The following is a 128,112-nucleotide window of genomic DNA, read 5'->3' on the forward strand; positions in this document are numbered from 1 at the left end:
ACTTGTTTTTTTTTTTTTTGAGACGGAGTCTCGCTCTGTAGCCCAGGCTGGAGTGCAGTGGCCGGATCTCAGCTCACTGCAAGCTCCGCCTCCCGGGTTCACGCCATTCTCCGGCCTCAGCCTCCCGAGTAGCTGGGACTACAGGCGCTGCCACCTCGCCCGGCTATTTTTTGTATTTCTTAGTAGAGACAGGGTTTCACCTTGTTAGCCAGGATGGTCTCGATCTCCTGACCTCGTGATCCGCCCATCTCGGCCTCCCAAAGTGCTGGGATTACAGGCTTGAGCCACCGCGCCCGGCCAAGACTTGTATATGTATTTCTTCGTGTATCATACTACTCAACAATAAAAATGAACATGCAACAGGCTGGGCATGGTGACTCATACCTGTAATCCCGGCACTTTCGGAGGCTGAGGCGGGAAGATCACTTAGAGTTAGGAGTTCAAGACCAGCCTGGGCAGCATAAGGAGACCCCATCTCTATACAAAAATATATCTACAAAAAAATAGCCCGACATGATGGTGTAATCCCAGCTACTTGGGAGGCTGAGGGTAGAGGATCACTTGAACTCAGGAGATCAAGGCTGTTATTGAGCTCTTAATGAGCCACTGCACTCCAGCCTAGGTGACAGAGTGAGACTCCATCTCAAAAAAAAAGAAAGAAAGATAGGTGTATCTCAAAAATTTATCTAAATGAAAGAAGCTTCACATAAAAGACTACATGTTGTGCTTTTCCATTAATATAAAAATTTCTAGGAAGGCCAGAACTGTAGAGGTAGAAAGCAGATCTGTAGCAGCTGGACATGGTGGCTAATGCCTACAATCCCAGCACTTTGGGAGGTCGAGATGGGCAGATGACGTGAGGCCAGGAGTTTGAGACCAGCCTGGCCAATATGGTGAAACCTTGTCTCTACTAAAAATAGCAAAATTAGCTGGGTGTGGTGGCAGGCACCTGTAGTCCCAGCTACTCAGGAGGCTAAGGCATAAGAATGGCTTGAACCTGGGAGGCAGAGGTTGCACTGAGCTGAGATCGCGCCACTGCACTCCAGCCTGGGCGACAGAGTGAGACTCTGTCTCCAAAAAAAAAAAAAAACCAAAGCAAGTAGATTGATCAGCAGCAGTTGCCCAGGTTGCATGTGGAAACAGAGATTGACTGCAAAAGAGCACAAATAATCTTTTTGGGATGCTGAACATTGAGTTGTGAGTTGTGGGATGTTTACATAACTATACACATTTACTTTTACTTTTTTTTTTTTTTTTGAGACAGAGTCTCACTGTCACCCAGGCTGGAGTGCAGTGGCAGGATCTTGGCTCACTGCAGCCTCCACCTTCCGGGATCAAGATATTCTCTTGCCTCAGCCTCCGGAGTAGCTGGGGCTACAGGCCTACACCACCACACTCCGCTAATTTTTGTATTTTTAGTAGAGACGGGGTTTCACCATGATGGCCAGGCTGGTCTTGAACTTCCGGCTTCAAGTGATCTGCCTGCCTCAGCCTCCCAAACTGCTGGGATTACAGGCGTGAGGCCAGGCCTACACACATTTACTTTTAAAAATAAATAGCCAAACTATACCTACAGTGGGTTAATTTTATAGATTATAAATTATACCTCAATAAAGCTGTTAATAAACCACAGAAATGATAGCAGGATGAAAAAACCAGTGTCTTAGCCGGGTGCAGTGGCTCACGCCTGTAATCTCAGCACTTTGGGAGGCCAAGGCAGGCGGATGATGAGGTTAGGAGATGGAGACCATCCTGGCCAACATGGTGAAACCCCGTCTCCACTAAAAAATTAGCCAGGCATGGTGGTGCACACCTGTAGTCCCAGCTACTTGGGAGGTTGAGGCAGGAGAATCGCTTGAACCTAGGAGGTGGAGGTTGCAGTGAGCATAGAGCATGCCATTGCACTCCAGCCTGGCGACAGAGTGAGACTCCGTCTCAAATAAAAAAAAAATAAAAAAAAAAAAAAAAAAGAAAGAAAAAAAAAGAAAACACTGTGTCCTGAAATCGGAATGTCTTCCTGGCCTTTGGATCCAGTCAGGACTGATCCACGTGCCTCTCCAAACTTACCCTCTCATCTCTCCAGCTAATCCAGGTCGCAACATAGACCTAGCACCCCCAGAGGAGGAAGGAGCCACCCTGCACTCCCCTTGTCCTTTAACATTCCCCGCTCTTCATTGCCATTCCCTGTTCAGAGTCTTGTTCAGAGTCTCCACTGCTGAACCTTCAACACCGAAGGGCAGGGTGTGCACCTCCACTGTTCGCCACTGAATCTCACGCAGGACCTAGGACATGTCTAAATGCTTGCTGAGTCAAGGAATGAGACTGACTTAACCCAAGTCTCATTTAAGGAATAGAGGCAGCAGTGGAGTGCATCTGTGGAGAAGGCTGGAGGAGACTGGGGTAGCACTCCTTCCATAGGGGAGAACTCCTTCCATGTTACCTTTCAGAATCAGAGCCCGACGGGTGCTAGGAAGGGCCTCTAGCCCTGAGCACAGGAATTCGTCTTTATCTGGAGAAGCAACTCTCTCCCAGGCAACATCCTGCCTTATTACAAAGAGCCCCCCTATGCAGGCCCTCCAGGCCCACCCCAGCTGGTTCATCTTGCCTCCCCTTTCCCCACCAGGGAGCCTAGGCTGGGCATGTCTTTGGGTCTGGACAGTCATATAACATGGGGCAGAGCGTCCTGGCATCATCAAGCCCTGATTTCTCCTCATGCCTCCCAGGAATGGGAATATCTCTGCATCTTTGCCTCTCAGAAGATCCTTGCCATTCCTGCTTGGAGCCTTTCTCTCAAGTTTCCACCCTCCTTCCTTATTCTCCTGGCTTCCTTGGAAACGGGTTTGCCCTCTAGCTTTCCTTTGGGCGGGGATGGAGAGGCAAGCAGAAGGGGCTAGGTATAGTGTCTCAGCCGAGTGGGAGGAGCTGGAAGTCTGTGGCAGTCAGGGAGAGCTAGACGGGGCTAATTTGGAAGCCCGGGGGCTGGAGAAGCAAGTTGATCTACACACCCAAGCCAACCTTGACTCACAGGGAAGTGACTTCAAACAGCTTTTATAACTCCATCTGGATGTTGGCCACCTTTCCTCTCCTAGCTCTTTGGTTTCAGGCCATGTGCTCCCTCCAATTGTCCCTTCTCTCATTTATAACATTGGAGAGAACAAGGCCTGGATGAAGAATAAGAAGATCATCCAGCTGTTAAGAGCACTGAATCTGGAGTTGCAGCAAGTGTTCATGTCGGCTCTGCTAATTTGCTGCATGAGCCTGACAGGTCACTGTGTTGCTCTCTGACCTGTTGTCTTCTGTCTTCATTGAGGGGACTGGAATAGGTAAGGTGCAAGACCCTTCCTAGTGCTAAAATTAAGGGGCCCCGCACAGTGGCACACACCTGGAATCCCAACACTTTGGGAGGCTGAGGCAGGCTGATCACTTGAGATCAGGAGTTCAAGAACAGGCTGGTGCAGTGGCTCACACCTGTAATCCCAGCACTTTGGGAGGCTGAGGCAGGCGGATTACGAGGTCGGGAGATCAAGACCATCCTGGCTAACACAGCGAAACCCCGCCTCTCCTAAAAAAAAATACAAAAAATTAGCCAGGCATGGTGGCGGGCGCCTGTGGTCCCAGCTACTCAGGAGGCTGAGGCAGGAGAATGGTATAAACCTGGGAGGCAGAGTTTGCAGTGAGCCGAGATCGTGCCACTCCACTCCAGTTTGGGCGACAAAGCAAGACTCCGTCTCAAAAAAAAGTCCAGACTGGGCAACATGGCGAAACCTCATCTCTACAAAAACAACAACAACAAAAACCTCACAAATTAGGTGTGGCCGCATGTGCCTGTAGTCCCAGCTACTCAGGAGACTGAGGTGGGAGGATTGTTTGATCCTGGGAGGTTGAGGCTCCAGTGAGCCAAGATTGCACCACTGCATTCCAGCCTGGGTGACAGAGTGAGACCCTGTCTCAATTAAAAAAAAAAAGTGCTAAAATGATAATTCCTTAAGAAGTCTAAGTATTGGGTACTGTAGAGAAAAGCTATATAAAGGTGTGGCCGTACACTAAGGACTACGGTCGAAAGAGACTCTAGTCCTGGCCGGGCGCGGTGGCTCAAGCCTGTAATCCCAGCACTTTGGGAGGTCGAGACGGGCAGATCACGAAGTCAGGAGATTGAGACCATCCTGGCGAACACGGTGAAACCCCGTTTCTACTAAAAAATACAAAAAACTAGCCGGGCGAGGTGGCGGGCGCCTGTAGTCCCAGCTACTCGGGAGGCTGAGGCAGGAGAATGGCGTAAACCCGGGAGGCGGAGCTTGCAGTGAGCTGAGATCCGGCCACTGCGCTCCAGCCCGGGCCACAGAGCCAGACTCCGTCTCAAAAAAAAAAAAAAAAAAAGAGACTCTAGTCCTTTCTGAGAATGGGCTTGACATTCCCAGGTACAGCTTTGCCTTCTCATCACTTCCTTGCTCACCTACTTGGGGCCAAGGGCCCCCCCAGAAGCCCTTCTTCATGCTGTTTGACTTCACTCTGTAGGGATGACCTGCATTTGCACTGGCTTTGGAACCAAACAGACCTGACTTTGAGTCCCAGATTTTGCCACTTAGTAGAACGTGGATGGGAAGATATAAACAGCATCTCCCTCACTACGTTTTTCTAAGGATTACATAACCGTTCAACAAATGTCAGTGACTATAGTTACTTCACAGACGGATAGCTCAAAGCCCAGAATGAGGAGTAAGAAAACTGGGCAGAGCTGGACTGAGACTCCTGGGCTCTCCTCTCCGTTCACTCATCCCTACTCCTTTGTTAACCTGCCCTCTCCACTTTCCCAAAATTTAAGGGCAAAGCAAGCTGTCCCAGGCACCTCTTAATGCTTGTCAGAAATTCCCCCTACTTCAGATGAAGCAAATTTCTTCGTCAGCGTCCTTAACTCTATAGCACCACCTTGTGGTCACCAGCACAAACTTTCCCTGGCCACTTCCAGAGGACCAAGGTTGGGAGTGTAGGAACCACGAGTAGCTGCCATTCCAGTCCTTGCTAAGTGCTTTCATGTGCCTTACTCCATTTAATCCTTATTACAGGTGGTGAAACTGTTACTCAAAGACATGGAATAATTTGCCAGCTTCTCAAGTGGAGCCAGGATTTCTACCTCAGACCTCAGAGATCCTGCTTCCTACTGCGCTCTTCCCGGGAAGCTGGCGAGCACGGCACTTCAGATTCAGGGACTGTCTGATACTGTGAAGTCACAAACCCAGTTAACAGCAGAGACAGGGCCAGAGGTTTTTTTTTTTTGAGACAGTCTCGTTGTCGCCCAGGCTGGAGTGCAGTAGTGCTATCTCGTCTCTACAGCCTCCACCTCCCAGGTTCAAGCAATCCTTGTGCCTCAGCCTCCTGAGTAGCTGGGATTACAGTCGCCCGCCACCTGTCCGGCTAATTTCAGTAGAGTCACGGTTTCACCATGTTGGTCAGGCTGGTCTTGAACTCCTGATCTCGGGTGATCCACCTGCCTTGGCCTCCCAAAGTGTTGGGTTTACAAGCATGAGCCACGGTGCCTGGCAGAACCAGAGCTTAACTCCCTTGTTTGGTTCTGGGCTCTTAGCTAAGCCCCAGGTAAACCTGCCAGTTTCAGGGAAGGACTCCTGGAGATGGCTGTATCTGAAATTCAATTCACCAGACAGGGTTTTAGACTTGATTTACAGAGAACCCTGGAGGTGGTGAATTGTTTTCACCTGTATTTCTAGTTCCTGTTATTCAGCCACATCCTCAGCAACTTGCAGCACCCAAACTGCCACAAAACAAGCAACTGTGCCCTGCTTGCCTAGCTCTAATCGGATGCTCCCATACCACTTGGCTGTTCAGTTCCCAGGTCCCCTGAGACCCAGTCCCATCAGGACTGGACTTGGCAGGCAGAAATCCCAGCTGGCATTCACTCAAGTTGGCAACAAAGGAGAAGCTGGCATGAGGCTTAAATTCCACCTTGGCTCTCAGCCCTGAATCCACCGTGGCTGTCTGGGAGTGTCATGGCATGCGTCTTGGGAGTCAGAGAACAAAAGATGGCAAGTGCTGCAGGCCCAGACAGGCAAGCACCACAGCCCATACATCCTGCACCACTGTGCTGCCTTCCAACAATTTTGTCTTCAAGAACAGCACCTAGACATGCATTAGGAGGGAAAATTACACTTCCACCAGCACAGGCATGTTCGCCCCTTCCCAGCTGGTAATTGAGTTTCGTTGTCAGGGCTATCATCTAGATCAGGTGAGAAAATGGGTGAAAACTATGCCAAGTGCCATTACTGGTCAATTTTATTTAAAACAGTTTTCTCAAACCTAGAGAAAGCAAACCATGCACCACCTTGGCTCCTCAACTAGGCTTCCTAAACTACCAAAGAGGCTCTCTAAGCACCTCAACCTTGGGGGAAAACAAAGAAAACAAATCCTCTTCTGCTCTGAACCTGGCCTAGGAGCCCTGCTCTACTGGACCAGCACCTGCTCTTGGATGGGCTACTACTCTCCTACCCAGTGTAAGGTATGTAAGATGAAGGAGCGTGGGAGGGAGAGGGCCCAGGCCTAGTTTCTGCTATTCCATCTGGACCATTCTATTATAGGACTCAAAGACAGATACAGAGATAACTTTGGAATAAGGCCTGGGATAAAATTTTGGTGTTATCACTAAAGAGCTGCTACTTAACCTTCTTTTGTTCTGTTTCATCACCTGTAAAATTGGGTACCTCCATGGGATGCTGGGTTATGGAATAATACACTTAACATACCTTAAACAAACAAACAAACAAAAAGGAAGCAAGATTCCCTTTGGCATGCATGTAGAATGGGGGAGAATACAAATTAGTGTGGCCCCAGCAACCTGAACTTTCTTCCTCTACCATAACTCTGGGATTGTGACCTCAGAAAAACTTTGCATATACCTTTCCATAGACAAATGTAGTAAACACAACTCAAATCCAAGGCTGAAACGCTACTGGGCATGACTAATCTGAGGTATGCCTTGGAGAACTCACTGTCTCCACAGTTCAGGCCTTTCTAGACCAGTCCTAAAAAATCTCAAGCACACAAAGTATATTCTTAAATATGGTTTAATACTCTTCTCCATTTCTGTACATCACAACACCAAGATTTTGCTGCTTAGGATCTCTCTGCAGAGGCTATAGAGAATGCAAAGGCTACGGTTTTCACCCCCTCTTATTTATGTGTTTGTATGTGTAAGTGTAATACATATCAGTATATATTGATACACACATCAATATATAATGCAATATATATCACCGAAGAGAACACACTGATTAAAGAAATACAAAAATTTGGCATCATTTCCAAACTTAAATAGTAAAAATAAAAACTACAAAAGGAGCTGCATACCCTAAATGTATCATGTGAAACAACAAGCATATTCAAAAATGTAAATTTACATCCAATTTCTCTGGTCTTGTCCTATCACATCAGACCCATTTACAATGGCGAAACCCTCAGGTACTGCTGTGAAGAGAGCATGTTTGCTCGCTCTTGGGTGTTCTGCAAACAAATAGCAGAGCCCAAAGCAAAAAAGCCTGTTCCGGTGAAGTCTCCCACGCTGGTGAACACCAAATAATGGACTCTTCTCACTGGGGGTTGAGACATCAGGTTACACATTGACAGACAGTATTTGGACCTCAGAGTACAGTGTGAGAACCAGAAACTTTACATTTAAGACATACTCCCTTCATTCAAGTGAAACAGGATTATTGGAACGATAGGCAGGTCTGTAACCTGGGAAGAAGGAGCTGGTTCAGACCAATAAAGCTACGAGTGACTGAATCAAGTCAGTAAAGAACAGCAGTCAGGCACTAAAGTGTTAAAAGTACCCAATTTGAAAACCAAATGCACCCCACTACCCTATAGTCAGTGTGGAGGTGATACCAATTGACTTTTAAAACCTTTGGTCCTTCAAAGTCTGTTTGGTATACTTTTTTCCATTGCTACCACTGGGCACATACTATACACTTTGTTCAACTGTCACCACCTCGGGCACGCCATGACCCTGCATGTCAGCTGGGTTCAAGTCTGACTTACAGCCCAGCTGTGACGCATAAGCTTCAGGGTTTCAGGCCAACTTTTGGATCCAACATGGTCTTAAATCCATGGTGCCAGAAGCTGTGTCCCATCCCTTCCCACCCGCCCCTCATTTCTCATGTGAGAGGTGCTTGGAAGTCCCACATTTGAAAAAGATGCTCCAACCCCACCAGGAGGTCAGGAGTTTATAATTACATGCAGTCATACATGTCTGTCGTTCCTGTGAAAAACCTTGCAGTTCATTTTAATAAATCAAAACATTCACATAATCTCATGCCATCCAACACAAGGAAAACACATCCACCTCCCTTTTAACAAGGATTGACCCAAGCAAAATAAAATCCTCTTTAAATTTCTTCGCTTCCACTTAAATTGCATGTTTTATTTCTCCCAATCCCAGCAATAGCACAGAAGCCCCATCATATCCATCCCAAACTGGTTTCGAGTAGGTTAAGGTTATAGGGACCCCCGTCAGAACACTGATACAAAGGGCTCCCAAACGCCGGGCACAAATGTGTCTGCAAACAGATGGAAGTAAACAGTGCACTGGCCCAAATGCTTCATGAGTCAGTTTGATTTTGCAATGCAATTTGCATCCTTGAAACTGCCAGTCTGGAGGGGACGGGGTAGCGTGAGGGAGAGAAGTTGAAAGTGCCTCCTATTAGCTCACCCTTTCAACATTAAACAGAGACCAAGAGAGAAATGGTTCCAACATTTCACCACATATATTTCTTCTTATGCAGTCTAAGCTGAGAATGCCATGTAAATGGGTCACTGCGAAATGCAGCAATTTAATTTTTCTCCAATCAAAATAAGAAACAAACCAGTATGATCTCACTTCTATTAACTTTTGAAGGTTTACAGCAGTTAAAGTATTTTTGCTTCTATGTATGAAGGTTAAAAAAATCATTTTTTTCATAAAATACAAGAGCAACCAATTTCACCATCGAGTAAAAGTAAAAACTGGGATTCTTTTTTAAATTAGTCCAAAGTGGCATTTAGGAACTTAGTTGTAGGCTGCTGCGCTGACACCATGACAAACCAAAGTGTAGGGCTGGGTCTGGTTTTGTTTCGGTTTTCTTTTCAATATCCAATGCTCATGGATTAAGTTCTGGAAATGTTCCAATTGTAAGGCAGGGATCTGTTTGGATTCCACCATGGGTATGCTCCTTGGGTTGGATGCTGGAGGGTGAGGCACATTTTGCCGGACCCATGTCGACTACCTAGTAGTCATCAAGGTCAAAAAATTCATCGTCTCCTCCTTGGTATTCCATTCCCTGGAAATCTACTCGGTACCGCAAGATACCTGGGGAAACAAACCAAAAGGTAAATTACCTGTGTTCACGGAATGGGCATGTGTGTAGGGGGCTGGTCACTCTAATAAGGGAAGCCCCATTCTCTTGCAGAATTACAGAAAACAAAGAGGCAATAATAAACACGGGTCCAAATTAGGAACCTGCACCTGCTGCGTCAATCACCTATCTCAGCAGATAATGAGCACCTCGCCTGAAGCAGGGCTAGCCAGGAGTGACCTTGGCCTGAGACCCTGGTTTTAAGTTTGGTTTGCTGATTTGCTACTCACCTCCAATTCCACCAAATCCTTTCACAAACTGAGACCCTTCTTGTGATTTATCTGTGACAATTTCCAACGTAGCTCCAAATTTTTTATAGTTGTTAGCAAACCATTCCAACAGGGGCATACTCTCGATAAGCTCATGTTCCTGTCCGGTCTACAGGGGTGACCATGAGATACAAAAACAGGGGGGATTAGGATATATGAAGGCTAATTAGCCCCTCTCACAGCCCCTTGCCCACCTATCACTCTCATCCTCCCACTTATAGGCATGTCTGTGTGTAAAGCTCTGTAAGTCATCTCTGGTTTTGATAACATAATGGACATAAGCAGAGAAATCTGGATTATTTCAAACAACACTTCTCCTCAGACTCTACCCTCAGCCATGAAATACCAACACAAACACTCAGTGGGTTTTCAGCTTATGATTGCTACTGCTGACTCTAGAAGTCTGGCTGTTGTAGAGTCTCTAAGCAGCACCCCATTCAATGACCCCGAAGAGACAGGCCAGGACTGCTTTTGGGAGTGGCCTCATAGATAACAAAGCTCTCCAAACCAGAATTTGAGGAAGCTACCATTTAAACCTATCTCATACAGGAGAGTGATACTTTCAACTGCTGTGATGCATTTAGAGCAAACCAGAGAAGCCACTGCAGTGGAAGAGCTGATCAAGTGAAGAAAGCAGCACAGGTTTCATAGTGCAGGAGAGACATTATGCAAATTACATTTTCCTCCCTATTACATTTCAAGGATAATGAAATGTTTTCCTGATTGCTTAACTACTTAAAAACAAAGAGGGCCAGGCGCCTTGGCTCAAGCCTGTAATCCCAGCACTTTGGGAGGCCGAGGTGGGCGGATCCCGAGGTCAGCAGATTGAGACCATCCTGGCTAACACGGTGAAACCCCGTCTCCACTAAAAATACAAAAAATTAGCCAGGCATGGTGGCGGGCGCCTGTAGTCCCAGTTACTTGGGAGGCTGAGACTGAAGAATGGCGTGAACTCGGGAGGCGGAGCTTGCAGTGAGCTGAGATCGTGCCACTGCACTCCAGCCTGGGAGACAGAGGGAGACTGTCTAAAAAACAAACAAAGACAAACACAAACAAAAAACCAGGCCAGGCATGGTGGGTCACACCTATAATCTCACCACTTTGGAAAACCAACACAGGAGGATCACTTGAGCCCAGGAGGTCAAGACCAGCCTGGTGAACACAAGAGCCCATTTCTATAAAAAATAAGGCTGCCCAGCACGGTGGCTCACGCCTGTAATCCCAGCATTTTGGGAGGCTGAGGCAGGTGGATCACCTGAGGTCCCAGCTACTCGGGAGACTGAGGCAGGAGAATTGCCTGAACCCAGGAGGTGGAGGTAGCAGTAAGCTGAGATTGCACCACCGCACTCCAGCCTGGGCGACAAGAGCAAAACTCCGTCTCAAAAAAGGGCATGAGGGTTTGTGCCTGTACTTCTGACTACTCAGGAGACTGAAGCAGAAGGATTGCTTGAGCCCAGGGGTTCGAGGTTACAGTGAGCTATGATTGTGTCACTGAATCCAGCCTGAGTGACAGACCAGGACACTATCTCAAAAAAAAAAAAAAAAAAAAAAAGACCGGGTACGGTGGCTCACACCTGTAATCCCACCACTTGGGAGGCCGAGGTAAGCGGACTGCTTGAGCTCAGGAGTTCGAGACCAGCCCAGGGCAACATGGTGAAAACCCCCCTCTACAAAAAATTTGAAAATTAGTTGGGTATGGTGGTGGTGTGCCTGTAGTCCCAGCTACTAGAGAGGATGAGGCAAGAGGATCATTTGAGTCCAGGAGGTAGAAGTTGCAGTGAGCCGAGATCATGCCACTGTACTCTAGCTTGGGCAACAGAGCAAGACCCTGTCTCCAGGGGGGAAAAAAAAAAAAAGCTGCAGTAAATATGATTTGGCCTCCTTCCCTGAAGTCAGATTTGTATGTGGCAGATAGGAGATGACCACCTCCCACAGCCCCCCCAATTAGTATGAGGTTTGGTTTCCCAAAGCTCACCCTCTACACCGCCAGTGCTCTAGCACATGGATTTATGCTTGCATGTATCATCAAACCAAGAAAATAATCACATACCTCTTTGTCTGTGAAATGAGATTTATCCTTTTCTTGCTCTGGAGTTAGATAGAGAATTTTCTCCTCTGTAGTATTAGGAGAAAAAAATGTGTTAACCTGGCTCTCATATACTAATCTGTGCAAGCTGTGTAAGATGAGAAAAGGGCTCAGGGACTCAATCTCTCAACCTTTTTTCCATAAGCATGTTAGCATACACTGAGTGTCTACTAGGTACAGTGCTTCAACCATAAGGAACATCAGAGATGCTCAAGATACAGTCCTGGTCCTCAGCAGATTTAACAATCTTAAGCAGACGTTAAACAGTTCAAGCAGAAAAATCTATGCAGGAATGTACTACAGACTGAAGGAGCAGGGAACAAGGGCTAGATCTACCTTCTGACCGCTCCTGAAATCAGCCATCCCTCCCAATCTCCACCCCAGGCTTCCTGGCTCAGTAACAAATAGCAACCTTATTTTCTAATTCTCATACCTTCTGTGCCTTGGCAATGAAGAACATATCTCATTATATCCAGATTTTCATAGACTATTAGAATTTCTACAGCTCCCATTTCCAAAGCCTTTAGTGTATCTTCAACACCAAAACAGTACTTGCCCGTGTCCTGGCTGATTTCATCGAAGTATCGTCCTGTGATTAGGGATCAGTCAACAGGACATAATAAGTTTCCCTAGTAGATACAAACATACCTATTCAACCTAGTGACTACAGAAGATAAAAAATAATGCTTTCACTGAGGCAAAAGAGTTAATAAAAATACTAAATATACTCTTTTTACATTTTTGGTACCTTGTCTCATACATACAAACACGTATATACGTACACACACACACGAAAACATTTCACAGAATATGCAGTTGCATTTCACCGATACCTATTAATTTCTTCTCTTGAATGAATTTCACGTTGGAGAGGACTTCAGTAGATAACTCAATAGCTTGGTTGAATCCATTTTCACCACCATAGGATATATCAACTAATTTTAAAACTTTTGATTGTAACCTCTGACACACAAAAAAAAATTATTAGTATTTATTGGTACTTATTTAAAATATTATTAAAACACCTTTACCCAAACCCACTAACTCTCAATGGCATGCAAAGCTCAGCATTATGATCCCTGAAGTCTAAATATGGGGAAGGAGCCCAGTTTAATCAAAAGCTGCTCTTACAGTGAACAGCACTGCCAGGGTAAACTTTCCCAGCCAATTACATCACACATTTTATTAGACCTACTATAGGACAACTCATTAAGTTCAAACAAAAATAAGTTATTGTGGAGGAAAGGGGGAACCACTGGCTCCTGCAAAATAAGGTAACGGAAGTTAAGACGGGCTGGGTAGGGTGGCTCACATCTATAATCCCAGCACTTTGGGAAGCTAGGACAGGCAGACAGTTTGAGTCCAGGAATACTGAGACCAGCCTAGGCAACGTGGTGAAACCTCGCCTCTACCAAAAAGTACAAAAATTAGCTGCGCATGGTGACACATCCCTGTAGTCCCAGCTACTTGGGAGGCTGAGCTGGGAGGATCACTTGAACCCGGGAGATCGAGGCTGCAGTGAGCCATGATTGCACCACTGCACTTCAGCCTAGGCAAGACAGCGAGACCCAGTCTCAAAAAAAAAAAAAAAAAAAAAAAAAAAGAGAAAAAAGGTGTTAAGGCAATTTCCTTGGTGGACCTTCTACCGTAAGGTTACTTCCTCCAGAAGACCTTGGAAATGTATTATGGCTGAGCCCATGTTATAAAATGGGCTTTAAATGCTTTAGGCAGAATCAGCTGTCATATTGCTGAGAGCTTTGCTGCTATGTATCTCCAAGAATAAATCAGAAAAAGAAAATAAGGAACAGGTTTTAGTTTATTTGAAATCAAACTCCATTCTACAGCCAATTCTGACAACCCAACTAAACCAGGGACCTCCAAAGGATCCATAAGAAGCCCACCTAAAACTGGTTGATTTCGGAAGAGAAGGGGCTCAGAAAAGCACAGGGGAATGTTTCCTAATAAACATCTGTAAACCTGCCGTTTAACTCAGAGGTAGGTTTTTAACCCAGGCAATTTTAAAAAGATGTGTCTGTTCCAGTGCTCACACAGAGGACTCACCTACTCCTACCTAGGGACTTACATAATAGAGCATGTACTTCTTACTTACCTGATCAAACATATCAGATTGACTTAGTTCAGTTTTAAAGTCAGCAGATCCAGCTAAAACTAGACCAGCCACATTCACTTTGTCCCCAGAAATAAACAGCTGCACAGCAGTCTCTGCTACTTTCCGAACATAGTTATGTCGCTTTTCCATTCTTAAACGGGCAAAACGCAAGGCTGATTGACCTCCTCTACCTTTGACACAAAAGTAGCAAGAGAAAAAGGCAATTATTAAGAACTACAAGATGTCTTCAAATTAAAAATAAAATAATCATGTCATCATCCAAGAAAAGGACAAAGAAAAATCACCATTCCCTTAACTAAACGTTTAGCATAAACTGCTACTTGTTTTCAGAGAGCGACTACTAATTCTATGTCAAGAGAAGAGCCATAAGCACCAGTGAGGCACCCGTCATTCCGGGAGGCTTCTCTCCCTATCATCTGGATTCACTCCCCTCACATCATACTGTTTTCTCTTTTTTTCTTTTTTGAGACAGAGTCTTGCTCTGTCGCCCAGGCTGGAGTGCAGTGGCACAATCACAGCTCAATGCAACCTCCATCTCCCGGGTTCAAGCAATCCTCCTGCCTCAGCCTCCCAAGTAGCTGGAATTATAAGCACCCGTCATATTTTTGTATTTTTAGTAGAGACAGGGTTTCACCATCTTGGCTGGGCTGGTCTCGAACTTCTGACTTCGTGATCCACCCGGCTCGGCCTCCCAAAGTGCTGGGATTACAGACATGAGCCACCGCACCCGGCCCATCATACTGTTTTCTTATTGCTAGACACAAAGTAAGTGGGTTCATGTTCTCCTCCTGTATTACCGTGTTTCTTTGGGAGATCCACAGTGAATTTGTGCAGGACTTCTCTTGTGTTTCCTTGGAGTGTGCCAAAAAGTGCACCACTACCATCTATTACAATGAATCCAAACTTGCTATCATCTGAAAGTAGTGCTGTAAGAGCCTGAAAAGCAAACACAAGTACCACATGGTGAATCCCAAAGCTTTGCTAAGGTCAAAAAAACTCTGAGAAAGGACATATACAAGCCCTTTCACTCCACTCACCATGTTATTAGCACTGTGGAAAAACCATTCTATGGAATAATTTATAGACTTCAGTTATAATCATGTAACTCTTATGGACAAATCTGAACCCAATAAGGAAATAACGGATGGTATCTATGTGAAGCTTTTCAACATATTTGACATGGGCATGTAAATATAAAAGCACAAAGATATCTGTATGCCCATGTTTATAGCAATATTACACACAGCAGTTAATACTACTCAATCTCAAAAAGAAAGAAAAATTTGAAACATGCTACAATAGGGATGAAACTTGAATACATGCTAAGTGAAATAACCCTGTCAAAAAAAGGACAAATACTGCATGATTCCACTTATATGAGGTACCCGGCGTAATCAAAATCAGAGACAAAAAGTCAAATGGTGGTTGCCAGGGGCTGGAAAAAAGGGGGAACAAGGAATTACTGCTCAACGGATATAGTTTCAGTTTTGTAATACAGAGTTCTGAGCTGGGTGTGGTGGCTCACACATGTAATCCCAGCACTTTGGGAGGCTGAGCTCAGGAGTTTGAGACTGGCCTGGGCAACACAGCAAAACACTGTCTCTACAAAAAAAAAAAACAAAAATTAGGTGGCCGTGGTGACACGTGCCTACCAGCTACTTGGAATGGCTTCAGTCAGGGAGGTGTAGGTTGACAGTGAGCCAAGACTGTGCCACTGTACTCCAGCCTGGGTGATAGATCCAGAGACCCTGTTTCAAAATACAAAAAAACTTTAACTTGTTCCTTTTTTTCTTTTTTTTGAGACGGTCTCACTTTGGTGGCCAGGGTGGAGTGCAGTGGCCATGATAGCTCACTGCAGCCTCGAAGTCTTGGACTCAAATGATCCTTCTGTCTTAGCCTCCCAAAGTGCTGGCGTTACAGGCATGAGCCAGCATGCCTTTAAAGGTAGTACAGCTAGTGATTCAGAGTTTTATGAGGAAAACCTTCCTTATATGTTAACTTTATATCCCCATTATTTATGCCTTCCCAAAGAGAAAATATTGAAACAGTCCTGGGACATACATAGATAAGAGTTCTCACAATGGAATTGGAATACTACACACTTAGTAGATCTCTAACTGCCAGAGGACAATCTCTTTGGAAGTAAGAAACTGTTACCCATTCCGTTTTATTTTTATAAACTGATCCTCCTGTTTGGCCTCCCAAAGTGCTGGGATTACATGGGTGTGAGCCACAAAACCTGGCCTTACCATTCCATTTTAGGAAAACAGCCCCTTCAATAACTGACTAGAAAGCAGATGGATCAACTAAAAATCCATCTTTAACAAAACCATGCTAGATAGTTAGCATTAAGATATGAATATTGTGGCTGGGAGTGGCGGCTCATCCCTGCAATGGCACTCTGAGAGGCCAAGGTGGGTGGATCACTTGAGGTCAGGAGTTTCAGACCAGCCTAGCCAACATAGTGAAATCTTGTCTACTAAAAATACAAAAATTAGCTGGGCGTGGTGGTGCACACTTGTAATCCCAGCTAGTCTGGAGGCTGAGGCAGGAGAATCACTTGAATTCAGGAGGTGGAAGGTGCAAGGAGCCGAGATCGTGCCACTGTACTCCAGCCTGGGCAACAGAGCAAAAATCAATCTCAGAAAAAAAAAGAGAAAAAAATAGGCCTTGAATATGAATATTGCACATTAATAATACAGCCTTATCAAAATGACCTGTTAGGTAGATTGAAGTTTTCAATAAATCTGCTTATCAGGGAACAGGCTTATCCCTTATTAGAATATATAATTACCCTGATAAACGGGATATAACCCTCTCAGTTAAAGCTAAAATGTACAAAGTTAGCAAGATTAAACAGTATCTTAGAAAAGGAGTTAAGGTTTGGAAAAAAGCCAATAAGGCTAACTCAGTAAGTGAGCAAAAGCCAGACAACATGGGTACCTGGCACTGTTTAAATCAACAAGATTCAAAATCTGCTTTCATCCAACCAGATACAGGTAAGTGGTTTCAGTGGCTAAGAGGCTCCCTGAAGAACCATCTGCTGTAAGTACAGTGTGGTAGTGAAGAGAAAAACAGTCTGGATTGTCTATGTAGTCGACCAAGATCCAACTATAAATGGACTTCCCATCAAGTTAGCAAAAATCATCTATTGTAAACTGTCGACAAATGTCAGTTCTAATTCCACTGTAGAGGTTTTTCCTAGGTTGATGAAAGGCAAGAGACTGAACTAGGAGCCAGCTGTGAATTCGTGATTGTTCTACTGTTGACTGATTTAGGTCACTCTAATGAGGTTTCCTTTCCACCGTTCAAGTTCATCTTATGGCAGCTTTGTCACTCAAAAGTTTCATGGGGAAAGGGAGAAAATGAGTTCTTACAGTTTTGCTACTAAAAAGTTTACAATTTGTTATGTGAAAACTGAGTGCAATAACTCAAAGAGTATAACTGGACTGCTTGTAACACAATGGACACACACTCGAGGAAATGGGTACTCTATTTTCCATAGTGTGATAGCTCACATCGCATGCCTGTATCAAAACATCTCATGTACCCCACATACACCTACTATGTACCCACAAAAATTAAAAAAAAAAAAATACACACACACACACACACACACACACACACACACTTTGGGAGGCTGAAGCGAGCAGATCACTTGAGGCCAGGAGTTTGGGACAAGCCTGGCCAACATGGCAAAACTCTGTCTCCACTAAAAAAATACAAAAAATTAGCCAAGCATGGTGGCGCACACCTGTAATCCCAGCTATTCAGGAGGCTTGAGGCACAAGAATTGCTTGAACCATGGAGATGGAGGTTGCAGTGAGCCAAGATTGCGCCACTGCACTCCAGCCTGGGCGACAGTGTGAGACTGTCTCAAAACATGCTCAACGACTAGTGTCATAATAAATGTAAATTGCCTTACTTTTTGAAAATAGCTGTGTAAAATAACTGTTTGGAAAACAGTCTAGCAACTTCTTCAGAGTTAAACATAATTACTATATAACCTACACAATTCCACAAATCCAAGAAACATGAAAATGTATGGTCACACAGAAACTTGTCCATGAATGTTCACAGCAGCATTATTCATAACAGCCAAACAGTGCAAACAACCCAAATGTAAAACTGATGAAAAGATACATAAAATATAAAATATGGCATATATGTATACAATGGAATACTGCTTGGTAATAAAAAGCAATGAAGTGTACTGATGAATGCTATAAAGTATAAAGTATAAAGTAAAAGAAGCCAGTCACAAAAGGCCACAAACTATAGGATTCTATTATATAAAATGTCCAGGCTGGGCGGGGTGGCTTATGACTGTAATCCTAGTACTTTGGGAGGCTGACGCGGGCGGATTACGAGGTCAGGAGTCTGAGACCAGTCTGATCAATGTGGTTAAACCTCGTCTCTACTAAAAACACAAAAAAATTAGCTGGGTGTGGTGGCATGTGCCTGCAATCCCAGCTACTCAGGAGGCTCAAACAGGAGAATCCCTTGAATCTGGGAGGCGGAGCTTGCAGTGAGCCAAGATTGTGCCACTGCACTCCAGCCTGGGCGACAGAGCGAGACTCCTTCTCAAAAATAAATAAATAAATAAATAAATAAACAAATAAAAGAAATCCAGCACAAGCATATCTACGGAAAGAAAACATAGTGGTTGCTTAGAATGAGAGAGGTAAGTGGGAGGGAGGGGGCACTGACTGCTAACGGGGATGGGGAAAGAATTCTGGAGTGATGAAAATGTTCTGGGCTTGACTTCTTACCTCTGTATGGAATTTGTTGTCACACAAATACAATGACGTATTAATTGGTTTGAAAGGTTCAAAGTCAATGTTGACTTTCTTTTCCTTTCCTTCTTCTGTTACAATTGTTCCACAGTATACAACCAGACCATTTGGAGGTACTGCAAAGAACACAAACAATTTGTCTACTTTATTCCACACCCAGTTTTTCCTCAATCAATAGAAAATGTTCCATAGCCTATTTTCCCTGCCTGACCCTTTAAGTCATAATTTAAATAAAGCAGAAAAAGCCTGATATCTCTCAGGCAGAACTCTCTCCCTAATTTTAAAACTTCCTCTGAGATGTTTCAGTAGGATTTATTCTTTAAAGTAAACAGGCTGGACATGGTGGCTCACGCCTGTAATCCCAGCACTCTGGGAGGCCAAGGTGGGCAGATCACCTGACGTCAGGGATTCAAGACCAACCTGGCCAACATGGTGAAACCCCGTCTCTACTAAAAATACAAAAATTAGCCAGGCATGGCAGCGGGCACCTGTAATCCCAGCTACTCAAGAGGCTGAGGTGGAAAAATTGCTTAAACCTGGCAGGCTTGCGGTGAGCTGAGATCGGATTACTGCACTTCAGCCTCTGGGTGACAGAGACTGTGTCTCATCCCGGAAAAAAAAAAAAAAAAAAATTGAGATGATGTCTCACTCTGTCACTCAGGTGAGTGTGCAGCAGCAAGATCGTGGCTCACTGCAACCCACCTCCCGGGTCCAATCGATTCTCCCGCCTCAACCTCCAGAGGAGATGGGACTACAGGTGTTTGCCACTAGCCCTGGCTAACTTTTGTATTTTTTGTAGAGACAGGGTTTCACCATGTTGCCCAGGCTGGTCTCGAATTCCTAACCTCAAGTGATCCACCTGCCTCAGCTTCCCAAAGTGCTGGGATTACAAGCGTGAGTCACTGCGCCTGGCCTACTTAACTTTCAATAAACAAAAAACAAAACAAAACAAAAAAGCTAACCACCAAGGGCAAAGAGACATTGATGACGGCTGACTGAAGGAAACATCAGTGAACAAAGCACCATAGCCGGATCACAGTATAAAACATAACCAAGATGCATAGAGAAGGAAAAGGAGCAAACTCCAGATTACCTTTGTTATAAAGTTTGAGTCTTTGTTGTACAGATGTAATGGCTCCCAGGACTGAAAGGCGGTTTACTCGTGACTTAATGTTAGATGCAGTTCCAAACTCATCTGCTAACATTTTTGCCACTCGTGAAATCTGGTCTTTGGGAGGAATGATCAATGATATCATGCTGGTGCCATTGCTGTGGAAGAAAGAATAACTCATTAGGGGTTTAAATATTACGTAAGTAAACTCATGTTTCTCTCTGGTAAAAGCAAGCTGAGGGAGATGCCCCCAAAGTTATGGAAACAAGTCACTCTCAAAGGGGTAATGTAGGGACTATCATAGTCTTGTTTATGAATGTACACACAGAGTTAGGAACAGTGTTCAGAATCTAGTGCTCAATTTGATTGAATACTGAGATAAGTTATGTAAAGAATGCACTTGGAGAGATACTTGAGAAACACCTCATTTCCGAAGGGTAAAGAAAGAAGCTATCTATGATACATAAAGAGTGTCAACAGGCTGGCATTTGGTAGTGAATCTGTCTATGGGAGAGCCTTCAAATATGGTGGTTGAGTGGGAGATGCCATGACAGGATGATGCAATGAGTCTTTCCAAAGTCGAGGCATATTTGTAATCACGAATTTAGCACACTAATGATGGAAAAGGAGAACTCTGGAAATCACAGAAATGTCCCAGTTATGAAATCTCTCTCTTGGCTGGGCACGGTGGCTCATGCTTGTAATCCCAGCACTTTGGGAGGCCGAGGCGGGTGGATCACAAGGTCAGGAGTTCGAGGCCAGCCTGGCCAACATGGTGAATCCTTGTCTCTATTAAAACAACAACAACAAAAATACAAAAATCAGCTGGGCATGGTGGCAGGCACCTGTAATCCCAGCTATTCAGGAGGCTGAGGCACAAGAATCACTTGAACCTGGGAGGTGGAGGTTGCAGTGAGCTGAGATTGTGCCACTGCACTCCAGTCTGGGCGACAGAGATGACTCGGTCTCGAGAGAGAGAGGGAGAGAGAGAAAAAAAAAATCTCTCTCACAAACTCATTCTCTTTAAATGGCAACATATTAATTGCATTTGAGTTTGATCAAAAGGAGGTACCACTGACAGCCTGATAAATTCTGGGTGCCCTACCAAATTCAAGTTTTTAAAACTAAAAAACAGGACCAAAGTCTGACCCTATGGAAGATACCATCAAGGCCCTGCCACATGGGAGGTCCCTTCTGAGCAGTTACCAACTCATTTTTAAGCCCCCTTTAAATTTCAACACCAATGCCAGTAACATATCTTTTTCATCTACAACTTCCAAAGACACTTATCACTACCAGTCAAGAAATACCTCATTGAAAAATTCCTAATTCTATGCAAAGCAAACATAGTGGCTCACACCTGTAATCCCAGCACTTTGGGAGGTTGAGATAGGAGGATCACTTGAGTCCAGGAGTTTGAGAACAGCCTGGGCAACATAATGAGGCCCCCATCTGTACAAAAAATAATTAGCTGGACGTCACGTGATGCAGGCCTGTAGCCCTAGCTATTGAGGAGGCTGAGGCAGGAGGATCACTCAAGCCCGGGAGTTAGAAACTGCAGTGAGCTATGATTTGTCACTGCACTCCAGCCTGGGCAACAGTATAAGACTGCCTCAAAAAAGGAATGAAGGAAGGAAGGAAGGAAGGGAGAAAGGAAGGGAGGGAGGGAGGGAAACAAAGTGTTGGTGAGGATGTGGAGAAACTGGAACCCTTGTGGACTGCCAGTGGGAATATAAAATGGTACAGCCATGTGGAATAAGTGTGGCAGCTCCTCAAAAAAAAAAAAAAGGTGGGGCGCAGTGGCTCACACCTGTAATCCCAGCACTTTGGGAGGCTGAGGCAGGTGGATCATGAGGTCAGGAGATCGAGACCGTCCTGGCTAACACGGTGAAACCCCATCTCTACTAAAAATACAAAAAAAAAAAATTTGGCGGGTGTGGTGGCGGGCGCCTGTAGTCCCAGCTACTCGGGAGGCTGAGGCAGGAGAATGGCGTGAACCCAGGAGGCAGAGCTTGCAGTGAGCCGAGACAGTGCCACTGCACTCCAGCCTGGGCGACAGAGTGAGATTCCGTCTCAAAAACAAACAAAAAAAACACAAAACAAAAAAACCCAAACAAAACCAAAAACAAAACAACTAATTACCATATGATCTAGCCATTCCACTTCCAATTATACACCCAAGAGTGAGAGCAGGTACTTGCACACCAATTTTCACAGCAGCATTTTTCACAATAGCCAAGAGGTGGAAGCAACCCAAACACCCATTGGTGGATGAACAAACAAAAAAAAAGTGGTGTGTGTGCACAGTGAAATATCATTCAGTCTTAAAGGAAGAAAATTCTGACATACACAAAATGGATGAACCTTGAACACACTATGCTAAGAAAAATAAGCCAGACAGAAAAGGACAAATACTGTATGATTCCACTTACATGAGGTAACCTGGAGTATTAAAGTTCACAGAGACAGAGAGTAGAACTGCAGTTGCCAACAACTGGAGTAAGGTGGAAATAGGCAGTTGTTTAATAGCTTTTTTAGTTTTACAAGATGAAAAGTCCTAGAGACTGGCTGTACAACAGTGTGAATGTACTTAAGACTGCTGAACTATATACTTGTAAATGGTTAAGATGGTAAACTTCATGTTATGTATTTTTTACAGTGATAAAAAATCCACTTAGTCCACTTATAATTTTTTTTTTTTTTTTTTTTTGAGACAGAGTCTCGTTCTTGTTGCCCAGGCTGGAGTGCAGAGGCACCATCTCATTTCACTGCAACCTCAGCCTCCCAGGTTCAAGCGATTCTCCTGCCTCTCAGCCTCCCGAGTAGCTGAGATTACAGCCATGTGCCACCAGGCCCAGTTAATTTTCTTTGTATCTTTAGTAGAGACTGGGTTTCACCATGTTGGCCAGGCTGGTTTCGAACTCCTGGCCTTAGGTGATCCACCCACTTCAGCCTCTCAAAGTGCTGGGATTACAGGCGTGAGCCAGAGTGCCTAGGCTATAAGTTAAAGTTTTTTAGAGCACACACTTCCCCAAAACAGTAGTTCTCAATTTGCTGCAGATGAAAATCGTCTGGGGAGTTCATTCCAGATGATTCCTTTTCAAAAAGGATTCCTGTGAGTTTCGTTTTTCTCATCCTGATTTTTCTTAGTTTAGACACAACATGGATAAATGACTATTTAAAATTTTAGATGGTCTACATCAAATGGACTTCAAAATAAAAATACTATAGAGTAGCCATTCTTTTTTTTTTCCTTCTCTAATATACTTGCTTTCATTCTCAAAACAAAACAAAACAAAAAACAAAACAAAAAAAAACCCCCAAAAACAAAAACCAACCTTTGGGCTTCAAAGGATAGCATTAGGAAAGTAAAAAGACCCACAGAATGGGAGAAAATATATGCAAATCATATTATCTCTTAAGATTTATGTAAAGAATATAAATAATATGTAAAGAACTCATAATTCATCAACAAAAAACCCAAATAAAAAATAGGCAAGGGGTGTGAGGAGACATTTCTACAAAGACATAGCATGTGAAGTAATCGAAATCTTGATCCAATGCTATTGGGAATGTTAAGTGGTACAATACTTCCAGAAAACAGTCTGGCAGTCCTTAGGAGTTTAAACACAGAGTTACCATATGACCCAACCACTCTACTCTTAGTTATATACCCAAGGGAATTGACAAAATACGTAACACACAAAAATTTGTGCTTCAATGTTCACAGAGGCATTATTCATAACATTAAAAAAACAACAACAAAAAACCCATATGTCCTACTGATAACCGAATAATCAAAATCTGGTACATTCATATGATGAAAAACTATTCAGCAATAAAAGAAATGACATATTGCATTAACTTACAGTACATCAAGTAAAAACTGTCACAAAAGAACACATATTGTAGACAGGGCACAGTGGCTCACGCCTGTAATCCCAGCACTTTGGGGGGCCAAGGTGGGTGGATCACGAGGTCAAGAGATCGAGACCATCCTGACCAACATGGTGAAACCCCATCTCTACTAAAAATACAAAACTTAGCTGGGCATGGTGGCGTGAGCCTGTAATCTCAGCTACTCAGGAGGGTGAGGCAGGAGAATCGCTTGAACCCAAGAGGCGGAGGCGGAGGTTGCAGCGAGCTGAGATGGAGCCACTGCACTCCAGCCTGGATGACAGAGCTAAACTCCGCCTCAAGAAAAAAAAAAAAAAATTAGCAGGGCGTGATGGTGGGCGCCTGTAGTCCCAGCTACCCGGGAGGCTGAGGCAGGAGAATCGCTTGAACCCAGGAGGTGGGGGAATGCAGTGAGCCGAGATCGCGCCATTGCACTCCAGCCTGGGAACAGAGTGAGACTCTGTCTCAAAATAAAAAAACCACCACATATTGTATAGTTCCATTTACACAAAATGTTCACAACAGGCATTTCAGAGAGACAAAGGTAGATTAGTGGTTGCCAGGGGCTGAAGGCAGGGAGGAATGCAGAGTGATTGTTAAAGGATATAGGGATTTTTAGGTTGATGGAAACACTTTTTCTTTTTTTAAGGAAAATATTTTTAAATTAGTGGTTGCATAGCTCTGGGAAAACAGTGAAATAATGCACTTTAAAGGGGAAAAGGTTGGGCGAGGTGGCTCACACTGGTAATCCCAGCACTCTGGGAGGCTTGAGGCAGGAGAACTGCTTGTGCCTAGGAGTTTTGAGACCAGCCTGTGCAATGTAGTGAGACACCGGCTGGGCATGGTGGCTCACACCTTCAATCCCAGCAGTCTGGGAGGCTGAGGCAGGCAGATCACTTGAGGCCAGGAGTTCAAGACCAGCCTAGCCACTATGGTGAAACCTCATCTTTACTAAAAATACAAAAAGTTGCTCGGCGTGTTAGGCATGGTGGCTCATGCCTGTAATCCCAGCTACTCTGGAGGCTGAGGCACGAGAACTGCTTGAACCTGGGAGGCAGAGGCTGCAGTGCAGTGAGCTGAGATTGTGCCACTGCACTCCAGCTTGGGTGACAGAGCGAGACTCTGTCTAAAAAAAAAATAAAAATAAAAAAAAATAAAAAAGTTGGGAGTGGTGGCACACGCCTGTAATTCCAGCTACTTGGGAGTCTGAGGCACGAAAATCGCTTGAACCTGGGAGATGGAGGTTGCAGTGAGCCCAAATCGTGCCACTGCACTCCAGAATGGGGGACAGAGCAAGACTGTCACAAAACAAATCAAAAACCAAAAAAATATAATGAAACCTGTCTCTACAAAAATTAGGCCAGTATGGTGGCATGTGCCTGTAATCTCAGCTACTTGGGAGACTGAGGTGGGAGAATTACCTAAGCCCTAGAGGTTGAGGCTGCAGTGAGTTGTGATCATACCACTGCACTTCAGCCTGGAAACCAGAGTGAAACTGTGTCTCTTAAAAAAAAAAAGTGTGTGTGTATATATATATATATACACACGGAAATGATACAGACAGTACATAATAGGATATTTCTTTCTTTTCTCTGAGACAGAGTCTCGCTCTGTCGCCAGGCTGGAGTGCAGTGACATGATCTCCGTTCACTGCAACCTCCGCCTCCTGGGTTCAAGCAATTCTGCCTCAGCCTCCCCAGTAGCTGGGACTACAGGCACATGCCGCCACACCCGGCTAATTTTTGTATTTTTAGTAGAGATGGGGTTTCACCATGTTGGCCAGGATGGTCTTGATCTCCTGACCTTGTGATCTGCCCGCCTCGGCCTCCCAAAGTGCTGAGATTACAGGCGTGAGCCACTGTGCACAGCCAGGATATTTCTTTCTTTTTTTTTTTTTAAATTTGTGAAAGTTAATTTTATTATATAAAGATGGTATACAAAATACATTCATCATGACTAGAAATATAGGACCTAGGATATTTATTTTAAGGTCTCTTGGTCTCAACCTGACAGTTTCCTCTATAAAAGTCAAAGCATGTTTTCTCGAGGAGTATTAATTTGTGTTTTTACTAAATTATCAATAAATTCTAATTTTATCATGTTAAGAAAAGCAGCTTACTATTTATATATATATATATATTTCTGAGATGAAGTCTCACACTGTCGCCTGGGCTGGAGTGCAAGCAATTCTCCTGCCTCAGCCTCCCAAGTAGCTGGGACTTCAGGTGTGCGCCACCACGTCTGGCTAATTTTTGTATTTTTAGTAGAGACGGGGGATTTCACTATGTTGGCCAGGCTGGTCTTGAACTCCTGACCTCATGATTCGCCTGCCTCGGTCTTCCAAAGTGCTGGGATTATAGGCATGAGCCACCGCGCCTGGCCTATTAGTAATTTTATAAGGAGAACAAGCAGAAGTATAAACAGAATGAAAACTACAACATATAGGAAATTAGAAGTCTCAAATTTGCCCTGACCTGATCTAAAAGCTGGCTTTAGTACAATAGCTATCAGTATAAATTGAGCTTGCTCACATCTTGAAGGCAAAGGCTGATCTGATATGAACCAAAGCACACTAAAAAATGTGGTATCACCTGGCCAGGCATGGTAGCTCACACCTGTAATCCCAGCACTTTGGGAGGCCGAGGGGGGTGGATCACCTGAGGTCAGGAGTTTGAGACCAGCCTGGCCAACATGATGAACCCCCATCTCTACTAAAAATACAAAAATTAGCTAAGTGTGGTGGCACACGCCTGTAATCCCAGCTACTTGGAAGGCTGAGGCAGGAGAATCACTTGAACTTGGGAGACAGAGGTTGCAGTGAGCAGAGCTCGTGCCACTGCACTTCAGTCTGGGCAACAGAGCGAGACTCCGTTTCAAAAAAAAAAAAAAGAAATGTGGTATCGCTTTATAAACTGTTTCTACCTGATATTTCATGAGTCAATAAGAAAGTTACTTCCTGAGATCCTTATAGATTATTGGATCTATACTCTTTTTTTTTTTGAGACAGTGTCTCACTCTCTCACCCAGGTTAGAGTGCAGTGGCACGATCTCAGCTCACTGCAAACTCCGCCTCCCGGGTTCTCGCCATTCTCCCGCCTCAGCCTCCCCAGCAGCTGGGACTACAGGTGCCCGCCACCACGCCCCGCTAATTTTTTGTATTTTTAGTAGAGACGAGGTTTCACCGTGTTAGCCAGGATGGTCTTGAACTCCTGACCTCGTGATCCGCCCGCCTCGGCCTCCCAATGTGCTAGGATTACAGGTGTGAGCCACTGTGCCCGGCGGATCTATACTCTTAAAAGTATGTAACAGGCTGGGCGTGGTGGCTCAAGCCTGTAATCCCAGCACTTTGGGAGGCCGAGACAGGCAGATCACGAGGTCAGGAGATCGAGACCATCCTGGCTAACACGGTGAAACCCCGTCTCTACTGAAAAATACAAAAAACTAGCCGGGCGAGGTGGCGGGCGCCTGTAGTCCCAGCTACTCGGGAGGCTGAGGCAGGAGAATGGCATAAACCCAGAAGGCGGAGCTTGCAGTGAGCTGAGATCCAGTCACTGCACTCCAGTCTGGGTGACAGAGCGAGACTCCGTCTCAAAAAACAAAACAAAACAAAACCAAATATATAACAGGTTTAATATTGTAGTTAAGACTGCCAGAACCATCTAAACTTTCCCCTAATTACTGAGCGTGCATAATCTCACAGTAGCCCAATATGCCAGCTTTAACAGAATCTCACCTATACAGAGTCCACTGGAAGCTGGCAAGAAGAAAGCTGGTTACAAAGTCAAATTAAATGGGCTTATGTGTTCAGTGACTAGTAAGAAGAGAAGCAGCACTGTGAACAAAATAAACCCCCTATATTAACTTTTAACTACAGGTGTTTAAAATACGAAAATGTCTCAAACTGGGTCCTAGAAAGCTTATTTTTATAAAGCAAAATTTCATAAACGTGTACTATGGTGTCTTCGGTATTTGCATTGGGAAGGGATCTCATTAACAGGAGCTCTTGCCCTGGAAGTTTTCTCCTAGTGGTTAATTCCACAGGTTTTCCAGGCAGAAAATGATTTTCTTCCCCCCGCTCCCTGCCCCCCAAGATGGAGTCTTGCTCTGTTGCCCAGGCTGGAGTGCAGTGGCACGATCTTGGCCTCACTGTAACCTCCGCCTCCCAGGTTTAAGCAATTCTCCTGCCTCAGCCTCTGCAGTAGCTGGGATTACAGGCGTGCACCATCACGCCCAGCTAATCTTTTTTTTTTTTTTTTTATTTTGAGATGGAGTTTCGCTTAGTTGCCCAGGCTGGAGTGCAGTGGCGTGATCTCAGTCACTGCAAGCTCTGCCTCCAGGGTTCAAGCGATTCTCCTGCCTCAGCCTCCTGAGGAGCTGAGACTAAGGCGTATGCCACCACAACCAGCTAATTTTTTTGTATTTTTAGTAGAGACAGGATTTCACCATTAGCCAGGATGGTCTGAATCTCCTGACCTTGTGATCTGCCTACCTCAGCCTCCCAAAGTACTCACCATGTTGGTCAGGCTGGTCTGGAACTCCTGAGCTTGTGATCCACCTGCCTTGGCCTCCCAAAGTGCTAGGATTGCAGGTGTGAGCCACCGCACCCGGCCCAGAAAAAAGTTTTCTTTGTAAGTAGATGAGCTGGCTGTCCAGTCCTCCCACTATCAAAAAGTTACTCTCAGATTGGCAGTCAAAGTTATATCTCCAAAAATCAGAATTGTGTTTGGGTGTCTACCTTGAAGGCTGGTTCATAAACTTTTGTGCTATTTTCCCCAATGAATTAGAAGCTAATCAAAGACAGTACACAGGAGAGTATGGTGTGTGCTCTGCTGCCACCCCTTGGATAGGGGAGCAAGTATTCTGGCCAAACCACGGAATCAAGGGAATTTATGATACACTGATTAAGTTATCATCACAAACACTTGCTAGGGCTTCTAAACTGTAATTTCCAAAAAAAATTTTGATAATTCTTTCTGGAGTTATGTCAAATTCTACACACAGGCCAATGGAGGGAAAAGACATTTGCTTTGGGAGAGGCTGGAAATGTTGGGCAACTAAACAGAACTTCCATCACAATCTAGATTGTAGGTGCCACCTACCTGACACAGGGGTCCACTCATGCACAGGGAGAATATGAAGAGAAAAGATGGGGAAAACACTTGAGTACCAATTTTACTGGCTTATGCTTGGTAAGTCAATTCTCAAGGGGCCTACAACCGTAGGGGTTTGTAGAAGTTCTTTCTTTTCTTTTCTTCTTTGAGATGGAGTTTTGCTCTTGTTGCCCAGGCTGGACTGCAGTGGTGCAATCTCGCCTCACTGTAACCTCCGCCTCCCAGGTTCAAGCAATTCTCCTGCCTCAGCCTCCTGAGTAGCTGGGATTTCAAGCAGGCGCCACCATGCCTGGCTAATTTTGTATTTTTTTTTTGAGACGGAGTCTCGCTCTGTCGCCCAGGCTGGAGTGCAGTGGCCGAATCTCAGCTCACTGCAAGCTCCGCCTCACAGGTTTACGCCATTCTCCTGCCTCAGCCTCCCGAGTAGCTGGGACTACAGGCGCCCGCCACCTCGTCTGGCTAGTTTTTTTTTTTTTTTTGTATTTTTAGTAGAGATGGGGGTTTCACCATGTTAGCCAGGATAGTCTCGATCTCCTGACCTCGTGATCCACCCGTCTCGGCCTCCCAAAGTGCTGGGATTACAGGCTTGAGCCACCGCGCCCGGCCTAACTTTGTATTTTTAGTAGAGACTGGGTTTCTCCATGTTGGTCAGGCCGGTCTCGAACTCCCGACCTCAGGTGATCCACCCCCACCCCGCACCCCCACCCCCCGGCCTCACAAAGTGCTGGGATTACAGGTGTGAGCCACCATGCCGGCCTGGAAGTTCTTCCTTAAAAGGGGTTGTTTTTTTAAAAAGCTGACATGCTCTGACTTACAGAGAAGAGCTTCCTAAGATGCAGTCAGCAGGGAATGCAATGTAAAGGGATAGCAGAGGTGAAGCCTCAGAGCTGAGGAAGAACAGGCAACAAACCCCAAAGATTTGGAAAGTTTAAGGCTAAAAAGGGGAGAAATTTGGGACAAATTAACTGAGAGAACTCAAAATGCCTTAGGGCAACTCTTCAAATAAGATAATGATGTGGAGGGCAAAGCAATGACCTTAAGATAAGCAGCTACTTAATTTCCACTGCTGATAGTTTAAGAAGATAAACATTCATTAAGCAACCCTACTGTATAACCCAGTTGGGCAACCTTGCATTCCACATCCATGTAACATTCCAGAGGACCAAGGAGCAAATATACCTAAGAATGTAATCTTGTTATAGGATTCCACTTTAAAAAATGGCTCAAAAGTGTAGCTTGCCTAAGAATTGTTTTTTGTTTGGTAGATTTCTGCAAAGTTGATAAATGAAACAAAACTTGAAAGGTAGTCTTGGCTTCTTATTCCTTTTGAATTAGGTGCAAAAAATTACCTTTCACTAGTTTCCCTGCGTGCCTCTCCTCCTACCTTCTGTGGGGGAAACATTAAGTTTCTGAATTTTTAAAATAAGACACCTGACTAGGGAGGGGAAATGCAGATGATTAAATGGATGGCTTTTACTTTAAAAATTTAAAGGGTAGTTTAATAACTTCTCATGCTTTGTATGTTAGGTTTAATACAAGCAGACTGGGCTGGGCACGGTGGCTCATGTCTATAATCCTAGGACTTTGGGAAGCCAAGGTGGGTGGATCACCTGTGGTCAGGAGTTGGAGACCAGCCTGGCCAACATGAAGAAACCCCATCCCTACTAAAAATACAAAAACTAGCTGGGTGTGGTGGTGCATGCCTGTAATCCCAGCTACTCGGGAGGCTGAGAGGTTGCAGTGAGCCAAGATCCCACCATTGCACTCCAGCCTGGGTGACAGAGACTCCATCTCAAAAAACAAACAAACAAAACAAGCAGATTGTTCTTCCAGTAAAGATTCCAAATGAGATAAACATTCATTTACCCTCACCCCTGCAAGCCAATCAAAGTTGTTAGAACAGTTTGTGTAAACACCCAAAATAAAATTAAGGAAGTTGAATACTTCCATGACTTTTAAAGTGAACACCCTTCAGGGGAGAATGAAAAATAAAGCTCTCACTAAGGAGATGCTGGCTACATAGGCAATCTACAACCTTCTTTAACCGTTAATAGTTTTCCTTCATTTTTCTACCGTCCCTATACTTTTCTCCCAAAATCAAAGAACTAGTGAATCATGGGGTACAGCAATGACTCACATGCAGGTTGTAAAAACTGGGCAAAAAAAGAGACAACATACAGCAAAGTATCCCTCAAAGCTCCCAGGGACCTCTGTACTCAGATCCCTTCTTGTTCTCATTGGTTTTAGGGGCACTTTGGCTTATCAAAGCTTTCATCAATGCTTCACTCAGAGGATTAACTTCTGAAAAATCAAACCGGTGAAAACAAGGAATTGTAAACAGAACTAAACCAAATAAATAAATCCCAAACAAAACTCAAGTAGAAAGATAATTTATTTTTTTTAGCACAATCATAGCTCACTGTAGCCTGGAAACTCCTGGCTTCAAGTGAGCCTCCCACCCTAGCCTGGGACTATAGATACGCATCACCATGCTCAGCTAATTTTTCTTTTTCTTTTAGAGACAGGATCTCACAAGGCTGCCCAGGCTGGTCTCGAACGCTTGGGTTCAAACGCTCTTCCCACCTCAGACTCACTGAGCAGCTAAGGTTATAGGCGCAAGCCACCATGCCCGCCTGACCCCCAAGGATCTTCATCAATGTTCACCATCATCAACAATGCTCAAGAACACTTCAGTCTGCATACTTCCCCGCCCCCAATCCTTTTAGAGCTTTCTTAAAAAGCAAAATAAAAGAATACATGCTCAAACAGAAAAGATCCCTTCTTCCTCCATCCTGACTCAATAGTTTCCAAATAGGGAGAGAGAGGGTGGTGATGATTTTGGGTGAGAGAGTCTCAATTTTGAAATATGAAAGATTCTTTTTTTTCTTCTGAGACAGAGTCTTGCTCTGTTGCCCAGGCTAGAGTGCAGTGGTGTGGTCTCGGCTCACTGCAGCTTCCGCCTCCTGGATTCAAGCGATTCTTCTGCCTCAGCCTCCCAAGTAGCTGGGATTACAGGCGCCCACCACCACACCCAGCTAATTGTATTTTCAATAGTGATGGGGTTTTGCCATGTTGGCCAGGCTGGTCTCGATCCCCTGACCTCAAAAGATCCAACCACCTCAGCCTCCCAAAGTGTTGGCATTACAGGTGTGAGCCACCATGCCCAGCTGGTTCTTTTTTTGGGGCAGAGTCTTGCTCTGTCGCCCAGGCTGGAGTGCAGTGGCGCCATCTCTGCTCACTGCAACCTCCACCTCCCCAGTTCAAGCGATTCTCCTGCCTCAGCCTCCCAAGTAGCTAGGGTTACAGGCACACGCCACGATGCCTGGCTATTTTTAGTAGAGACGGGGTTTCACCACGTTGGCCAGGCTGGTCTCGAATTCCTGACCTCAAGTGATCTGTCTGCCTTGGCCTCCCAAAGAATTGGGATTACAGGTGTGAGCCACCGTGCCTGGCCTCAAATACGAAAGATTCTAAAATGCAGAACTAGGGTTGAGAATCACTGCATCTTGCTTGCTTTCTTCACAGGGTCATCTCTAGGTCAGCTGAAGGTAACAAGCTTCCACAACCTCACCTCCACCCAAAGAAGAAGAACCCGGAGAGGTCACTTGCTGCATTTACCCTATGCTATGGTTTGAAGGTGTCCCCCCAAATTCATGTGTTGGAAACTTAATCCCCAGCACAACAGTATTGAAAGGTGGGGCATATGGGATGTGTTTAGGTTATGAGGGCTCTGCCCTCATGAATAGATTCATGCTGCTATTTAAAATAAGGTGCTTATAAGACTTGACAGCTATAGTCACACACACACACAAAAGATAAAATAAGGTGCTTGTAAGACCTGAGAGCTATAGTCACACACACACACACACACACACACACACGATAAAATAAGGTGCTTGTAAGAGTGGGCCATCTCTCTTTTGTTCTCTTGCCACGAGAGGAACAGTGTTCTTCCCCAAGAAAGGATGCAGCATTCAAGGTGCCATCTTAAAAGCAGAGAGCAGGCCCTTACCATAACACCAATCTGTGGTATTCTGTTATAGCAGCACAAAAACTAAAAAACAAAAAACCCCCACAACTTAAGACAACCTAGCTATAATACAACCATAATGAATTGTGACAGCTCAGAGATACTCAACTTTTACCAGCCCGAATACTCACTCCCCCTCAAGTACTCTGCCATCCAAGTCATCACTTGTAAGTCACGTAACTACTTTCAGGTTAGGACCAGGAATGTTTTAGAGACTGCCTACTATACTCCCTAATTGGGATGTACAGTATATGCTCTCCAAGAAGCTTTCATCCCAGGGTTTGATGGCTGGGTTGTGCCGAGGGAATGGATGGCCAAATTTTTCACCACTTCCCTTTTCAAGCTCCCATCTGTGCCTACCTCACAAAGCTCAATTTAAATCTTAGCCAGAGGCCAGACGCGGTGGTTCACGCCTGTAATCCCAACACTTTGGGAGGCCAAGGCGGGTGGATAACGAGGTCAGGAGATCAAGACCATCCTGGCTAACATGGTGAAACCCCCGTCTCTACTAAAAATAGAAAAAAATTAGCCGGGCGTGGTGGCAGGCGCCTGTAGTCCCAGCTACTCGGGAGGCTGAGGCAGGAGAATGGCATGAACCCGGGAGGCAGAGCTTGCAGTGAGCCAAGATTGCACCACTGCACTCCAGCCCGGGCGACAGAGTGAGACTCCGCCTGAAAAAAAAAAAAAAATCAATCAATCAATCTCAGCCAGATCATTTCCGGGAGTCACTAAGCCAGCAGTATTACATGGATCACCACCTGAAAATCAGTTTCTCTTCAATTTCTACTCCATTTCCAAAACTGTCATTGTTTTATTCACTGTGTGTTTTCTATTTTTCTTTTCCCAAATTTGTAAAACTAAGTTTAAACTTTTAAATTAAGATGGTCTTTTTTATATGGAGTTAATATGGGAACAGAATAGGAGGAGCCCAGATTCAGACTCATGTCCAACTCTATCACTTAATGGCTGTGTGACCAAAGACAAACCACAGAAATCCCTGCGGGTCTCAGTTTCTACTTACTTCACAAGGTTATGAGGATTCTACAAGATCATATATGTCAAGTGCCTAGCTTGGAGAACAGATAGTAACTGATCACTAAATGGTAATGAGATGGAGCTCTAGTTCTTTACTACTGCCTCCCCTCCACCAGTAGTACCAGCTGGAAAGTAGCAGCGCAGCCCAACTAGAAATGAGGAGGGGAAAGAGGTAATATCAGATGGGGTTGGAGTCTTATTTGAATCCTGTTAAGTCCTGAAGTATGAGCTGATTTTGTAGTAGCAGATGATGGTCACCTTTATGGGATTACAGGACTTGCCAAATCTTCCACAGAAAAAAAGAGCTACACCAAAAATAATATGGCCAGAACACTGGAAACTCTGTAATTTATCATAAGGGAGAACCACAGAAATTCATTCCTTTCTAAAACTTTTGTGGCATGAGTTCAGTATTCTGATATAACCTATGGCCAGTCACTTCAAAGGGACCTGATACCCAACTTCTCTCTTCTCTTCCACCAAGTATCAAACAACGAAACACACTGTTTACAGTAAGTGTATATAAGCTTCTTTTTCTTGAGACGGAGTCTCCCTCTGTAACCCAGGCTGCAGTACAGTGGTGCCATTTCAACTCACTGCAACCTCCGCCTCCCGGGTTCAAGCAATTCTCGTGCCTCAGCCTCCCAAGTAGCTGGGATTACAGGTGTGGACCACCACGCCCGGCTAATTTTTGCATTTTTAGTACGGACAGGGTTTCGCCATGTTGGCCAGACCGGTCTGGAACTCCTGACCTCAAGTGATCCACCCACCTCAGCCTCCCAAAGTGCTGGGATTACAAGCATGAGCCACCGCGCCCAGCCCAAGTGTATATAAGCTTCTTGAGGGCAGAAATCATTTGAGCACATAGCAGCACTCAAACATCTGACAAATGAATAAATGGCCAATTCCTACCATCATCTCTATATACTCTTCTAAGCAAACATCAGAGATTTATTCTAAACTACCAAATAAAATACCAATAAAAAAATCTGGCCAGGAGCAGTGGCTCACGCCTGTAATCCTAGCACTTTGGGAGGCTGAGGCAGGCAGATCACGAGGTCAAGAGATCGAGACCATCCTGGCCAACGTGGTGAAACCCAGTCTCTACGAAAAATACAAAACTTAGCTGGGTGTGGTGGCGGGCGCCTGTAGTCCCAGTTACTCAGGAGGCTGAGGCAGAAGAATCGCTTGAATCCGGGAGGCAGGGGTTGCGGTGAGCCGAGATCACCACTGCACTCCAGCCTAGCAACAGAGCAAGATTCTGTCTCAAAAACAAAACAAAACAAAACAAAAACCAACAACAAACTGTCAGTCCTTGGAAAGGAACTAATGTGCCTTAAATTGACTAACTGTCCCCAACTTCCCCTGCACCTAAAAGCTCAAACCATCATACTATTAGGCGTTTACCATAACAAAACCAGCACTAAACAAAACCACCCCTTATGAAATATCTCAAATATTTTGTTGATCCTCACATTAATGCCACCCCACTCCCGCTGCTACTACCATCTATGAGGCAGGTTAGGAGGTGGATGGGGCTGCCTTTTATAAAAGGTTTAGCATTAGGAGGGATGATTCTGTTACCCTTCAAAGGGACTAGGAAAGTTACCTGAAATTGGTTTATGCAATTGACCTTAGAGTCAGATGCTATTACCAAATGGGAGAAATACCAAGACCGGAACTTACTGAGACATTACAGCAACCTCCCCCCTAGGGTACAGAATAACTCAGATATCCAAACATTTTCAGAATAAAGTTCACAAAGGTTCATTTTAGCTTTTTATGCCCCAAAGAACAAAGATTTACTCAGTCAACTAAAACAAAAATGTACACATCTGGTAGAGTGTGTACACTTTTTCTATAATGATAGGCATTATTAGTCTTAAAAAGAAAAATTAAAAGATCTTCACAAAACCCAGTGGAATATTCCATCAGGAAGCAGCTTCGAAGCTGGAAAATTTCTCTAGTGTTCTTACAACAGTGCAAAGCAAGAGACTGCAATCACAACCAGTGTTCAGGATTCACCACTTTACTACTCGGATCTTCTTTCTAATATATGAATGAGCTTCTGGGGAGAGATTTTGCAACAAGTTATTTCTCTCTCCCCTGATACTCATCAAGAATAAACACATTCAGTATCCAAGTTCTTCCTAGGGTGGAAATAGCATGCCTGTTTTCTTTTAAATCTTTGCACCTGAGTCTCAGCACACCTGCTCCTTCTACAAAATTACAAATGTCCATGGACAAGAGTCTTCCTTTCAGAAGGGAATGGGAGACATCTCTATTCAGCAAAATAAATACTTGCCAAAGAGCAAGGTAGTGTTGTATAAATTAGCACCACAGGCTTTGAAATCAGAAAAGGAGTACAGAATTTGGCACTGACCCTTACTAAAGGCTGTGATATTAGGCAGCTATTTACTCCCTGTATGTACTCTAACTTCTTTATCCATGAAATGGTAATAATAGCTTTTCACACAGAGCTGTTATAAGGGGGGGTCAAAATGTATGCTACTCATCCTCAGAAAACTACTTTTCTTTTCTTCTTTTTCTGAGACACAGTCTCCCTCTATAGCCCAGGCTGGTATTGGCTCACTGCAACTTCTGCATCTTGGGTTCAAGCGAATTCTCCTGCCTCAGCTTCCCAAGTAGCTGGGATTACAGGCACGTGCCAACACACCCGGCTAATTTTTGTATTTTTAGTAGAGACAGGGTTTCACCATGTTGGTCAGGCTGGTCTCGAACTCCTTACCTCAGTGATCCACCTGCCAAGACCTCCCAAAGTACTGGGATTACAGATATGAGCAACCACACCCAGCCAATGTTACCTTTTTTAAAGAAGAAGAAGAAAAAAAAAAACATTATTTCACCCATGAAGCAGATGGGGAAACTGAAGCCAATGGATGAATAATTGGCTTTTTTTTTTTTTTTTTGAGATGGAGACTGGCTATGTTGCCCAGGCTGGAGTGCAGTGACAAAGTCTCTGCTCACTATAATCTCCTTTTAATAAAAGATGAATTTCAGCCAGGAGCGGTGGCAGGAAAATCGCTTGAACCTGAGAGGTGGAGGTTGCAGTGAGCTGAGATCGCACCACTGCATTCTAGCTTGGGCAAGAGAGCAAGACTCTGTCTCAAAAAAAAAAAAAATTAGCCACGCTTGATGGGACACACCTGTAATCCCAGCTACTCGGGAGGCTAAGGCAGGAGAATTGCTTGAACCTGGGAGGTAGAGGTTGCAATGAGCTGAGAACGCACCACTGCACTCAAGCCTGGACGGGAGAGCAAGACTCTGTCTCAAGCCGGGCGCGGTGGCTCAAGCCTGTAATCCCAGCACTTTGGGAGGCCGAGGTGGGTGGATCACGAGGTCAGGAGATCGAGACCATCCTGGCGAACACGGTGAAACCCCGTCTCTACTAAAAAAATACAAAAAACTAGCCGGGTGAGTTGGCGGGCACCTGTAATCCCAGTTACTCGGGAGGCTGAGGCAGGAGAATGGCATAAACCCGGGAGGCGGAGCTTGCAGTGAGCTGAGATCCGGCCACTGCACTCCAGCCTGGGCAACAGCGCGAGACTCCGTCTCAAAAAAAAAAAAAAAAAAAAAAGACTTTAATCATCTGCTTATACTAAATCCCCTTCAACATGTACTGTTATTCTGTACTCACTAATACGGAGCTGAAAATGGTTTATATTATCATTCCATGGTTGTGTGGCAGATCATGTTTTCATTTTATTACATTTTCTTCCAAAATATCTAGTGCCCAACTCACAGCAGGTGTTTGGTGAAGCCCATTAGCTTACTGGTTAACAGTAAAAGTGCATTTCTGGGCTTCATATTCATATACTTATATGTGTATTTTGGAGGAAAATCTAGTTTATAAGGTCACAGACACGGCAGGAAAACAAAAAGAACCTTTATTTTGGCTATGATCATTCTTCTTTTTTTTCTTTTTTTTTTTTTTGAGACTGAGTCTCACTCTGTCGCCCAGGCTGGAGTGCAGTGGTGCGATCTCGACTCACTGCAAGCTCCGCCTCCCGGGTTCACGCCATTCTCCTGCCTCAGCCTCCCGAGTAGCTGGGACTACAGGCGCCCGCCACCACGCCTGGCTAATTTTTTTTTTGTATTTTTAGTAGAGATGGGGTTTCACCGTGTTAGCCAAGATGGTCTCGATCTCCTGACCTCATGATCCGCCCATCTTGGCCTCCCAAAGTGTTGGGATTACAGGCGTGAGCCACCGCGCCCGGCCTATGATCATTCTTCTAAAGGAGATCTTAGAAGAACAAATGAAAATGTGAAATCAAGAGTACAAACTCAACATGTAGAGTTATCTGTATGACAAGAGCCAGTTGTCACGCACCTGAAAATGTCAAGTCCTCTGAACCTGAACGGATTGTGAGAAGAGTAAAGACAGTGGGCAAGGATGTGTGTCAAATGGCATAAGATAAAACCGTATCAGAGGAAGCTTCATCATACTCTCTGAGGACTGTACTCAGTGAGAAACCTCAGACTCTCAATTTCTAACCTGCCAGAGAAAAAAAGCCTGAACCTTCCTAATTCCTTCTCCCCCTCACTAAGATAGCAGGCTGCTGAAGAATTGAAAGACACCTACAGAATGTATCCTAGGAGAAGGTTCTATTCTGAGATCCCTAGAGAATAGGCTGGACTGAGAAGTAATTTCTACTGTCCAGCCTCTTAGTTGAACAGATCCAGCAGTGGGAAGGCAAATTTCTCCTTCCTACTCTTCAAATAAGATCTAAGACCATTTAGCCCTGCTGCAAAGATGACACTAACTTTTTTAACAACGAAGTACCATCCCAGGACAGGGGGTGGTGCTGTACTGGGCTGACCCTCAATCTCAAGTTCAAAGAAAACAAGCCCTCTGAAGAAAGGGTACAACTGGTGTGGAAGATAGGAAAGACCTATAACCTACACAGCACCCCGCCTTAAATGGTATTCTAACTATGTACTCTCGCTTACCTTGCAGTATGTCCAGAGTAAGCCTTCCTTCCCAGGAAGGGTAAGTATATCTGCTATTATAATATCTTGAAATTCAAAGGGAGTAATTGCTTATTAGGTTCACAGTGCATAGAACACCATGCCAGATACAACAGCTGTTAGGACTAGTTCTGAGTTGAAGCAGGCAGCCTACATACTTGGAGGAAACTAAGGACCACCACCACATCCTTTCTAACATATATACTCTGCCCTCTTCCCTTTACCTCTTTTCTCTCTCACTTATTTCTTCCCTTTCTCATAGTTCAGACCTGTGGCATCTGTATCCTGATCCTTTAATAATACAATTCTCCATTAGGATATCTCTGCAGAATCAATGTTTGCATATAGAAAAGGAAAGAGCTAACATTTACAGAGCACCTTCTATGTGGCAAATGTGGTGTTAGATATTTTAACCCATATTATCTCACTGTCACCACCTAATCCAAGAGTAATGTCCATAGTCACACATGTGGAAACCAAAATTTGGAAAGAGTGAGAGAGGTCTGTAGTTGTTTGTTCTATATTCATCTCTTCTCACAAAACCTAAAATAGTCTAGTTCTTGACTTTTTTCCTCATGTGGTCTTTATTATTATTATTTTTTTCTGAGATGGAGTCTTGCTCTGTCGCCCAGGCTGGAGTGCAGTGGTGCAATCTCAGCTCACTGCAAGCTCTGTCTCCCAAGTTCACGCCATTCTCCTGCTTCAGCCTCCTGAGTAGCTGGGACTACAGGTGTCCGCCACCATGCCTGGCTAATATTTTTGTATTTTTAGTAGAGACAGGGTTTCACTGTTAGAGAGGATGGTCTTGATCTCCTGACCTTGTGACCTGCCCACTTCAGCCTCCCAAAGTGCTGGGATTACAGGCATGAGCCACCGCACCCAGCCCCTATTATTTTCGAGACAGAGTTTCACTCTGTTGCCCACGCTGGTGTGCAGTGGCGCAATCTCAATCTCGGCTCACTGCAACCTACGCCTCCAAGGTTCAAGCATTTCTCCTGCCTCAGCCTCCCAAGTAGCTGGGATTACAGGTGCAAGCCACCACACACTCAGCTAATTTTTGTATTTTTAGTAGAGACAGGGTTTCACCATGTTGCCCAGGGTGGTCTTGAACTCCTGACCTCAAGCGATTTGCCCACCTTGGCCTCCCAAACTCTTGGGATTACAAATATGAGCCAATGTGCCTAGTCCTCATGTGGTCTTTTAACTTGTCTAACCATCAGTTTGGGGGGAGGGAGGCATGGAAAGAGCCAGAATAGAGGACAAAAAAGGTCTTCTTTATGAGCCTGAACTTTAAATGGTTCAGGTATTTGTATCAAAGACCACAAAGTAGCACTTTAGCTACAACCAGCCCTTTGAGGATAGTGAGGGGGAAAAAAATGTGAAATTCAGTGCTTTGAGAACATTATTACCACCACCATTTAGGTGAATATTCTATTAACCAACAATTTTTACTTAGGGAAGGTACTCAAACACATCCAACATACCTTAATTTATTCAAAGTATATAAATTAAGCAAGCTGTTCATATTATCTCTAAGATTTAAAACATTAACCTATTCAATGATCTCGCCAAAACATTAACTTTTAATTCTGTATAATGTGAGGAATTCAGTGGGGATTCTTTAAAAATGGTTATATTTGGGGGCAGGAACAACTAATTTTATTTCATTTAGAGTTAAGATATCAACAAGTTATTTTTAAGTAACCAGTTTTTAAAATGCCCAAACACTACAGCAGAAGTTTGCAAGCTGCACTGACCTTCAAACAAGGGTTATGGCTATGAGGGTTATCTGACCAAGTGTTCATTAGATATGAAACACATGAGGTTTCCTAGTGAAGAGAAGTGAAAAGACATTTTAACACCCACTGACACAATCTAACCCAAACTAACACTGTCCATTCCTTTGTCATATTCACCACTGTCCCTGGCTAGGACAGGCTCTAGCTATGATTTTATTAACATTACCTTAAAACGATAGTGTCCAAAACTATTTCTGAGGCCACCACTCGCCTGCACAGAAAACACCGAGAAAAAACAACGAATAATTCTCCCGCTTTTTCCAACATACGTTCACCTGTTTCAGTTCCTTATTCAAGATACCCTCAACCACAGTATTGGTTTACGTATACATTTATCCTTCATTAGCCAACTGTGGAGAATATACCAGGAGCAATCATGAACCGGGAAGAACTACCATCAACTTTAAGTGGGGCCTATGTCTACCAAAATAATTAAATGGTTATTTTACTAGCACACACAAACTAACATTCGACCAGGCTTATCTGAAACCAAGTAACAATGTTCTACCCAAATTAAAAATCAAGTTTATGCATGACACTCCTTTCAACTCAGAAGATTAAATATGATGCTGGTTACAAAACAGAACACTATCAAGTTCCCCATTTTAGTAATTTGGCTTCTATAAATGCTCTTCCACACACATGTAATATAAAATAGAATTTGTTATAGCTCAGACTACATTTTAAGGAAATCTAGTTTTGTATTTTCTGAAAATAAAATACACCTCGTATAGCACATTGGTTTAAGTGCTGAACTGTGCTACATTTTTGCTGTGACATCTTAGACAAATTATCTCTTAGCCTCAGGTGCCTTGTCTACCAAATGGTGGCAATACTTGTGAGGATTAAATGACTTAATAATGTACTGTAGCACAGTCTATAATATGGTATGTGCTTAAATAAATTATTTTGCCAACATATTTCCCTTTATTAAGATGTAGTTAGTGAGCCCATTTTGCAGGTGGTTTCTTTTTCAAGCTACATTAAATTTGGGTCATATGTCAAGAGATAACCACATAAGATTACCTTAATTTCAAAATCACTCTTATTCTAGCATCTTTTAATAACTACTGTTAAAAACCAATCCTTGATTCCCATGCCTAGAATTCTACACTGCTAAGGGGAGGAAAGGGCTTTTTCATTTCCAAAACAATACTGTTACTCCACCACTAAGTCTCACTATCTTGTGCTAACAACCATGCCTGAAAACAACCTCAGTTTTCCTCCTGAAAACCAGAGTACCCCCAAAACATCAGCAAATACAGATTCATTTTGCCATCCACTTTGTCTTTAAAGCCCATTACAATTCTCCTAAAAATATTTTATCACTAGGTAAAGTAGGAAGAACATTTTTCACTGTACCCTATCTATGAAAATCTAGAGTCTGACTTTAACACAAGTTGGCAATGAAAATATTCCCCACCTCCAAAAACTGGTATGTACTGGGGAATCTTCTGACTCCCTTATCAATACTCAAGAGATGGCCAAAATTTTAAATTTCCATGGGATCAAGATGCAACCAAATCCTGATTAAAAGCAAAGTAGGACATGATTATTAACCACAATGTTTAGAGGAAGATGTTCCAGCTATTTTAGACAGCTTAATCATGTCTAAAATATCAAAACTCAACAACTTCGAAAACAAGTTGTGCCTTATAACTTCATTTTTAGCATGCTTTAAACTCTACTGAACTTTGCTAAACAAAGAGGTAAAGCCTTCAAAAGTCTTAAAGAGGGGCTTAAAAGTTTCTAGTCGCTAGGTAATATGGGTAGAACAAAATTTAAGAATCAGTTTCCTTCATCAAGCAGTAGAAAGGAATGGTGTTACTTATTAAGCAATGTCATCTTCAACGTTACTTCATTCAAACAGATAAATTATAGTCATGATTTAATTTTCTGGACTGTTTCAGAGAATATAACGTATGCAAATTAAAATGTGTGAACCTGCCTGCTAATGAAAGTAGTAAGAATAAATCCACAGATCACATCCACCTATATATAATACTGCAACAACAGCAATCTATAAAATGCAATACTGGATTGAAAGCTTCAAGTAAGCCGGGCGCAGTGGCTCAAGCCTGTAATCCCAGCACTTTGGGAGGCCGAGATGGGCGGATCATGAGGTCAGGAGATCAAGACCATCCTGGCTAACACGGTGAAACCCCGTCTCTACTAAAAATACAAAAAACTAGCAGGGCGAGGTGGCGGGTGCCTGTAGTCCCAGCTACTTGGGAGGCTGAGGCAGGAGAATGGTGTGAACCTGGGACGCGGAGCTTGCAGTGAGCCGAGATCTGGCCACTGCACTCCAGCCTGGGCGACAGAGCAAGACTCCGTCTCAAAAAAAAAAAAAAAAAAAAAAAAAAGAAAGCTTCAAGTAACAAAACGGAAGATCTTACCGAAACAAAAGAACCTGGTTCATTCTTGGTAGTGCAACATAATGGGTCGTGACCTATATTATCCTTTCTGTACGGTATTCTCACATTTTGGGAATAACTGTTCACTCTACCATATGGCACAAGTTTCTGTAAGATTATTAAGAAGGTCTGAATATTCTATTAAATTTAAAGAAAAACTTAAGGACTAAAAAATAAGCTGCTCTCTGCGATTCATATTAAACTAACGTTTCTCCAGTAAACCGAAGGAGTGAGCACAAGCCCAAGTCACCGAATGGGGCCAAACTTTTAGAAGCCTCATTCCAAACAGAACTGTCCCTAATTTATTAAGAACAAAACACTAGCAAAACCAACTTGTGAAATGGGCCTTCAGTACAATTAAGCACATCCTGTTTCATAAAACAGTAATAATGAAGAGCTTGAAGGGGCCGTCATTCTAAAATTGCAAATCTACCCATAAACGACAATCCTGGGCTGGAAACCAGAATGTCAAATTCTTGTGCTGAAATCAACTTTTCACATGGCCTGAGGCAGGCCATTCTACTATTCTAAGAATGCTCAGACACACAAGTATGTAATAATGTTCCAAACACTTTTTTCTTTGGGGGGGGGGCACTTCCTGTAAATAAAAAGTTTCTATGACTGGGAAAGGAACAAAATAAAGTAATAAAGGAAACAGGAATACCTCTGGCACACCTTCCTCAAACGAACAACATTAAAAACAAAACACACACACACAGTTAATTTTAATCTAGCCTACTCTTCCCACAATGGACACACCTACAGTTTCTTATCAAAATGTACAAGACTCAAAGCTCATTTAATTCAATTCTGAATCTCACTCAACAAGCATCAAGTACATTAGAAGCCTCTCTACAGCGATATCCCCACCAGTTTCAGATAAATGCCAGCAGGGACTCTGTAGTTATGACTTCTATCAAACGACCTCCTGATCCATATTTCTCCTGGACATACACATGCAGATTCATTAACCAAAACCTACCCAACACTCCTTACATCGCGCATACGTTGGCATTTTCAGTCTATAGGTGGGTCCTGGAACAGCTAAAACCAGGAAGCTCCAGGGTAATTAGAGGACTTGGGAGAAGTCATCTTGGGACAGGTGGAAAACCCAGAGCAATCACGAATCAGAAACAAGCTGTCCCTGACCACCTCTGCTTCCCGTCCCATCCAAACTTCACCCACCCGGGTTTCAGAAGCCCAGGAGGGAGAGGCCATTTTAATGAGGCCTGGCTGAGGAACGAAGGGAGAAGAGGAAATCAGGGAAGGGCGTTGGGAAAGGAAGGCCGAGCACTTTGCCACAATAGTACCCGAGTCGGATGGCAGCACCTGGAGCCCGAAGAGGGAGAAGCTGGACTTAAGGGCCCAGGAGGGGTAAAAAGTAGCGGTGGCCTACCACGAGGGGGGCCGAGTGATCTAAACCCGGGGAGCGCGGGCCCCTTACCCCCATGCGGGGAAAGGACCCCTTCTTGGGCCAACCGCACCGACCCTCGCCCCTGGGTCAGGGGCTACTACCCAGAGATCCAGAAGGCGGGAGTTGGCTAGTGCCTGGTTCTCCTCATCTGGCCATGCGGCGCGGGGGCGTCCATCCTGAGGGGTCCGGGAACCAAGAGGGCACGGGGGGTGCCGGACGCGGCGCTCACCCGCGGGCCGCCTCCAAGCTCTTAATGAGCTTCTTGATCTTCCAGATCTCCACGTTCCTGTCGGCAGCACTGGGGTCGTCCGCCATCTTCTCGCCTCCTCCTCCCTAGAGCGGCCCGGCGGGGCCCGGAGACACCAAGACCACAGAGTTAGCGCCGCCGCTGGGGCAGAGCGGCCCCCTTCCTCGCCACCCCCGAGAGGCCCTCTCCTCCCGCCCGGCGCAGCTCGCCACAGAGGTCGCCGGCCTTTCCCTCCCCGTGCCTTACCTAAGGGCCCAGTCCTGGGCGGCAGCGGCTGCTCCTCCCCGGCGGCGGCTCCGCGGCGGCGGCGGCTCTGACGTAGGACACCGGCTCCCTCTCTCCAGGCAGCTGCATGTGTTGCAATCCGCTCACATGGGGCCTGTGACATCACTTCCTCCGCCAGGGGCGGAGTGGAAGGCGGCGGGCGGAAGGGAGGGGGCCGGTGCGAGTGAGGAGAAGCTCTGCGTCCGCCGCGACTTCTCATTGGCTCTCTGCCCCGCCGCCTACAATGAACCTGCCGATTGGCCGCAGCTGGGTCCGCGCTGTCTTGTGAGGTAGAGGCTGGGGGGGTGGGAGGTGCCACCTTTCTTCCGGCCCGGCAAGCCGAGAGGAGGAAGCGGGCGGAAGCCGGTGGCTCTCGCGAGTTTATTGAGAGCCCCCCCCCCCCCCCCCCGTCAGGCTCGAATGGGGGTGGTTCTTAAAGAGAGACGACCGGGGTCGTCGTCTTTTCAGTCCCTTCTCCATTAATAGGATGGACATCTGAGGCTTTGTGACGCGAAGCTAGGCACTTGGACCCGACGCGCGGTTTGAAGCTTGAGAAGCCGCGAAGAAGCGCCTCGCGCCCAGCGGCTTCTTCGCTGACGAAGTGCTGCGGTCTGCGTGCGTCACGGCTGCGCGGAATAGTGTGGAGGAATCCTGGCCAGTAGGTCTGGATGAGGAGCCTGCCTCCGGGCGGTCTGGGACCCTCACCTGCAGGGGCGAAAGAGGCCTGTTTTCTCTCGCCCCGGAGCTAGGACGGGCTCACTTTGGACTTAGAACTTTATGGGGTGGAAGACAGCGGGGGCTGCCTGAGCTTGGAGACCTGAGGTATCTGACCCCATGTATGGTTTGGCCTGAGCCGTTGAGAACGGAGGTGGAGAGAGTTGAAATAAAATGGGCATCCACATACGGTTAGAACTTTATCTTTTTGAGTTAGGATTTTTAGGTGGCTACTTTGTCACCTCGTCTGGGTTCAAATATTGAGCCCAGACCGTGTGCTGGACCCTGTTTTCCTGGGGATACAGAGGTGAACCAAACAGATGACAGTACTTACCCCTCATGGAGCTTGTAGTCGATTGGGTTTCTAACCGTTTGTGATTTTATATTTTTTGTAATAAAATAACTACACACATGCTTCAGTACTTCAGGGTGCTCTGAGAGTGTATGGCGGGGACGCACCTCTGAAATGAGACCCAAAAGGTGAGTAAGAGTTTGTCAGGAGGAAGCAGAACACAGTTGAGAAATACAGAAACGCCAGTGTGCTGGCACAGTCAGGGACGGGGAGAGAGGTTTGAAGGAGCAGCAGGAGAAGAGATCATGTAGGGCCTTTTAAGCCAGATTCAGAAGTTTGGTTTCTTTCAAGAACAGTGGGTAGTTTAAAGCGTTTAGAGCCCTGGTTTGGACTGGAGAGAGCACAGGAGAAGCTCAGAGACCATTTTGGCTGCTTCATTATCATGTGAGAGATGATTTTCTCTTACACTAGAGTGCTGACAGTGCAGATAGAAGTGAATGAAGGGCCTGATACAGTGGCCAACGGCTGTAATCTCAGCACTTTGGGAAGCCAAAGGGAGGATCGCTTGAGCCCGGGAGTTTGCGAGCAGCGTGGGCAACATGGCAAGATTCCGTCTCTACAAAAAGTACAAAAAATTAGCTGGATGTGGTGGCCCGCGCCTGTAGTCCCAGCTACTTGGGAGGTTGAGGTGGGAGGACCCCTTGAACCCAGGAATTCGAGGCTGCAGTGAACTGAGATCACACCACTGCACTCCAGCCTGGGTGACAGAGCAAGACCTTGTCTCAAGGGGAGAAAAAAAAAAGGGGTGAATAGGACTGAATGATGGATTAGATGAGGAAAACCAAGAATGGTTCCCAGAGTACTGAAGTGGTGACATTTACTGAGGTGGGAAAGGTGAGGAGCAGGTGTTGGGGGATGATTGGGAATTTCATCTTGGGCCTGTTAAGTTTGAGATTGCTTATGAGACATGTAAGTAGTGATGTCAATCATGTGCTTTCATTTGTATGGTCTTTGAATACTTTTTTCGTGTGTTATAAAGTTTGTCCACACTTTGAAGATGGGGGTATGACCTCCATTTCATACATGGGGAAACTGAGGCAAAGAAAAGTGAAAGGGACCTGTTCAGAGTCCCACAGCTAGTTTATGGCTTCCCGACTCCATGTTTGGTGTCCAGTGTATTATACAGTGACCCCATTACCTATATTTTCATAGGGTGGGGACACGGTCATACTTCTCTCCCCCAGGAAATGAATCTCAGGTTGGAACCTCTTCTTTGGGAACCTCTTCCATTTTGTAGTTTTTGGCATATGTTCACTTGTTATATAATATTGTACTCCTGCTGTGTGTGTGTCATCCACTGTGTTTAGTAGTGAACGGAGGGGCTGCCTTAGTCTTAAACACTACTTACTAACTAGGAATCAACTGTGTCCAAGGTTTTCCTTCATTCCTCTTGCCCTATTTCCATATTAGATTGTCCTACTCTACCCTTCCTGTTCTCTTTTTTGTTTTGTTTTGTTTTGTTTTGAAGACGGATCGCTCTGTTGCCCAGGCTGGAGTGCAGTGGCATGATCTTGGCTCACTGCAACCTCCACCTCCCGGGTTCAAGTGATTCTCCTGCGGCAGCCTCCTGAGTAGCTGGGACTACAGGCGGGTGCCACCACACCCAGCTAATTTTTTGTATTTTCAGTAGAGAAGGGGTTTCACCGTGTTAGCCAGGATGGTCTTGATCCCCTGACCTCGTGATCTGCCTGCCTTGGCCTCCCAAAGTGCTGGGATTACAGGTGTGAGCCACCATGCCTGGCCAATTTTTTTTTTTTTTTTAAATAGCAGAGACAGGGTTTCACCATGTAGGCCAGGCTGGTCTTGAACTCCTGACCTCAGAAGATCTGCCTGCCTCTGCTTCCCAAAATGTTGGGATTACAGGCGTGAGCCACCACACCTGGCCTCCTCTTCGTTTTGATGTTTGTGTTTACAGCATTGCTTCAGGTCCATGCTTGAAGGCTTTCTTCTGTGTGATTCAGCCTGAAGTAAGCATGATGACATCCCAAGTAGGACTGCTGTTTGTCAGTCTCTGAATTTCTTATTTCTTAGACAATTGCAGGTCCAGGTAGCCCCAAAAGCTCTTGGCCTAGTTGCTGCAGATTCACCATCTCTGCATTTAGCATTAGAAATCAGTGCATTAAAAGCAAAAGCTGGGATAGTTATCTACCTGAAGAGATTTGGGAGGTATGGAGCACGGATGGTAGTGCCTGCATCAAGGCTTTTTAAATGGGACCATGACGATACATTGTTGAGGAGGAATGTTCTGTGATATAAAAGTGATACAGATTTTTCAAACTCCTAAATGGTGAGAACAGAATATATAAACTCTCTAAGCACACAGATTGTCTGAAAAATAAAGACATTGTTCTGTATGATCTCAGAACTTCCTCCTCAGCTCAAACAATAACAAAGTTAGATATTGGGATATAGGTGATGTTCCTTGCCAATTAGGTGGGGGTAGGTAAGTTTTTGTTTCGTTTTTTTTTTTTTTTGATTCAGGGTCTCACTGTTGCCCAGGCTGGAGTACAGTGGTGCAATAATGACTAACTGCAACCTCGACCCCAGGGCTTAAGTGATCCTTCCACCTCAGCCTCCCTAGTAGCTGGGACCACAGGCATAGACCGTGATGCCTGGCTAATTTTTGTATTTTTAGTAGAGATGGGGTGTCACCATGTTGCCCAGGCTGATCTCGAACTCCTGACCCCACGTGACCCACCTGCCTCAGCCTCCCAAAGTGCTTGGGATTGCAGGCCTGTTATGTTTTGATGTTGAAAGCAGAAATAAGTCCTTGTGCTTAGAGAGACCTGGTCTCTACAAAAAGAAGAAAAAAAAAATCAGCCAGGCACAGCAGCATGTGCCACTAGTCCCAGCTACTGAGGAGGCTGAGGCAGGAAGATCACTGGAGCCCAGGAGTTTGAAGTTGCAGTGAGCTGTGATCACTGCACTCCAGCCTGGATGAGAGAGCAAGACCCTTTCCCCCTAAAAATAGCTACAGAATGAGGTTATTGGTTACTAATGTGAAGATAAGTTTAAGAGTAACGAAGATAGACCACACACAGTGACTGATGCCTGTAATCCTAGGACCTTGGGAGGCAAAGCAGGAGGATTGCTTGAACTCAGGAGTTGGAGTACAGACTGAGCAACCTAGCGAGACCTCATCTATACTACAAAATTTAGCTGGGCATGGTGGTGCACACCTGTAGTCCCTAGCTACTCAGGAGGATCACTGGAGTTCAGAGAAAAAAAAAAAAAAAAAAAGAGTAGCCAAGATGAAAGAAGGGATGGTTGTGGTGAGATTTGCTAAAGGGCTATCTTTGACTCTTCTGGAAGTCAGTATGGTTGTTAGAGGAAAGTTTTCTCTCTTTTTTTTTTTTTTTTTTTTTTGAGACGTAGTCTCGTTCTGTCATCCAGGCTGGAGTCAGTGGCGCGATCTCAGTTTACTGCAACCTCTGCCTCCCGGGTTCAAGGGAGTGATTCTCCTGCCTCAGCCTCCTGAGTTGCTGGGACTACAGGTACGCACCACCACGCCCGGCTAATTTTTGTTTTTTTAGTAGAGACGGGGTTTCACCATATTGGCCATGCTGGTCTGGAACTCCTGACCTTGTGATCCACCTGCCTCGGCCTCCCAAAGTGCTGGGATTACAGGTGTGAGCCACTGCGCCTGGCCAGGATATAAGTTACAATAAATGAAGACCTAAGCTGTAGTAGTACAACATAAAACAAGATTTAAGGTTTTTATAAATTGACCTAGGACAAGTTGTTTATGGAGTGCAGTGTGTGTGAAAGGGACTTGGAATGGGCAAGTGTAAGGTATCCTTTGTTCCCCTGTGGACACCTAGTGGTGAAATGTAATTCTTCAGTTGGAGGGGGGACTGCAGCTAAGGAATGACAGTTTCCTCTCTAGAGGATCAGACATCTTTACATGAATTTGTAGTCTTGTTAAATTAAGCAGATACTGGCCATTAATGCTTTACTCTGTAATGATTTCCTCCTTAAGAAAATAAGGCCCATGGAGAACTAAAACTTAGTTTTTCTCATTCTCTCAGTATAAAAAAGGTGTGTGTGTGTGAGAATACCTGTTCTAGGGAGAGCTCATTAGCTGGGGTCTACCTCTAGCATATAAGAGTATTTATAGGGAGAGCCTGAACCCTGCCCTTGACCCACCTGAAGAGGCAAGTGCTTAATTCTGCCAGTTGCCAGTGGTGCCTTGTTTGACTCAATAGAGACACCTGTAGAATAGCTAGACAGAGGCTAATCTTTTAGTTGAATTCCATAAATATTTATTGCATGCCACTTTTTTGGTCCAGCACTGAGACAAGTGCTGAAAATTTTTAGATGTAATTCAGTTCTTATATTTATGGTCTTTCGTGGAGGTGCAGGGGAGACAGGGATGTTAAATAAGTAAGATAACAGATAAAGTAAGTAGTTGTTTCTTGGACTGAAGCAGAAATGAACAAGGTGAGCCTGGAACATCTTGTTATATCAGTAAGCAAAGAAAGTAACATAGACTACTGGGGTTTTGTCAAAAGGATTTAAGAGCCAACAGGAAGAGGCTCTCACGCCAAGGTTAGAACAATTTGAGTATCACTAAGAAAAGTTGCAATGAAGTGAAACATAAAAATAAGTTGAAATCCATGAGTTCACAGTGACAACCAAGAAACCTAATTTCCCCACTTTTGATTATGGAACTAATTGTGAAAACTAGTAAATTAAGGAAAAGAGCTGAGCATTTAACTGGTCTTCCCTTATATATATAGTTACATTGCAGTGTAACGTGGTACTTGTTAAAAGGGGAATTTTCTTACTATAGAGGTATTCCAACTAAAAATGAAAGGACAGAAGTAAAATAATAGACCTTTAATGAAATTAGAGATTTCGGTAATGATCATCAGTGGCTACTAACATGACAAAAGAGCCAACTGAAATTATGTTTGGAATTCATATGTTAATATTTTAAATTCTGATGGCAGTACACATCACCTGTTGTAGAAAAATGAAACAGCCTGGGTGAAAGGCTCATACTTGTAATCCCAGTGCTTTGGGAGGCCAAGGTGGGAAGATCACTTGGCTCAAGGAGTTTGAGACCAGCCCGAACAATATACATAGCAAGGGTGCCATTTCTACAAAAATCATTTTAAACTAGCTGTGTGTGGTGGTGAGCACCTGTAGTCCTAGCTGCTTGGGAGGGTGAGGCAGGAGGATTGCTTGGGCTCAAGAGTTTGAGGTTACAGTGAGCTATGATAGCACCACCACACTCCAGCCTGGGGAACAGAGTGAGATCCTATGTCAAAAAAACTGAACTTGAATTGGATTAAATGGGACAAAGGAATACATTAAATTACATCACAGGGAAGCAATTAGTAAAATCTAGAATGTAGGAGACGCTACGGGACCAGTGGTCCAGTTTCTTTTTTTTTTTTTTTTTTTTTTTTTGAGACGGAGTCTCGCTCTGTCGCCCAGGCTGGAGTGCAGTGGCGTGATCTCGGCTCACTGCAAGCTCCGCCTCCTGGGTTTACGCCATTCTCCTGCCTCAGCCTCCTGAGTAGCTGGGACTACAGGCGCCCGCCACCGCGCCCGGCTAATTTTTTGTATTTTTAGTAGAGACGGGGTTTCACCGTGGTCTCGATCTCCTGACCTTGTGATCCGCCCGCCTCGGCCTCCCAAAGTGCTGGGATTACAGGCGTGAGCCACCGCGCCCGGCCCAGTGGTCCAGTTTCTAAAATAAATTGCAAAGGGGAAAAAAGGCAGGGAAGCCTAAATTGAAAGGAACTTGGACATGTCAAACAATGTGGGTGTGACCCTTGGTTCCTGACTCAGATAAACTTTAAAGTTATGAGACTATTGGGAAAAGCATACTCTTTTTTGCTATAAAGATGTTAAAAGGTGTGACAATGATATATTTTGTAGTATAATCCTTTTAGAAGTATATACTTTGAGTCAGCTGGGTGCAATGTCTCACGCCTGTAATCCCAGCACTTTGGGAGGCCGAGGCGGGCGGATCACGGTCAGGAGATCGAGACCATTCTGGCTAACACGGTGAAACTCCGTCTCTACTAAAAAATACAACAAAACAAAACAAAAAACAAAAAAAGCCAGGCATGGTGGCGGGCGCCTGTAGTCCCAGCTATTCAGGAGGCTGAGGCAGGAGAATGGCGTGAACCTGGGAGGCGGAGCTTGCAGTGAGCAGAGATTGTGCCACTGCATTCCAGCCTGGGCAACAGAGCAAGACTCCGTGTCAAAAAAAAAAAGTATATACTTTGAGTCAAATTATTAATTCTAGAATTTGCTTCAGAACAATCCAGAAGGTAGGGAAAAATGTCATAAAAGAGATGAAGGCCAGGCACAGTGGCTCACACCTGTAAGCACTTTGGGAGGCTGAGGTGGACGGATCACTTGAGCTCTAGAGTTTGAGACCAGCCTGGCCAACATGGCAAAACCCTGTCTCTACTAAAAATACAACAATTAGCTGGGTGTGGTGGTACATGCCTGTAACCCCAGCTACTACTTGGGAGGCTGAGGCAGGAGAATCGCTTGAACCTGGGAGGCAGAGGTTACAGTGAGCTGAGATTGTGCCACTGCACTCTAGTCTGAGACTAGTCTCAAGACTGCAAAAAAACAAAAAAGAACAAAAAGATGAAGTTGCTAAATGGAACATTAAGATGTTAAAAAATAAGAGCGTAGGGACGGGTGCCGTGGCTCATGCCTGTAATCCCAGCACTTTGGGAGGCCAAGGCGTGCAGATCACCTGAGCTCAGGAGTTCGACACCAGCCTGGGCAACACAGTAAAACCCTGTCTCTACTAAAAATACAAAAAATTAGCCAGGTTTGGTAGCGTGCGCTTGTAGTCCCAGCTACTCCAGAGGCTGAGGCAGGAGAATCGCTTGACCCTGGAAGGTGGAGGATGCAGTGAGCTGAGATCGTGCCACTGCACTTCAGCCTGGGCAACAAAGCGAGACTCCAGCTCAAAAAGAAAAAAAAAAAAAAAAGCATAAGAAGTTGAGTGAAATGATCTGTGTGAGCTGAGTGGGGAAGGTATACCAAGGAGGTAGATGGTAGACCAAGGATGCTAAATAAATGCACAGGATTGAGGGGATGGCAAATGGCAAAGGGGTGACCGGTAGGATATGACTTGAAGCCATTTAAGCTAGTAAATTTTCCATGTAATGGTTAACCCTCTTTGGGACAGACTCCAAGGAACCAGTGAAAGCGATGGACCACTTTCCTAAAAATAATCAATATTCACAATTTTGCACTTTATAATCAGTCCCTTATGGACTCTCCACCCCACACCCCCATCACCTTTGACCCTAATCTTCACTTTCTCAGTCAGGGGCTTCAACAATCTGTTTAAGAGCCTGTGAGTTTGGCAGAACATTTTACTTTCCCATTCCTGATTGCAGTGATGATGCCTACATTAAAGGCTGGTTTGATGTTCAGCTGCAGTCTTTAGTATCAAGACAGATTACCTGACCTGCTGTAACAAAAATGGCTCCTTCTCATAGGTTTAACTATAAGAAATTGGTGATGAATATTCAATTGTTTATCTACTCAAATGCCTGTTTCAGCAATTCTGTAATTGCTAAAGTAAAGCTCCTGCATGCTGTTCAGAGTGCAGGGCACCCTATAGCTCCTTTATCTGTTCCCAGGGCTTTCACTCATTTTGTGTTCTGATACTAGAGGTGGGGAAAGGGAGAAGACAAAGCCCTTACAAAGTGGCCTTATGAGCCGGGCACGGTGGCTCATGCCTGTAATTCCAGCACTTGGGAGGCCGAGGCGGTGGATTACGAGGTCAGGAGTTCAAGACCAGCCTCACCAAGATGGTGAAACCCCCATCTCTACTAAAAATTCAAAATTTAGCCGGATGTGGTGGGACGCACCTGTAATCCCAGCTACTCAGGAGGCTAAGGCAGCAGAATCGCTTGAGCCTGGGAGGCAGAGGTTGCAGTGAGCCAAGATTTCACTATTACACTCCAGCCTGGGTGACAGACACTGTCTCAAAAAAACAAAACAAAAAACCTGGCCTTATGACCAGAGAAGAGAATAGAGTTGCAATGGTATCTGAAGTGGTGAAGGGTCTCTTGAATATTGGTTATTTCCAAAATTTGAATTGTTTCTTCATACCCAGTCTTCTCATGCACTGTTTGAAAGAACTTGCTTTTATTTCTGCTGCTCCATCTTGCTGTAGTCACTACTATAAATGTTATGTGGATCAAAGGATGTGACGTCTTGATTTCCCTGAGAATTGACACATTATGTACACATGTATGTAGTATTTCTACTGATAATGTATACCTCACTCAACACAAATAATCAGGCTGGGCACTGTGTCTCATGCTTGTAATCCCACCACTTTGGGAGGCTGAGGTGGGATTGCTTGAGGTCAGGAGTGTGAGACCCTGTCTCTACCAAAAAAAAAAAAAAAAAAAATAGCCTGGCATAGTAGCGTGCGCCTGTGGTCCCAGCCACTCCACAGGCTGAGGTGAGAGGATCACTTGAGATCGAGAGGTTGAGGCTGAAGTTAGCTGTGATGGCACCACTGTACTCCAGCCTGTATGACAGAGTGAGACCCTGCCTCAAAAGAAAAAGACATATATAAGCCAGGTGTGGTGGTGTGCACCTGTAGTCCTAACTACTTGGGAGGCTGAGGCAGGAGGATTGCTTGAGCCCAGGAGTTTGAGGTTGCAGTGAGCTATGAATGCACCACTGCACTATAGCCTGGGTGACAGCAAGACCCTGTCTCAAAAAATAACATAACAAAAGGAGGCCGGGTGCGGTGGCTCACACCTGTAATCCCAGCACTCAGGGAGGCTGAAGCCGGTGGATCACCTGAGGTCAGGAGTCTGAGACCAGCCTAGCCAACAAGGTGAAACCGCATCTCTACTGAAAATACAAAAATTACACTGGGCACAGTGACTCAAGCCTGTAATCCCAGCACTTTGGGAGGGCGAGGGGAGTGGATCACCTGAGGTCAGAGGTTCAAGACCAGTTGGACAACATGGTGAAACCTCGTTTCTACTAAAAGTCCAAAATTAGCTGGTTGTGGTGGCAGGGTGCCTGTAATCCCAGCTACTAGGGAGGCTGAGGCAGGAGAATTGGCTTGAACCTGGGAGGTGGAGGTTACAACTGAGATCGCACCACTGCACTTCAGCCTGGGCAACAGGAGACTGTCTCAAAAAAAAAAAAAAAAAAAAAAAAAAAAAAAATTAGCTGGGTGTGGTGGTGGGCACCTTTACTCAAGAGGCTGAGGCAGGAGAATTGCTTGAACCCAGGATGCAGAGGTTGAGGCTGCAGTGAGCCAAGGTCACACCACTGCAATCCAGCCTGGGCAACAGAGAAAGACTCCATCTCAAAACAAAAACTAAAAAAAAAAATAAAATACATAAAGTAACAAACCCAGAAACAGGAGGTTGGTGTAAGAGGGATACCGTAAGTTCTTGGGACCTAAGCAAGTACTTACAATCACAAAAGGGAGGCTCTACTAAAGAATAAAACCAATCATTTCTTTTTGCCTTTTGTGATAGTTAATTGTGTGTGTCAGTTTGGCCATTGATGCCATTTAACTGGTTAAACATTTGTCTGTCTCCAGAAGAGATTAGTATTGAATTGGAGATTGCTCTGCTTTGATGTGAGTGGACATCATCTAATCAGTTAAGGGCCCATATAGAACTGCCAGAGCTAAGACATCCATATTCTAACTTTGGACTAGGACACCATTGTGTTCCTGGTTGCTGCAATTTTACCCCAACAGCTTTCCCAGCAGTGGATTGTGGGTGGGATTTGGCCTTCATAATTGTGTGAGCCAATATCTTATAGTAAATCTCATTCTAGATCTATATCCTATTGGCTCTATAGGGAATCTCCATATACCTTCTTGCTGTTTATACTACTATGAGCTTTACCGACAGGTTACTGAAATACTGTTTCCGCTCATACCCAAGCAACTTCTCCCTCCTAATAGAACTCAAAGATATATTTTGCTTGGGAAATCTGGCTCCTCTCTCTGATCCCAAGGATGAATCTTAACTAATATAAGCCAGTAGTTCTCAACTGGAGTACTTTGCAAGTCCTGGAGGGCTTTTAAAGTTATCTTTAGGAGACAGCAGAGGCAGTATGCAAGGGCCAACCAGAAATGCTAAGTATCTTCTGACACACCAAATAACAATCCTTCATAATCCTACAATGTTCCCATTGAGTGTTCATATGGTTGGAAACCTGAGCCTAGAATTTATTTTTCACATGAATCCCAAGAATCTTTTACATGGGTGTTAACAAGCACTGAATCTTCCAAAAATGTTGTCTAAATCACTTCCTTCATACTTGCAAATTGATTTCTTATACTGATTTTTGGAAATAATCTCATCTCTACATATTAAAAAACATTATACAAGGAGCCACTGTATCTGATATTCTAAGCCCATCTTGATAACGGACTCCTTTGAACATGGCATATGACATGAAACATAAGGGCATATGACATGAAACATAAGTCCATGAAACATAAGGGAAATGTGCTGGGAGACTTTTGGGAAATCTTAACATTGAATAAAGATGTAGACTCCTTTCTGCTTAAGTTGTCAACACAGGATAATTAGAACTACATCAGAGAATTTGGGACAAGCCAGTACACTGAGGACAGAAAAGCAGAAATAGGCAAAGAAATCTGGGTTCCTGTTATTTTTGAGCCATAGAAATGATATCTTAGGACTTATTTCTAGATGCAGTTTCTTTAATGCAAGCCAATTCTGGTTATTTCTACTTGGAGCTGAAAGCAACCTGAAAATAGCCACCTTAGTTTTCATGTTAGAGATCTAGAAACTTTCAAGATTCTAAATGTACCAAAGGTCTAAAGGGAGAAAATAAAATCCTTCAAACAAGATTTGCACATGCTGATACTGCTCATTATTTCATTATACCAGCCTTTCCAAATCTTGAATTTGCATTTTTAACCAGTGTTAGAGAATCGTGTATTTCCCTACTTGGGAAATATGGGAAACATGAACCACGTCATATTCCTGAAGCTAAATCTCAGGGCATCACCCTTCACAAACAATCATCAAGATGCTTTCTGTATTTATTTAAAAAAAAAAAAAAAAATCCAGAACGAGTAAGAGAACAATCATCAAGATGTAGGTGCCAGACACAAGGCAGAGGTAGCTAGAAAAGTATGCCGTAGGGAAGTTAAGAGTCTAGCCTCATTCCTGCCTTGTTTTAATAGCTGTACCTAATATAAATAGCTAAGTTTTCCATTGTTCTAGATTCCTCTGCCCCATCTACAAACATGGCACAGCCAGCTTGACTTGTAAGGCCTCAGCTGAAGGACCCCATGTACACACAGGCCAATACAGCAGTACTAGGCTAACTAGAAGGATCTATCTCATCCCCATGTCGTCTCATTTCAAGTCTACGGATGACTACCTTAATTGTTGTGTGCGAGATGTTTTCACCCCTTGACACTTCAGCATAAAATAGTTAAATCTTTATAATGATCAATTCATCCTATCTCCTTTTACATGCAGCTGAAAAATGACAGGCTAGGGACATAGAACATTGTGAACTTTATACTGTTAGAATCACCGTCCATTAAATGATCACTAGCTAATGGTCACTAAATTTACAAATTAAGGAAATTATATATAGAATACTGCAAAAACACAGTAAAAAGACTGAAGTTTGCCCATTTCTGCTCAGGAAGTCTGTCCGCTCCTAAGCTTCATGTTGTCCTTCTGGCTTCAAAATTTCTGCTATTACTGTTTTTCCTCCTTTTGATCTTCCTTTTGTTCCCCAGTGCCAGAACTTCCAGAGCCTTCTCGCTCAGATGCCATCTGTTAAGAAAACATTTTTCAAGCCACTCAGATTTAATGTTAGGGCTAACCATTTGCTCTTTGTTGCACTCCAAGATGAGGGACCCACATATTCTTCATCATTCATATATATTCCACTCCCCCTCCCCGCTTTCTACCCTGCTTCTGGATTCCTTCCCTTTGACACTACCCCCAATGTCAAAATAGAGTCGAGACGGCAGGAGAATATCTCCAACTCTGATCTCACTTTCAATTCCACAAATGGCTATAGAGGGAGCCACCAGTAACAGTCAGAAAGAATAGTTCCATCAAGATCAAGTTAGGATCAAAATCCACTTCAGCCCTTGTACCTTTTTGTATGCCATTTCGAAGAGCTTCAATGATGCCTGCTGAAGAGAAGATGCTGCCTGTCTAATGTTTTCTCCTGTTTCACTGTCTTTTCTAGCCAGGAGCTCCCTCATTTTGGAAATCTCTTCTTTCAGCTTGTTGCACTTAAAAAAAGAAAAAAATCCTTACTTTTCCAGGTCTCCTGTACCATTACAAGTAGAAGTACTATTTAGAAACATTTTAAAATAATTAAACCCCTATCAAAATCCACAGAAAAATAAACTTCACTGCCTTTGGTAAAAATGTGTCCAACCTCTTGAGTTACTTTAAAATAGAACTCACCTCATCAGCAGGTAATTGGTCCTTGAATTCTTCCATCTTGGTTTCTGTGTCGTGAATGATTCCTTCAGCCATATTAACTGCTTCAACTCGTTCCTTAGATAAATCAGAAGTTTAAACGAAGACTTTCTAATCAACCAAAGTTTGCTGAATGTCTATACTCAGTAAGACAGTAAGCTATGTGCTGCATACAGTTACAGAGTAAAAATAGAGTAAGGGAGAAATCAGAGCGGCTTTAGTCTGGGATGGCTTTGAGAGAGATTTGGGCTAGGTTTTCTAACATCAGAATTGTGATGGAGAACAGAAGAAATAATAAAGGCACTGCACACATAAGGTATAAGCAACAGGGAAGGAAGAATAGATTGATCTTAGGTTTTCTCTTACCCACAACCTATGACATGTCCAAACTCTCCCACTTTCTTGTTCAAGTGATTCTCCTGCCTGAGCCTCCCAAGTAGCTGGGACTACAGGTATGCACTACCATGCCCGGCTAATTTTTTTGTATTTTTAGTAAAGATGGGGTTTCACCATGTTGGTCAGGCTGATCTTCAACTCCTGACTTCAGTCGGCCCACCTTGGCCTCCCAAAGTGCTGAGATTATAGGAGTGAGACACCGCGCCCAGCCCCAAACTCTCAAGACCGAGCTTTACTAAGATTAAAGTTCAGAAGACAAAAAGTAATCACCTTCTTTCGCCGGTCTTCCTCAGCATATTTCTCTGCATTTTTAACCATATTTTCAATATCATCTTTGCTTAACCCACCAGAAGACTGGATTACAACTGTAGTAAAAAGAAGGCATTTCATTAATTCCCAGGTAAAGGTATATTCCTCTTCTTCCTCCATTGCATTAAGAGTACTCCAGCTCATAGCAGCCAATCTTGATACAAATTATGAAAAGGAGAAATAACTTTATAGTCCTATAAAGCAAAATGAAACCAAGGACCCAATACATACACAAACACCAACTGGCCTGTTTGCCCATGAAAACTTCAGCAATCCACAGGCTCAGTGCCTATTTGGGGGGAATAAACACTACACTTCTACAAGTGAACAACTGAGGGGCAAAGAGGACTCATCATCCTAAGAGGGTCTCTTCCCAAGACCTCCCTCACCTCACTCTTAGGGTCTGATAAAGTGACTTACTCTGCTGCTCACGTCCTGTGCCTTTATCTTTAGCAGAAACATGTACGATCCCATTGGCATCAATGTCAAATGTAACTTCAATCTGAGGAACTCCTCGAGGGGCTGGTGGAATTCCAATCTAAAATAAATAAATCCAGAGTAAGGTCCTCTTACAGAGGGGTCCAGTGCTATTATTTTCAAATCTATATGGTTTTATAGTAAACAAGTCACTTGGTTCCTGGGAAAAACAAGTGATTTAATGTACAAAAACACACTTTATAAGCAACAGTAGTAGTTTGCTGCCTGAAATCAACCGGTTTTATACCAGTGAAATTTAGCTATAGCAAGTAACTATAATGGCTGTATGTACCTGTGGACACACTAAATGACAGACAGCAAACCTCCCTGCTATTATTCACCTCATCAATAACCAATAAGCAATGCTGATCAGAAACCAGTAATAATATCAAGTGTCTTTTAAATGAGTAGTCAGGAGTTTATGTCTGAGGAAATTCCTAAGGCACAAGGAAAAAGCAAGGCTTTCAGGTAAAAACTGATGCCATGGGTATCCAGTTGCACAAAGTGTCTGCATCCCCTCTTCTCAAGACTACTCAGTATGTATGTGTATGCCAGCGGTTTATACTAATATTTTTATGGCTTAGGATATTATCTCACTTTACAGTGAAGGAGCCAAAGTATTCAGGATTCACAATACCTACCAAAGTAAACTGTCCAAGGAGTTTGTTGTCTCCAGCCATCTCTCTCTCACCCTGACACACTTTAATTTCCACTTGCGTCTGACCATCAGCGGCAGTAGAGAATACCTAGGGAAAAAGAAAACCTCCTGGGTTGGCAATCTGATTAACCTATTCCCTTTCTATAGAAAAAATGAAAGCCAAAGGTTCACATTCCAAGATTGGAAGGCTCCTAATTCACAGTATGTTCAGAACAAAGGCTGATGTCTTTATAGGGAATAGGACTAGGAATAGTACAGCAAATGGGCATACAATAGCAACTGTTTCAGCTAAGAAAATGTATCTCCTAAGATGCAGCAATAGGAGAGAAGGCCTCAAAAAAGGAACTAAAATGTTGAAACATGCTCATCTGGGGAAACGGGATCAGAGAAAGAAGATGTATTGTGCTCAGTCACAGAGAGTCACCACATACTTTTCTTCAGAATGATGTGTTGACAAATACATCACTGCACAAATATACCAACAGCCATAGTTTTATGGAAAAACATCCACAAGATTAGGGAAGTCAGGAAATAATATATATACATATTTTTTGAGACAAGGCCTCACTTCATACTGTCACCCAGGCTGGAGTGCAGTGGCATGACCTCAGCTCATTGGAGTCTCTGCCTCCCATGCTCAAGTGATCCACCCACCTCAGCCTCCTGAGTAGCTGGGACTACAGGTACACAGCACCATGCCTGGCTAATTTAACTTTTTGGAGAGAGGGAGTTTCACCATGTTACCCAGGCTGGTCTCAAACTCCTGAGCTCAGGCGATCCTCTCACCACAGCCTTCCAAAGTGCTGGGATTACAGGTGTGAGCCACGGTGCCCAGCCAGAAACAATTCCTACTTCAAGAACAAGCCATGTCCAAATAGCCCTGCTTGGATATCTCGGCACCCCCATACCACCCCCTTCATTCACTCATAAGAACACTCCCCTAAGTCTGGTCCAGACTATCCTTTTTACCGTCTTTGAGAACAGAAGACTACAGGGAATTCAGTCTCAAATGACTGAGATCCCTTTCAACAAATTATGTTAATCCTGTGGAGGAGACTACTGATGTCCTTCCTATAACCATCACTACCAGCTAACACGTAAGAACTTTTCTGGTAGCAAAAAAAAACACACAAAAAAACACATAGGATTCTCACCACCCACAGTTAACTATTTACTATTCTAAACAGCAAAACGAAAAACTGAAGTTTTCTAGAAAAAGCTCATGAAAGTGGCTGCAATCACATCCGTCATAGAACCTAAAACCCATGTGACAAGGTAGGAAGTGATAGCTCTTACCTGGCTCTTCTTGGTTGGAATAGTGGTATTCCTATTAATAAGTTTGGTAAAGACACCTCCTAGAGTTTCAATACCAAGAGACAGGGGAGTGACATCAAGGAGCAGCACATCTGTGACATCACCGGCCAACACACCTCCCTGAATGGCAGCTCCAATGGCCACAGCCTCATCAGGATTGACGGCTTTACTTGGGGCTCTGCCAAAAAGATCCTGCACAGTCTGCTGAACCTGAGCATCAAGGAAAAAGAACCTGTCAGCCCACACTTGGGAACTACCTGAGCAGAACAAAAGACAGCACACGTGTCCTTCGGTCCCAGCCAAATCTCAAGACAGGCTAACTCAAATCTAAGAATGTTTATTCAAATGACCATTTCATAGTTGGGTTCCTGCTAATGATCTCGTAACATTCATACACTTTATACTTTCAGGAGTATCTCCTTCATGACCCTTGTAAATCTGGGAAGGATTCTCCTAAGTTTTATTATCTGGTTTCCCATGTAACAGATTAAATCATTTGAAACAGAGGATGTAAGGCAAGGGGACTTAGAAGTCCACATCTTCTTGTATATTATCAACTAAAGACCAAATTATCATACGCAGCTGTAGTAATAATTTGCATTGTTAACGTGGGGCATGTTCTTCCCTTGTATTTATTAGTGATAAAGTTCCATTTGAATAGTATTGAGGATAATTTCTTTATTTTTCTTTTTGAGACGGAGTCTCACTCTGTGGCTCAGGCTGGAGTGCAGTGGCACTATCTCAGCTCACTGCCAGCTCCGCCTCCTGGGTTCACGCCATTCTCCTGCCTCAGCCTCCCAAGTAGCTGGGACTATAGGCGCCCGCCACCATGCCCAGCTAATATTTTGTATTTTCAGTAGAGATGGGGTTTCACCGTGTTAGCCAGGATGGTCTAGATCTCCTGACCTTGTGATCCGCCCACCTTGGCTTCCCAAAATGCTGGGATTACAGGCATGAGCCACTGCGCCTGGCCTCGGGGATCATTTACAGAGGCATCCACCTGGTCCAGGGCCTTTTTTGTTTCCAGGTTCATTTTTTTTTTTTTTTTTTTTGCGTATTTCCTTAAGGTCATGTATTTCCATGGAAAAATTAAGAAAAAAACAAGGTCACTATCTTAGGCCCAAGATAATCCTATTTAGGCTACCAAGAAGAACTGCATCTTCAACAGGTTTGTGCTCAGTCATTATTTTTCCACATATGTTCTTTCAGAATGATGTGTTGAATAAAATACATCATCGCACAAATCTTTGTCGAAGAGATGCACTATGCTGCAAAGACACATGTACAAAGACGGTGGCTGGGGTAGGGGGAGCGTTATTACCAAGGTGTTTTTTTTTTTTTTTGAGATGGAGTCTTGCTCTGTCACCCAGGCTGGAGTGCAGTGGCCAGATCTCGGCTCACTGCAAGCTCTGCCTCCCGGGTTCACGCCATTCTCCTGCCTCAGCCTCCCGAATAGCTGGGACTACAGGCGCCCGCCACCTCGCCCGGCTAGTTTTTTGTATTTTTTAGTAGAGACGGGGTTTCACGGTGTTAGCCAGGATGGTCTCGATCTCCTGACCTCGTGATCCGCCCGTCTCGGCCTCCCAAAGTGCTGGGATTACAGGCTTGAGCCACCGCGCCCGGCCTATTACCAAGGTTTTATGCTGTCTCTGACCTCAAACGTTGTTTCAATCCTAAAAATTCTATGACTGAGTTCGGGATCCTCCCTGCTACTGCCCCTAAAGAAATTCTGCCCCTCCTAATTTTTCATATATATATATCTATCTATATCTATATTTTTGGAGACAGTCTTGCTCTGTCGCCCAGGTTGGAGTGCAGTGGCGCGATCTCGGCTCACTGTATTTTCTTTTTTTTTTGAGACAGGGTCACACTCTTGCCTGGGCTGAGTGCAGTGGCACGATCATGGCTCACTGCAGCCCCAAACTCACTCAAGTGACTGACCTTAGGGCTCAGGTGATTCTCCCAAGTAGCTGGGATTACAGGTATGTACCACCATGCCCAGCTAGTTTTTTGTATTTTTGTACAAAGGGGATTTTGCCATGTTGCTCAGGCTGGCCTGAAACTCTTGCAGACTCATGTGATCTGCCCACCTCAGCCTCCCGAAGTGTTGGGATTATAGACGTGAGCCACCATGCCCGGCCTATTCTTCAATTTTAACAAAACAAACAGAAAAGAATTCTTTAGTGAGGATATAATCTCATCTCCCTTTTAGGTCACCCCAGCAGAACAGGCCATATATTCATGGCACCTGTCCCAAGTATACACTATGTGCCAGTCCCCTCTCTCCATGACAGAATTCCATGGATCCATACCTTGGGCATCCTAGTCATGCCACCCACAAGAATCACTTCTCCTATGTCACTCTTGCTGACTTCTGCATCTTGCATAGCTTTTTGGCATGGAGCGATAGTCCTCCTGATTAGATCAGTGACAATCCCTTCAAATTGAGCACGGGTCAACTTCATATTCAAATGCTTGGGTCCAGAAGAATCCATTGTAAGATAGGGCAAATTGATGTCAGTCTGCAAAGGAAATGTTTAATTGCATGTCAGTGAGCAGGCCAAATGACGGTTACATTTATTATTTCAACTAAGATATGACCATGCCCTAGGACAGAAGACTTGGAAAACCACAGGGAGGGTGAGACCTAATTTAAATGAATAGTCACCAAGAATACTTTTTTTTTTTTTTGAGACAGAGTCTCACTCTATTGCCAGGCTGGCGTACAGTGGCATGATCTTGGCTCACTGCAACTTCCGCCTCCCAGGTTCAAGCAATTCTCCTGCCTCAGCCTTCCAAGTAGCTGGGACTACAGGCATGTGCCACCATGCCCGGCTAATTTTTGCATTTTTAGTAGAGATGGCGTTTCACCATGTTGGCCAGGATGGTCTCGATCTCTTGACCTCGTGATCCACCTGCCTTGGCCTCCCAAAGTGCTGGGATTACAGGTGTGAGCCACCACACCCAGCCAAGAATAGTTACTCTTTAAGATGCAATGTTTTATCTCCCCAGAGATAAACACTATAGAATCTGTTTTAATGAAGTTTATAGTTATTAACAAGAATGCAGCAGATAAGCAGGAAAAAAATCCCCATTCAAGAGATAAAGAGCTATTCTGCCACTAAACACTCATTAGAACCACATTACTGATGTTTTCCTTCACCAAGTTTTAAAAATATCCCATGTAGGTGAAATGTCAAAGTTATTTTCTGAACCAAGTAACATGCCATCAACCCTGGGCTCTGTTAAGTTCCAGGACATTTACAAGTGGTACGAAAGCTACAGACATACTCTCATTAATGTATGAGGACTGACTTGTATGGCCATCACATCCATGGACAGCAGCTGACAGTCACACCATGTAACATCCAGTATTTAATAAATCCCAAATCCCAGTACAACATAGGATCTTACAATGTGTAAGAAGAGAGTGAGATCTTAACCATCTTTCTTTAGAAGAAAGTATCCTAGACATTTCAATACTTAATAGAATTAACAGAGTTAACACACCATCTGTAGAATAGTGTTATCTAAATATTATTGACAATTTCTTATTTTACAAAATGTTGATTAACCAAATCAGAATACACAATTATCTAAATCAATGCTATCCAGTAGAATTTTCTGTGACAATGAAAATGCTACTTATGTTGCTCAATTCAGCAACCACTAACAACATGACTACTGAGCACCTGAAATAAGACTAGGGTAACTAAGAAATCTAATTTTAAATGTTATTTAATTTTAATTAATTCAAAACCCACATTTGGCTATTATAGTAGCACAACTCTAAGCTAATGGCAACCTGAAAATCTTCAGCACTAACTCTCAACTCTCTACAATGACTCCAACATCCATCACAATGTTCTCTCCTTACCTCCTCTCTCAAACCCAACCACTTATGTCTCACACTCTCTTATCCAAGTCCTTTCTCAACACATGGTTACCAACACCCTCCCCACACCCACTCAGGCTGCCTTCTGCCCTTAACAATTCTCCACTCTACTCCAGCCAAAGGGCTTTTCACAAATCGACACATGACCATGTTACTATCCTCAACTCCTCTGGGGTTTGTATTTACTTATCTTGGGAGAGATGCCAAATCCCAAATCTATAAAGTCTCTAGTACAAGGGTGTCCAATCTTTTGGCTTCCTTGGGCCACACATAAAATACATTAACACTAACAATAGCTGATGAGCTTAAAACAAAAAGCAAAACTCTCAATATTTTAAGAAAGTTTACGAATTTGTATTGGGCCGCATTCAAAGCCATCCTGGGCTGCAGGTTGGACAAGCCTGCTCTAACCTCATTTTCCATGCCCACCAACCCCCGACCCCAATCTTCACTCTGCCCTTTTGGCCACTCTGGCCCTTTCTCAGGTCTTCACCTGAGAGCCTTACACTTAACCCATTTACACGTGCCCATTTATCTTTTTCTGATAAACTCATCTCTCAAATGCTATTCTTTTTTTTTTTTTTTTTTTTTGAGACGGAGTCTCGCTCTGTCGCCCAGACTGGAGTGCAGTGGCGCGATCTCAGCTCACCACAAGCTCCGCCTCCCGGGTTTACACCCTTCTCCTGCCTCAGCCTCCCGAGTAGCTGGGACTACAGGTGCCTGCCACCTCGCCCGGCTAATTTTCTTGTATTTTTAGTAAAGACGGGGTTTCACCGTGTTAGCCAGGATGGTCTTGATCTCCTGACCTCGTGATCTGCCTGTCTAGGCCTCCCAAAGTGCTGGGATTACAAGCTTGAGCCACCGCGCCGGGCCTCAAATGCTATTCTTGTTATGCTGAACACCTCTCTCAGGTACCTTCTTAGATTCTTTTTATTATTTTTATTTTTTGAGACAGAGTCTCATTCAGTTGCCCAGGCTGGACTGCCATCTGGGCTCACTGCAACCTCTGCCTCCTGGGTTCAAGCGATTCTCCTGCCTCAGCCTACTGAGTAGCTGGGATTACAGGCGCCCGCCACCACGCTTTGCTAATTTTTGTATTTTTAGTAGAGACAGGGATTCGCCATGTTGGCGAGGCTAGTTTTGAACTCCTGACCTCAAGTGATTCATTCGCCTTGGCCTCCCAAAGTGCTGAGATTACAGACGTGAGCCACTGCACCCTGGCCCTTCTTAGATTATTTTTAAGAGACCTGCTCTGTCGCCCAGGTTGGGGTGCAGTGGCACAATCACAGCTCACTGCAGCCTCAAACACTTGGGCTCAAAGGATTCTTGTGCCTCAGTCTCCTGAGTAGCTGGGACTACAGGCATGCACCTGTGGTGAAGTGCACCACGCCCAGCTAGTTTTGTAGAGATGGGGTTCTCACTATTTTGCCCAGGCTGGTCCCCAACTCCTGAGCTCAAGTGATATTCCTGGCCCTGGCCACCCAAAGTACGGCCCCTTCTTAAATTATAAATATAATTGCCTTTTTACCACTTGTTACATTAATAGTAACTTACATTTAAGAGTATTCACAATTTCCTATGTTTTCCTAAGCGTGTAATATTTATGAACTTGGTAATGCTCAGAACTCTTAGGGGAGGAGTAAAGTACCAGTATTATCCTTATTTTGTAGATAAGTAACAGTAATGTTAATTCATCCAAGATCACCAATTAATAAGCCACACAATGGGGACTCGAACCCCAGCAGAATGCCTGCAGAACCACCCTTAACCTTTACTTTGTATCACTTCTAGTTTAACATTTACTAATCTGTTCTAATTAATGTCCAGCTTTCCAAACCACAATATAATCTGCATGAGGGTAATAAACGCTAAGAATTTATTCTATACATTTAAAATCACCTATGCAAAACAATGTATAAGGATGCTCAATACATCTTGCTATAATAAACGCTGGAAGGCCGGGCGCGGTGGCTCAAGCCTGTAATCCCAGCACTTTGGGAGGCCGAGACAGGCGGATCACGAGGTCAGGAGATCGAGACCATCCTGGCTAACACGGTGAAACTCCGTCTCTACTAAAAATACAAGAAAATTAGCCGGGCGAGGTGGCGGGCACCTGTAGTCCCAGCTACTCGGGAGGCTGAGGCAGGAGAATGGCGTGAACCCGGGAGGCGGAGTTTGCAGTGAGCCGAGATCACGCCACTGCACTCCAGCCTGGGGCACAGAGCAAGACTCCGTCTCAAAAAAAAATAAAAATAAAAATAAAAAAATAAACGCTGGAAAACAATCAAAATGTCTATCAATAGCATGCAGCCACACTAATTAAAACCAACCAATCTCTTCCAACACCCTGCATCCCCTACCCCAAATATAAAATCTTTGGGAAGAATTACAAACTATCTTCTGGCAGTGCCACATATTTCAACTTCAACCTTAACCAACCTTGCAATGTTCTGCCACTCCATGATAGCAGGGGCAAAGTAACATCAGCAAGACCATGCATGCGTGTGTATAACTATGTCATTCCTCACAGCCACTTAAAAAAACAAAATCCAGGTTTGACTGAATGTTCATTAGCAGCAACCACTTTACCAACACAATGACAATCATCATAAATACCTCTTCCCTTGTGGGTGATCAAAATAAAGGTATCACAGCTCTGCTCTTCCTACTGTCACCCAAGACACCGGAAAGAGATCTGCTGCTTTCTGTCTTTATGGGTCTCCAACACAGATCTAACATGGTTTATACAATTCTACTCTTGGTGGTGAAGTGAAGTTTCACCTCTCAGAACTGGAGCTAATCAAGCTGACAAACAAACTGAGTAAATCTGATGCTCACAGACGGAAACTTGAACAAGCTTCAGCTCATTTTCTAGACTGGTGGTTCAAATTATTGTCATTTTTTGAGACAGGGTCTCATCTGTCACCCAGGCTGGAATGAAATGGTGTGATCACGGCTCACTGCAGCCTCAACCTCCTGGGCTCAAACAATCCTCTTACCTTAGCCTCTGGAGTGGCTGAGACTACAGCTGTGTAGACTATGACCAGGTAATTTTTCAAATTATTTATTAAGTGAGAGACAATTAGCCGGGCTCAGTGGCTCATGCCTGTAATCCCAGCACTTTGGGAGGCCGAGGCAGGTTAATCACCTGAGGTCAGGAGTCCAAGGACCAACCTGACCAACATGGCAAAACCCTGTCTATACTAAAAATACAAAAATTAGCCAGGCATGGTGGTGCACACCTGTAATCTCAGCTACTCGGGAGGCTGAGGCAGGAGAAATCGCTTGAACCCAGGAGGCAGAGATTGTGCTGAGCCGAGATCGCCGCACCATTGCACTCCAGCCTGGGCAATAGGAGCAAAACTCCATCTCAAAAAAAAAAAAAAAAAAAAAAAAGACACGCAGAGACTCTCCAATTCACAAGGAGAGGTTATTTAATACTGTCAGTTAAGAGAGCAGTTTCTCCAAGCTAGTAATTCTAGTTTTAAACACTGCCAGAGCAGGTTTTCAAATGAATGTGTTTAACTGAAAAGCAAACAAGTATACCCAGCATCATTCATATATTATTTAGCTCCAGTATATGTACCTGATTTGGGTGGTTAAAAAAATTTCAGCTCATAAAGAAACTAAACACCTTACTGTTCCTGTGCTCACGACAAAGGTCTCTAGAAATCAGAAAATTGAAAAAACAAACAAAAAAACTCAACTGACATTAGGCCAATTAGAAAATACTATTTAAATAAACTCTGGCTGAAAATACCCATCAAGACCGCTCAAATCTTTCGTGTCTCACCTGCACAGATGAGGAGAGTTCACATTTAGCCTTTTCAGCAGCTTCCCGTACCCTCTGAAGTGCCATGTTGTCTTTAGTCAAATCAACCCCTGTCTATAAAGTGAAGACATTGAACACCAGCATTAGTGAGGTAATAAATTTAAACTGCAGTAATAAGGTGGAACAACACAAAATGGAATCATAACCTTTATATACAAGATGATTACTTTTTATTACCCTTAATGTGTGGGGAAAAAATATTCTGAAAAGAGTATCTGTGTGTACAATAAGGGGGTTGAACTGAACTCGTAAACAAAGCAAAGAGCAATCTGAACAAACAAATTCTCAATATCCTAATATCTACATATTAACCACATTGGTAACTCACCTCTCTCTTGAACTCCTTCACAATGTGCCGTAGCAAGGCCTGGTCAAAGTCTTCCCCACCTAAGAAGGTGTCCCCATTTGTGGATTTCACCTCAAATACTCCTTTTTGAATTTCCAGGATAGAAATATCAAAAGTTCCACCACCTAAATCATATACAGCAATGCTGTAAATGATTTGTGAAAGAAAGAAAGAAATCCTTAAGGAACAAAACCTATCACCAGAATATAAATTTCAATAACCAAATACAGATAATCTAAGCTTTTCCCTGAGGTATATACTAGTTAAATTACCATGGCCCAAAAGAAAACAAAGGAATGGTTTTGAAATAAAAAAAAAAAAAGATCATACAGACTTAAAATCAGTAAAAGCACTATTTAAATAAAAGGCTCAATCACTAAGAAATCAAGTGACACTTTAGTAAGTCCAGGTAAGAAATTTATAGCATAAACTTACACTTTGTCTTCTGATTTGTCTAGACCATAGGCAAGAGCAGCAGCTGTGGGCTCATTAATCACCCGAAGCACATTCAGTCCAGATATCTGGCCAGCATCTTTAGTGGCCTAAAGAAAACAAAGAGAAAAGCATTTTTGTACCTTTCCATCCCAGGCACGTTCCTTTTTGTGAATAAGAATGCTAATCGACCTTACCTGTCTCTGCGAGTCATTGAAATAAGCTGGGACTGTGATCACAGCATTTTTTGCTGTGTGCCCCAAGTAATTTTCTGGAAAAGAATGAAATTCAATCATGGAATTCTGTCAGAACAGAATTATTAACATAGCCCAACAACCTGTGTCATCCTTTTGGAGCCACAGACAATATTCATCAGTCTTTTGACAAGTGACCTAATATGTCTTTGCAGGAAAACACCCCAAGTAAATATACTGGTTAAAAACCCAAGATCGGGCTGGGCACGGTGGCTCACATCTGTAATCCCAGCATTTTGGGAGGCTGAGGCGGGCGATCACCTGAGGTTGAGAGTTTGAGACCAGCCTGACCAATTGGAGAAACCCCATCTCTACTAAAAATACAAAATTAGCCGGGTGTGGTGACACATGCCTGTAATCTCAGCCACTCGGGAGGCTGAGGCAGGAGAATTGCTTGAACTCAGGAGGGGGAGGTTGCAGTAAGACAAGATCGCGCCATTGCACTCTAGCTTGGGCAACAAAGCGAGACTGTCTCAAAAAAAACCACAACAAAAACCCAACAAACCCAAGACTGGCCGGCTGGGCACGGTGGCTCATGCCTGTAATCCCAGCACTTTGGAAGGCTGAGGCGGACGAATCACCTGATCCGTCGGGAGTTCGAGACCAGCCTGACCAACATGAAGAAACCCCGTCTCTTTACTAAAAATACAAAAGTGGCTAGGCATGATGGCACATGCCTGTAATCCCAGCTACGCCAGGTGGAAGGCAGGAGAATCGCTTGAACCCGGGAGGTGGAGGCTTTGGTGAGCCGAGTTCACGCCACTGCACTCCAGCCTGGACGACAAGAGCAAAACTCCGTCTAAAAAAAAAAAAAAAAAACAAAAAAAACCAAAACCCAAAACCCAAAACCCCTAGGATCAGTCTTTCAACATTTTAGTGAAGGTTCACTAAACTACAATGACCTTTAGACTTATAACAGCCACTTTAAATAAGAAGTTCTAATTTATACCTAACAGGGACAAAAGCTTAATGTGTAGTCTTGTGGCTTTCAATATAGATAGAACATACGCCTTACTGGAAAAAAAGAAACAAGCCAGCCACCATTAGTGAGATTTGAAGATAAATTCATCTGCAGGGAAAGCATGAAGTGTAACACAGTTTTGCCATTCCTAGATTTTCTATACAAAAGGGACCACAGATTCATCTACAGGATGCTGGGGCACAGGGTGCTAGTGATCTCACAGGAATCATTCTGTTCTTAGAACTTTCCCAGATGTGAACTAAATCCACTCAACTCACCTGCAGTCTCTTTCATCTTCATCAACACAAATGCTCCAATCTGACTTGGAGAATACAGCTTCCCATGAGCCTCAACCCAGGCATCACCATTGGAGGCACGGACAATTTTAAAGGGAACATTTTTACTGTAAGAACAAAAATTCTATTAGAGAAAACTAGCCTGAACAACCTCATATGACAAAATTACCACACACCATGAACATCCATCTTCCACCCCAAGAGACTCATTCATGGCCAATAAATGACAGTTTGTGAAATTTTTCAGAAAGCAATCACTAACGTGGTTTATGAGGATTACACGGCAAAATGAAATGAAGTAAATAAATAAAAAGAAAGCAATCATTAACGTAGAAAAACATCACAATGAAACCTCAACATTTTTTACTTAGCACCCCAGGCAGAAGATTTTTGCAGCCACTTTACAATAATTTGACGATGAAACCGTTACTGTATGATCCAGCAATTCTACTATTTAAGAGAAATGGAAACATTTATGTCCACACAAAAACTTGTACACAAATGTTTAAGGCAGCATTATTTCTAACAGCCAAAAAGCAGAAACAGCTCAAATGTCCATCACTTGACAAACGGATAAACAAAATGTGCTATATGTCCATACAGTATAGTATTATTTGGCCATAAAAAGGAATGCAGTACTGACACATGCTGCAACATGGATGAACCTTGAAAACAAGCTAAGTGAAAGAAGCCAGTCAGAGAAGTCCACGCGACTCCTTGCATACAGAATTCATATTCTACTCAAGCTCAATAAAGCTGTTTAAAGTTTTAAGTGTTTATATATAGAAAGACACACACATACACTCTCTTGCCTCGTTGGCCTACATGGTCTTAAACTCTTAGCCTCAAACAGTCCTTCTGCCTCTGCCTCCTAAAGTGCTAGGATTACAGACATGAGCCACTACTCCAGGCCTAAAAAATTTTGTATACAACAGGAAGCTCTACCTATGCTTCTAGTGCTTTTTTTTTTTTTCAGACAGGGTTTCATTGCTATTACTCAGACTGGAGTGCAATGGCATGGTCTTGGCTCACTGGAACTGCCGTCCCCCAACGCTCAAGCCTCACTAATAGCTGGGACTACAGGCACGCACCACCGAGCTCAGCTCGTTTTGTATTTTTTGCAGAGGCGGCTTTTCCCCAAGTCTCGAACTCCTGAGCTCACCTCAGCCTCCCAAAGTGTTAGGATTACAGGTGTGAGCCACCCCCTCTAGCCTCTAGTATGTCTATTTTAGAAAAAAGTAGACTGGGCATGGTGGCTCACGCCTGTAATTCCAATACTTAGGGAGGCTGGGGTGGGAGGGTCAGTTGAGTCCAGAATTTCAACACCAACTTGGGCAACATAGTGAGACGCGTCTCTATTTTGGGGGGCGGGGGGTTAGAAAAAAAGAAAAATCAAGTTTTTTTCTGTACTGGATCAACACATGATAGAACCTGTGCCATTTCTGCCGTATGTATTCAACACTGAACTATGTGGTTTAGGAATGCTTTGCAAATTTTCATATATCATGTCAATACATAACAAAGACCTAATCTGTAAAGACAAAAATGATTTTTTTTTTGAGCAGCCCAGGCTAGAGTGCAATGGCAGTGATCTCAGCTCACCGCAACCACTCCTGGGTTCATGCGATTCTCCCGTCTCAGCCTCCCGAGTAGCTGGGATTACAGGCACCCACCATCATGCCCAGCTAATTTTTGTATTTTAGTAGAGACAGGGTTTCACCATGTTGGCCAGGCTGGTCTTGAACTCCTGATCCCAAGTGATCCGCCCACCTTGGCCTCCCAAAGCGCTAGGATTACAGACATGAGCCACTACACCCGGCCAAAAATGAGTTTTTTAAAGAAATTACCCTTTTGGCAGTGGTATACATTTCCCCTAGGGACAGTAAGTAAAACGACTAGGGTAAGGTGCTCCAGGGATCCTAATCAACATGCTGAGGCTCTTCTGTGTAGCCCTTGCAAGTAACTGCGCTTTTGCTACTACTCACATGTCTTTCTGTACTTCAGGATCATCATATCGCCGGCCAATAAGACGTTTGGTAGCATAAAATGTATTGTTTGGGTTGGTGACAGCCTGTCGCTTGGCCGGCATTCCGACAAGTCGCTCACCATCTGCTGTAAAGGCCACAACTGAAGGGGTGGTTCTGGCACCTTCGGCATTCTCCAGCACCTAAACTCCCAAAATGTGACAGAGTAAGTTTGTAGTTATCACTGGTACCTTTTTTGAGACAGAGTCTCACTCTGTCGCGAAGGCTGGAGTACAATGGCACAATCCTGGCTCACTGCAACCTCTGCATCCTGGGTTCCAGTGATTCTCCTGTCTCAGCCTCCCTAGTAGCTAAGACTATAGGCGTGCACCACCACGCCCAGCTAATTTTTTGTTATTTTTTAGTAGAGATGGGGTTTCACCATTTTGGCCAGGCTGGTCTTGAACTCCTGACCTCAGGCGATCGCCCGCCTCAGCCTCCCAAAGTGTTGGGATTACAGGCGTGAGCCACTGCGCCCAGCCTATCACTGGTATCTTTGCAGCAATCATTTAAGACACAAAAACAGCTCCCAAATTATGAAACAAATGTGCATGAACAATACTGGGCACGCTTTACTGCTGATAGTTAATGAACAGTAGATATTTAACATATCTTTAGTCCTTTACTTTCAAACTACCTTTTTTTTTTTTTTTTTTAAGATGGAGTCTCGCTCTTGTCATCCAGGCTGGAGTGCAGTGGTGCGATCTCGGCTCACTGTAAACTCCGCCTCCTGGGTTCAACTCTCCTGCCTCAGCCTCCCGAGTAGCTGGGATTACAGGTGCCTGCCACCATGCCCAACTAATTTTTTTTTTGTACGTTTAGTAGAGATGGGGTTTTGCCAAGTTGGTCAGCCGCTCACCTTGGCCTCCCAAAATGTTGGGATTATAGGCATGAGGTACCGCCTGGCTTTTTTTTTTTTTTTTTGAGACAGAGTCTCACCTGTCACCTAGGCTGGAGCGCAGTGGCACTGTCACAGCTCACTGCAGCCTTGACCTGCCAGGCTCAGCTGATCCTCCCACCTTAGCCTCCAGAGTAGCTGGGATCACACGTGCATACCATTGTGCCTGGCTAATTTTTTGTAGCCCAGGTCTTCAAAAGTGTTTTGCTATGTTGCCCAGGGTGATCTTCAACTCTGACTCAAGTGACCTCCCAAAGTGTTGAGTCCCAAGTAGGACTCAACAGGCTTGGCCCTGATTTACATTTTAAAAGCTGTTTTGGGCCGGGCGCAGTGGTTCAAGCCTGTAATCCCAGCACTTTGGGAGGCCGAGACGGGCGGATCACAAGGTCAGGAGATCCAGACCATCCTGGCTAACACGGTGAAACCCCGTCTCTGCTAAAAAAATACAAAAAACTAGCCGGGCGAGGTGGCGGGCGCCTGCAGTCCCAGCTACTCGGGAGGCTGAGGCAGGAGAATGGCGTGAACCCGGGAGGCAAAGCTTGCAGTGAGCTGAGATCCGGCCACTGCACTCCAGCCTGGGCGACAGAGCGAGACTCCGTCTCAAAAACAAAACAAAACAAAACAAAACAAAAGCTGTTTTGGTTGCTTTTAAGACTCTTGATAGGTGAACCTTTGTAGTGCTGATAATTGTATGTATCTAACTTCCCAGAAAAGGATTTAAATGTGGTATAGAGGTAGGCTACTAATTTACTATTAAGAGGGGTGGGAATGGCTTGCACTGTTTGGTTACTCTGGTAACCACCAAAGTGCTGCATTTTCTAAACTGAACCAAAGTTGGAGGTGCAGAGACAGACTAGAAGTGGAGCTTCACATGTGAAGTAATGCATGTTGTTCACTGGAGCAGGCTATTCCTTTTGAAGCCTCCTTACTCTATATATTGAACTTTTATTCCTATTGGGTTCTTAGCAAGATTTAGAGCACCGGGAATTCTTGACTCTTGCTTCTTCCATTCATGGCCTCTTTTGCTCTCATGCTTCCTCTTTCCCCCATCTCCTCTTCTGAAATCACCTGAACTGTCTATGGTCTTCTAATCCCACTTGTTTGGCACCGAGATTATTCCTTCTCTTGGCCCTAATTTGTGCTTCTTAGCATTTTTCCTATATGCCTGAAATCTGTGGCCAACCCCCCAAAAAATTTAGAAGTAGATATAATTCTCCATGTGGAAGTAACATTGGGTCCCAATATTGGGTATGAAAAACCTGATCTATAGTCTTTTCTTTTTGTCCCAACACTGGGTATGAAAAACCTGATCTATAGTCTTTTCTTTTCTTTTGAGACAAAGTCTCGCTCTGTCACCCAGGCTGGAGTACAGTGATGTGACCTTGGCTCATTGCAACCTCTGCCTCCTGGGTTCAAGTGATTCTCCTGCCTCAGTCTCCTGAGGAGCTGGGATTACAGGTGCTGGCCACCACGCCTGGCCTTTTTTTTTTTTTTTTTGAGATGGAGTCTCGCTCTGTCGCCAGGATGGAATGCAGTGACACAATCTCGGCTCACTGCAACCTCCGCCTCCCGGGTTCAAGCGATTCTCCTGCCTCAGTCTCCTGAGTAGCTGGGACTACAGGTATGTGTCACTATGCCCAGCTAATTTTTGTATTTTTAGTTGAGACAGGTTTCACCATGTTGGCCAGGATGGTCTTGATATCTTGACCTTGTGATCCACTGTGCCCGGCCAATTTTTTGTATTTTTAGTAGAGACGGGGTTTCACCATGTTGGCCAGGCTGGTCTTGAACTCAGGACCTCAGGTAATCCGCCCCCCTTGGCCTCCCATGGTGCTGGGACTGCCGGCGTGAGTCATTATGCCTGGCCAGCCTTGATCTATAGTCATGTTTTTGTTGTTTTAGTTAAAAGTAGTTTCAGGTCAGGCTCAGTAGTTCATGCCTATAATCCCAGCACTTTGGGAGGCCAAGGCGGGCGGATCACTTGAGCTCGAGACCAGCCTGGCCAACACAGTGGAACTGTCTCTACTAAAAATACAAAAAATTAGCCAGGAATGGTGGTTCACGCCTGCATTCCCAGCTATGTGGCCAAGGCAGGACAACTGCATGAACCCAGGAGGCAGAGGTTGCAGTGAGGAGAGATCGTGCCACTGCACTCCACCCTGAGCTATAGAGACCATCTCCCCCCCACCAAAAAAAAGCAAATCAGGTTCTCAAATTCTTTAACTAAGGAAAAGACCACAGAATTCTGGATAGGTTCTGGATAGGGTACTAGTTACCAATCATGCTCACCTTTGCTTGTTTACCTTCCATAACTGCCACGCAGGAGTTGGTAGTACCCAAATCAATACCAACAACTGCCCCCTTGATTGCTTCTGATCTGTAAGACATTTAGAACAACGTCACAGCTGTTGTTATCTTGATAGACCAAAGTCACTTAAAGATAATATTTAATTGGAAAATTAACAGTGGTATACTACATAATCTCTAATACAGATAAATTAGAGAAGAATAGTTAATCACAAATGTAGAAAACACTGCTATGAAGTTTAATATGTATTCCCTCTCAAAGGAAATGAAATTATACTTACGCATAATCCCGCCTCGAAACAATTCTAAAAGCCTCATGACTAAGGCCATTCCAGCCATCCTAAAAAAGAAAAAAACTGACTCAGTCACCAACCAATGTGTATCCTGAGAGGAAAAAAAGAAAACTTGGGCTCATTTAGCATATAAAATACGTTAAGCTACTAAAACAGTAAATATTAAAGTTTCCCAAATAAGTAAGATAAAAAAAGGTAAATAAAAGATGGCCTTAGAATCACATTACAATAGGATTTCTCAACCGTGGCGCTATTAATTTTGGGCCAAATCTTTGTTGTGGGGGCTGTTCTGTGCATTGTAGGATATACAGCAGCATCCCTGGCCTCTACACCCTAGAAACCAATAAGAACCCCAGTAAGTTAGCGACAACCTAAAATATCCACAGACATTGCCAGATGTCCCCTGGGGGAAAACACTTCCCCTGACCTTGCCATGCAATTAGTTTAAGAGAACTAGGATTAGTAAGTCTTTTAAAAAGAAAAATTAAGTAGTAGCCTTCCACTAGGATAAAAGATCTTTATCACGATTTAACTTCAGGCTCCTTCCAAGCCTTCCTTAATGCCCATATACAATTCCTATTCTCCAAAATATTTATCTTTTATTTTAGAAAACAAATAACCACTCCATAGCTTTTTTTCCGCCCCCCGATCTGCTTTTTGTCCTTAAGTAACAAACGAGTAAAATCTTACACCACCGATTTTGAGAAAATGTTGCTAAGCACAAAAACTGGAGTTTTATTTCCGACTCAGGACTTTCTCATCTTAAGATAAGAAAGTTCACCTTATTAACGAGATCCTTACACATTCCGTATTCTGTAGAGGAGCCGAAAACAAAACTGAAAATAGCGGCTTTCCTAATAGACTGCATCCCTCACCCCCAAGGCCAAATCTTTCCATTCAGCCACAGAACGAGCCATCAGGACCACTAGCTGGTAATTTTGAGATGATACTCTAGATCGCGAGGGGTGTGACTCAGCAGGGCCTAAGCCGGAGGCAAAACCTTCCGCAAAATCTTGAGCCGGCAGCGCTACCTACGGAAGGTCCGTCACCTTCCTTCCCGCCTGACCTATCCCGGAGAACTCAAACCCTAAAGGGCGCGCGGCCTGCCGCACCGAGGCCCGAGGCCGTGACCCCATTCGGGAAGGTCCGACAGTTTCTCACCTGGTGGCGGGCGGCCGTAGGGCCCCGGGAGGCTGCGGCTCCCACCAGACGGGCTGCTGCAGCTCGGCTGGCGCTTATCATGGCGGATAGATGGAGGAGTACGAGGCAGCAAACAGGCGCTCAGGCGGCCGGGAGCTGCGCGATGCGGTGGCGGCAGCGCTTCTGGAAACCTCCAACCACGTGGGGTGAGGGGCGGGGGTTGATCACTGCGGCCCAGAGGCCCGCTCTTCCGCTGAGGCGCCGCCCGCGCCGCCTGACCAGAGGATACTCGACTGCGGCTCCCGGAGCCAGGGCGTACAGGTAATATGCTCCGCAGCATGATGGTTGGAGAACGCCTGCCCTCCCGTCCCGGCTGCGGCGGCTCTGGGCCACAAAGAGTCCAGGGGAGGAAAAGGGGTATGAAGGCGGCACCTCGGACAGCCCTGGTCCTCAGCGACAGGAAAGACTCAAGGTCACACGGGATAAATTGCGAACCGATTACAGTCTTCTTGCGTCAGTTGCGCGGAAGGAGGAGCCTGTTGCGCCTGCGCAATAGGCATCCCGCTAAGAACCTGGAGCGCATGTGCCCAGGGAGTGGCGGCAAACGTGGGTGGAGACTAACTACATCGCTCATTGGGTGCTTGAGCGCACGCCAGCGTTGCCTGGGGCGAGCCCGGGCGCGTGCACATCCCGCGGGCGTGAAAGTGTTCCCCCCTCTCGCTCTTGGAGGATGGCGCCATCTTGTCTTGTGGCTTTGTTAAGTGAGGACGTCAGTACTTTTGTTGCTTGGTGCCGCCCGTTGTTCACAACTTGAAATATACTTGGAATGCAGAGCTTAAACAATTTCGTGTTGCGTTTTATCACAGGGGTCTTGGGTTTCCAACTACAAAGCGTTTGGTTCACACATAACATTAGGCCAATTCGCCTGCACAAAGGGGAAAAAAAATAGCTGAGCTTGGCAGGGCGCGGTGCCTCACGCCTGTAATCCCAGCACTTTTGGGAGGCTGAGGCGGGCGGATCACGAGGTCAGGAGATCGAGACCATCTTGGCTAACACGGTGAAACCCCGTCTCTACTAAAAATACCAAAAAATTAGCCGGGCGTGGTGGCGGGCGCCTGTAGTCCCAGCTACTCGGGAGGCTGAGGCAGGAGAATGGCGTGAACCCGGGAGGCGGAGCTTGCAGGAGAAAAAAAAAAAATAGCTGAGCTTCAGGCCCTTTCTCTCCCCACTGTGCTGGGCCTGACTTGAGACTCCTCTGGCCCTTTTCAAACCTTGTGCTGCTGGCAGGATGTCAACTACTACTCTACCCTGTGACCAGTTTTAGGTTTTTGGGGTTTTTTTTGAGACAGTCTCGTTTTGTCGCCAGGCTGGAGTGCAGTGGCGCCATCTAGGCTCACTGCAACCACTGACTCCCTGATTCAAGCGATTCTCCTGCCTCAGCCTCCCAAGTAGCTGGGATTCCAGGCGCGCGCCACCACGCCCAGCTAATTTTTATATTTTTGGTAGAGACCGGGTTGCACCATATTGGCCAGGATGGTCTCGGTCTCCTGACCTTGTGATCTTCTCCCCTTGGCCTCCCAAAGTGCTGGCATTACAGGCGTGAGCCACCGTGCCCAGCCCAGTTTTAGATTTTTAAGAAGAGAATTAATTGATTCAAAAGATATGTTCTGGCGTGCCTACCGTGTCAGTCACTCTTCTAGGTGGTGGGAATACAGCAAAAGCAAAACACGAATGAATGGATGATGACAGATTGAGCTTGATTTTGGAGATGAAGCAATTTGTCCTGGAAGCCCTCTTTCAAAAAAGAGAAATGCTTCAGACTCCCTATCTCTTCAGGAAGATCAGTAATATTAAGTAGTCACCCCTGGGTGAGGAATTGTGAAGGAAATGTTGGAGAAGGTTGGGGAGGGAAAGAAGCTAACTGAAGAGTTTACATTCTGAGGGGGATGGCAGTGGGAGTAAGAAAATAAAGTTTAACGTAACATAGGTTATAGATTATACAGATTCTAAAAGATTTAAAAAAGCCTCCCACACACTCTTAACTGTCAGCTATTATTATATTATCCTCACTAGTTACTTAACACTTCATTTCTCTTGTTTTTTAATTCTCTCAGAAGGCAGGGGTGGCCGGGCGGTGGCTCACACCTGTAATCCCAGCACTTTGGGAGGCCGAGGTGGGAGGATCACTTGAACCCAGGAATTCAAGATCAGCTTGAGCAACAGAGTGAGACCCCATCTTTAGCCTCTGTTGCCCAGGCTGGAGTGCAGTGGTGCAGTCCCAGCTTACTGCTGCCTCGACCTTTCCGGGCTCAGGTGATTCCACTGCCGCCTCAGCACCCCACTCCCCCGAGTAGCTGGGATTACAGACATGCGCCACTACGCCTGGCTAATTTTTGTATTTTTGGTAGAGACGGGGTTTCACCATGTTGCCCAGGCTGGTCTCCAACTCCTGAACTCAAGGGATCCACGCGCCTCGGCATCCCACATGCTGGGATTACAGGCGTGAGCCACTGCGCCCGGCCATTTTTTTTTTTTTCCTTAATTAGCTGGGCATGGTAGCCAGCACCTGTAGTTCCACCTACTTGGGAGGCTGGAGTGGGAGGATCACTTGAGTTCAGGAGTTTGAGAGCAGCCTGGGCAACATGGCAAAACCCCATTTCTACAAAAAACTAGCCGGGCATGGTGGTGCACCTGTAGTCCCAGCTACCAGCTACTCGGGAGGCTGAGGTGGAAGAATCACCTGAGCCAAGGGAGGTCGAGGCTGCAGTGAGTCGTGATTATGATCGTGTCATTTCACTCCAGTCTGGGTGACACAGGGAGACGTTAAAAAAAAAAAAAGAGAGAGAAAGAAAGGAGAAAGGAAGGAGGAAGGGAGAGAAGGAAGGAAAGAAGGAGAAAGAGAGAAAAGAAAGAAAGATGCGGCTGGGTGTGGTGGCTCACACCTGTAATCCCAGCACTTTGGGAGGCTGAGGTGGGTGGGTCACCTGAGGTCAGGAGTCCGAGACCAGCCTGAACAACATGGTGAAATCCTCGTCTCTACTAAAAATACAAAAATTAACCAGGCGTGGTGGTGGGTGCCTGTAACCCCAGCTACTCGGGAGGCTGAGGCAGGAGAATTGCCTGAACCCAGGAGGTGGAGGTTGCAGTGAGTGGAGATTGCACCACCGCACTCCAGGTGACACAGCCAGACTCCGTCTCAAAAAAAAAAAAAAAAAAAAAAAAGAAAAAAGAGAGAGAGAGAGAAAGGAAGGAAAGGAAGAAAAATGAGAAGGCAGGCTTCCTTAAAGGCTATCCAAGTTACAGGCTCATGATTCCTGTTTGTAGAGATTTAGATTCTAAAAAAATATACTGAAGAAAAGAAGACAGAGAGGAGTGACAAATACTATTGAACATTGAAACGCAATAAAAAACATTATGTTCTTACGTTGTACATGACGGGGAGGAGAAGGGCAGGTAGAAATAATTGGAGTAACTGCATACTTCTCACTTCTCTCTTCTATTAACTGGTTCTCCTAAGAGTGTTTCTTTTCTTTCCTTTTTTTTTTTTTTTTTTTTTTGTATTTTTAGTAGAGATGGGGTTTTACCATGTTGGCCAGGCTGGTCTTGAACTCCTGACCTCAGGAGATCGCCTGCCTCGGCCTCCCAAAATGCTGGGATTACAGGTGTGAGCCACCGCGCCCAGCGACGAGTTTGCTTTCCTTCTTCTTGTTCCATATGTTAAAAAGCCACGAAGTGTTAAACAAAAGAATCCTGGAATCAAATGTTATCTAAGGGTGTCGGAAATTACGATCCTATGGGTATATTCAGTGTGTTTGCTGTTTCTGGTGGTTTCTCAGGCGCCTTGCAAATACTCTCCACCACCACAAGGGGGGTGTAGTAGCGCTAGATACTAAAAGCGCAAGCTTTATAATATCTTCAGCAGGAAGACAGGCTACTGGACTGCTTTGCAAATTAACATGGCCTACAGCCTGAAGGCTCAAGGAAATGAACCTGAATCTAAAAACGTATAAAGGTTCAGATGAGCAAGAATGGACATATCCATAGCTAAATGGTATAATTCTTCTGCAGCACAGTGCTGTATTTCATTTCTGTTGTCATCTCAGTGCAAAATTGGGAAATGGAAGGAGCTAATGCATAATCTGCATGCGGATAAATGTTTACCAAACAGAACAGGTGGCTGTCCAATACCTGTGTATACCATACATATATATTATTCAGGAAATAATTATATATGTATAATTATTTTTTCTTTTATAGAGATAGGGTCTTGCTGTGTTGCCTAGGCTGGTCTCAAACTCCTGGCCTCAAGCAATCCCCCTGGCTCAGCCTCCCAGAGTGCTGAGATTACAGGCGTGAGCTACAACGCCTGGCCTATATTTTTAATAATATTCTAACTGACATGATTGTTTAGCATATTTGAAGACAGGTAACTAGTTTCACCTTTTAAGTATTTAAATAACCCTCATTCATTAATAGGAATTGTCATTAGAATAGTAATCACCAATAGTTGTTGAGCATTCATTTTAAGTGCCACACAAATGCTTCATATACATTATTTACTGGCATATTCACAACAATGGTCTCAAGTAAATATTATTGGTATTCCCATTTTGCAGATGTGGAAACTGAGGCCTAGAGTGGTTACACAGCAACTGAATGGCGAAGCTAGAATTTGAAGCCAAACTCTCTTACTCCAGAACCTGCACTACTAACCACTAGGCTCTGCTGCCTCATAACCAAGCTGGGTGTTATCTTTTACCTCTACTTTCACATATCCAGAAGGTGCATTTTATAATACTGGCCTAATACATTATTAATAGCAGTTATTTTAGGCAACAGAATTAAAAAGTTAGAAATACTTTAACCTTTTTTAGAATTATTTAGGTTCCAGGACAACTATAAAGTTCAATCTGTATTATAACTCATAGGATCAAGTTTACATTTTTAAAGTAAAGTCTCTTTAAACTGGTGACTCAGAATACATTTTATTCAGTTTCCCCAAAGATGAATAGCATGCTGTGGCACCTTCTATCTTCAGGAAATAAAAATGTGGCATACTGCAGGGATTTGTCACCTTTGTTCTCCTTGGAATTTTTCATGTACCTGCGGCAGATTTCAGGAGACAGTTCCCTCTTTTGGCATTAGCTACACTCTATTGGAGTGCATTACACAGTGTCGCTTCCCTCAAGTCTGGTTCAACAGAGCTTGCCCCGGCAAAGTGTAGGAAGAATTATGGCAGGTGATGTCCCTGGCCACAGAAGTGGTGACAATTAGCAAGTTTCATTCTATGGTGAATGCCTAGTAACCCACCAACCTGCCCTCTTTCTGGTAGGAGAAAAGAGAAATACAGGATGACCCTAAAAGAAAAGTAAGGCAGCAATAAATCAAAATAAGATGTCACTTTGATTAGACAGGACATTTACATTCCAGTGACAATGTAGTCTCATTGCTCAAGGTAGAAAGCAGTCAGTTATACTCACTCTGGATTTTCATTCAGGTTTGGGAAATAGTTGGCTTTTGGATAGGTCAAGGCCCTGTGCAAGAAGTTCCTATCGGGAGGAGAGGAGGGCTGACAAAACAAGAGATTTGCTCCTCATGAAGATCTATTTAATATTTAATTCTTAAAGATGTAGGAGGCTTTTCTGGATTTTTTACTTTAGAGGGCCAAATTAGTAATTTATTCTTGACCAGCATGATATAGTGTGGAAGAAATCCTGAACTAGCAGTTGAGCCTGAACTTGGGTTCTAGAAACCTGGAAAGAACCTTAGATAAAGGACAGAGAGAATCAGTGAATTGCCCAAGGTCACATAGACTGTTCCAGCTTCTGCTCTACAACCTCCTCTTTTAACTTGGCTATGCTTTTTAGAAATCACCCACATGACTTCAGGTTAAATGTTTGGTCAGTGTAGGATCTTTTTCAAATGCTTACAGACAACTCTGGCTCATCACCCTCTTCCTCCTATCCTGTCCTCACCCTTTCAGGCACATGATTAGTGAAATTACGTCAGTTGCCTTTTCAGTTCTCTTAGATTATATGCTCTCTCTATGCAAGGAGCTGTTGGTTTCTGCTATAGACTGAATGTGTATGTCCCCCAAATTTATATGTTGAATCCCTAATTCCCAATATGATTGTATTTAGAAATGGGCCTTTGGGAGGTGATTAAATCGTGAAGATGGGCCCTCATGATGGAATTAGTGCCTTTATTTATTTATTTATTTATTTATTTATTTATTTATTCTTTGAGACGGAGTCTCACTCTGTCACCCAGGCTGGAGTGCAGTGGCTCAATCTCAGCTCACTGCAAGCTCCGCCTCCCAGGTTCACACCATTCTCCTACCTCAGCCTCCCGAGTAGCTGGGCCTATAGGTGCCCACCACCATGCCCAGCTAATTTTTTGTATTTTTAGTACAGACAGCGTTTCACTGTGTTAGCCAGGATGGTCTCGATCTCCTGACCTCGTGATCCACCCGCCTCGGCCTCCCAAAGTGCTGGGATTACAGGCGTGAGCCAACGGGCCCGGCCGAAATTAGTGCCTTTACAAGAGGAAACATGAGAGATGATCTCCCCTTCCCCACGAAGAGAGCCCTCACCAGAACCCACCATGCTGGCACCCTCGTCTCAGACTTTCAGCCTCGGCAAGTGTAAGGAAGAACTGTCTGTTGTTTAAGCCATCCAGTCTATGATATTTTGTTGCAGCAGCCTGAGCTGACCAAGACAGTTTCTCAGTTTCCCCATTCCTGTTCCTCAACTGTCAAGAGTGGAAATACCCAGATTTCCTTAGGAGATGAGAGTTTAATGGAAGACTAGTTGGGAAAGTACAGCCATTGTCTCAATACCAATACAGCCAGAATGCTGGAAGAACAGGGACTTCTTAGGCTCCATCAGGAGCTGTAGCGGCCAGTTACCTGTTTTTTTCTTAGAAATGGATTTCTGGTGTTCTCATCTGCACTGACTCTGCCTTTTTCATAGCTCAGCCTTTTTTATGTTAGCTTCTCCAATTCTACTGCAATGGTACCCAAACTTCAGTAGCAGTCAGAATTACTGGGCAGTTCTTTAAGCATGCAGAACACTGGTATCTTACCTCTGGACATTCAGGTCTGAGATGGGTTGTGGAATCTGCATGTTTAATAAAGGGAGATTCTGATGGTGAGGTGGAGATTAAGGACCATGTCTTTTTAGAAATAGCCCAAGCTCCGTGGTGTCTTCTTGTCTCTAATTTTTTTAATTACATGTCCCTATTAGAAAAATATTGGCGCACATACTCCTATTATGTGGATGTTCATGTATTTATAAACTACGTATGTGTATATAGTGCTATTATTACAAATACATAAAAATAGAAAACAAAAATGAAAGAGATAAAATAGAAATAGATTTAAATACTTTTTTCCTATACCCCAAAGTATCTCTGGTATAGACCACCCTTGCTGCCTTCCTCTGCGTGGCTTGAATTACATCATCCCATATGGAAAGCCTTATTGGGCAGAGTAAAGGCCCAGAAAAGTGCCAAGGTGTCACAAGGGTCACTGGTTTAGCTTACAGGCCCGGCCTTTGGTTTAAGTGACAATTGCTTGTTTTATTCAACTAGTGGTTGAGGGGTTGGGTGAGAGGGCTTGTGTGTGTGTGTGCCATGACCTGAAGCAAGCCAGTTTACCTGGAAGGATCCCTTTGACCATTTCTTCAGGGAAAAAGGGGATCTGTTTGCATAAGCATCCCATGAACACCTCTCTTCCATAAAAGAATGAACTGTTTCTTTCTTTTCTTTTCTTTTTTTTTGAGACAGAGTCTTGCACTGTTGCCCAGGCTGGAGTGCAATGGCACAACCAAGGCTCACTGTATCCTCTGCCTTCCAGGCTCAAACAATTCTTGTGCCTCAGTCTTCTGAATAGTTGGAACTACAGGCATGCGTCACCATGCCCAGCTAATTTTTGTATTTTTAGTAGAGACAGGGTGTCACCATGTTGGCCAGGCTGGTCTGGAACTCCTAATCTCAGGTGATCCACCCGTCTCAGCCTACCAAAATGCTGGGATTACAGGCATGAGCCACTGCACCCTGCCACAATGAACTGTTTCTAAGCATGCCAATGGGCAGAAGCCATGGATGAGGCCATCCTGCCTGTGCTCTGCAACTTCACGTGACTTCCCAAAGGAAGTCTGCTCTGCCCTAGGTTATGTTGGGTGTGTGCATTGGTGTATGTGTGTATGGTACTGGCCCACTTCTCTCTCATTCCATTACAGCATGAATCCCTGGCCTGAACTGGGGAAGTCACTCTCAGGATTAAAGGCGGCCGACAGACCAGCACCCAGAGCCCTGGAGAACAGCATCTGTGTTTGAGTGGTAAAGTATCAGCAGGCCGCTTAAGGAGGAGTGGTAACTGAGTCCCTGAACCCAAATGCAATTCTTCCCTGGGGTCTATCTGTGCATCTATCTGCTCTCGAATATAGTCCCAGTTGCCAAAGAGGTTTCACTTTTCCTGGTGTGTAATCTTGTTCATTGATACTGTCCTCTTGTTCTAGGACACCATTTTGTGAGTGGAGTATCATTTTCATGAGTTAGAGTGACCACACTGGCACTAGAGCCCAAAGTCAGAACTGGGAGAATCCTAGACACATTTTGGAAATCAGGTTACTAAGTAAATAACAAAGAACAATCTCCCTAAAAGGTTTATTTAGTTATCAAATATGGAAGTAGGTTTCCTACCTTCTTTTTTCTGATTGATTTTCCTCCTGCTACGTAAAGACATTTACATTTTCAGCTTTCCTCGGTGGACCTGGGTATCTGAGTGCTGGTGTTCTATACTCTCAAAGGCCAGAGAGAGTAGGATGTTCTTTGGAGAGCTCTGCAGAAGAGGGAGGCATGGGGTGCTTCTCAGATTCAGGGCGGTCGGCAGCCATGTGTATATATCTATTTCCTTATTGGTAGGGAAATTTGACAATAAATTATTTAGGGTTTTATTGTTTTTCATTTAGCTTTATACCATTGAAAATCTCTAGGATTGAAACATCATTTTTTTTTCTATCATTTTATGTTCTGCTTGTTTTGTTTACTGTTGTCTAAAGATTTCTGCATGTCAACCCGGTCCCATATACTTGTCATTTTTAATGGCTAGCTATATAATCTTATTCCATAAGATACATAAGTTTATTCCACTGAATGCTCTGTTCTTCCAAGTTTTTATTTTTTTATTTTTTCAGGGTATAGGGAGAGAGAGGCTGCATTTCTAAAATATCTCTGAAAACAAGCTGCATTTCAGAACTCAAATCAGCATGTGATCTTCTTCACTTTAGGGGTGTATGCAGGAAGCCATTAGACACAACGAGGTATTGAATTGTCTTCCCTGAAGTCCATGTCTGTGGCTCTGGCTGGGCCACTTGATGAGAAATCTCAGCAAGAGGTCTCAGACACCAAACTGGGGGAAAAAATTAAACTGACAGAATGCTTGATATTTCCAAGAAGTCACTTAGGTTCTGTGTATCACCGCCGCATTCAAAAGGGAGGCATAGTTCAGTGCTGTGATTAAAGTGACTTTCGCCGTTAGCCTCTTTGTTCATGTAAGATATAATGGTGGGTTATAGCCATTTCATCATTTGGGGGTGTAATGGTTAGCTAAAGCTATTTTTCTCCAAAGGGGCCAGTTATTTCTGTAGTTTTTCTCCAAAACTTCAGCTTTAGTGGGTAGGAGCCATAAATTCTGTGACATAGCTGCCTTCTTATCTGTCTTGGGAGTTATAGATTACAGATAGAAGACAATTCATGTACCTCTGCATAATGAGGTGAGTTTTATAAATCATAAATCTTCACTTAACATGCAGGTGGTGTTGGGTGCCAGGTTTAGAAAAACTGATGTAGTTGCCAAGTTCATGAATGTCATAAATCATTCATGCTAAGGTAGCCTAGAATCATGCTGTCCTCTGAGGCAGACCAATTTCAAGGTTGTTGTTAAACACAAAAATGTGAATCTTGATGATTGTTTTTCAAAATCAAATGCACTTTTTATTTGAAGATTAAAACCAAATTACCTTTCTTTTTTTAAGTTGAAGTCAGTTTCCTAAGACCTTCCCTTCACCCTCAAATAATCTATCAGTAATAATATCTTTCCTTCCCTGATCCCTGAATTCTATCAGAAACACATCACAAAATACATAACCTGTACATTTGCAATCCAGATCTTTAATGTGCTGAAAATGAGATTCAGACATTTCAATAAATCTTGAAGCACATTATTAGGAAAAAACCCTCTGGAGTTTGGGGGTTATTTTCTTCTTGTTCCATATTTTACATGAAGTTGCCACGGATTAAAGATATACTGATCTTAGTAAGCAAGGATAGCTCTCTTCCACACTGCCTCTTTGGGGCAAAGGCAGGAAAGAGTAGGGCCTAAAGAGATGTGATCCCAGCCGGGTGTGGTAGCTCACGCCTGTGATCCTACCACTTTGGGAGGCCAAGGCGGGCAGATCATGAGGTCAGGAGATCGAGACCATCCTGGCCAACATGGTGAAACCCCGTCTCTACTAAAAATACAAAAATTAGTTGGGTGTGGTGGCGTGTGCCTATAATCCCAGCTACTTGGGAGGCTAAGGCATGAGAACCACTTGAACCCAGGAGGTGGAGGTTGTAGTGAGCTGAGATGTCACCACTGCGTTCCAGCCTGGCGACAGAGTGAGACTCAGTCTGAAAAAAATAAAAAATAAAAATAAAAAAAAGAGATGTGATCCCAGGTTGGGTGTGGTAGCTCACACCTGTAATCCCAGCACTTTGGGAAGCTGAGGCCAGAGGATGGCTTGAGCTCAGGAGTTTCAGTTGAAACCCTGTCTCTACAAAAAATACAAAAGTTAGCTGGGTGTGGTGGTGCACACCTGTGGTCCTAGCTATTTGGAAGTGTGGGGTGGGAGAATTGCTTGAGCCCAGGAGGTTGAGGCTGCAGTGAGCTGTGATCATGCCACTGTACTCCCACCTGGGTGACAGAGTGAGACCCTGTCTCAAAAAAAAAAAAGAGTGTGATTCCTGGGACAGTGTGCTGGAAACTGTGCGGTATGGATGTAGACATGTGATGCCTGGGATGGCGTGCAGTATGGATGTAGACATGTGATGCCTGGGATGGCGTGCAGTATGGATGTAGACATGTGATACCTGGGATGGCGTGCTGAAGCTGTGCAGTATGGATGTGCCCCTGTAAGGTCTCAGGCTTTATCCAGACTCCTGCGATGTGGATATTAAACCAAAGTGTTTTCACTGAAAGGTGCTCACTTGATAAATGAAGAAAGCTGTGGGGCTGGCTATTATTGAGGAAGGAAAACCTACCAGTGCTTTTGGTGAGAAGCTCTGAAAGAGAAAAAAAGAGAAGAAAATGATTTTGCTGGAGGCTAGTGGGTTTTCTAAGGGTACGTAAAGGTCTGTGTAAACTATCTCTTTGTGGGGTCTCCAGCACAGGGCCATATGGCAGATAACATGTGACTTCTTCCCTTTCGTGTACCTCAGAAGTCCATTGGTGGTGAATATGTGAACAGCTGCCCCTTCTAGCTGGGCTAGCTGTCCTTGGTGAAAAATGGCAGGAGCCAGCCCTCTGTGGTGGTGGTATGTGCCTGTAGTTCCAGCTACTGGGGAGGCTGAGGCAGGAGGATTGATTGAGCCCAGGAATTTTAGTGCAGTCTGGGCAACATAGGGAGACTCCATCTCAAGAAAAGAAAGTGTAAGGGCCAATTCTAGGCAAAACATCTTTTTTTCATGGAATACAATCGAGTTTCCCTCTGTTGTGATAATCCCTCTTACCCTGTGAATCCAAATTCTGAGGCTTGGATATAGCTCCTTAACAACTTGTGAATTTGCAGAATTACTTATATGATCTTTGTAATTTAATTAATCTTGTGAAAATATTGGAAGAAGTTTCCTGCCAACTTCTTTTTCACCCCTCCTCTCCCTCCTCCACACTGCAAGCTCACCCTTTTTTTGTGCCTTCATGCTTTTTGTGTACTGTTCTCACTCTCTGGAATGCTCTTCTCTTTCTTATCCAAATGTTGGGCCAGGCTCAGTGGCTCACGCCTGTGATCCCAGCACTTTGGGAGGCCAAGGCGGGAGGATCACTTGAAGTGAGGAGTTTGAGACCAGCCTGGGCAACATGGTGAAACCTTATCTCTACAAAAGATGTATAAAAAAATTAGTTGGGCATGGTGGTGCACACCTGTAGTCCCAGCTACTTGGGAGGCTGAGGTGGGAGGATTTCTTGAGCCCAGGAGGCAGAGTTTACAGTGAGCTGAGATCATGCCACTGCAGCCTTGGCAACAAAGCGAGACCCTGCCTCAAAACAAAACAAAACAAAACAAAACAAAACAAAACAAAACAAAACAAAAGGTGAGCTCCTATTCATCCTGTAAAGCCCACCACTTAAATCTCACCTTCTCTGTAAAGCCTTCTCTGGCTTCTTGAGCTTGTCACTTGATCCTCTGTGCTTCTAGAGAACTTATCCACAGTTCTGTCACAACATATCACAGAGGATTTAATTATTTGCTGGAATGGCCATTCCTCTGAATAGATAATGAGCATGTTAAGGAAGAGAGTTTTAGTAATCTTGGTATTGCTAGCCCTCACCATTTCTAACACAAAGTAGAAACTCAGTGACTAAATTTTCTTGTTTTTTTTTTTTTTTTTTTTTATTACCCTGTCCACCTGAGCAGTAACATGCAGCCTTGGGAGAGAACAAAGCTTTTTTTAAGTTGCATTTCATCATAACTTATGGGTGCCAAGACTAACTCATAAAGCATTGACTTGAGTCCCCTGTAGGGATGCCTACGGGCAGAGAGCGACCGAAACAAGGAGAAACTTCGTGCATTCTCAATGTGTCCTGGGATTTTCTGTAGATTCTGGGCAAATCTAGTTCTGTTCTTTATTCCTGTGTATCACTAAGACTTTTATGTCTTTGTCTTCTCGCTGAAATCATTCTAATCTAGTTCTCATCCTTTCACGCCTGAACTGTAGCAACTGCAGCAGGTATGACTCTCAGTTTATAAATTCATGTGTGTAGGAAGTATCACATTTATTTATATTCTTAAATAAAGGTAAACTCCAATTATACGCTCTGATTCCATCTGACTGGTGAGAAAGTTAACCTAGCTTATTTCTTGTCTTCAAGCTTCCATTATGGTTCCAAGATCTTATATTTTGGATGAGATTGGAGGGAGCTTTGAGTTGTCTCATCATTCGCACCATCACTTCAGGCCCGGGTACTGACAGCCTGCTCTTCATCCTTGCCTCATCCTATGGCCTGGGGTCCTATCTCCTAGCTATATCATGAGGCCAGGCCTCTCTAGGGTCTTGCTCCCTTCTCAGGTGCTGCCATGCCAGGGATCAAGGCCTGGGTCCCCTTGTTCCAGGACCTACAAACATTCTCATTCCTGGCCCCAAAGCATCTCTTTCTAGTCTACTTGAAGTACCTTCCTGCATCATGCTGCTCTGAGGCCAATTTCCTTAAACTCTAGCCTCTGTCTTGTTCTTCTACAGTAGTCTTTGATGGTCTTTTTATTTTTCACTTATTTTTTACTTTTACTTTTATTTGTTTCTAAGAGACAGTGTCTCACTCTATCACCCAGGCTGGAGTGCGGTAGCATGATCACAGTTCACGGCAGCTTCAACCTCCTGGGCTCAGGTGATCCCCCTGCCTCAGCCTGCCAAGTAGTTAGGATTATAGGCATGTACTACCATGGCTGGCTAATTAAAAAAACTTTTTGTAGGCTGGGTGTGGTGGCTCATGCCTGTAATCCCAGCACTTTGGGAGGCTGAGGCAGGTGGATCACTTGAGGCCAGGAGTTCGAGACCACCTGGCCAACATGGCAAAATCCCATCTCTACTGAAAATACAAAAAAAAAAAAAAAAAAAAAAAGCTGGATGTGATGGCGCCACGCCTGTAGTCCCAGCTACTTGGGAGGCTGAGGCAGGGGAATTGCTTGAACCTGGGAGGCAGAGGCTGCAGTGAGCAGAGATTGCGCCACTATGCTGCAGCCTGGGTGACAGAGTGAGACCCTGGCTCTTTTTCTGTAAAGACAGAGCCTCACTCTGTCACCCAGGCTGGTCTCCAACTCCTGGGCTCAAGTGATCCTCCTGCCTTGGCTTCCCAAAGTGCTGGGATTATAGGTGTGGGCCACTGCGCCTGGCCTTTTGATGGCCTTTTAAATCCCAAACTCCTGTCACTGCAGCCATGTATTGGTTATAGGTTACCTTTTGGTGCATGTTTCTACTTTATTTAGATTTGTGAACCTTCTCAGGTGCAGAGACTACCACTTTCTTGTATCCTGAGTCACCACAGGGCTTTTCATAGTGTGGGGGGCACTTATTAAATGTTGATTAATTATGATAATGACATGGACACAGGACTCTTTCTGAGCACACGCAGCCCTGCCACACAGTGAGAATCAGGAAGATGAAGGGAGGAATGGGCCAGGTTCATTACTGCCATATAATCATGAATATTTCACTGGTTTGTATCACCAAGGAGTAGCCTGTTTGTCCTGCTGCCAGCGCAGGAAGAAGCATTTGCCCTGATAATGATGAACAAATTCCCTTGATCAGAGTCCATGGGCCAGAGCTCCTCTAGGTGCTGGTCAGGCTGGCTTTGCCCTTCTTTGGCTTCTTCACAGGCTGTCTTGCCCAGCTCTCAACAATAGATTTCTCTGTCACGAATACAAACTAGCCAGGCCCTCTTGAACAAATCGACCTCCCCGACACCTGCTCAGAGCAATTAGCCTTCCAATGTGCTATGGTTAATAAACACGAATGGTTGTTATCTGCTTTTCCTTGGCTGATCCTGTGAGCGTCCTCACGCAAATAGGCAGTTTGACCAGAGACCAGCTCAAACTCATACTCGGGTCAGAGAAATGGAACCCAGAACCCTCCTGCCTCAGCATGGATACTCCCTTACCTCAGCCTGCTGTGACCTCATGCTAGCCCCTCTCTGGCCTCCATTTGTATTCATCTGGTGATGGAAAATGAGCAGAGGAGATACTAGCATCATCTGGGTGGTAGGACTAGATGACCTTTAAATCCTGTGACTGCCCATCCTGCAAGTCTTTGATTCTATACTTTCCACTTGCTTGGATTTTTTTGGAGATGGAGTCTCACTCTGTGGCTCACGCACCGATCTTGACTTGCTGCAACCTCTGCTTCCCAGGTGCAAGCAATTCTCCTGTCTCAGCCTCCAGAGTAGCTGGGACTACAGGAGCTGGCCACCACGCCCAGCTAGTTTTTGTATTTTTAGTAGAGACGGGGTTTCGCTATATTGGCCAGGCTGGTCTCGAACTCCTGACCTCAGGTGATCTGCCCACCTCAGCCTCCCGAAGTGCTGAGATTACAGGCATGAACCACTGCTCCTGACCTACTTGCTTGTTCTTAATTAACATTTAAAATCCCCCAAAGGCCGGGCGTGGTGGCTCACGCCTGTAATCCCAGCACTTTAGGAGGCTGAGGAGGGCAGATCACCTGAGGTCAGAAATTCGAGCCTGGCCAATGTGGTAAAACCCCGTCTCTACTAAAAATACAAAAATTAGCTTGGCGTGGTGGCACTTGCCTGTAATCTCAGCTACTTGGGAGGCTGAGTTAGGAGAATTGCTTGAACCTGGGAGGCGGAGGTTGCAGTGAGCCAAGATGGTGCCATTGCACTCCAGCCTGGGTGACAAGAATGAAACTCCGTCTCAAAAAAAAAAAAAAAAAAAAAAAAAAACCAGAATTGGGTGTGGTGGTGCACATCTGTAGTGCTGAGAAGAGGATCACTTGAGCCCAGGAGTTCGAGGCTGTAGTGTGCAATGATGGTGCGCCTGTGAATAGCCACCACACTCCAGCCTGGGCAACATAGTGAGATCCCTTCTCTTAAAAAAGAAAAAAAGCTCCCAGCTTCCTGCTGGTCCCTTCAACCTCCTTATATCAGCAACCCCTCCTTGATAGATTCACTGCAGCAACACGGGCCTTCTTTCAGGTCCTTGAAAGTGTTGCTTCTGTACTTCCATAGGCCCTCACTTGTCCCTAGATCACTTTCTCCCCACCAGCCATTTGTCTAACCTTATTTAGTCTTCAGGTCCCAATATAAATGTCACTTGTGTAGGCAAGCTTCTCCAGCCCCCAGAATAGATTAGACTCCTAAGGCCTAGACCAGTCCTGCATATTATCTTCCACAGCACTGTCTACACCTATAATACCTTTTTTTGTTTTTTGAGATGGAGTCTTACTCTGTCGCCCAGGCTGGAGTGCAGTGGTGCGATCTTGGCTCACTGCAGCCTCCGCTTTCCAGGTTCAAGTGATTCTCCTGCCTCAGTCTCCTGAGTAGCTGGGATTGGAGGCGCCTGCCACCACGCCCGGCTAATTTTTGTATTTTTGTTCTGCCACGTTGGGCAGATTGGTCTCGAACTGCTGACCTCAGGTGATCTGCCCACCTCGGCCTTCCAAAGTGCTGGGATTACAGGCGTAAGCCACTGCGCCCAGCCTATAAGCTACTTTTTAGTAAAAAATTGTTTAGTATTTATCTTCTCTAGTATTTTGATTCTCCATGTGTGCAGGGACTGTGTCTGTTTTGTTCAAATTTTATTGCCAAAACCTGGCCCAACATCTGACACCTAGGAGCTGTTCAGTAAACATTCATCGACTGGCTGCCTGCTTGCCATCTCAATCATGAAGTTGCCCTGCTGTTCATTCATGTATTGGTTTAATGTTGTTTTTCTATTGTTTATATGTTTATGCTTGTCTGTTTAATGTTAACTATCCTAAGTTGTACATTTCTAAGGGGCTAGAATCCAGGTATAGAATTTTCTTTGCATGGTGTTTTGTATGTGGGTGTGAGCGATTGTATCTCATCCCCCAACTGTAGGGAAAGAATGAGGAGGTATTGAGAGGCCGAAGCAGGCAGATCATCTGAGGTCAGGAGTTCGAGATCAGCCTGGCCAACATGGTGAAACCCCATCTCTACTCAAAATACAAAAATTAGCCGGATGTGATGGCGCGCACCTGTAATCCCAGCCACTGGGGAGGCTGAGGCAGGGGAATCCCTTGAACCTGGGAGGCGGAGGTTGCAGTGAGCCAAGATCGTGCTGCTGTGCTCTGGCCTGGGCAACAGAGTGAGACTCCGGCTCAAAAAAAAAAATACTGCAGAGTAACAGGAGGAGGGAAGAGAAAGCCTTCAGGAAATGAAGAAGAAAGAGGAGAAGTGGGCTGAGCTCAAAGCTTCATTTTCCACAAGGACATTGAAGCATTGTTAAGCCAAGGAGAACTGTTAGCTCTGACAACAGCTCCTCTTCTTATGAGACCTTCGGTGTTTTAATTATTTTTAAAATAAAGGTTGAAGAACAACTTTTATAACTGCAACGGGAACAATGACAAGCAGGACTGATGGGGTATAATCATAACAGAAACTTTATTTTCAGCTCCCACTGTTTCTTCTTTTCTTTTTTGTTTTTCAAGACAGAGTCTTGCTCTGTCGCCCAGGCTGGAGTGCAGTGGCGTGATCTCAGCTTACTGCAATCTCCGCTTCTTGGGTTCAAGCGATTCTCCTGCCTCAGCCTCTTGAGTAGCTGGGATTACAGGTGCCTGCCACCATGCCCGGCTAATTTTTTTAATTTTTTTTTTCAGTAGAGACGGGATTTCGCTGTGTTGGCCAGGCTGGTCTCCAACTCCTGACCTCAAGCAATACGCCCACATCGGCCTCCCAAAGTGTTGGGATTATGGGCGTGAGCCACCGCGCCTGTCCCCACTGTTTCTTTAAACCTGCTTTGTAGTGATGGTCTTAAGTCTGCTCCTGGACAAATACTTTTCAGGATCCCTTGGAGGTGTTAGGAAGCCTTATAGCCACTGAATGCAGTACAGCATGATTTCAATTAGGCCCTTAAAATGTTCAAAAAAATACAAAAAATTAGCCGGGTGTGGTGGCGGGCACCTGTAGTCCCAGCTACTCGGGAGGCTGAGGCAGGAGAATGGCATGAACCCGGGAGGCAGAGCTTGCAGTGAGCCGAGATGGCGCTGCTGCACTCCAGCCTGGGTGACAGAGCAAGACTCCTTCTCAAAAAAAAAAAAAAAAAAAAATGTTCAGCTGGGTATTATCAATGTTTCTTTTTGGTTTTTGAAGCTTAAGCTATTTGCTATTTGTCCTTCCTATCTAGGGCCTGCTGCAAGTGAAAAGAAAGGGTGTAGTCTTTCTCTTCTGAAATCTCTGATCCTTCCAGAATTAGAGCACAAGAAAGTAAGAGGTGACAGAAAATATGGTGCTTGTCTCATGTCAAAGCTGGCTTTGCACTCTCCCACCTTCCAGTGTGGCCAATGTTTAAATCTTGCTTCCTCCTAAAGCACTTTTGTGGTGCTTCTCTTCTCTTCTCTTCTCTTCGGAGATCTGCACACACACACACACACACACACACACACACTGCTGCTGCTGCAGTTCCCAGTGGCCTGGGCAAGTGCACTCCCCTCTGTCAGTTGCTTTTGCCCGCTCTGGCCCCTCATAATGTAACAGTCCATTTCCAGTTTCTCTTCTGCTCAGGCCTGTTTGCCCTCTGACATTCCTATTGGTCAAGATCTAAAATGCTCTCTAAAGCATCCCCCTATACATGTGCCCCACCTCGGGTCTGTGAGAAACAGGTTCTTTGCCCACACAAGCTCTGAACAAATCCCAGCATCACAAAGCAGCTGCTAGCACATATGGTGGCTTCTACATTTTTCAGGCTGGAGTCAGAAATTAGACCACTCTGCCCCGATAACTGCAGGAGAAGACACATATCAAACTCTCCAAGGAGTCCCTTCAAAGCCCTTCTCATTAGGTTTGTAGTGAAACACAGGTATCCTCTTTCTTTTGGAGTGGGTACCCATAGCACACCAATACTTTGCACCAAATAAATCCTTTTCAGAAACATTCTCTTCATATCCAACAACTTCTTTTCTCCTTGATGGGGTGAAAGTTTGAGAGTCCCATAAGTGATTGTCAACTGTTTCCTGTGAAAATTTGCATCATTGCTGGCACCTCACTTTGATATGACATGGATACTGCATATTGGAGCCTTACTGAAATTTCCAAATAACACAATGTCATTAAACAAGGGATTTCGGGAACCGAGTGGTTATTTTCTGAGTATAGGTAGGTAATATTACCATTCTCCTGTCTTCTTTCAAGGAAGCTTAATTGTTCTCATCTCTAAAGTGGGCCCTCATCCTTTCCTTGCTCAGTAAGAGCAGTAAGAAATCTTGAGGATAAAGATGACTCTGCATGGACCACAGGCCCTGGGGAATAGTTAAGTAATCTACAGAGGGAGCCTCTTCCATAAAGAAGGTAAGTAGAGGTGAAGGGTGTGATGGAAAGAAGAAAACGCTAATTTCATCAGTGTTTTTCTAATCCCCCCACCTCGGTTTGGAGCTGTCCTCTTGTTGTATGAAGGTCTCTATTATAGCCCCCAAAGCAATACTTATGCTCAACACAGCCAGCGGCTGCTGGACTGCCTTCCCCACCTCATGTCAGAGAGATCAATAATCCTTGGCTCAGTGTTTCCCTGGTGTATTTGTATCTGTGTCTATGGGTTTAAGGTGGGAGGGGTAGATGTCATCGCCTTTGACAAAATGGCTGAATATCTTTACTTTATCATGATGAAAGGACTTCTTGGTCTTCTAGTTCAGAGCCAGAGCCTGCCTTGCAAGGAATTCAAAGGTTCTGATCTGGAGCTGCTGTCAAGCCAGCAGATGGAGTCACAGTCCTCTGTGTGCCGCTGGGCCTACCTGGGCTGGCGTGCAACGTGATGCTGGGCCCAGCTCTGCGGCCAGAGGGGACAGGGAAATTAATAAAAATGATGGCACCTCATTGCCATAACTGTTGTCCTGTCTGCACAGGAGTTCAGTAAAATATGCTCCTGGGGAGATTGCTTTCATGTGTCTCTCTGGAATCACTGCAGAAGCAACTGTAAGGAGGGAGTGCTTGGATGCCTGAGATAACTGTAGGGCATGGGGCAGGGAAGATGCAGAGATGACAGAACCAAGTTCTGGGTAGTGGAGGAACATGGCACAATTCCCTCACCCCTGCAAAACCTCGTGGGGGAACAGGGATACAACCAGTGGCTCTTGGAGAAAGGGCAGCCCTAAGAGGAAAATTTAGACAATGATGGTGAATTATCATCTGCTTGACTTACTCTCCTCTGTCTGAATTGCAAGCACTGGAGTCCCTTTTACTAACATCTGTAGACTGCTTAGGAAATTTGCTTTGGGGCTAGTAGAATTTAAGCTTCCCTGAGATTACTTTTTCCTATTCTCTAAGCACCCCACACGCAGCTTGATAGATAGTAGCTCTTAATAAATCACAGAGGCGTGAATGGTGCTCCCACTGAGAACACTTCTCTGCCCCTCTCCAGCCTACAGGAGGCCTTCTGTGAAAGGAGCTCTCTCCACCTCCTCTCATGGCTTCAGAATGGAGGTGGGGCAGTGGATGGATTCCAACTCTCTGTAACTATCCTCTCTGACCTCCTCTATTTAAATAGCCCAAATTTAGAAGTAGGAGTGGACCTGAGGACCCAGCAGGATAGTCTCTCTAGCCCATGGCCTAACCACTGCAGATGCCCAGGAAACCAGGGGGCAAGTGGGCCCCCCACCCCTGGCTGGTCCTTTGCTCAATCCTGAAGGCATCTGTGAAGGGAGTGGGGGTGCTTGGGTTCTTAGCTGCAAAGCAGGTGGCATAGTCTCCTCTTTGGGAATCCAGAGGTGTCTGGCAAGTCTCTCGGCCACAGGCCTCCCTGGGGACCAGAGCTCTTTGAAGAGAAGAAAAGGTTCTAGGAACAAGAAAGCTGCTGCTCTTGATGAAAAAGTCAGGAGGGAAGAAAATGAGACTAACAAGGGCTGAAGAGAACTGTCTGTAGGCTGAAGAGAATGTTAATGGCTCTGCTCCCGAGCTTCAAAGCCTGAGCTGGGTAGGAGTGCACGCACATGCCTCAGCTGTCACCTCCAGAATACTTACCAAGGACTGAGGCTTGCAAACATTCCCAGCCTGATTTTCCCAGATCAAGCAGAGCATCTGCTAAGGCAGAAGAAAGAGAAGCCGTTGGGAGATCCTAGGCCTGGTTCAGCTAGCTGGGGTTTAAACTTAACTCTTCCGTATCAGTCAACAATGGGGTTCCCAGAGGAATTTAGGTAGCAGAGAAATGACTGGTGGGGAAATGGCTCTCATGGAATGCTTGTCTGTTTTTCCTGTTTGGAAAATGGTAGCTGCTGTGGACTGAATTGTGTGCCCCCAAAATTCATATGTTGAAGCCCTATTGCCCAGATGGTATTTGGAGGTGGGACTTTGGGGAGGCAGTCAGATTAAAGTGAGGTCATGAAGATGGGGCCCTCAGGATGGGATTAGTGCCCTTATAGAAAGAGACACCAGAGGGCTTGGTTTCTCTACTCCGCCTCCCCCTCTCCCCCTCTTACTGCCCCCTTCTTGGACTTCTAGCCTCCTGAACTGTAAGAGATAAATGTCTATTGTTTAAGTCACCCAATCTATGGTATTGTGTTTTAACAGCCCAGGCCAACTAACATGTAGCTGTATTAGATGCCATTGGTACCCTGCTCAGATTCCCTTTACCTTTTCAGTGTATCCCAGCTGCTATCTGGGACTCCAATAGCTCACAGATCTCCCCGCCTCCAGAAAATTGCTCCCAGTGTGTAGGAGACCCTTTGTACCCTCCTGTACCCATTCCCTTCAGGTTTCAGCCAAGAGGGTACAAGGACCAGCCCCTTCATTGCAAGAAAGGATCAGTTCCTTGGTGCTATTTATGCTCTTGAGTTCCCCCCATGGAGTCAGGCTGAGGCTAAATACAAAGTTCCAGCCATATCCTTCTCTCCTACCCTTCCCTGCTTCCTTCATTCTCTTTCTTCTGAAGTCACATCTCAATAAATCACGTGCCTTGAATCCTGTCTCAGGCTCTGCTTCTAGGGAACCTGACCTAATACAGCTGCTCTCCCAAATGATAGAGTATTGAGCAACCCAAATGACTGTAGACAGCCCTGTGAGTATAGTGATGATTAATGCCCAATGACAGCGAGCATTGGGAACAACAGCCCCTCTCCCTATGTTCAGAAAACATAGAGGAGTAAAGGCCCACTGAGAAAGAAGTGGAGTGTGTTTTTCTAGCAATAGATGACTCCTTCAATAGGCATCTGGCAGACAGCTGTGCTAGCAAGGGCGTAAAAAGCCTTGTTAGGAGAGAGCCACAGGCTGAGGTTCCACGGGTTTAACCAGTGAAGGAAGCACATTGACTGGAAGAACCTTTGAGCCATGACTAGACAGTCATCTGGATAGGTCTGTACTATGCCTGGGAGCCAGCTGCGCCCTGAGCACCACACTCCCCTGGGCAGGGTCCGGAGCTGTCTGGAAGGAGAAGCCTAGCACCTGCCCAGGGAACTGGCTGCTCTGATGAAAGGCCCCAGGTACTCGGGTCTTGTCATCCCTCTGCTATGTTTTACTCAGCTTCTTGGCCTCTTCGTGATGCTATTTTGTTCTTGGGGCTTTCTTTTTCAATCTTTTTGCAATTGTTCCCTTTAATTTTCCTCCTCTTTGCTTTCTACCCCCTGCTTGCTTCTCTGAGTCTAGGCTTCATTATTAGGGCCTGTGAGATTGGGTCTGGCTCCATTTTTTAATTTTAATTTTAATTTTTTGAGATAGTGTCTTGCTCTGTCGCCCAGGCTGTAGTGCAGTGGTATGATTTTGGTTCACAGAAACCTCCGCCTCCCAGGTTCAAGCGATTCTCCTGCCTCAGCCTCCTGAGCAGCTGGGATTACAGGCATGTGCCACCACGCCTGGCTAATTTTTGCATTTTTAGTAGAGATGAGGTTTCTCCATGTTGGCTAGGCTGGTCTTGAACTACTGACCTAAGGTGATCTACCCACCTTGGCCTCCCAAAGTGCTGGCATTATTGCCACAGTGCCTGGCCAAGGTCTGGCTCTATTTTGGAAGGATGAAGGTGGATCCTTATGTTCTTCCAATAAAGCATCTCCAAGACAATTCCTCATTGCTTCTGTCACCTCTTAGAGCTTAACTTCAATGCACTGTTATGTTGAAGACCTCCTTCCCACTAGTGGTGAGGATGGGAAGGGAGTTGGCGAGGGGGTGAAGAACTCTCTCCGGCAAGGCCACTGGGTGGTACCTTGACCCATCTATTTTGATAGTGATCCCCAGGGAAAATGTGAGACAGAGAGCACAGTAAATGTTTATCAAGATGCTCCCAAATATTTAGGGATACACCTCAAATATCTCTGACCTCTTCAGCAAGCACTTAGTTGACTCACTATTTCTAGAATCAGAGTGGCTTCTGATTCTTATTCTCAAGAGATCTGGAATCTTGTGCTTTGATTTAGAGGCGAAAAGGAAAATTTTGGATAACTCTTATCCATTTCCATAACTTTTCTCCCAACATATTTTGTGGGAGGGAATAAGATAGGGGTAGTGCCAGGAATGGTGGCTCATGCCTGTAATCCCAGCACTTTGGGAAACTAAAGCAGGTGGATTACTTGAGCTCAGGCATTCAAGACCAGCCTGGCCAACATGGTGAAACCCTGTCTCTACCAAAAATACAAAAAAATTAGCCAGGCATGGTGGTGTACACCTGTGGTCCCAGCTACTTGGGAGGTCGAAGGATGAGAATGACTTGAACTCAGGAGGCAGAGGTTGCAGTGAGCTGTGGTTGTACCACTGCACTCCAGCCTGAGTGACAGAGCGAGACTCTGTCTCAAACAAACAAACAAACAGGAAGGTAGTATAAGGACTGTGTCCCAGAGGGACAACTAACTAAAAGGTAGCTGTTTTCTTTCAAACATCTCCAGCAAAATGGTCGACTGGCTTTGGGAAGACTAGATCCATGACTTCAAATGATGCATCATGGCCAGGGCGCCGTGGCTTACATCTGTAATCCCAGTACTTTGGAAGACTGAGGTGGGAGGATCGCTTGAAACCAGGAGTTCAAAAGCAGTCTGGGCAACATAGTGAGATCTCATTTCTACAAAAATAAATAAAAATTTCAAAACACCAGCTTATTAAAAAACAGGCTGGGCACAGTGGCTCACATTTGTAATCCCAGCACTTTGGGAGGCCAAGGCAGGTGGATCATGAGGTGAGGAGTTTGAGACCAGTCTAGCCAACATGGTGAAACCCCATCTCTACTAAAAATACAAAAATGCCGGGAGTGGTGGCTCACGCCTGTAATCCCAACACTTTGGGAGGCCGAGGCGGGCAGATCACAAGGTCAGGAGATTGAGACCATCCTGGCTAACACGGTGAAACCCTGCTCTACTAAAAATACAAAAATTAGCTGGGTGTGGTGGCCGGCGCCTGTAGTCCCAGTTACTTAGGAGGCTGAGGCAGGAGAATGGCATGAACCCAGGAGGCGGAGCTTGCAGTGAGCCGAGAGCGGTCCACTGCACTCCAGCCTGGGTGACAGAGCAAGACTCCATCTCAAAAAAACAAAAAACAAAAATTAGGCAGGTGTGGTGGTGCACACCTGTAATCCTAGCTACTCAGGAGGCTGAGGCAGGAGAATTACTTGATCCTGGGAGGCGGAGGTTGCAGTGAGCTGAGATTGTGCCACTGCACTCCAGCCTGGGTGAGAGAGCAAGACTGTGTCTCAGGAAAGAAAATAAACAAAGAAGCAAACACACACACACACACACACACACACACACACACACACAGAGAGAGAAAACAAATGGTGCATGGGGTACAGACTATCTCTGTTCCTTGGCTTTGCTTGTTGCTGCCTTGCTTCAGGGTCAGACAGACTCTCCACATAGGGCAGTCAGGTGGCCACCAGCAGCTCCAAACCAGCGCTACCCTCAGAACTCACCATTCCACAGAGAGAGTATGTATTTCCCCTATAGCTCCTGGAGAAGCCCGGAGACCACTGTGATTTGTCTGGTTTGAGTTCTGTGTCCTTCTCTGAATCAGTTGCTGTGCCTAGAGGCGTGGAGTAATCTGATGGGCTAGGCCTGGGTCATGTCCTTATCCCTGAAGTCGAGGGGAGGATCTTGCCACTCCCAGGACCATGTGGTTTTGGAATAACTAAAGAGACTGATCCCCTAAGGAAGCAACACTTGGGGAGGAACTTGTGTCCATTACAGCATGCATTGTCTTTTTGCCTTTTTGACTGTAGAGTACATCTAGCTCATTCAAATGAAATTGCTTAAGAAACACAAATGATGGGCCAAGCGCAGTGGCTCACGCCTGTAATCCAAGCACTTTGGGAGGCAGAGTTGGGTGGATGACTTGAGGTCAAGAGTTCAAGACCAGCCTGGCCAACATGGTGAAACCCCATCTCTACTAAAAATACAAAAATTAGCCAGGCATGGTGGCGGGTGCCTGTGATCCCAGCTACTCGGGAGGCTGAGGCAGGAGAATCACTTGAACACAGGAGGCGGAGGTTTCAGTGAACTGAGATAATGCTGTTGTGACAGCCTGGGCGACAAGAGCAAGACTCCATCGCAAAAAAAAAAAAAAAAAAAAAAAAAGGAACATAAATGATGGGTTCAGCAGTCAATTATAAGAGGTACTTTCTAGACTCAGGTGTGAGGAAAGGCAAGGTCAGTATAAGAGAGGAACAAATCAGTTCAGCTCCTAGTCATAGGGTCCAGAAAGCCAGCTGGGGGTATTGGAGAACCATGAGGAGGAGGCAGTCTTGCCATGAACCCAAGGGTTGTGCCAGGAGCAGCAGCTTGCACATAGCAGCACTCAGATAATGTTTGTAGAATGGCTACTCCAAGAGTCAGAAGGTCAAAGAGAAAGCTGAGAGAAGCAGGAAGAACCAAGAACTGAAGGCAGACTGTTGTGCTAAGTCAGAGTCCCACTCTTCCATCAAGCCATGTTCCTGCAATTTGCCAGATTGTATACAGCTGATACTCTAGAATTTTCCCACACTATATAAAACTTGTTTTGTTGCCTTCATTCTAAACAGCTGGTAAAGTATTTGGCTTTATAATAGTTCACAATGGAGAACAGGACAGGGACCCATTAGAAATGACAGGTGACACTGGTCTTGGGGACAGAGTCTTCAGAAACAGGCAGTCTTCCTCTTGAGAGTGAATTTTATTTTATTTTTTGAGAAAAAGTCTCACTCTGTCACCCAAGCTGAAGTGCAGTGGTACCATCTTGGCTCACTGCAGCCTCTGACTCCCAGGCTCCAGCAATCCTCTCACTTCAGCCTTCTGAGTAGCTGGGACTACAGATGCATGCCACCAGGACCACCTAATTTTTGTATTTTTCATAGAGATGGGGTCTTGCCGTGTTTCCCAGGCTGGTCTTAAACTCCTATGCTCAAGCAATCCTCCTGCCTCAGCCTCCCAAAGTGCTGGGATTACAAGTGTGAGCCATCTACCGTGCCAGGCTGAGAATGGATTTTAGATGTTGTGACATTGTAACAAATTTTCAGTTATAAGTAATTGTCATAGATAAAGATTCCACAGTGGGGCTCTTTAAGCAACATTTTCTTGAGTGTGAGTGGGCTTTGGGATATGAGTACTGATTTACCCTTCCCGCTGGCCTCCCTCCCATCCCTCCATGCACGGCCTTTGTGGCTGTTAGGCAGGCAGGCATTAGTGTGTACTCCATGGAAGCGTGTGGGTTCTCAGGCCGGGAGCTGGCATTCAGCGACCTGGCCGGAGCACAGTGTGGAAATGAAAAGATAAAAACCTGAGATATGTGATGGGGGCTGCAGTTTGGAATAAATGGGTTCAGGCCCTCTGCCCAGTCAGCCGAATGCTCTGGCAGCTGCTGCATTTAATGGACGACTCCATTAACATCTCTCTTAAGGGAGGGCTGTTGGGGGTGGAGGAAAGAGTGTGTCGGGGTGTGTGTGTGTGTGTGTGTGTGTGTGTGTAGAAACTAAAAAGGCTTGGAGTTTTCCTCCATGATCTCTTGGAGTCTATTCACAGTTATAAATCTGTTGTGTTGGCATTTTTGGTTTCCTGGGGGAGCTTTGTGGTTCCCTTTGTCTGTGTACCATGGCAGACTTTGGCAGCTGAGGTGGAGCTGGGAAGGACAGCAATTTGGATAGGGTAGAAGGGGGGCTCAGACCACCTGCCTTCTCAGCCCCACAGGCTAGGGAAGATGATAAGGAATACATCTTTTCCCCTTTGTTTTTTGTTTGTTTTGAGACAGCATCTCTGTCACCTAGGATGAAGCACAGTGGCACAATCAAGGCTTACTGCAGCCTCAAACTCCTGAACTCAAGTGATTCTCCCATCTCAGCCTCCTGAGTAGCTGGAACCACAGGTGCACACCACCATACATGGCTAATTTTTAAATTTTTGTAAAAATGGGGTCTTCCTGGGTTGCCCAGGCTGGTCTCAAACTCCTGGCCTCAAGCAGTCCTCCCACCTTGGTCTCCCAGGGATTACAGGAGTCAACCCTTTCCTCTTTGTAATGAAGAAATTGTCAGTTCTGGAATTCACAAGATAAAAACATGAGGGACTCTGGGGTGCCCTCAGAGCGATTCTGTGATGATGCTGGCATATAAGGAGAGGGAAGGGAAGGAAGAGGCGGGCCCCAGGATCCAGAAGCGGGGTCGTGAGTGACAAGATACTGGCCATTGCAGGAGGAGAAGAGGGCCAGGTCTAAAGGGGGAACACGGAAAGCACAGACTCATCTGCCTGGCGTGCTTAGATTCAGGCCCTCTCTGGATGGAGAGGAGGAGGAGGTGCCTCTTCCCATGGCTAAGGAATGAGACTCAAAACCTGCCAGATAATCATGGTGCCTGAGTCTTCCTGAGTCCCTCAAATACAGAGAACACAAAGGGTAGTAACAGGAAACCAGGTTTCCACTGAGGGATTTTCAGTCCTAGATCTTCCCACTCCAGCCTTTTAGCTGCTGTCAGACCACATTAGGGCAGAATCTTGAACCTAAGCATATCACAGCTGCTGGGGATTTCCCCCAGAGGAGAGCAGTGTGACACGAGCAGGCAGAGCAGCTCTGATCCAAGACTTTGCTCCTGGCATCCCTGAACACCCTGACTAGCTCACCTCTTCTTACAAGTCACTTTCAGAGGCAAAGCTAGGTATTTGGGGGTGGTGCCTACCCATGAACACACAGAGCTGTATGTGACTTGCCCAGAGACAAGTTCTTAGATAAAGGCTGTGATTTGCAGCCATAGTGGCCTGACCCTGAGTCCTGGGTTGGCAGGGAGGCCAGGGTGGAGGGTACAGTGGACATGACCCTGGCTTAGAGGTGAAAAGTGCAGGGTTCAGGTCCTGATTCTATCCTGTGTAGCTGTGTGACCTTGAGATATTGCTAAGTTCTGTAAGTTTTAGTTATTCATCTCTAAAATGGAAATAATAATACTTTCCTCACAGTGTTATCAAAATCATATAAAATCACTTTGCAAAATGCTGTATTGATGGAAGGAATGATTTCCTTTATTCATTCTGTCTTCCAGATCCAAAGGCCACTCTTGGGAAGGTGTGACAGCTATCGGGTTCAAGGGAAGCATCTGGAAAGGTGCGTGTGCAGTGAGGACAAGAAGAGAGGAAGGGGGAGTAAAAGATAGGGGAAGGGGTGTTCCTTGTAGTCATGAGGACATGACATGAACTTCTCATTCACACAGTAAGAGTCAATAAGCACCTGGTGGAGGCCACTGGCTGGAAACATCCGAGGGCCTGACGCTGCTCCGAGATACAGGGAGGGCAAACAGGGGCAGCCAGAAAATGGGGTTGCGAGCATGGGGAGAGAGTGAGGGGCAGACTCGTGATGAGGTGCTGGCTGTGACTCTTCAGGCCTCGATCTCAGATTCTGGCTCCTCTTTTTATGCATCTTGTCCGCCTTCATTTCCACTGCCAACCATTTGGCCCTGCGTTCCACTTCTAAATCTCCAGAGAGATAATTTGACACCCTCCCCTCACCAGGTTGCCCTGGTTCAGATCTTGAACTCTCATTATAGAGCACATGGTTGCATAGGATAAAAACAGTAGCTCAAAAATTTTGAGGGACTCCTATGCGCCAGGTACAGTGCTAGGTGCATATCTCGCCAATATAATCCTCTAAACAACCCTACTGTAGTAGCTTCTAATATTTTCCCCATCGTGTAGACAAGCAAACTGAGAGGCTAGATAACCATCAAGTGGTAGAGCTAGGATTTGAATCCAGACCCACTGACTTCAGAGCCAGAGCTTGTAAGCAGCTTCTGTACTGCTTCTGAGGTAGGACTGTGAGTGAAGCTGTACCTCTAAGGAAGTGAGTGCTCTCTTAGGAGCTGTGAATGGGGCTGGTATGAAAAGGGCTCCATTGCCATTTCAGGTTGATAAACACTGAGGGAAGGGGTACATGGCTCCTTGACATGTTCCAGTAGAGAAACTTTCTCCCTTTGTCAACTCTGGAGTTTCTTTCCCAACATTATCTAAGCAGAGAACTCATTTTTATTTTTTGCAACATGCCTACTAATCTACAATGGACTACAGGACTGCTGGTTTGGGAAATGCTCTCCTAGACTTACCCTCCACCCCACACTACTCAGCACCAGGGGTAATGGCAGCTAGGATTTCTGCAGGGCACCAAGTGTTTGGTGGCCAGTCAGCTCAGATGGCAACCACAGGCTGGCAATTAACCAGGGTCAGGCAGCAGCTGCCATCCCCGGGCTGATGAAGAAGCCATCCAATAGAGTTGGGTAGTTTATTTCTTGCTTTCATTTCCCTCTGTCACTGCTCTTGTCTACACCCTTTACAGATCAATTCTGCACTGTCACAACAGTTTCCTGACAAGTGTCCCTGCCAGCTGATTCTTCCCTCCAGTCCACCCTACGTACCTGGCCAGATCTGTCTTCCTAATATGAGGCTTGGAGCTTGCCACTTGCCTGTCCCAAATGTATTAATTCAGCTTTCAGGACTGTCTTGGTTCCTTGTTCCCTCTGCACACCCTATGCTGTGGTTGGAGCTGAATAATTTCAGGCCCCTCTGTGCTCTACACATTCTGTTTCCTCCGGCCAGTGCTTGAAGATCTTCCTGCCTCTGGAAGGGAGGGAATTTCTTTCCCAACATTATCTAAGCAGAGAAATCCTTTTTATTTTTTGCGACATTCCTACTAATCTGCAATGGACTACAGGACTGCTGGTTTGGGAAATGCTCTCCTGTCACAGTCTTGTGTTCTCACTCAGTCACCCATTCAATAAGCATTTATTTTGTGCCTATGTGCCAGGTCCTGGGCTAGAATAATACACACTCCTTAACCTCGAGGAGCTAATAAAAACAGATACATCTACAATGGAGTGATGTGTATTATGATAGAGTGATACTCAGGGTTTCACAGGCAGGGACACTATCTCTGCCTGGGGCCAAAAGCCAAGTCAGAGTAGGCTTCCTGGAGAAGGGGATGTTGAAGCTTAAAGGACAAAATGGTGTAAGGCGTTTGAAGGCATATGGTGTGCCAGGAACTGGCCAAGGATGTATTGGGTACCTGGATCTTTGCAGTAGGCTAAGCAGGCAGGTTCTCCCCAACCTCCCCGTCCTCAGGGAGAATCTCAGGCTAATTCTGCTGACCTGCAGAAGCCAGGTGAGGGGACAACACTTGTTCTCATCAGGAGGTGGGGTCTAGGGGCTGAAAGGTGGAAAGGAGGACAATGCCTGACATGCTCCCTGCATCCTGTTGTTCAGGGACCGATTCCTCCTCCTCCCCAGTTCCCAAGTCTCCTCTAAGAGATACAGACATTCAAGCAGTTTGGTTGCCAGGGGCAACCCCAGAAGGCAACTTCATTCCAAAGGCAGACACTGAAGCCCCTACCTGGGGGCCTCATAGCCTGGCTCTGATAGACAAGGGGTAGGTGGCTCAATTCGGCCAGTCCCCTTTGGGAAGCGACAGGACAGAGTCTGAGTGGCGCGTGTGGAAGATAGCCCTTCTAGCCACTCAGCAGGGCCCTGAGAAAAGAAAGGTGTAGATGGCATTTTAATCCACACGAATACTTAATATGAGTAACATAACCTTGTTTTTCTGAGATGCAGCCTAATTTATTTCAGGCCTCAGGCTTAGTAACTAACCGCTGACAACCTGCAGGTCTGGTGCATGTGCGTGTAGGTCTGCAGTGTTAATGAGATTATAGAGGTGGTGAATTTCTCTTGTTCACAATTTTCCTGCTCTGTTGAGGCTGTCCATCAGTAAGCTGCTCCTTTTCCTGAGCTAGGACTTGTGATCTGGGAATATGGAGACTACCCAGAAGGCAGAGGTTGCAGGCTTCTCTTGAGAGAGCATGCCTGGTGCAAATGACATGCAATTGGGTTTACCAAAGCTGCCTGCTTCTTTCTCTTGTTCCTGTTTTTCTGCCTGCTTACATTGCCCTCTGCTCTCCCCATAACGAGAGAAGCTTGCGCTATGTGGAGTCAGAACACCTGGGTTTGTTTCTGCTCTGTGACTTGGACGATGTATTTAATCATCTTGAGCCTCAATGTTTTTACCTGTGAAATGGAAACAGTAACACCTGCCATGCCCAATCACAGGGTTATTGCAAATATCAAATGAGATAATTGATGAGAAAGTGTTTTGTAAACCAAGTAATGAGGAGGAGGAGGGGGAGAAAGTTGTTGAGTGGTTACTGTGCTAATTGCTGTTCTCTTTATTTATATTAGCTCTTTTTCTTTTCTTTTTCTTTTTTTTTTTTTTTTTTGAGACAGAATCTCACTCTGTCTCCCAGGCTGGAGTGCAGTGGCACAATCTCGGCTCACTGCAGCCTCCACCTCCTAGGTTCCAGCGATTCTCCTGCCTCAACCTCCTAAGTAGCTGGGACTACAGGTGTGTGCCACCACACCCAGCTAATTTTTGTATTTTTAGTAGAGACAGGGTTTCACCATGTTGGCCAGGCTGGTCTCAAACTCCTGACCTCAGGTGATCTACCAGCCTTGGCCTCCCAAAGTGCTGGGATTACAGGCATGAGCCACCGTACCCGGCTGAGCCTTATTTATTTATTTAAGATGGAGTCTTACTTTGTCTCCTTGGCTGGAGTGCAGTGGCGCCATCTCAGCTCACTGCAAACTCCGCCTCCCGGGTTCAAGCAATTCTCATGCCTCACCTTCCCGGGTAGCTGGGATTATAGGCATGTGCCACCATGCCTGGCTCATTTTTGTATTTTTAGTAGAGACAGGGTTTTACCATGTTGGCCAGGCTGGTCTCAAACTCCTGACCTCGTGATCCGCCTGCGTCAGCTTCCCAAAGTGGTAGGGTTAGAGGCATGAACCACCATGCCTGGCCTATAGAGCCTTTAAGAGTAGAATCTTCCTGCTTTCTAATTTCTTCCAATTTATGTCAAATCACTGCCCTCTGGCCCAGCATGTCCCAAACACATGAGCCTCCTTTCTCATCTCAGGGCCTGCCATGTCAGGTCTAGTTTAGGGCCTTTGTACTAGTTGTTCCCACAGCCTGGAAGCTGCTGCTCTGAGATCTTTGCCTGGCTGGCACCTTATTATTCAAATTTTATCCTAAATCACAAATCTTTCCCGATCTTCCAATTTAAAATAGCTTCCTTGGGGGCAAAAACATAGACTATACACATGTACTTGCTTTTGTATGAATACATTTCTCTGGAAGGAGGCACAAGAAATTAACATTTTGTTGCTTATGGGGAAGGAAAGTGGATAGCTAGGAAACAGGGCAGGAAAATAGACTTATCTGCATATCTTTTTCTATTTTTTTTAAAATGTAGATTCATTAAATATATTATCTATTCAAAAATTAATTAAAAAATAAAAGAGAAAATAAAGTAGGCCCCTGCTGAGCATTCAACCTTCCTTCCCCTTTCTTCCTTCCTTTCTTCTTTTTTTCTCTCTCTTTCTTTTTTAGAGACAGGGTCTCACTCTTTTCCCCAGGCTGGACTGCAGTGGTGCGATCACAGTTCACTGTACCTTCATGATCCTCTGGCCTCAGCCTTCCAAGTAGCTAGGACCACAGGTGTGTGCCCACCAAGTTTGCCTGGGTATTTTAAAAAATATTTATTTTGCAGGAATGGGGATCTTGCTGTGTTACCCAGGATGGTCTCAAACTCCCCAAATGCTGTGATTACAGGAATGAACCACTGTGTTAGCCTCTTTATTTACTTTATAAATTTTGTTTACAAAACAGGTAGTAGGCAGATTCGGCCCATGGCTATAGCTTGCTGATCTGATCCCTGCTCTATCATATCTTATTTGATATATATCCTGGCACTGATTATTGGTTTCCTCATTTCTTATCTGCCTTTCCCCACCCCCACATACTAGAATGAAACCCCGTGAGAGTAGGGTGCCTCTCTGTCTCGTTACCACAATATGCCTATACCTGGAACCATTTCTGGCTCATAAAGACTCAATAAATACTTGTCGAATGAGTATTTGAATGTATTATGTTTGTCTGGGCTGAAGAGAAGAGCAGCTCTATTTGAAGGGAGATAAGATGAGATAAACTTCTGATGGCAGCCCCTCTAGGAAGAATAATTTCTAGTTTGATCATCCTTAAGACAGTCCAACCTGTAGGTCTTGCCTCAAGGAGGAGCTGCTTATGCCTACTTCCTGACAGCAGATATGAAACTGAGTAGTACCTGTCCTCCTAGGACATGTTCCAGAAGAGAGGAGAACCGATGGATTAATCACTTTTCAATTTAAGAAGAAAAAGCACCTTACACACACACACACACACACACACACACACACACACACACGAGAGACCTCAGAGCCCAGGGAAGCTGCTCAGTTGGCAAGTTGGGCTTTGCAGACTAACAGTTGCCCCACCTGAGGGTATGGAGGAACTGGAATTCTGACTACCAGAATGACATGGGGAACAGCCAGGACCTGGAGAGGGGGAGAAGGTGAGGGGAAGGGGGAGAAGGTGAGGGGAAAGGCGAGAAGGTGAGGGGAAGGGGGAGAAGGTGAGGAGAAGGGGGAGAAGGTGAGGGGAAGGGGGAGAAGGTGAGGGGAAGGGGGAGAAGGTGAGGGGAAGGGGGAGAAGGTGAGGGGAAGGGGGAGAAGGTGAGGGGAAGGGAGTTTGGCACATTCCAATTTAGGCAGCACATTGCCCTGAACAAACAGCCTGAATCACCATGTGCTTATTAATTTAAAAACTGTTTCTGAATCAACACATTCTTTGCCTGTCCAGGGCTGGGATCTTTGCAGCCATGTAGCACACTGGCCAAGAAAGTGTGGGGTCCTGAAGGAGAAATGGCTCTAGAGGAATCACCGGAGCCACTGGGCACTGCCTCCCAAGGCTTGGAAGACGGCGCAGAGGGTTCCCAGGCTGTGCTACTTTTGTTCCCTTGGAAGAAAGTCAGTAGGCAGATGCCTCTTCTACCTCCCCCAACACTCTCTTCAACACCAGACTCCCTCTCCAGCTCACTCAGAGGAAGCTGGGAAGGTTCCAGTGGCGAGCTCCTGAGAAGCAGTGGGAAGGGCCAAGGTTACGAAGTTACCCAGGTATGGGGGCGAACCCTGGCTCCCTCACTTGCTAGTTGTGTATTCTCTCTCTCTCTCTAGCTCACTCTCTCCCTCTCTCTCTCTGTCTCTCTCTCTCTCTCTGTATCTCTCTCTCTCTCTCTCTTTTGAGAGATGAGGTCTTGCTATATTACCCAGGATGAAGACTGCACTCCAACTCCTGACCTGGACTCAAGTGATCCTCCTGCCTCAGTCTCCCAAATAGCTGGGACTCCAGGCACACGCCACACCGCGCACTTGGCTGTAATCTTGATCAAATCATGTAAAATCCCTGAACCACAAGTTGTGTTTGGTTTTTTTTTTTTTTTTTTTTGAGACGGAGTCTTGCTCTGCCGCCCAGGCTGGAGTGCAGTGGCCGGATCTCGGCTCACTGCAAGCTCCGCCTCCCGGATTCACGCCATTCTCCTGCCTCAGCCTCCCGAGTAGCTGGGACTACAGGCGCCCGCCACCTCGCCCGGCTAGTTTTTTGTATTTTTTAGTAGAGACGGGGTTTCACCGTGTCAGCCAGGATGGTCTCCATCTCCTGATCTCGTGATCCGCCCGTTTCGGCCTCCCAAAGTGCTGGGATTACTGGCTTGAGCCACCGCGCCCGGCCTGGTTTTTTTTTTTTTTTTTTTAATTTTTTTTCTACAGTAACACCCAGTGGAGTTATGTAAATTAAAATAAAATAATGTGCCTAAAGCAGAGGGGCTAGAGAAACAGCCTGATAAAAAGAAGGTCTTGGGGAGGGAGGAGGGCAGGGTATTGGCCCTCCAGTGGCCAGCAAGGAAAATGATGGAGCCCATCTTTGGGTACTTGCAGCTGAGCCCACAGAGTCTCCTGTTTTATCCCCGCACAGTAGGCAATGTCCTTTGACTTTCCTGACCCAGGACCTAGCTTGGCAACGCGGGGTCCTCCGGTATTCAGACCTGTCACTTGGCTCTCACTGACTGGTTCTCCCGGAGTTTTGAGAGAGCTCTGAGAGGTCATTGAATCCTTTCTCCTTTCCTCTTGTAGTGATGTCTCTCCCTCAGACGAGCCCAGGGACTGCTGGCCATCAGCTGAACCCGAGGGGAGCGAGGCCACAGCCCATGAGATGTACCCCACACGTCCTCTGCCCCGCCCCCAACCAGGACTGTGTGTGTTTTTCAGGGTGTACTGCTGGAGCCCTGGGAGGAGGGGGTTGGGCAGCCGCTGGCGCTGCCGCTGGTGGTCCCTGTGCTTGAAGTGCCGGTGGTATCGGAGTCCACGCACCCAAGGCCCAGCACTCAGCAACATTCTGTGGCCCAGCAAAGGGGTGAGAGATCAAAGGAGGGGCGTGGGGCATGGATTGCTTCTGGGCAGACCCATGGCAATGTGACATGGGGTTTCCCGCCTGAGTGTTACTGACTGTGTGGCTGTGCCTGCCACGCTCATCTGGGGTGTGTGTGTGTGTGTCTGTGTATGGGTGGGTGTCGGGGGGTGCACAGACGCTCTGGGTATGTAGGGGGATCAGCACTAGGGGGGCTTCTAGGATTTGTCTGTGGTCTCATTTCTGCCTTCCCTGCTCCTGGAGGGGGAGCTGTAACTCAGCCGGGAGGCCACCTAGCTGATTCCCCTCCCCCCACCCACCAGCCGCTCACTGTGTCACAACAAGGAGCTTTGGCAGAAAGGGAGGGGAGCGTGGGTGCTGCGAAGAGAAAAACACCCCAAAGTTTCAGAAAAAATGGCAGGAGAGATGCCAGCACCCAGCAGCAGGAGCCTTCTGCTTCACACAGCCTGCACTGCTGGGCTCGGGGGAGACCACGGTTTCCTTTCCTTCCTTTCCCCCTCCCTGCCCCTTGCTGCGTGATATTCAGGAAAAGGAAATATTACAGTGAGGGGAGAAAGGGAACAAAGAGATGCTTTTCAGAGCGGTCATGGGATCCTTCCGTAGCCACCAGAAGACAGAGTTCTGGGCTCTGCTTGCTCTGGGCAAAGTGGGGTTGTGTGTGTATGTGTGTGTGTATGTGTGTGTAGAAGAGAAAAAAAAGTGAGGGAACGTGTGTGTTAGTGTGTTAGTTTATGCATGCCTGTGAGTAAATGTGTGTTAATATGTGTGTCTGTGTGAGTGTGGATGTGAATTGGGTGAGTGTGCATGTGTGTGTGTTGGGAAACAGTAAAGATATAAGCAGACAGAACAAAAAGCATCATATACAAGGTTGGTTAGATAGCTGCCCTTAGATAGTCTACACATGAATACTTGAAAACTGTTTTGTGTAGTAGGTTGGCCATTACCCAATATTGAGCGGCATCAGAATAAACATGTATACAATGGAAAACCTCAAGATTGACAATTTTTCCTCATGCTTTTGAAATCAGGGTATTTCATTTGGGCAATGGCTCCTTTTCTGCAGGGTAGAAACCTCATTTACTCAAAGCTCAGAATACAGTTTTTGTGATCATTTCCCCTAAGTAAGGGCTAGAGTTTCTCTTAGCATCATTTGCTTACAAGATATTTGAGTTTGTAAACAAGATCCCAAGGGGAATATTTATCCCACTCAAGAAAACAAGTTACTTTTACCTCTTTGAAGTATCTGTTTGCATTCCAACAATATGGTACTTATAAATCACTCCTTTCTAGCAATTTATTAAAGCAACTCTTAGAGGCAATACTTTTAAAAAATAGCAAGGCTGTATTTTTTTTTAATTTAGAGGCCTACAATGAGTTTTAACAGCTTATCTGGCTTAGTGATGTCTATTCACTTATGATTATAATAACTTCTTACAATTAATGAATGCTCTTCATGTACCAGACATTGCATTAAATGCTTTACATACATGCTCTCATTTGGTCCTGCCAGCCAGGGAAGTACTGTTATTTTACAATTAAGGGGTAGAGAAGTAACTTAACCAGGGTCAGGTAGGTAATAAATGTCAGGGCAGAACTTAAATCTGAGTTTTGAGTCCAGAGCCCCATGCCTTACCCTATACGCTCAGTTGCATTTCCTTTTCTTTCTTTCTCCTTCCTTCCTTCCTTCCTTCCTTCCTTCCTTCCTTCCTTCCTTCCTTCCTTCCTTCCTTCCTTCCTTCCTTCTTTCTTTCTTCAATCAGACTCTCACTCTGTCACCCAGGCTGGAATGCACTGGTATGATCTCAGGTCATGCAACCTCTGCTTCCTGGGTTCAAGCAATTCTCAAGCCTCAGCCTCCCATGTAGCTGAGATTACAGGTGCACGCCACCATGATCAGCTAATTTTTTTGTACTTTTGGTAAAGACCGGGTTTCACCATGTTGACCAGGCTGTCTCAAACCCCTCACCTCAAATGATCCGCCCGTCTTGGCCTCCCAAAATGCTGGGATTACAGGCGTGAGCCACCGCGCCCGGCCCATTTCTTTATATTTCACTGCCCAAACATGTCCAAACATGCAGCATGCAGGTGCCTCCAGGTGCCTACAGAGGGCGGTCCCCACAAAAATCCTGGCTCCTGGTCCAGACCCACTGTTAGGGCCAGTGCCTGGGCATTATGGGTCAGTCCAGCTCTGAGATTTTAATTCCTGTTGTTGGAATGAGGGAATAAATCCAGCTCTGTTAGGCACTCAATCTTTTGGGATTTTTCAGTTTCTCTGGGGCAGCAGATTTTTTCTTAGGGTCATCTCTGAGAGAAGTATGCCTGGAACATTGGCATGAGGAAATCAATCAATGCAAAGCATATCAAGAGGTATGTATTCAGCACCGTGAAAACCAACCCAGCGAGAATAAGCTCAGAAGATTGTAGGAAGAGTGTAGGACTTGGAGGAAGAGCAATGACCCTGCACTCCCTCTAGAAGGGGTGAGGGAGAGGGAGAAGGGAGGAAAAAGAAGGTGATGAGGAGAGGTTGAGGAAGAGCATGTGGGGTATGTGCAGCTGGAGGAAGCAACTGGATGAGTAATGGAGAGCAGCTTTATTACTTTCACTTTTTGAAATAAGAACCAGCTTATGAAGGTGGGGAGGGAACAGCCTGGGAATGAATTAATTGAGAAAGGAAATTAAAGCCATCATTTCTGCTCTGCTGACGAGCAGATGTCAGCATGCCTCTAGCCTCTTGCTATATTCAGTGCTTTTCTAGAGATAAACAGTGGAGCTCAAAGAGGTTCCAACAGGGCCTGTACTGAACACTTGAAGGCTCTAGGATATTTTGGTCATGAGAAAAGAGGGCTGGAAGTTGAGGACCAGGCTTCTAGGCTCTGAGGATTTTTTTTTTTTCACATGAGCTATTTCACAATTGCCAGTAGATTTAACTGCAAAACTGAAGGGAAATCAGGTAAGGATTTATAAAAGAGGAAATTAAGATGCTGGTAATCCTACCAAGATGACCCTAGGGAGAAAGAAAAGAGTTGGAAGCACCTTTGCCAAGCCACTGAGAAGCTAGCATTGAGGGCAGAGAGTGCTTGAAGCAACCCAGCCTTAAAGCACTCTCTTAGAGGCAGCCAGGGCAGGGAGCAGCGGGTACAGGCAGTTCCAGCAATAGCTGGCTGAGGAGGATAGAGACGGAGGCTGGCTCAGCGACCTAGCCTGGGAAAGCAGCTGCTGTGCTGAAATGCATTAGAAGTTCTCTGCCCTGTATCCCAGCACTTTGGGAGGCCAAGGTGGGAGGATCACTTGAGCTCCGGAGTTCAAGACCAGCCTGGGCAACATAGAGAAATATAGATAGACCTCATCTATATTTTTAAATATTTTTTATATTTATATTTATATATTTTTTATATTTTTATTTAAATATAGATAGACCTCCTCTATATTTTTTAGAAAATAAATAATTTTTTTTTTTTTTTTTTTTTTGAGACGGGGTCTTGCTCTGTAGCCCGGGCTGGAGTGCAGTGGCCGGATCTCAGCTCACTGCAAGCTCCGCCTCCCGGGTTTACGCCATTCTCCTGCCTCAGCCTCCGGAGTAGCTGGGACTACAGGCGCCCGCCACCTCGCCCGGCTAGTTTTTTGTATTTTTAGTAGAGACGGGGTTTCACGGTGTTAGCCAGGATGGTCTCGATCTCCTGACCTCGTGATCCGCCCGTCTCGGCCTCCCAAAGTGCTGGGATTACAGGCTTGAGCCACTGCGCCCGGCCGAAAATAAATAATTTTTTAGAAAATAAAAAAATAGCCAGGTGTGTTGGCATGCACCTGTAGCCTCAGCTTCTTGGGAAACTGAGGTGGAAGAATTGCTTGAGCCCTGGAGATGGAGGCTGCAGTGAGCTGTAATTGTGCTACTGCACTCCAGCCTGGGCAACAGAGTGAGATCCTTTCTCAAAAAAAACAAAAAAACAAAGAAACAACAACAGTTACTGTGAAGGCTTACTCCCAGCAAGGGGAGACAGGCAGAGTGTGCACCAGAAACCAGGTATCTTCAACATGGATATTTTGGATCTTTTCTGCATCCAGGCAAAGGAATTTATTTACTAACAGCTGGCAGATATGGGCAAAATCACAATTTGATGGGTTAACCAAGGTCTGTAGCCTTCTTTTAGGTGTACAGACCTAGCACAGGGAGCAGTTTTCCCCTGGGGTTGTATTTAGGTATACAACCTAAAGTCCTGCCTTTCAAAGGCAACATTGAGAACCTGGGATAGAATGAGAATTTAGATGGTACCATGAATGTCAGAAGTCTCAGGCACAGGATTCTGATGAACCAGAGAGTTGGAGTCTCCTGTTGGAAGCATGGTTCATAAATAATGCTGGAGACCAGATCTGATGGGTCATGCCTGTAATCCCAGCACTTTGGGAGGCCGAGGCAGGCGGATTACCCAAGGACAGGAGTTCAAGACCAGCCTGGCTAACATGGTGAAACCCTGTCTCTACTAAAAATACAAAAGTTTGCTGGGTGTGGTGGTGCATACCTGTAATCCCAGCTACCTGGGAGGTTGAGGCAGGAGAATTGCTTGAACCCAGGAGGTAGAGGTTGCAGTGAACTGAGATCGAGCCACTGCACTCCATCCTGGGTGACAGAGTGAGACTCCATCTCAAAATCAATCAATCAATCAATCAAGCTGGAATCAATGAAGTATGTATTGAACGTTTTTCGGGGGTTAAATAGGGGATTCGAGAAAAACAAACAGATATGAGACTGCTCTGACTCTTGAGGAAATTAACGTGTCTTCTAATTGGATTGGCCCCCTCCTCGTGCCCTTTTCCCTCTTCACTGTTTTCACCCATGTGATCATTCACCTCTACACACTCCCTCCTCTTTTCTTGTCATCTTCCTTCTCTGGCTCTTTCCTGCTTCCTTTAGTCATTTTCTTTTCTTTTCTTTTTTGAGACAGAGTCTCGCTTTGTCACCCAGGCTGGAGTGCAGTGGCATGAACACGACTCACTGCAGCCTCCTGGCTCAGGTGATTCTGCCTCAGCCTCCTGAGTAGCTGGGATGACAGGTGCGGGTCACCACACTCAGCTAATTCTTTTTTATTATTTGTAGAAATGAGGTCTTGCTATGTTGCTCAGGCCTGGTCTCTAACTCCTGGGCTCAAGCGATGCTCCTACCTCAGCTTCCCAAAGTCCTGGGATTACAGGCGTTAAGCCACCTCACCGGGCCCCTTTGGTTATTTTCCCCGCTGAATGTATGGCAGTCTTTGTTTTCATTCTCCCACTTGGTCTTCCCTAACCTCTGGGCACTTTGTCCCGTGGTTTTCCCAACTCCTTCCCTGCCCTTGGGGGATGATAACCTCCAGCTTGCTGTAGGGCTCCAGAGAAGGTTAAAATTCTGTGATCCTGCAAGTGTGTCTGGTGTTGGATGGGCACATGTATCCCTGATTTTCCAGTTAGAAATTGCTGGAATGAGCTGTAAGGGAGGGAAAACTTTCCCTCTATCCTTTGAGATTCAACTATTGAGTCTATGAAGTACACTGACAACAGATTAACAGGAGGAAAATTATACAAATATATTATGTGCACAGGGGCATTGCATGAAAGAAAAATGAGTACCTCCAAACCCAGTGAGATGTAGATGTTTACATGCTCTGTTCATGCGGGGGGAGGAGTGAGGGGAGATATAGGCAACTTAGGGGACTGTAAATGATTTTGGGGAAAGATGAATGGGCCCTCAGAAGAACAGGTGACATCATGAGACGGTCTGGGTATGAAGTGGGCCTCTAGTTTCCTCTCCTGGTTAATCTTCCCTGGTTGATGAAATTTCTGGGGAGGGGACTCATGACAATGGAGTTCCTCTTGGAAAATCTGTCCTTAGGCAGATGAGGGAAGTTCAGAGAAAGCGTCTCCCTGTATTTGCTATTTCCCAAGTGTCCTCAGTTTGAGGCCCAAAGCAGCATATTTTGGGGTGGCATTTTCTGAACTCCTTTAGAGCTAATCTGTCAGAAGGCAGGTGGAGCCTGGGTCAGAGGAATCTGGGCATGCCCAAGTTACATAAAAGTTATGTGTCAACGAGCACATCCTATTCCACTTTTTTTTCTTTTTTCTTTTTAGAGATGGGGTCTTGCACTGTCACCCAGGCTGGAGTGCAGTGGCATGATCATGGCTCACTGCAGCCTCAACTTCCTGCCTACCCTACTTTTTTAGTATAATAGCTGAAAGATATGGAATGTGGAATTGATGAAGGGGGACCCATTAAAATTACAATAGCAATTAGGAACAAGCAGAAAAAGACCATAGGCAAGGACAGTTTCATGGGTAAGATCATATGGTTTCCCACATTCTATATTTGGCGAGGGCTTAGGAGGGATCAACACACCCAGACTACTCTCCAGCTACAACTTCAGTTTCAACGAAAACCTGAATTTGATGCCCTCGACCCAGGCCCTTTTTCTCTTTCCTGAGCACTAAGGCTTCTGTTGGTGCTCTTGACATTAGTAGCTTCAAGGCGAGGGTGAATGGGTTTGTGTTAGTGACTTTGTGGATGAAAGGACACTTGAATTTTCCTTGCCCAGCCTCAGCACTGCCTCAGGCATTAAAGGCTATGAAATCTGCACTGGTGTTTTGGTCAGGGAGTGGAGTTGTCTCAGACCACTTTTTATACCCTATGTGAGAAGGAACTGTAAACCTAAATAACGATCAGAGAGGCTTTCTAAAAGAAAAGGTCTTTATTTTGGAATGGACATTGCAATGGGAATATGAATATGCATGCCATAGTAAACTGTGTGAGTAAAAGACAAAGTCTTGCTTTTTTTTTTTTTTTTTGAGACAGAGTCTCGCTCTGTGACCCAGGCTGGAGTGCAATGGCGTGATCTCAGCTCACTGCAACCTCTGCCTCCTGTGTTCAAGTGATTCTTCTGCCTCAGCCTCCTGAGTAGCTGGGATTACAGGCATGTGTCACCATGCCAGCTAGTTTTTTGTATTTTTAGTATAGACGGGGTTTCTCCATGTTGGTCAGGCTGGTCTCAAACTCCCAACCTCGGGTGATCCACCTGCCTCGGCCTCCCAAGGTGCTGGGATTACAGGTGTGAGTCACCGCGCCTGGCCTTTTTTTTTTTTTTTTTTTCCTTTTTTTTGGATACACAGTCTGGCTCTGTTGCCCAGGCTGGAGTGCAGTGGTATGATCTTGGCTCACTGCAGCCTCTGGCTCCCAGGCTCAAGCAATCCTCCCACCTCAGCCTCCCGAGTAGCTGGGACGATAGGCGTGTACCACCATGCCTGGCTAATTTTTATATTTTATGTAGAGATGGGGTTTCATCATGTTGCCCAGGCTGGTTTCAAACTCCTGAACTCAAGCAATCTGCGCGCCTTGACCTCCCAAAGTGCTGGGATTACAGGTGTGAGCCACTGTGCCCAACCTGATAAAGGCTTTTAAAGGAAAAATTAAGAAGATTCCGTAATTATTTTAAAATAATTATCCTTGGCTTTAAACATCAATACCAAGGGTGATGCCAGTCTGAGCTTGGACAGGCAGTTGCTGGGCAGATGTCCTTGCATAAGTATTTTTTATGTAATGTTGTGAAGGCCTTCATGCAAGGTTGTGAGTTTTACAGTCTTTTGTGATTTTTTTTTTTTTTTAAATCAAGCATACAAACATGAAAACCCTCTCTTCATGGCCTGCCCTGATTCTGTTTGTCAGGGTTTTCTTTTCTTTTCTTTTCTTTTTGAGATGGAGCCTTGCTCTGTCGCCCAGGCTGGAGTGCAATGGCGCAATCTCAGCTCACTGTAACCTCCGCCTCCAGGGTTCAAGTGACTCTCCTGCCTCAGCCTCCTGAGTAGCTGGGACTACAGGTGCGTGCCACCATGCCTGGCTAATTTTTTGTATTTTTAGTAGAGACGGGGTTTCACCGTGTTAGCCAGGATGGTCTTGATCTCCCGACCTCGTGATCCGCCCGCCTCGGCCTCCCAAAATGCTGGGATTACAGGCATGACCCACTGTGCCCTGCCCGGATTTTCTTTTCTTTTTCTTTTTTTATTTTTTAAAACCGGAACATTTATTGCATGACTAATCGTTGACATTCTTAAGATGAACTGGATGCTGCAACAGCTGCCCTCTTGGGTTTAGGTGTTGTTCCTTCACGGAATCCATGCCTGAATCTGCGGTATACAATTTTTAGGTGCCTCATTCGACCAGTTCCGGTGGTATTTCGTCTTTTAGCCTTGGCACTCCAGTTATACTTTCTCTTGCGCTTGGCAGTGTAGCCACATTTGCCACAGGTCGACTTCTGAAGGTGGTAGGCCTTAGAGCCACAGCGGCGGCACAATGTGTGCGTCTTATTGTGACGCTTTCCAAACGATGACGTTCCCTTTGTCATCTCGCTTCTGCAGCCGAGACCAGAGAGCCGGATTTTCTTAACATTAGTGACTTTATTTTAATTTTGACAACTTTCACAGAACTTAATTGTAGTCCCTTAATCCATAGTTGCCTCTGATTCTGAAATGCCCAGAAAAAAAGGATGTTAGTTGGTTCCTTGGGTTTTTTTCCTTCCAGTCATTTATTCAGAAGTGGTGTCACACACTGGAGATGTGAGAATGGAAAAAATCATGGTACCTGCCTTTCAAGAACCACGGTCTTGTAGGGGAGACAGGGATAGAAACCACAATACAGGGCTGGGTGAGGTGGCTCACGCCTGTAATCCCAGCACTTTGGGAGGCTGAGGTGGGTGGATCACCTGAGGTCAGGAGTTCGAGACCAGCCTGGCCAACATGGTGAAACCCTGTTTCTACTAAAAATACAAAAATTAGCTGGGCGTGGCGGTGCGTGCCTGTAATCTCAGCTACTCGGGAGGCTGAGGCAAGAGAATTGCCTGAACCCGGAAGGCGGTGGTTGCAGTGAGCCGAGATCACGCAATTGTACTCCAGCCTGGGCAACAAGAGTGAAACTCTGTCTTCCATCCCCCACCCCTGAAAAAAGAGGTCACAGAGTAGAATTTGGTGGAAGCAATTGTTCCAGGGTCCCAAGTCCAGTGGGGCTTAAGCTGTCTCCTATCCTGGTCCTCAAATGAGGAATTCTTTTCTCCGTTCTTCTCTTCCTTTATTCCACAAAGATGTAGTGAGTGCTGTGAGTTAGGTCTGAGTTAGGTTCTGCGAATACATAAATGAACAAATACCACTCCCTGCTTAGAGGAGATCACGGACTAGTTATGTTCTTTCCAGACTCCATGCTAGGGTATTCACTGGTCCATTTCACTATCATGATGAAATGAGAAAAAGCAAGAGACAGTGTAGTGAGTCTTTACATAAAATTAAATGTATTCAATATAAGATCTTTTCTCTTTAGTTTGAAGTTATATTCTTATGTACATTCTTTCCTCAAAACATGTTCATAGTAGATGGTAGTCATCACTGATTTGTTTATTTCCTTGCTTGCCAAAATGAAAATTAAGCAATCTTTTGTCATATCACAAAAAGTGCATGTGTGTGTTAAGTGGTGTTACTGGTTAAAGATTCATTTCCTCATTATTTCAAAAGTGGGATTAAGGCGGGGCATGGCTGTAATCCCAACACTTTGGGAGGCCGAGGCAGGTGGATTACTTCAGATCAGGAGTTTGAGACCAGCCTGGTCAACATGGTGAAATGGTGAAACCCCATCTCTACTAAAACTACAAAAAAATTAGCTGAGCATGGTGGCACATGCCTGTAGTCCCAGCTACTTGGGAAGCTGAGGCAGGAGAATCACTTGAGCCCAGGAGGCGGAAGATGCAGTGAGCCGAGATGGCACCACTACACAATAGCCTGGGAAATAGAGCAAGACTGTCTCAAACAAAACGAAACAAAAAAACAACAAAAACAAACAAAACCAAAGTGGGACTAAGAGTGACCCTTTCTCATCTAATAAAGTGGACCTTATTCAGGGAATATGGATTTACCAGACATGACAAATGCAGGCTCTCATGCCACTCCCCACCCTCCTTAGACTCAGAAGGGAGGAAATGGGAGAGCCCCAGGCCTCAAGAGAGGCAGGATTAGCTCTTTTCTTGTTACCCCTGCGCAAAACACCAAGAGCAGCAGCCTCTTGAGACCTTGTAGGAGGCAGTGCGGGAAGTCCTGGACAGGAACCAGTGCAAGTGCCAGAAACTTTTGGGAACACTGGAGCTACAGATCCGCTTGAAGAACTGTGACCCTCAGAAAGATGAACGCTTCTTGGGCACTGTCATCTGAAGTCCACTCCCCGCCCCACGTTCTCCACATGTGTCCTGGGGGACCAGCAGCACTGGGATGAGGCCAAGGCTGTGGGTGTCTCCCACGTGGACATCGAGGTGCTGAAGAAACTTGACAAGAACAAGAAGCTGCTTAACAAGTATGATGCCTTTTTGGCCTCAGGGTCTGTGATCAGGCAGATCCCACAAATCCTGGGCCTAGGCCTAAATAAGGAAGGCAGGTTCCCTTCCCTGCTGACGTACAGTGAAGACATGGTGGCCAAAGTTGATGAGGGGAAGTCCACAATCAAGTTCCAGAGGAAGAAAGGGCTCTGTCTGGCATGGCTCTTGGCCATGTCCGGATGACAGACGACGAGCTTGTGTACAATGTCCATCTGGCTCTCAGCTTCCAGGTATCATTGCTCTGGAAGAACTGGCAGAACATCTGGGCTTTATATGTCAGGAACACCATAGGCAAAAGCCCCAGTGCCTATGTTAAGGCACATTCTAATAAATCTTAGTGCCACAAAGAGAGAGACAGAGAGAGAGACAGAGATAAACAGAGAAAGACTTGGGATTCAGCAATCTCCTTTCTAGACAAGGGCTGCTCCCCCTGACATCACAGAGGAGATGGCTGATGTTCCGGGAGTCTACAGGCCCAAGAGATCTGGGTTCATCCTATCTCGTTGGAGAAGGACAGCAATTCTACAGAGGGACCTGGCAGGAAAAACTGGTGAAACGTGAATAGGCTGCCCCAGGGAGGAGCTTCTGGCTCTTTTATAGGGTAACTGAATAGGGTCACCAGCTTTTATCAAAATTAGCCAGGTACTCAGAGTTTCCATGGCCCAGGCACAAATAATCCACAAACCAATCCCTTCAAATTATATCCCTGAAATAGTCACATGCATGCTCTCAACATACCATTAGCACCTAAACTCAAACTATGACACACCCACAAGTCTGCATCACGCTGCTTATAACTTAAAGCTTGTGGGTTTAAACTAATTTAGGAGTCAGTCTGGGGACCAAAGGGGGAAAGTCTTATCATGAGGTGGCGATTTGCTTAGGGAGGAAAATGCAATGCATGCGTGACATCCAGAGGCTGGGAACCAATCATCTCATAGGAGAGGTAAATGTGTAAGCAGGCTGGGCGCGGTGGCTCATGCCTATAATCCCAGCACTTTGGGAGGCCTGAGGTCAGGAGTTCGTGACCAGCCTGGCCAACATGGTAAAACTTCATCTCTACTAAAAATACAAAATTAGCTGGACGTGGTGGCACACGCCTGTAGTCCTGGCTACTCCAGAGGCTGAGATAGGAGAATGGCTTGAACCCAGGAGGCAGAGACTGCAGTGAGCTGAGATCACGCCACTGCACTCCAGTCTGGCAATAGAGTGAGACCCCATCTCCAAGTAAAAAAAAAAAAAAAAGACAGAAAAGACCGTAGTGAAGGGCTAGGGTAATGAGTTTAGCGTGGGTAGAGGTCATGGGCATCTGGTGGAAGTGCCTGAAAAGGGGACTAGAAAGGGAGGTTGGAGCCTGATTGTGAAGGGCCAGACCAGGAGTAGGTTCTCAGGAAGCAGAACCAAGGAGAGGGCTGCCGACCAGTGACCCAGGGAAGCTGGGAGAGTCTTTCCCAAGGAGTTGACCCTTGGGGTGCATTTCTTTCCTCATCTTCTGCCTTAAGGCTCTCTTGTCTCTTTTCTTTCCCCCTGCCCCACATTCCCTATGCACGCCAGGCCCAAAACATCCTCACAGGCTGCTGCTCTAATTACTTCATCCCATTTTAATTCTGCTGAGTTAGGAGCCTGTGAACTCAAGAGGAAATTCATGCAAAATACCCAACGAATTGAATGTGCTGGTGTTTTAGAACACCAGGTCTGACCCTATCTGCCCCCTTCATCCTCCCTTCCTGCGGCCCTACTCCTGACCAATCTCAGCTTGATAAATCAAAGGTAGAATGTGCTGGTGAGAAGAGAGGGTGGCATTGATTGAATAAGATGTTGAGTTTCACTAAATCGTTTGAGCCATTGCTTGGGATGAGGACAGGGTGGGGCTTTTTGATGGGAAGCTTCTGTGGGAGGCTTTTTGGAACTGATGGAGTCCATCTCCAGAGCTCCAAAATACCACGTGTGTTTGTGAGTTGTAAGGTTTCCTTGTCCCTCAAGATACTTACAAGTTAGGAGAGATTTTTTTTTTTTTTTTTTTTTTTGAGTCTCGCTTTGTCACTCAGGCTGGAGTGCAGTGGCACGATCTCGGCGCACTGCAAGCTCCGCCTCCCAGGTTCACGCCATTCTCCTGCCTCAGCCTCCCAAGTAGCTGGGACTACAGGCGCCTGCCACCACGCCCAGCTAATTTTTTGTATTTTTAGTAGAGACGGGGTTTCACCGTGTTAGCCAGGATGGTCTCGATCTCCTGACCTCGTGATCCGCCCGCCTCGGCCTCCCAAAGTGCTGGGGATTACAGGCGTGAGCCACCGTGCCCGGCCAGGAGAGATTTCTTATTCCAGCTGTTTGTCCATGGAGATGATAAATCATTTAAAACAAATGGGTGGCTGTTTTCTTTTCTTTCTTTCTTTCTTTTTTTTTTTTTTTTTTTGAGACAGAATTCTCACTCTGTTGCCCAGGCTGGAGTTCAGCGGCGCGATCTCAGCTCACTGCAACCTCAACCTCCCAGGTTCAAGCAATTCTCTAGCCTCAGCCTCCCAGGTAGCTGGGACTACAGGCACGCACCACCACGTCTGGCTAATTTTTGTATTTTTAGTAGAGATGGGGTTTCACCATGTTGGCCAGGCTGGTCTCAAACTCCTGACCTCAGGTGATCCGCCCACCTTGGCCCCCCAAAGTGCTGGGATTACAGGCATGAGCCACTGTGCCTTGTGGATGGCTATTTTAAAATTAGCAATTCTCGAGTTTGAGACCAGCCTGGGCAGCAAGGCAAAACCCTGTCTCTGTTAAAAAATACAAAAATTGGCTGGGTGTGGTGCTGCCCTCCTGTAGTCCCAGCAACTCAGGAGGCTGAAGTGGGAGGATGGCTTGAGTCTGGGAGGCAGAGGTTGCAGTGAGCTGAGATTGCACGACTGCACTCCAGCCTGAGCAATGGAGCCAAAACCTGTCTGAAAAACGAAACAAGCAAAAAAATAAGTGATTCTTAAATTTTTTCAGTCTCAGAACTCCGTTATACTCCGAAAAATGACTGACGTCTCCAAGAGCTTTTGTTTATATGGTTATCGCTATTGATATTTACTATATTCAAAATGAAAACTGGGATCCTTTTGTAGTTCATAAGCATGATGACTGGGTTTTCATGCTTGTGCGTGAGATGTGCTTCCCTCAAACCTTGTTATGATGGTGGCAGATTACCCATCTGATGTGAAAAAAAAAAAAAGACAGCCTGAGAAGTTGAAAGAATATTTATTAATCCATTTAAATTTAAAATAACAAAAATAAACCATTATGTGTTAACATAACTAACACATTTTGGTGAAAAGAGTGCTATATTTTCCCCCTAAAATAGTGACAAAATTGGCATGTTTTACATTTTTACAAATCTCTAATAACTGGCTTAATCAAAAATACCTGGATTCTCTTATTACAATGAATCCATTTCTTTTCTTTCTTTCTTTCTTTCTTTCTTTCTTTTTTCTTTCTTTTTTTTTTTTTTGAGATAGAGTCTCTCTCTGTCACCCAGACTGGAGTGCAGTGGTGTGATCTCAGCTCACTGCAACCTCTGCCTCCCCAGTTCAAGTCATTCTCTTGCCTCAGCCTCCCAAGTAGCTGGGATTACAGGTGTGTACCACCACACCTGGCTCATTTTTGTATTTTTAGTAGAGACAGGGTTTCACCATGTTGGCCAGGCTGGTCTCAAACTCCTGACCTCAAGTGATCCACC

At 45.2% G+C, this 128,112-nt stretch overlaps 4 protein-coding genes, 3 long non-coding RNA genes, 3 other non-coding genes and 1 pseudogene across 20 annotated transcripts in view; 4 read left to right on the forward strand and 7 right to left on the reverse strand.

The window, feature by feature from the left end:
• Positions 1-7,057: 7,057 nt before the first annotated feature.
• ETF1 (eukaryotic translation termination factor 1) lies at positions 7,058-45,122 on the reverse strand. Of its 8 annotated transcripts, XM_078004292.1 has the most exons (12): positions 44,974-45,110; positions 44,710-44,813; positions 30,978-31,100; positions 19,774-19,949; positions 18,657-18,796; positions 14,682-14,820; positions 13,864-14,054; positions 12,587-12,716; positions 12,187-12,342; positions 11,718-11,782; positions 9,629-9,776; positions 7,058-9,352 (listed from the first exon to the last, which is right to left on the reverse strand). In XM_078004292.1, exons 4-12 carry the CDS (start codon positions 19,934-19,936, stop codon positions 9,270-9,272), a joined length of 1,215 nt encoding a protein of 404 aa, XP_077860418.1. In that variant the 5' UTR covers positions 19,937-19,949; positions 30,978-31,100; positions 44,710-44,813; positions 44,974-45,110; the 3' UTR covers positions 7,058-9,269.
• Positions 45,123-45,409: 287 nt separating this feature from the next.
• Positions 45,410-54,253, forward strand: LOC144329506 (uncharacterized). The gene is made up of 2 exons (XR_013394851.1): positions 45,410-46,587; positions 52,976-54,253. It is a non-coding gene; the product is annotated as an uncharacterized LOC144329506 (long non-coding RNA).
• Positions 45,607-51,318, reverse strand: LOC144329514 (uncharacterized). Its single transcript, XR_013394859.1, has 3 exons — positions 49,652-51,318; positions 47,640-47,745; positions 45,607-46,613 (listed from the first exon to the last, which is right to left on the reverse strand). It is a non-coding gene; the product is annotated as an uncharacterized LOC144329514 (long non-coding RNA).
• Positions 54,254-57,092: 2,839 nt separating the features above from the next.
• HSPA9 (heat shock protein family A (Hsp70) member 9) lies at positions 57,093-78,541 on the reverse strand. Its single transcript, XM_015140986.3, has 17 exons — positions 78,378-78,541; positions 77,205-77,263; positions 76,906-76,993; positions 73,680-73,861; positions 71,677-71,801; positions 70,381-70,454; positions 70,187-70,293; positions 69,734-69,896; positions 69,367-69,459; positions 63,991-64,200; positions 61,661-61,888; positions 60,348-60,452; positions 59,650-59,767; positions 59,191-59,285; positions 58,510-58,602; positions 58,191-58,331; positions 57,093-57,861 (listed from the first exon to the last, which is right to left on the reverse strand). Exons 1-17 carry the CDS (start codon positions 78,456-78,458, stop codon positions 57,784-57,786), a joined length of 2,040 nt encoding a protein of 679 aa, XP_014996472.2. The 5' UTR covers positions 78,459-78,541; the 3' UTR covers positions 57,093-57,783.
• Positions 60,766-60,835, reverse strand: LOC114679146 (small nucleolar RNA SNORD63). Its single transcript, XR_003730824.1, has one exon. It is a non-coding gene; the product is annotated as a small nucleolar RNA SNORD63 (small nucleolar RNA).
• Positions 62,850-62,919, reverse strand: LOC114679145 (small nucleolar RNA SNORD63). Its single transcript, XR_003730823.1, has one exon. It is a non-coding gene; the product is annotated as a small nucleolar RNA SNORD63 (small nucleolar RNA).
• Positions 78,542-112,435: 33,894 nt separating the features above from the next.
• Positions 112,436-128,112, forward strand: part of LOC144329505 (uncharacterized) — a 111,873-nt gene continuing 96,196 nt past the window's right edge. For 2 of the 4 annotated variants that reach the window (XR_013394846.1, XR_013394847.1), the window contains exon 1: positions 113,862-114,027. Coding sequence is in view for 1 of the 4 variants with exons in the window: in XM_077937102.1 (XP_077793228.1) it covers positions 112,482-112,733; positions 113,883-114,027 (397 nt within the window). In the remaining 3 variants the exon portion in view is untranslated. Of the gene's footprint in view, positions 112,734-113,861; positions 114,028-128,112 lie in introns of those variants that run through there. The other 2 variants (XM_077937102.1, XR_013394848.1) reach the window with 2 other exon arrangements.
• Positions 113,038-125,661, reverse strand: LOC144329522 (uncharacterized). The gene is made up of 3 exons (XR_013394867.1): positions 125,580-125,661; positions 120,155-120,877; positions 113,038-115,811 (listed from the first exon to the last, which is right to left on the reverse strand). It is a non-coding gene; the product is annotated as an uncharacterized LOC144329522 (long non-coding RNA).
• LOC114679023 (large ribosomal subunit protein eL37-like) lies at positions 122,036-122,426 on the reverse strand. The gene has a single exon (XM_077937104.1). The coding sequence runs from the start codon at positions 122,397-122,399 to the stop codon at positions 122,106-122,108; it is 294 nt and encodes a 97-aa protein (XP_077793230.1). The 5' UTR covers positions 122,400-122,426; the 3' UTR covers positions 122,036-122,105.
• Positions 123,287-124,744, forward strand: LOC100425696 (large ribosomal subunit protein uL1 pseudogene; annotated as a pseudogene).
• LOC114679175 (small nucleolar RNA U13) lies at positions 127,490-127,593 on the forward strand. The gene has a single exon (XR_003730850.1). It is a non-coding gene; the product is annotated as a small nucleolar RNA U13 (small nucleolar RNA).

The sequence above is a fragment of the Macaca mulatta genome, chromosome 6 (genome assembly GCF_049350105.2).
Source record: "Macaca mulatta isolate MMU2019108-1 chromosome 6, T2T-MMU8v2.0, whole genome shotgun sequence".
Classification (NCBI taxonomy): Eukaryota; Metazoa; Chordata; class Mammalia; order Primates; family Cercopithecidae; genus Macaca; species Macaca mulatta.

Excerpts from the sequence above, each read along its gene's own strand:
- ETF1 (XM_078004288.1), bottom strand. The coding sequence starts at position 44,795 with ATGGCGGACGACCCCAGTGCTGCCGACAGGAACGTGGAGATCTGGAAG. Across the intron at positions 12,717-13,863 it reads AATCTGATATGTTTGATCAG|AGGTTACAATCAAAAGTTTT; the intron begins GTAAGTAAGAAG and ends TTTGTGTGTCAG. Across the intron at positions 9,353-9,628 it reads AGGATTTGGTGGAATTGGAG|GTATCTTGCGGTACCGAGTA; the intron begins GTGAGTAGCAAA and ends TTGTTTCCCCAG.
- HSPA9 (XM_015140986.3), bottom strand. The coding sequence starts at position 78,458 with ATGATAAGCGCCAGCCGAGCTGCAGCAGCCCGTCTGGTGGGAGCCGCA. Across the intron at positions 64,201-69,366 it reads AACTCTCCTCATCTGTGCAG|ACTGACATCAATTTGCCCTA; the intron begins GTGAGACACGAA and ends TTTCCTTTGCAG. Across the intron at positions 58,332-58,509 it reads ACCAATTACCTGCTGATGAG|TGCAACAAGCTGAAAGAAGA; the intron begins GTGAGTTCTATT and ends TCTTTTTTTAAG.
- LOC114679023 (XM_077937104.1), bottom strand. The coding sequence starts at position 122,399 with ATGACAAAGGGAACGTCATCGTTTGGAAAGCGTCACAATAAGACGCAC.